Source organism: Staurois parvus, unplaced genomic scaffold, assembly GCF_062004578.1.
Source record: "Staurois parvus isolate SC_StPar_1 unplaced genomic scaffold, SC_StPar_1.0 ptg000291l, whole genome shotgun sequence".
NCBI classification, from domain to species: Eukaryota; Metazoa; Chordata; class Amphibia; order Anura; family Ranidae; genus Staurois; species Staurois parvus.
Window position 1 is genome coordinate 1 of NW_028318087.1, and position 144,179 is coordinate 144,179.

At 43.3% G+C, this 144,179-nt stretch overlaps 2 protein-coding genes across 3 annotated transcripts in view; both read right to left on the bottom strand.

Annotated features, from left to right (window-relative positions):
• Positions 1-77: 77 nt before the first annotated feature.
• On the bottom strand, positions 78-73,916 carry LOC149458191 (tetraspanin-14-like). The gene is made up of 6 exons (XM_089682471.1): positions 73,806-73,916; positions 26,230-26,331; positions 20,633-20,683; positions 9,825-9,971; positions 3,055-3,225; positions 78-2,539 (listed from the first exon to the last, which is right to left on the bottom strand). The coding sequence occupies exons 2-6, from the start codon at positions 26,308-26,310 to the stop codon at positions 2,396-2,398; spliced, it is 594 nt and encodes a 197-aa protein (XP_089538597.1). The 5' UTR covers positions 26,311-26,331; positions 73,806-73,916; the 3' UTR covers positions 78-2,395.
• Positions 73,917-121,765: 47,849 nt separating this feature from the next.
• The window catches only part of PRXL2A (peroxiredoxin like 2A), a 71,028-nt gene continuing 48,614 nt past the window's right edge, over positions 121,766-144,179 (bottom strand). For both annotated transcript variants that reach the window (XM_089682478.1, XM_089682479.1), the window contains 3 exons: positions 141,363-141,503; positions 129,304-129,468; positions 121,766-125,051 (listed from right to left, as the gene is read on the bottom strand). In XM_089682478.1, coding sequence (XP_089538604.1) covers positions 124,950-125,051; positions 129,304-129,468; positions 141,363-141,503 — 408 coding nt within the window. In that variant the 3' untranslated portion in view covers positions 121,766-124,949. The remainder of the gene's footprint in view (positions 125,052-129,303; positions 129,469-141,362; positions 141,504-144,179) is intronic.

Below are 144,179 nucleotides of genomic sequence, written 5' to 3' on the forward strand. Positions count from 1 at the left end.
GTTTAGTGAAGTTGCTCTTTAAACCGCACCCCCCCTCCTCCCCCTCAGCGGCAGCCATATATTGACTTTACTTCCAATCAGGGGCGGACTGACCATTTGGAAACTCGGGCACTGCCCGAGGGCCCGGGGTCAGTAGGGGGCCCCATGAGATGCCCCTGGTACCTTTTTCATAGGCTTTTTTGAGTTTGGGCAAGGACACAGGGGCCCCATGTGTTGTCAGTCCACCCCTGCTTCCGCTCCTAAGGTCCTCACTGTATGGCCCTGCCCAGCCTTCACATTAAAATGTTGGGGCTGTGTTTGAACCAACAAGGGCAGCTTGGTCCTTTCATCCTTAAAAGCTGAGTTAAAATTCATGGTGGCCCTAGCCATCTAGAGTAGTATGTAATCAGCAACAGGAATGGCCAGTGCATAAGCAAAGTAGAAGCTGAAAGAGTCTGGAACTGGGCGAGTGGAGACAAAGAGAAGGAAAAGTTATTAATCAATGGGAATCAATGGTGGAGAAGGATCTGGGGGTTCTGGTAGATCACAAGCTTAAGAATGGCATGCAATGCCAAGCTACGGTTTCTAAAGCGAGCAAATTCCCCTCTTGTATTAACCTCCCTGGCGGTATTTCCGAGTGTAGCTCGGGGTAAAGTTTCAGTACCACAAGTGGTAACCCCGAGCTACACTCGGGAATACCATGCGGCGCTGCTCCGGGATCCCTCTTGAACTTACCTTGTCCTGCGCTCCCGCGATGTCCCCCCTGCAGTGTCAGCGGCAATGTCCTCCGGCGGATGCCGGAATCTGTCATCTGGGTTCCGTCCCCTGCGAGCGTCGGGACGTACAGGGGACGGAACGGCGGGGAATTTGAAAATGACAAAAAGTGACATTCACTAAAATCACATAGTAAAACATTAATGTATCAAACCATTTCACATACATTTTGTCCCTAGTGCTTTGTCCTGTGCCCTGCCTGCATTTTGACTGTTCTTTCTGCCTAGAAACTGAGAAACGTCCATGGCGTCCCTTTAGGTCAAAAACTGGTTTTAAACCAGCTAGAGAACAGCGATAGAAAATCAGAACCACTTGCAGAATTGAGTGATGATTCGTGGGGAAATTCATCATCAGACACTGAAAACGATTTTGCGACTTTGCTCAGTGATGTGCGAACTTGCTGCTATATTTCAAATTACAGTGTTTTTGGTTTGATTATATTATTGAATTAAATTTATTATTATTTTTTATGATTATTTATTAAATTATAATTTCATGTTTTAAGTTTTATCCTACCTTTTATCCTATGTTTACTAGACTCTTGTTCGGACAGATTTCAGTGAGTTATTCCTAAAAAAAATTACAGGCCTACAATATAAAACACCAAATTTCCATGCAAAATAATGGTACCGCTTTCAGCACCAAAAATCTGAAATAATCATACCGCCAGGGAGGTTAAAAAAGGTATAGACTCCAGAGAGAGAGATCTCATATTACCCCGGTACAAATCATTAGTAACACCTCATCTGGAATATGCAGTTCAGTTTTGGGCACTAATTCACAAAAAGAACATTGGGGAAATGGAGAAAGTACACAGAAGGGCAACTAAACTGATAGGAGGCATGGAGGAGATCAACTATGAGGAACGGAATTTATTCTCTCTTGAGAAGAGGAGATTAAGGGGGGATATGATCAACATGTATAAATACATCAGTGGTTCGTATAGTGAACTCGGTGTAGAGTTATTCACCCTGAGGTCATCACAGAGAACAAGGGGGCACGCTTTACGTCTGGAGGAAAAGAAATGTAATCTCCAAACACGGAAAGGTTTCTTCACAGTGAGAGCTGTGAAAATGTGGAATAGACTCCCTCAAGAGTTGGTTCAGGACAGCTCAGTGGATTGCTTTAAAAAAAAGGCCTGGATTCTTTCTTAGATACACAGAATATAACTGGATACTAATATTTATAGATAAAGTTGATCCAGGGAATATCCGATTGCCTCTTGGGGAATCAGGAAGGAATTTTGTTCCCTGCACGAGCAAATTGGATCATGCTTTGCTGGGTTTTTTTTTTGCCTTCCTCTGGATAAACTGTGGGTATAGGATTATAACTTTTTTTTTATGGTTGAACTGGATGGACTTTTGTCTTTTTTCAGCCAGACTAACTATGTAACTATAAAGGCTGCGCAGTGCCAGGCAAGGCTGTGCAATGTTGATCTCCAGAGAGAGGCTGAAGGTATGTGCTTAACTATGTGACTTTCATTGAGGTGGGAGATTAAAAAAAGACAACAATGTCCTTAAACAAATATTCCATGTACTGAATGTATTATTTACCATTAAGCTGCACCGCCACATGATCCGGATATAGTGTGTTTTCTCAGCACAATATTGCAAACAGATCACATGGGTAAAAAGGGAAATGCTTAAAAAGCCATACTTACAGCAGGATCTGCAATACAGCATGAGAAGGGCACCCCACACTTCTCTCTGCTCTGATTTTCACGAGTGCAGTTAAAATATTCATTCAAATTCCAGTCGTCTGGGCCCTGCGCACCACAACAATGGTTCTGCAAAAATAAGACATATATTTTACAAAACACATAAGAGAGGCCCTACGGGTTCACATGACTAGAAGGCACCATTCTCACAAAACGTAGCCATGATACTGATTGATTGACTACATCACCCTAGAATGAGGAACTCCCATTCTGGCATATCAATGATTCAGAGAATGATTTGATGTAATTTACAGGCAGATCACAGTATGTTCTGCTGCTTTACCAGCAAACAAAGTCAAACAATGTTTGTTAAAGTAAAGTGCTTCATTGCCAAAGTGTTTCACTGGAAGAGTAGGTTGCAAACTTGATGACTAGTAACAAAAAAGCCCTTCGGCGATGCTTAATTTTTATACAGTAGACATCTAATACAGATGACTTCCTGTGGTGAACATACAGTATTTTTACATGCAAGCAGAAATCATGTTTAATGTATCGTAGCTTAAAAAGAAAAAAAAAAGAAAAAAAGAAAAAGAAAGAAAAAAAAAACCACAGGTACCATAAGGAAAGTAAGTCTTCTTCCTTACCGCTTTTTGCAGGGAGTCTATGAGGTTCTGTAGATCTATGTCATCACGATAAGCTTTGATATTGTTTTCAAAAAATTCTTTGGCTCGATCTCTCACCCAGTCTTGGAAAAGAAAAGCCAATACTGCTACAGCCAGCTCCATGAAAAAGATGAGGACAATGGCACCACAGAACTGGGAAAAAAAAAAAAAAGACACACAACAGAAGTAAAAAATATGCATTTTTACACAGTCACCAATTAAATAAAGGAAACATACAGTAAATACCCCTTATGCTTTTTTATTTCTCAGATATGTAAAAGTGATTGTCTCAGAGTAAATAATCTGAATAATGCGTGATGTTTTCCAATACCTATTCCATTCATAATTCGTAATTATATATATGTACATATTAGGTGTCATGTACTGTTCCTTTTGACAATGCAAGTCGGCTAACTCATTCCCAAACAATGCTCTCCAATATTATTATTATACAGGATTTATAAAGCGCCAACAGTTTGCTTATTTTGGCACATAGTCACATTTCATTGGACTTTTTATAAATTTTTCATCATATTTGGTGTGATTATATTATGAATTAGTGCTACATTTTTTGTTTTATATCTTGCCTGCATTTTGATGTCAGCAGCTTTTTCATCACATTGATTAGCATCTAGTGCAGGTTTTCTGCCATATTTTTTTGCATTGGTATCATTTTGTTAAGAAATTAAATTTGTCCATGTTAACAGGGGCAGAGAGCAAAAAAAAAAAAAAACTTGGCAGAATCTGCAATACAACATAAGGAGGGTGCTCCACACTTACCACTGATTATTGTAAACTTGGAACCCCAACAAATTCATAGAGAGTAAACAGACAACAGTTAGAACTTCAGTTTTTCATTGCCAGAAGTACCCCCATTGGGGAGGCTTCCCCTCACTTCCATCCACAGGAAGTTAAAAAATGGGCATCTCCCCCCCCACATACACAGATTGAAATTAAAGTATAAAAAAGGTCAAAGCCTTCCCCTACTTTACCCAAACTTATAAACCTCCCCCTTTTGATTCTATGGTGTACATTAATGTGTTAAGGTTCACTGCATATAGATTGCTTTGGGGAAAAATTAGAAGAAAAAAAACAAAAAAAAAAGAGAACAGTTATCTTGTTTGTTTGTTTTTTGCAAGAACATGTGTTACAGCACTTCTAGGCCTACTGCACACTGTCTAGGTGCAGGCACAGTGCTATACATAGTACCAGTGTTTGGGTCCCTGTGCACTGAAGAACTAATGCATGGAACGCAGATCTTCTATGCAATACAAGTAGGTATGCAGTTGTGCACAGCAAATCAGGTTTAGCATTCACTGGTTTAGAACCTTTAGTTGCAGAGCAATGCCATGAATTAGCACTCCTGGAATGAGTTGTGTTTGGCAGCAGTACTGCCCAATGAACACCGCATTAATAGGTTTTCTGCAACTGCAAAGCAAAACAACACAGCCATGGCATCTGTACATCCCTGTCCAGTGTTTTTTTTTTTTTTTTTTTCACACAGGCAAATAGGGGGCATTAAAAGCAGGCGGCTTACTGCCCCTCAGCTGCCCACCTAAAGAAGAGCATGCAGCCAATCAGGCCTGTACAAATGCAGCAGTCACAGTGCTGTGCTTCGCGGCTGTGGCAAAGTCAAATTGTATGTCATAACTGGCACGCAGTACCACCGCCAAACACTACCCAATCAAGTTTAAAGTAGCACCACAGTCACCATGCTACTGCGTGCAAATCAAGCAGTCAAGGCATGGTAGTTGCCCCATGTTTCCAAATGCTTTGTAATCCTGGCTATGAGGTCATTCCCCATCCCCTCCTGCTGTGGTCAATCCAACAACAGCTATGAATGAGATGGCGGATTTGTAGCTGCAGCTTGTGTCGACTGTGGGCATCATCCGGAGATAAGCAACCACAAGAGGAATGCAGAAGCAGACATGTCCCTCTTCTTTCTGCATTCCTCCTGCCGCTGCATGTCTCTGGAAAGCGCTGACAGCTGAGGAAAGCTGTAGGTATAAATCAGCCATCTCCTTTATAGTTGTTGTTGGAGGAGGGGGGCAGGTCAGAACTCAAACTAGGGTTAGGAAGGACTCTGGAACACAGGAAAAAAACACTACATGTACAATGTCACATAGTGGGAGAACTTATTACATTTTAATGATACATATTCTTTAAAACATGATACAGTGTATAGTACCTAAATACTGAAAGAGAAACAGCAATGGACAGATGTTATAATTTGAATCCCTACGCTCAAACTTTTATAACAGAGCAGCCTTGCCTCAGAGAGATCACTTTATTTTGTATTATTACTTGTATCTAATATGTCCCTTTAGAGTAGACAGTGCCAGGCTGAAATCCAGTGTAGAGCCACCCTACCTTTTGGCTCAATGCTGATAACAGACACATAGCAGATAACTGTCATACAACAAAGTTCCTGTCTGGATTATATGAAAGAAGACTTTGTTCATGGACAGTTTTACCCTCCTCCAGCAGCCCAAGCAGAGCATCAGTTATCAGCTATGAGATTAGGCAGGAAACAGATCAGATTTTATGGGGATCTCAAAGCCAGGCACAGATGACATTTTTGCTACTATTGTTGCAGTTAAATAACAGCACACACACATATTTTAGAGAGGCAAGTATGCACTGTTCTTAAAGCTCAAAATATTTCTGAAGCCAAAACTTTTATTTTCATTTCAGATAGTACAGAGAATGGTTAAAACATCTTTCAGGTATTTCACTGAGGAGATTTCCCTTCATTTCCTGAAAACACAATAAGTAGTTACATATAGTTACATAGTTAATCTGGCTGAAAAAAGACAAAAGTCCACCCAGTTCAACCATAGGAAAAAAAAAAAAAAAAAAGTTATAATCCTATACCCACAGTTGATCCAGAGTAAGGCAAAAAAACCCCAGCAAAGCATGATCCAATTAGTTAAAGAAACAAATTTGTCAAAATGATGGAAATCCCCCTCAAAGGGTCATTTCACAAGGGTGACAAAGGGACGGTATAAACAGGTGGTTGACCCGCGCTTTTACCACCACCTGATAACCCAGCAGCTGGACAGTGTAGTACACATGCCGAGGTTGCCATGCTTTACTTCGCGGCCATGACCAATTTAATTCAGCTTGGAGAGCTTCACAGGCAGCACCCCCTGTCAAACTTGCCCACTGATGTTAAAAGGGTGATATAGCAACCACTCACCAGCCACTTGGATTAAAAAATAAATAAATAATCATATCCCGAATGCCTGGAAGACACTGCTCTATTGTTCTCTGAAAAGAAATCCACCGCGGATCAATTTTCAGGGGGTGGTAGAGACTGCAGCCCATGTGAAATAGTACTTAGCAAGCTGTCATGGTAAAAAAGTGCCTACACAAGAAGATTTATCTTCTATTCCTATTCTGGTAACAAATCAACATTTTCAATGCTTCTTCCCTTTCAGTCTTGCTGACAATGTTGCAGAAGACAAATAGAGAAGGCGAATCTCCCTAGTAAAGACAGAGGAGAAAATAAAAACCTGTTAGGGGCTCTAACACCTGTTGGTAGTGCAACAACACTCAGGGCCAGTTCACACCATGGTCACAAAGGAACCCGCAGCACATTCCTGTTCAATTCACATGCGGTTCTGTGCAGTGTGATTTCAGTCTATTAATTGAAATCACAGTAGTGCATGCATCACTTTGAGAAATGCACTGCAACCGGATTGCATGGTACTTCTGTGCCATGTGATCGAGTGAGGTCGAACAAAGTGCGTTTGCGACCTGCGTTTGGGGTGTCTAACTTACTATTGACACCAGCTACAGATGTGAACTGGGCTGCATTTTGAAGGCGCTGTGAATTGCACAGGAATGCACAGTGTGTTCCTGTGCTTCTTCTTTGTGGGCACAGTGTAAAATGGCTGTACTATAGCTATGGCAAAGCAGCGTAGTCGCACTAGGACAGAAAGTATGTTAGGACTACAGAACCCAGCCCCCCAAAATGTCCATAATGTACAATTTGAAGAGAAGTAGGGTCCAGTGTTAATTGCATATAATGGTAATTATTGCATATCTTTAATATGACCTTCGCCTTTTACCAAGCTCGTTATCATAGTTTTTTTTCTCCTGTTATAGTAACGTTCACCTCCAAGAAGATATAAAAAGATACACTTATTTTTCTATGGTTGAACTGGATGGACTTTTGTCTTTTTTCAGCCAGGCTAACTATGTAACAAATTAAAGCAACAATATATTTATTTATTAATACACCATTAAAAGTATTATTTTAAATGAAAGCATAGGAAATACCTGAAGTGTACTTGGTATCAAACTTTTGCAGTACCTGCATGGCTCACGTGCCATCAGAAAGCCTACTGATTGGTGCATAAAGCAGGGACACAGGCTGTGGGACTAGTCAAGACCTGTAAGTGTTAGTTAACTGCTGCAGAGATCTGTAGCAGAGCAGTGTAAATCTCAAGAATGGAAAGAAGGTAAAACAGCTCCCAAATATGTATTACATACTCTATGCCTGTTTAGCGGTTTGCCTGCATATTTACGTCTATATACAGTCAGATCTATCATTGGCTAAGGATGAGCACAGAGTGCTCACATTTCAGCTATTCAGCCCACAAAAGACATAAAATCACTTAATTGCCCAACAACGCCAAAAGCATGACAGAGGTATTTGCCTTTCAGCAGCAGCAGCCTGAATACAATTGTGTGCCAATAAATTACACATTTGATAGGATGCAGTTGCTGTTCAGCCAATATTTTCACCCAGCTCAGCCAACTATTAAATCAACTTTTGTTGAGCCAGGTAGTGCTTGGCAGAGCCACCGTGGCTTTTATTTCAGCCAGTTCAACATTAAATCGATCAATATTTGAGACGTTTATTTCCAGCTTAAGTGCAATTACTTTGTCTATTTCTTACCACCTGTTGCACTACACAGGGAGTGCATTGTTTTTAATAAGGTGAAAAACTCAGACATGCCTTGTAAGAAATAGCAGTACAGAAGGACAATTGTGCAACATTAGAAAGCAGGAAGGAGAAGCTGGATAGCCATGTAATGAGCAAACATAACTGCTGTTCCGTTTTACATCTTTGCCTAAAACCACTGAAATAGTATGCAGTCCCTTTAATGTAATGTTTAGTTAAATTTATATTTCTTTCAGCAATAAATATGTAAATTTTTTTTCTCTTTAAGACATGCATCCATCCAACTTAAAAAGTTACACTAAAGCTTTGTTTTGTTTTTTTATTAACAAACATGTCTATACTTACCTGCTCTGTGCAGTGGTTTTGCACAGAGTAGCCCCGATCTACTTCTTTTTGGGTGTCCGCAGATGCTCCTAGCTCCTTCCCCTCGAGCAGTGCCCCCAAGGAAAGCCGCTCGCCCTGGGGGCACCGCTGCATGTTAGTCCTGGAGTCGCTGCTTTAAGCGTCCATAAGACACTGGCTGAGATTGACAGCAGTGGGAACCAATGAGCTCCTGCTGCTCTCTCAGCCATTGAGGAAAATGAGACTGTTGAAAATGTCGCTGTATCAAAGGGGGCTCAGGAGGACACTGCACACAGAAGGTTTTTTTACCTTCATGCACAGAATACAGTACACGAAGGTAAAAAGCCTTGAGCCTTTAGAATCACTTTAAGGGCAGGTTCACTTGTTTGGATGATTGCGTGCGCGGGAATCACACCTGTTCACGCACCTGCAACCAAGTGAAGCCAAAACATGTTGCTCTTTTACAGATATGCAGGGATAAATTATTATTATTATTATTATTATACAGTATTTATAAAGCGCCAATAGTTCGCTCAGCGCTGTACATTACAAAGGGGGACAGAACATGTGACAGAACAATACCAATACAATGCAAAACATGAGGGGATCGAGGGCCCTGCTCTTTCAAGCTTACAATCTAGGAGGGAGGGGATGGTGGCACAGGAGGAGATAGCTGTGGGGGATGGAGTGGTAGGAAGAGTGGAGGAGGTCGGCAAGTTAGCAGGGGGCGGGGTAGGCTTCCCTGAAGAGATGGGTTTTCAGGGTGCGCCTAAAGGAGAGGAGAGTAGGTGATAATCTGATGGGTTGGGGCAGGGAGTTCCAGAGGATGGGTGACACCCTGGAGAAGTCCTGGAGGCGGGCATGGGAGGAGGAGACCAGGGAACTAGAGAGAAGGAGGTCTTGTGAGGAGCGGAGTGTGCGTGCTGGGCGGTACTTGGATATTAGGTCAGTGATGTAGTTCGGGGCAGTATGGTGGACAGCTTTGTACGTCAGCGTTAGGATTTTGTGGGTGCCCCACACAACTAAATGCGCAGCGTGAAAGAGTACCTTGTGAATTCCCTGTGCTGAAGTTTTAAAATGGTGCAGGAACCTTCTTTCTGCATTTCCTGCTGGCTCAGCAGCCCATTCATTTGAATGTGCTGTTATGCCCACGCAAATGCGTCATTAAAATATTATTGCAGTTTTGGCGCAGAACAACAGAAATAAAAAGGTAGTGCCACTTCTTTGCTCTCATCTAAAAATTTCAACTTTCCAACTGAACTCTTTTAGAAAACTGTAAAACCATTTCAGGATATGCCAAAATGAGAGGTTTTCCAGTGTCCTAAAAGTGGTATCAGCTCCAAAATCAGATAAAAATAACATATATGTCTCACTTGACATGTTTGTTTGGTTTTTATTCATAACATAACATTAAAATTCCATGAAATCTTCTTGGGAGAATCTTAAATATGTAAGATGATGAAATAACTGCAGGTGTATGCAACAGAGGTGAACTTACAAATTTCAGGAGGCAAATGTTTTCCCGGAGAGCTCCTACACATCCAGCAAAGCCTAACGTAAACATAATGACCCCAACCACTAGGACCAGCCAGACTGGGTCGAATCCATGGAGTCGGGTCACCTTTGTTATGTCTGACAGTATCCCCTGCAAAGAAACAAAAAGGATAACCAAGTTACAGGGAGGAGTTCTTCATGTATATAGAGAAAAGGAATTCTGACACTATAGGTAGGCTCCAGGAATACTTCCACTGATGATTCTGTATCAGAATACATATAAGGAGCCAGAACACATTATGACAGGCTTCAGCATCAATTTCTATGGAGACCTGGAGCATTTAAAGGGTAAGGAAACTTTCATATAAAATGTCTGTATCCATTCACCTCCACCTCCCTGAGCAGAACAAGCCCACCCTTCACCCCCAAAGCTCAATACTAACGGAGATGGTGCTGCCGAAGATTGCTTCACAGATCACAGTGTCCCTGCCCCAAAGAGGTCTATGTGATTTCACTTGATGATCATATGAAGTAATCAGTGGAGGAATGTAATCAGCTTTGAGGAGGGAAAGTGGGCTAGTTCAAGGAGTGGTGGCAGAAGGGTAAGACATTTTGTTTGTAAGTTTCCTTACCTTATAACGGAATGTGATTAGCATAGTGAAAGAGCTGTAAAACCCCTGTGTGCTGCATCTGTGATATCTGTGAAATTCTAGACTGAGCTCATCTTTCCTTTTAAAAATGTTAAAATTCTTGGCCGTCCTGATGATCCAATGGCTCAGAACAAATTTGCATATCAGGAGTACAGACTTTCTTAGGGCTGATGTCAATGGGCAAAAACCAAGGTCAGCAAAATCTCACTAATTTTATTTGAGCTGTACACATGGCAGTTCAGGGGCAGCACTTGACCTGCTGTGTACTGTGTTTCTTGGAACTAAGAAAGTCATACTAAAGCGAGTTTGTACTGCAGGCAAAGCAAGTCAAACAGTCTTTTTTCTTGTCAAATGCTGTATTTTCCTTTCCCAACACAGCTGCATGCAGGTGAATGGAAAACACAGGTTAGAACACCTGTCAACATCAACCCTTAGGCCCCTTTTACACCTGCCTACCTCCGGGTCTGACCTGGTCCGCTCAAAAAAACACCGTAAGGAGATCCATACTCTAGGCAGATTACAGGGTAGTCAATGCAAAAAAACAACAAAGCCTGTGTCCACCTGGCCGCTCCTTAAAGAGACCTGCCATTCGCCCACTCTGCTCCGATTATTAGGGGATCTGTGAGCAGATCCCCTGTTAATCAGAACAGATTCCACTGTTTTGGACTCGGTCAGTTACAGACCATTTACCGTGATCTACCAGTGAGCCAAATTAATATAGAATTACGTGCACGTGGAAGAAAGACACTGTTGCAGTATGTCAACTTCCTAAAAATTCTGTTTTATTGAGGAACTAACAGTATCATTTACAGGGCTTATGATGCAGACAAAGCATATACATTGATTGGGTGAAAAGTCCACTGGGTTTCTGCGTGTTCTTCCATCCGTGTTGATATCTTCCAATCATTTTCCCCAAAAAGACTCATTCCCTTTTATGGGGGTTGTTTACATTAAAAGACACTTTTCTCCTAATGAGTCACCAAGGGTGAGACTCCGGATGAAGGCGCCATCTTAATTATCATCATTGTTCTGTCAACTTATATCTGATTGTTTACTTAAGAGAGTAAGGAATTTTAAAGAGCAAGAAGCAGAAAGTAGCAAGACTATAAAATTGTCATTTTACTGATCATCTAATAGAACGTGGACTGTCTATCACAATCCACTACACCACCTTATGTGAAAGGTAATCTGCAAGTTTAAGGTCAATTGTTTCAAATAAAAAACACCTAACGCTAGAGCTGGCCATAGATGGTTCAAATCTCAGCTGGTTCAACAGGAATGTATGGGAAGGCTGAATGTAGCCAAGTTGACTGACTGATTAACTTGGGTACAACCAGCCGATCTAATTATGGATGCAATTGTTGGCAGCTAACTAGCAGTAATCACTGTAGTTTCCCAGCGGGGACGGCTCCCCGGCTGGAAGAATACAATGGCTCTGCGGGAGGGAATCAAGCAATTTTCTTTCCTGCATTCTCATAGTTGCAGGAAAATAAATCGCTCCATCTATGGCAGGCTTAAATGTTTTTTTGTTTTTTTTTTGAGGTCAGAACCTCTCAAATTATTTATTGTCGTCTCACTAGCATTGTAATCAGGACCTAAAGCAAGTGGAAATCCAACAGTTAGAGTTGTCACTAGAAAAAGAATAGGCTGATAATAACCTTCCAATAGGGCCACATTTGTTCAGGTGACAACCAAGAGGGAATTCTGCTTGCTTTAGATAGATTAATTTTAGAAAAAAAATTTATTTATTTTTTAACAAATGCACATTTAAGTCAATATGAACATTTTTGCATTTATAAGTGGCATTGTCAATCTGGCATTGATTTCATGAAGCTGGGTGCCTAGCTAGCTAGATCTCTGTATACATTTACAGTTGCAAGAAAAAGTATGTGAACCCCTTGGGATTACGTGGAGTTTTGCATGAATCGGGCATAAAATGTGCTCTGAACGTCATCTAAGTCACAACAATAGAAGAACACAGTCTGCTGAACATAATACTACACAAACATTAGATGTTGCCATGGTTTAATTGCACATAACATGTAAACATTCAGTGCAGGGAGGAAAAAGTATGTGAGGCCCTAGCTTAATGACTTCTCCCAGAGCTAATTGGAGCCAGGAGTGAGCCAACTTTGACTCCAATCAGTGTGATGATATTGGATGTGTTGCTGACAGCTGTTCTGCCCTTAAAAAACACACACCTGTTTTGGGTTTACTGGTTTCAAGAAGCACTGTCTGATGTGAACCATGCCTCGCAGAAAAGAGCTCTCAGAAGACCTACGATCAAGAATTGATGACTTGCATGAAGCTGGAAAGGGTTACAAAAGTATCCCCAAAAGCCTTGATGTTCATGTGTCCACGGTAAGACAGACTGTCTACAAATGGAGAAAGTTTAGCACGGTTGCTACTCTCCCTAGGGGTGGTCGTCCTGTAAAAATGACTGCAAGAGCACAGCGCAGAATGCTGCATGAGGTAAAGAAGAATCCCAGAGTGTCACCTAAAGACCTACAAAAATCTCTGGCACATGCTAACATTTTTGTTGACACATCTACAATAAGGAAACCATTAAACAAGAATGGAGTACATGGGAGGACACCACCGAAGAAGCCATTGCTATCCAAAAAGAATATTGCAGCACGTTTGAAGTTTGCAAAAGAGCACCTGGATGTTCCACAGCACTACTGGCAAAATATACTGTGGACAGATGAAACCAAGATTGAGTTGTTTGGGAAGAACACACAACACTATGTGTGGAGAAAAAAAGGCACAGAACACCAACATCAAAACCTCATCCCCACTGTAAAACATGGCGGAGGGAGCATCATGGTTTGGGGCTGCTTTGCTGCCTCAGGGCCTGGATGGATTGTTGTCATTGATGGGAAAATGAATTCCAGAGTTTATCAAGACATTTTGCAGGAAAACATACGACCATCTGTCCACCAACTGAAGCTCCGCAGAGGATGGGTGATGCAACAGGACAATGACCCAAAGCATACAAGTAATTCAACAAAACAATGGCTGCAACAGCACAAAATACGCCTTATGGAGTGGCCCAGTCAGAGTCCTGACCTCAAACCGATTGAAATGTTGTGGCATGACCTTAAGAGAGCGATTCACACCAGACATCCCAAGAATATTGCTACACTGAAACAGTTTTGTGAAGAGGAGTGGTCCAAAATTACTCCAGATCGTTGTGCAGGTCTGATCTGCAACTACAGGAAACGTTTGGTTGAGGTTATTGCTCCCAAAGGAGGGTCAGCCAGTTATTAAGTCCAAAGGTTCACATACTTTTTCCTCTCTGCACTGTGAATGTTTACATGTTATGTGCAATTAAACCATGGCAACATCTAACGTTTGGTAGTATTATGTTCAGCAGACTGTGTTCTTCTATTGTTGTGACTTAGATGACGTTCAGAGCACATTTTATGCCCAATTCATGCTAAACTCCATGTAATCCCAAGGGGTTCACATACTTTTTCTTGCAACTGTATAACAGGTATTTACAGCTGTGCTCAAAAGTTTGCATATCCTGGCAGAAATCATGACATTTTGGCATTTATATTGAAAATATGACTAGTCATGCTAAAATACTGCCTTTTATTTAACTACCTGCCGACCGCAGATAGCCGAATGACGGCTTCACTGCGGCCGGCCAGTTCTGAGTGGACGTCATATGACGTCCTCCCAGAACGCGCTCTCCTGCGCGCCCCAGGGGGCGCGCACCCGGCGATCTCCGTGATCGCTGTGTCCTACGGACACAGCTGATCACGTGATGTGGTAAAAGGCCAATCACAGCGGCCTTTTACCACCTGATCAGCGGTGTCCAATGACACACTGATCAGAGGGAAATGCAAGTGCCGGTTCTCGGCTGCACTTTCCTCACGCTATCAGATCGTGAGGAAAGTACTGCCGAGAACCGGCAGTTGTCAGAGCGGGGATCGGCACCGATCATCAGGGCACTGATGATCAGTGCCCTGATGATTGGTGCCCAGCAGTGCCACCCGCAAGTTCCGCCCACCTGTGCCCAGCAGTGCGCCCACTAGCTCCACCCACCTGTGCCCAGCAGTGCACCCACCTGTGCCCAGCAGTGCACCCACCTGTGCCACTCTGCAGTGCCACCTACCTGTGCCCAGAAGTGCCACCTACATGTGCCCAGCAGTGCCACCCACCTGTGCCCACCCACCTGTGCCCACCAGTGCCACCCACCTGTGCCCACCCACCTGTGCTGCCCACCAGTGCCACCCACCAGTGCAGCCCAGCAGTGCCACCCACCAGTGCAGCCCAGCAGTGCCACCCACCAGTGCAGCCCAGCAGTGCCACCCACCAGTGCAGCCCAGCAGTGCTGCCAGTCAGTGCCACCAGTCAGTGCCCAGGGGTTGTGCCAGTCAGTGCCGCCAGTCAGTGCCCAGCAGTGATGCCAGTCAGTGCCGTCTATCAGTACCCATCATCAGTGTCACCTATCAGTGCCGCCTATCAGTGCTGCATATTAGTGCCGCCTATCCGTGACACCTCATTAGTACTGCCTATCAGTGCCCTTTAGTGCTGCCTATCAGTGCCCATCAGTGCCGCCTATCAGTGCCCATCAGTGCTGCCTCATCAACGCACATCAGTGAAGGAGAAAAAATGCCTGTTTGAAAAATTTTTATAATAGAAACAAAGAAACTTTTTTTTTTTCAAATTTTTTGCACTTTTTTATTTATAGCGCAAAATAGTAAAGCGCCCAGTGGCGATTAAATAACACCAAAAGAAAGCTCTATTTGTGAGAAAAAAATGATCAAAATTTCATATGGGTACAATGTTGCATGACCGCGCAATTGTCAAAGTGCAGCAGCGCTGAAAGCTGAAAATTGGCCTGGTAAATAAGGGGGTATAAGTGCCTGGTAGGCAAGTGGTTAAGAATGATGTTCATATGAAGCCATTTATTTAAAATAATTGTTTGGCTCCTTTTTAAACCATAACAACAACAGATATTACCAAAATGGCCCTAATGAAGAGTTTACATACCCTGGGATGTTTGGCCTTGGTATAGATGCACAAGGTGACCTCAAATCCTGGTTACAATATGCTTCATGCGTCTCACCGGCTCATTTTAGTTCAAGTATCACCGTACTGTGATCCTTAAAACAACCACACTGTCTTTTTCCAGAGCAGTCAGTATTTCTCCTGAGGTTACCTCTGGATTTTTCTTTGTATCCTGAACAATTCTTCTGACAGTTGTGACTGCAATCTTTCTTGGTCTACCTGACCTTTGCTTGGTATCAGGAGATCCCTGAACTTTCCACTTCTTAAGTGATTGAACCGTACTGACTGGCATAAGCTTTGGATACCTCTTTATATTCTTTTCCATCTTTATAAAGTTCCATTACCTGTTACACAGGTCTTTTGATGGTTCTTTTCTGCTCCCCATGGCTCAGTATCTAGCCTGCTCAGTGCATCCATGTGAGAGCTAACAAACTCATTGACTATTTATACACAGACACTAATTGCAGTTTAAAAGACCACAGATGTGGGAAATTAACCTTTAATCGCCATCTTAACCTGTGTATGTCTGTACCAAGGCCAAACATTCCAGGCAGGGTTGATAAAAATCGATGATTAAAAAAAAAAAAAAAATTGGATGTTTTTGATTTAAATTAGATTATTTTTTAATTTTAGCAAATTTGTTTTAATAAAATGCTTTTGGAGTAAAAAAAAAACAAAAAAAAAAAAACTCTATCTATAGTTTTCTATTTAAGATACATTAATTTAGTTTATTCAGCATGAAATGGAGCTTAATTAGGTAGCATGAGGCTGTATATTCTGCAATATTTATATTTTTGGCAAACTCATTCAATGAATACAAGCTCTGCAAGCTGTGATAACATGCACTGCATTGATGCATTCAAACAATTTCACAGAAACCGTGAGAAAAAACATTAAAGAATTTGAGTAGTTCAACTATGTGTGGTTAACCTATTAAACTAAAATTGGTTCTGATATCGCTGTTTTACTAACCTGACAGCTTATTATTCTAAAAAGGAAACTTTCATGTGGTTTGCAAATATTAAAGATTCTAACTACCAGCAAGAATGAGTTGGATTCCTTACAATTAAAGAGCACCTGTCATTTTAGATCCATCATGGCAGCGCCTGTCAGCGGGCATCCACTCACCTGCTCCCACCACTCACCTTGTTATGTCACTGCCGCATCACCAGCCATCCCATTAAAGTGAATAGGACTGTCAGTGAGTCAAAAGTGGGTCAGAGGAGTCGCCGCTGTGGGACAGAGATGACAGTTGCTCTTTAAAAATTATGATCGGATTTAAAATGGAGTCTTCTCACTAGTGATTTAAATCAAATCCACCCTGATTCCAGGTTATGTAAATTTTTGATCAGGGCCATTTGGGTGATTTCTATTATCATTAGGATTCAAAAAGTAGCAAAACAACTATGAAAATAAATGGTTTCATATGATCACTATCTTTAGATAAAAAGACTTTTTTTGGCATGCTCAATCATATTTACAATATAAATGCCAAAATGTCATCATTTTTGCCAGGGTATGCAAACCTTTGAGCACAACTGTATATAGCACTGACAGTTTACTCAGCATTTCAATACTGTATGTTCACATCATTCCCTGCCCTCAAAAAGAGCTTACAGTCTAAGATTCATATCTCAAATGCATACATATTGTATACTACGAGCCAATCAACCGACTAGCATATCTTTGGTGTGTGGGAGGAAACTGGACTACCCGAAAGAAACCCACGTATGCACAGGAAGAATATATTAAATCACATGCAGGCAGTGTTAGGATTGGAGTGCTGCATTGCATAAGTACCAAGCTAACCACTAACCTACCGTGCTATCTATTTGTAACTGGGTTATGCTCTTGATATGAATGACCCTATACCCAAGCCTGTTTCACTGGTTTTAAAGACTGTTGGGTCTCTGGGTCTATTACAGTTTTGTCCGCACACAATACAGAATGGAGAGGGAGCTTGCACAGCAGACAAACCTCTCAAACCTACCATTTAAAAGGCCAAATACAGCTGTCAATGACAAAGCTACTGTAATTCCTAGCATAAAGCAGGTCATTGACTGATATTCCTTGTTGCCTTGAACTGCTTTTAAACAAGAGTGGGACCTAACAGCATGCCTTGCAGATAAAGGAAGCAGAAACACTATCCCGAAAGTAGGATGGCAGACTGAGATTACATATACTGTCATTTATGTCCATTAATAGGTTTACTTGGTTTTTAGGGAGTTAGAAAAGACAAAATAGATATCGCCAAAACACCTTTGTGGCAGACTGTGCAAACAGCTTCCTGTCCTATATCCCCTGGGGACACAGAACAATAGGGATTATTACTATAAATAAATGCATATCCTCTGTAAAGGAAGGACGTGTCCATAATACATTTGTTTTGTATCTGTTAGGTCCCTGACAATGGAAATGATGTCTAGCCTTAGTTAACATCATACAGAAGGATAATAAAGCACAGAAATACACCAGGACACTGTAGATTGTGTAATCTTCCCACATTAACCTATATTTAGAAGGGTCCTGGAGATTTTTTTGGGACAAAATGTAGGAGAGCTAAATGTTTCAGTATTTATTGCTAAAAGCACCCCCATGGGAAATTGCTCTTGATAATTTGCTAGTCAGGTCTGAGGACAAGAGTAGGGGGCAATTCTTAACTTATTCCTGACTCCAGCAGGCTTCTTCCATTTATGAAACCAATTTCATGCTCACCTCCATTTACAATACAGGGTTAAAAGCCCGGCATTGTAAGAATGGGGGGGTCATCCACAGAGCAGAGACAGCTCTGAAGCACCGCTTCACTCTGCCATATCCACAGGGACACCTTTCAAGAGTCTCGAATTCTGTCGCTCTCTACAGCTATTGTTGGTACCTTCTGCTAACCTCCACGTCAGAAGGAGGTATAGAGGACACGGGAGATCGACACTCCTGGAAGTGTCAGCTTCACTGCAGATTTATCAAGATCGGAATGAGTTTAGGCAGCATGAAGGGCAAGTATTTTCAGAATTCTTTCATTACGTATGGCTTCATTTAGCCTCTGTGCTACTGCAGCAGGGTCACTATCCAGCAGGCAGTAAGCCTGTTTGTGAATACTTCTGATTCTGTATTTTATTGCAAGTAACTCATATGGCTTCTTCTTTTGTCTTGGTATATGCTTACAAGATCTTTTTTGTTTGCATTGCCTTACAGTTACACACCCCAGATGATACATTTTGAAACGCCATCTCTACGAGGAGGGAGGGGTGAGTATATGACATGACCACTCCTCCAGTCACAGAGAGCCTTGTATTCTGTGAAAAATTGTGAATTTTTTTTGTGAATGGGAGAGGAGAGAAGGGGCTGAGATTGGACTGGAGCTTTCAGTGCTGTAGCAACATCATTCATCCCCGCAGCACCCAGAAATACAGAGCTGTGTGTAGAAGCCAGCTTGCAGCAAAGAAAGATTTTTTAATACTATGTAACACCTGTTCATAAATAGCATAAATATTATTAGGACCATCTTACTCTGCTAATACAGTATCATTTTTCTTCCCCTTTAGTTTTTTTCAACTTTAGATTGATCTACACAGCTTGCCTTGCGATCAAAATATGTGTGGCCTATGCCTGGACCGGATTGGTGGAGCTGTCTGGAACTGAAAACTAAGGTACTCTTGTTGAGCTGGCAAACCAACTTTGTACAGTTAAATTAAATTCTATTTATATAGTTTTTAAGTCTACCTTCATGGGAAGAACTGTTCACTTAGTAGGAGTCTGGGTGTATATGGTTGTTTGTCTGTCCTTTGTAACTCCAACCCAGTTAGTTTGCAATTGTAATTATATATATTTTTAAAGATAAAAAAAAAAAAAAAAAAGGAGAAGGATAAACCAATGTAAAATATACTAATTTGCCTGATATGTCCCATTACAGGCATGTCACATTTTTCTGGTATGTGTTGCATGGCACGATCTGCCTTTGTGTACAGTGGGAATCTATCAGCACAAAAATGAAGCAAACAACAAAACTATTTTACATTTAAAGCATCAAATCTCGCACTGGTTGAATGTTCAAACAACTGTTGGATGGAGGTCTCATTAACCTTACTAAGTGCTACTTAGCAACCTCTGTAGCTGCAAGCACTATGAGTCAAATTATCCTTAAATTGTTGTAAAGGATGAAAGTTTTTCACCTTCATGCACTCTTTGCATGAAGGTAAAAAAAAAATCTTCTGAATGCTTCTGCCCCCATAGCCCACCCTAATATTCACCTGAGCCCCCTCTCAATCCAGCTATGTGCACAGGAGCATTGGCTGTCCCGGGACACTCTCTCCTCATTGGCTGAGACAGCAGCAGGAGCTACTGGCTCCCAATGCCATTATTCACACGCAGTGAGCCAATGAGGAAAGAGCGGGGCAGGGGCCGAGCTACAGCTCTAGGTGTCTTATGGATGCATAGAATAGGGTTCGGGAGCAAGCATGCCCCAGTGCCCCCATAGCAAGCGGTTCGCTATTGGGGATACTCGTCAAGGGGGAGGAGCCAGGAGCGCCGGTGGGGGACCCGAGAAGAAAAGGATAGGGGCTGCTCTGTGCAAAACCATTACACAGAGCAGGTAAGTATGATAGGGTAAGCTGAACAGACGGGAATAAGCTCGAAGGACTACAGGTTCATTTTTTTGTAAAATAACAACATGTCTATATAATAATTACCTGCTGTGTGCAGTGGCTTTGCACAGAGCAGCCTGGATCCTCCTCTTCTCGGGTCCCCCACAGACTCTCCTGGCTCCTCCTTTCATAGCAAGCAGCTTGCCATGGTGGCACACGCTGCTCCATGTGTCCATTTACATACAGAGCAGTGGCTTGGCCCTGCCCCCTCTCTCATCACTGGCTGACTGGCTGTGATTGACAACAGAGGGAGCCAATGGGATCCCACTTCTGTCTCAGCCAATCCGCAGACAGAGACCCGGGACAGCCGAAGTGATCATGCACATCACTGGATTGCGATGGGGCTCAGATAAGTATAATAATGCAAACATGGTAATGCATACACCCATTCAGGCTACACTGCAATGTCCTCCTGTGACACACTGGGACTATTATGCCACATCTGTTGTCCTTGGCCTTTTTATGCAGACAAATGAGCTGATCAGACAAAAAGTACTTACTTTCTCACTCCAAGCCCATAGGCCAATTCCCAGCAAGACCATACCGGATAACTAAGGAAAGAACAAAAGCAGAGCTTATATACAGCTGGAACCTTGGTTTTCTGTTTTATTACCAGCAATGCATATAAACACACAAATGACAAAACCACCATTTCACACTCCTTGCATTATATCAACCACTAACTAGTACTGTTTGCTGTTTGGCGCCAAAACAATTTTATATCCAACAGCTCTTTTCTGTATGGGATAGCTGGCTGAAATTAAAAATGATCTTGACAAGTAAGGTTTTTCAATAAGTAACAAAATGATGATCTAAAAAAAAAAAAAAAAAAAACATTTTTGCCATCAACAAAAAAGTTGCATTTAAAAAAAAAAAATTAGCATTTTACCTGCTATTCAATAATGAGGATACTAGTGAACCCAAAACAAAATGCCTCAATAGTCATTCACTAATGTAGATTAATAAGAGTCAGGGTGCCCAAGGACATAAGAGGGAATGTTAGGCTTTCAGGCCTGGTCAGAGAGTCCTCCAACACCTGCAAACATCAGAGCTTTCTATAAACAGGAACGTCATGCTTTCCCCCATGTCAATGCAGAGGGTAGTAGATGAGCAGTGAAGATAGACTTAGCCACGTCTGGTTATTTCAGGAAGGGATCAACAGCTATTTATAACCTGCCCAATCAACTGTTACCCCGGCCCAGACAGTGGGCAGTTGCTTTAGTCAAATGCATTCAAAATGACTGAATGACTTATCACATAGGCAACTTCAACATTACCTAAAATTCAAAATACATATCAACTCACATGCCTCTTTCTTTACCCCTTCTTTATACACAACATCAGAACTTAGATTGACATATCTTTTAAGGGTGCCTACTTATGGATCAACCTGTTAAATACAGCGAAACACTAGGAGTCACTTTGGGTGGGGGGCCCATGGAACCCAGCTCACTTTGGAGAGGTGGGGAGACCCCTCTCTCAGCTCCCCATATCCCTCTTATGTGTAAATCACCCTGTTCCTGTTAGGGGTACAGGGTGATCTGTCCTAATATTGTGGGGGCTTTGTCTCAGACTGTGTAGACATGTTTAGGAGATAGGCGGGGTGGAAGTTGTTGATTGTTTAATGTTATGTGGTTGCATCCCATTGTTCTATTGTCTGTCTGGTTTGGGAGCAAACTATTATGGGATGTATGTGTTTGTGTGTATTAGCTTAGTGGGGGGGGGGGGTGTTTTCAGCAGCCCTCCCTCCTGATGGGACTGATGGGGCTGGTGTGAAGTTTGAATACCTGTGTGTCTCTTGTTACTAAATGTAAAGGCCCTGTGTCATTATGCAGGGAGGGGGAATTGTCCCCTGAGTGTATATATCGTGTATCTGTGTTCAAATAAAGTAGTCTACCTCCTGGTTTACTTTAAGACTGGTGTCTTGTCTTGTATGGTCGGCTGTGGTGTCTGTTGTCGCTGTTCGGACGGGGAAGCGGTATTCTAACGCAAGTACTCAAGCGCAGTCTGGGTCACTTCCGTTACACACTGCGCATGTGCGGGCATGAAAAATTGAATTAAATGGATAGCCTATGTGGTTGGCAGAAAACAATGAACAGTCCACTTATCTACATGGCTTATGTCCAAGTAGGTGCTGTACCACCTGTGATGGCTTCATGGAAGCTCCCAAGAATTGCTGGATATTCTCAGCCACATTCTAAGCCTAACCTATCTAGCCCTGTAAAGAAAAATTCACTATACTTACCTGTTCCGCAGCTGCTTTGTTCCGGTCCCACACTGGGCTGTCAGCGGTGCTGGCTTCAGTGTGTAGAAGTGTGCAGGAGAGGCAGCTTATAACAGAGGCCTCATAGAAGGTCTATGGGTGATGTCAGTTCTCAGGCATTTTCCAGCCGTTGTCTACTGTCCCCTGCACACAGAGGGGGCCGCTGGAGACTGGATTAGAACAGGTAAGTACAGCAATTTTTTCTTCACAGGGCTAGATAGATTAGGCTTAGAATGTAGCTGAAAGTAGGTTTAGAGTTCGTTAGATTTTGCCTTTACTTCCACTTTAATACATCTACATGATTTTCAGCTTTTGATATACATTTTCTCTGCAGCTAGGAAAACACAGACATCTACTGATGTGGTCTCCCAACTACACAAGTTCACTGATCACCAATCTGCAGAGTGGGTCAGCATAATGTAATATTGCCCTTTATACTTCTGAAATATAATAGATATTTTAATGGGATACAGTGCCAAACACATTAGTTATGTGTAATGGTGTGTAACCCATTACCTGCAGGTGGCTGCTACTACTAAAAATCATCTCTACAGTATCTCCTTCACAGTTGCTGGATACTGCCCTAAGTAGCTGTGTTCTGGCACTGTAAAGGTTAATAGCAGCCCATGCTAATGAGAAAAGTTGCACTGCTTGCCCACCCAATTCTGATCTCGCCAACATTCACAAAACTCGCATCACCCTTATCAAACAATGCATATCAGTCTGTGAATGGCAGAGAAAGCAGAAGGGGCAGGTGAGCGGCACTAGTTTCCTCTGTATCAGCCGCTCTTGTTAACCTTGGATGTGAAGGAAACACTACAGGGGTGATTTATACCAAAAGCAGCAGCAAATATGATAGACATTATTACACATACCTAATGCATTTGCTGCTCTATTCCCCCCCCCCCTTTTGTAAGGAGTAGAACCCTACCTTCAACATTGAGAGTGAAAATTACAAAAATTACTCCATCAGTACACATTGGTCTGATAGGATGGACAGTTAGATTACATGCAGTAAAAATACACCTTTCCTGTCATGAGGTAACATAGGGGAAGTGGTAACAGTGCACAAAGTATGTGTATAGACACCGCACAAAGGAAGAGGCAGGCAAGAATTACTCAACAAGCCCCAGAGAAGGAAACCTTGCAAGTGACTGTACAAAAAATAAACATATGAAAATGCAATGTTACTGTAGCCTTAAAATGAATATAAAACAAACCATACCAGTCTGCAATATCTGTTAGTGCAAGCAGCAATTCACTGCCTATTTTCAACACTATAATACTACTCACATGTCTGCATGAGATTAATTTATTAGGCACTGCTTATAATTGTGTTACGAAATATATGTTTTGGATTAATTAGTAGTACTCAGTTTGTATTCCCCAATAAGTGTACTCTAAACTGTGCTTATCTGTTTTATAGTGTTTTGACTGGAGGCCACACATTCTTTTAGTGGCGAGCTGCTATACCATTATACACCCAACGTATGCACTCTTCGACCCCTTTCACACGGGTGTTCCATTTTTTTTTCTTGAAAAACGTGACTGAACTGATGAAAAAAATGGATCAGTTCACATTGGTTTTTCATCTCTTTACATCCGCTAGTCCATAGAAATACATGGGTGTCCGTTTTTAATCCGTAAACAGACAGATGAAAAAAAAAAAAAAAAAACACGGAACAGCCGCGTGAAAGGGGCCTCCTGTTTGCAGTTTTTCTTAGCTTTCTGCATCATGTCACAATGGGATTTATTTAAAACTGGTGCACTCAGAATCTGGTGCAGCTGTGTATGGTAACCAGTGAGCTTCTAGCTTCAGCTTGTTCAATTAAGCTTTGGCAATAAAACCTGGAAGCTGATTGGTTTCTATGCAGAACTGCACCAGATTTTGTACTCTCCAGTTTTAGTAACTAACCCCAATCTGTCCATCAGTGTAAAAAAGAAAAAAAAAATGGTGTTTGAGATTGACAGCCCTCAGCTTTCCTCCCTCTCAATTCTTTTGACAAAATAGAGAAACAGAAAAAAAAAGTGTATTTATTTTTGCATATGCTAAAAATGTGTAACATAGTTTTAAGAACGTATGAAGAATGTATGCAGGTTTTAAGGTGTACTGCCACATGCACAGGAGAATAGAGATGGAGTAGGTATAGTGAAAGAAGGCAGATGTAGAGCAAAGCGGGGAGTGTGAGCAGAAGGTCAACAGATAGCAAAGAGTAGGAGGGCAGAGGAGAAGAAGGACAGACTGAAAATGTTGAGGATAAGAAGGATGGATGATGCTGAGCGCAGGGAAGGGGATTTAGCATGGAAACTGAAGGGTGTTAGCAGAAAAGATGGAGATGGAGACTAAAGTGAAGTACAGTGGAGAAGGGCAATGGAAATAAAAAACAGCAAGCATTGGAGACAAGGGAGAAGGAAAGGTGGATGCCCAGAGAAGACATTGGGATGGATTTACTAAAACTGGAGAACTCAATCTGGTGCAGCTGTGCATGGTGGCCAATCAGCTTGTAACTTCAGCTTGTGCAGTTAGGCTTTGGCAATAAAACCAGGAAGCCGATTGGTTTCAATGCAGAGCATGTGTACACCCCCATCCAGCTGCCTTTGCAGCTTAAAGAGGGGCAGTCGGGGGGGGGGGGGGGGTTAGTGGTAAAAACACAACACCTAGTGAAAAATCACAATTGTAAAAAGCCCTAAAAAGGTGGAAAATCAGTACTGGAACTTCATCATAGTGTAGCCCCAGCTGGCTTATCGGCTTTCCACCAATGACCAATGTGCACCCCTTTGTTGATGCTGGTCATACAATGAGCACATTTTGATCAGTGGGTGGCCCTGTTTGCACTTCTCCTCCTGACATCCTTCTATTGAGAAATCGAAGCACCCGGGCAGAAACGGTCAGCCAAAGATTGCTTGCATCCAATCAGATGCAGATACTGTTTGGTATGCTGACAGCTGACAGCAATGGCTGTCAGAATGCAACAGGAGATTGGTCGATCAGAGCCTGCAGGCTGACTAAAGAATTCCATGGATGTATGGCCAGCTTTAGCTAGGTGGGTTGTACCTCTCACATTTACAACTGTTGTCAGCTGCTGATATGGAATAAATGGATATGGATAACATAGAAGTGAGTCATTTTCTGCAGAAGCAAAGCTCTGATTTTTATGTCAGGCTCTGACAAAGTTGCGGTCTTGAAACCTCTGACTATATAATTTTTCACTTGTGCTGTGCTACCCGCAACTGAATGAAAACGATCTGCTTTCAGCAACACATTTAAAGTGTTACTAGACCCACAACAGCAAAACAGGCTGTATATGCAGTAAAGCATGCTGGTTATACTCACTGTGGAAGGGGTTAATCCTCCACATTGTGTAAAAAGAATATTTGATCCTGTCGTCTTTGATCCTCCCCTTCTTCCAGCGTCTCATATATATCTCCTGACATAGGCTTGGGATCAAGATGCACATGCTCAGTTTGGAGTGTATTGCTAGAGAGTTTTATTATTCTCTTGGGAGAGTGCATGAGATCAACACAGGGCCAATCAGCGCTGTCCAGACAGAGGTCAGGGGTCCTGCATCCTCCTACAGCAGAATGAAAGCTTCTTCTACAAGCTGTAACCAGTGCTCTGCTGGACACTAAAAAAAAGTCACAAGACTGCTCTTACTGCTGATGCAGTTTATATATTTACTCAAATAATTGCATTTCCATTTTCTGTGTACTGTGGGCGACCAGATATAGTGAATGCAGGGTCCTGGGTTTAGTAACACTAATTCATAGGATGATAAACCTGAAGATCTAACACATAGTATAGGTTTACAATACACTTCCATATCATTATCTTACCCAAAATATGATGTTGTAGCTAAACAGCAGGTACTTGTAGCAGCAGCTAACCTCTGCGGTGCTATACCGGTAGTAATGCATCTTGCCAGCAGGGAAGATCTTCTGAGGATACAAACGAATACAAAGCAATAAGACTCATGTATGAAAAAGAGGCTTCACAAAGAGAAAAAGTATTTGTAAACCCAAAATCTATCTTTCAGCATTTTTCAGACCATGTCTCACTGTAAAAGGTTTGCTTGAGCAAACAATTTTTTAAAAAATCTGTTGCAGTTTCTTTCCTGAAGATACCTAATAATAGTCCAAACAGGTAGCTCAATGGCTACCTGAAGGAGCGCACTTGGCAGGCTGACAACACTTCTGCTAACTGTGGGGAGGTGGCTTAAAGTTGTCAGCCTACAACAAAAATTGCTGTAAGTGTTAGGATCTCCAGATAAGAAAAACTTTAATGCAATAAATTCATAAAAACCTTTTTTGCTGGAAGCAACTGTCAGAGGTGTTATCCAATCACATTCAGCGCAACCTTACTGTGACAAAAACCTAACATATGTGAATTATAACAAAAATAAGAACAAAAAGAAAAAAGAAGAGCATAGTGTATGTAAGCATTTTAGAGATGCCCATAATAGGGATCCTAAAGGTCTTACATTTTGGGAATGGAAAAAATTAACCACCATTGGAGAGGCGGTAACTACATTAGATAATGGAGTCAACGTAAATCATTTTGAATTTATTAAGACTAAAGTTTTGACCCCTAGAGGCTCAAATTTTGATTTAAATTATTCCATGAATAATAGTTATTTTTTTCTAGATTTATTCACGGTCTTTTTATATGGTTTTGTTGTATATTTTTAACCACCTCCCGTCCGGCCGTTGTATATAAATGACCAGACGGTGGCAGTGCAGGGGCGGGTGTTCGTTTATAAACGGCCTCCCTGCACCCTGCTTGCGTGCGCTCCCTGGGAGCGCACAGCACCGCGATCTGGTGCCGGCTGTGTCCTCTGGACACAGTGGAACACCGATCGTCGGACGGGATCTCTGTACGAGGTCCCGATCATGTGATCACCGATTGGCCAATCAGTGATCACATGCAGAGTAGTAAGCAAGAGGTCACTTGTGACATCATTGCTTACTACGTGTGAAATCTGTGAATGATCAAAGGTCACATGGTACAAGGCTATTCACAACAGTTTTGTACCATGTGACAAGCTGTGACCAATCATAGCTCACTCAGTAGTTCTCAATGGCTGCAAGAATGCAGCTAGAGAGGAGAAATGATTGCATTAACATCCTTTATGGGTGTAAAAGCAATCAGTGTAAAAAGAAAAAAAAAATCTTCATCACCCCCCACAAGTAGTACAGTATCACCATGGTGACACTGTACTGCTAGGGTGACAGTATGTAAAAAAAATAAACAAATATAAAAAAAAGTTTAAAAAAATGTTTAAAAATTATAAATTTTTGGTTAAACTAATTTGGGTTATTTTTTTTTCTTTACTAAAAATATAAAATGGAATATCGGCCAAGCTTTATGATGAAATATTTTTTATTTGCAAATTTTATAAGAAAAAACACTTTTCAAAAATTTTGGACTTTTAAATTTACATAGCAAAAAATAAAAATCCCAGTGGTGAATAAATACCACCAAAATAAAGCTTTATCTGTCTCACAAAAATGCTAAAAAATTCATATGGGTACAGTGTTGCATGACCGCGCAATTGTCAAAGTGTGATAGCAATGAAAGCTGATAATTGGCCTGGGCAGGTGAAAGTGTCCGGACTGGAAGTGGTTAATAAGTATGTTGCATTTATGGATTATTATTTTTTATTTATTTAATGGTAATACATTTTGCTTTGTAATTATGACAAAAATGTATTTAGTAAAGAACTATAGGCATATGCGGAATCTGCAAGTGTTTTAATATACGGTGTTTTATTATATGGTATGTAGTAGAGTTATAGTTGGTATTTCTTGCGCAACATTATGTAGGTGGGACGTCCCATATGCATGTCCCCTATTAGTATCTGAGGGACTTGTAGCGCTTTGGTCTAGAGCAGTGTTTCTCAACTCCAGTCCTCATGGACCCCCAACTGGTCATGTTTTCAGGATTTCCCTCAGATGAAACAGCTGTGGTAATTACTAAGGCAGTGAAACTGATCAAATCACCTGTGCAAAATAATGGAAATCCTGAAAACATGACCTGTTGGGGGTCCATGAGGACTGGAATAGAGAAACACTGGTCTAGAGGAAGTTAGCTGAATGCAAAAATACACATCTGGTTCTGAGAGAGATTGACTGAGAATGGGACTGATTGTCTACATCGTTGATATGGAGATGTGTTGATTAGCTATTTAAGAGCTCAGGCTGGTCGGCTCCCCGCCTACTGAGAAAGCCCAATTACAGTGCGCAACGTGTCTAGGAGAGAGGAGCCGAGCCTGTGACAACACACTGCCACCATTTCAGTGCATAGTGGTGAGCAGATTTTACAAAGCACATTATTACATTCTTGTGTATTTGAATAATTCTTATTAAAATAGACAGCCCTGTGTCTTCACCTTTCTGCTCCATGTGATCTATATTTGACATACAAGCAAATTTGGAATCGGAAGGTGTGATCACCCTGGATCTGAGGAGGATCGAGAAGGATTTGTGCGGCTTGGATGACACAGATGAGCATGTTTAAGTATATTTTAGGTGAGCAGGTTTTTCACCTTGCGTGTGGGAGGAAGGAGTGAACTTAGAAGATCACCGAATCCATTGGGGCGCACTGGACTTTATTTTACATCTTAAATTGGAACTGCACTGCATCTGAGCAGCACAAACCAAAAATGCTATTTAATTCCTTTTTAATATTCAAAGCAAACTCCCCCCATCCATCCATGTGTCCATGCTTTTTTTTTTTGCTGAGATATTTTGAAAAAGACCCCCCTGGCATTTCTGGCAGAGGCCATCTTGAGTACAGGCAGATAATCCATGTAGCATTTACTTCCTGGAATCCATCTGCCCTTAGCTCAGGTATAGGCTGAGCTGAGAACCCTCCCTCCTCTCCTGAAGACTGCTGGGATGTATGACATAATTTGCCTAGACATGGAAACTAGGAAGTAGCTGAAGAAATGTTTAAAAAAAAAAAAAAAAAAAAAGAAAACTTTTGTCTCTATTTAATAATGCTAGCAGCCCAAGTATTAAAAATAGTCATGTTGACTGAGAGAGTGAAGTTCCACTTTAATTTTGATTTCTAAATTTAATCTTTGATTTTGACGGTTTCATTTTCACATTTATGAATATATTGATTAATATTAAATTGTTGCACTACACTAATTTTGTTATAATTAACCCTGTCAGTGGGTCACAAAATTAAAAAAGAATTACCCTGTGAAAAAAGCCAGTTTATATACAAAACTGTCCAGCAATCAGTTTGCCAAAACATTCTATAGTAGAGCTCCTGACGCTGAATCTGATTGGACACCTTGTACTGGACAAACTAGATTTCCCACACGGTTTCTTCTACTAACCTCTAGTCATGGCATTCCACTGCAGTCGGCAGGAGGAACCACGGAGTCCAATTTAGGAAAGCCATTTCTCACAGCTGAATGTGTGGAATAGGATTGGTCCCAGGAACTCAGATTTTAGCCCACGGGCCGATAGGAAGGTATGCTGAAATTTGCCTTCTTCACTGGGTAATTCCTTTCTAATTTGGCTGACACCCCTGACATGGTCACATTAACAGTCAAGGTCTACAATAAAGGATGCAACATGCTAAAAGCAGATTTTGTGTTTAAAGTGGTTCTAAAAAAGGTAAAACATTTTTTACCTTAATGCATGCTGTGCACACTATCACTTTCTGTGCTTCCCCCCCCCCCCACCCCCCCAAATACTTGCCCAAGGGCTGTTTAAAATCAACACGGTGCGGAAAACCCATTCCATGTGCGTTTCCTGCACCACGTTGACAACTGCTGAAAATTGCACCTGCAGTACATTGTTAATATAAAGGTAATGACACCCAAGATGCAGGTCATTGTCCACACCCCGTACAGAAGTACCATGCTATGCAGTTACAGTGAGCTTCTAAGAGTAGTACATGCACGTTTGGAACTAGAACTGCATGTGAATCACTGTGCGATTCCTGGTGTGAACCAGCCCAGAGTCCTATATAGATCCAGAGCTGTGTCTGTTCCTTTCTCCCTTCTCCTTGGGAGAGATCAGCGGGAGCCACTGGCTCCTGCCAATCAAATCCTATGAAAAGGGAGCGGGGTGTGGAAAGCTTCACGGAATATGTGTGTCTGTAGATGCACACAGCCCAACTCGGGATTGAGCCTGCAGGTGCGCCACTATAGGAGACGGCTTCCAATGGTGGCGCACTTAGAAAAGGAAGAGACTACAGTGCCAGCACCTGGGAAGAGGAGGTTTGGAGCAACTCTGTGCAATACACCATTGTTTTAAGCAAGTATGTATAACAGGGTTGTTATTATACAAACAAAAAAAAATAATAATAAGCAGCTTTACAACTGCTTTAGATACACTTTACAATTAGTAAGCAATTTCATTAAAGGAACCCTTTACTAAAAAAATATTTAGACTGCCACTACTGACCTCTTCTACAAATATTAGTTGCCTGCCTGTTACTCTGATACGTTTACTCCAATTATACGGCTTATTACCCATTTCTCAGTAATAGACAAGTAATATGGGAACTAGTAAATAATGAAAACCTTGGTGCATGATAGAGGCTGCCTGCTAATTATACTGGTCTGCAATGTGAACTTGAAAGCTACTAGCGGATGCTGACCCTTCTCTGACATGACACCACCCTTCTGTTTGGCCCCATGCCCGCAGCTGTATAACAAAGAGGAAGTGTCTGTGGAATCATACTGGTTCCAGAATGAAGAGTTCTGTGACACTTCCAGTTTCATACTTCACACAGCAAAGAATTTCCAAGAGTATCTATGTTTATCTGTCAAGGAAAAAATGTGTCCTTCACATACAGTGGGGCAAAAAAGTATTTAGTCAGCCACCAATTGTACAAGTTCTCCCACTTAAAAAGATGAGAGAGGCCTGTAATTGGCATCATAGGTAGACCTCAACTATGAGAGACAAAATGAGAAAAAAAATCCAGACAATCACATTGGCTGATTTGGAAAACTTGGTGTGAACAAATCAACTGTGGGAGCAATAATTAGAAAATGGAAGACATACAAGACCACTGATAATCTCCCTCAATCTGGGGCTCCACGCAAGATCTCACCCCGTGGGGTCAAAATGATCACAAGAACGGTGAGCAAAAAGGGACCTAGTGGATGACCTGCAGAGAGCTGGGACCAACGTAACAAAGGCTACCATCAGTAACACACTACGCCGCCAGGGACTCAGATCCCGTAGTGCCAGACGTGTCCCCCTGCTTAAGCCAGTACATGTCTGGGCCCATCTGAAGTTTGCTAGAGAGCATTTGGATGATCCAGAGGAGGATTGGGAGAATGTCATATGGTCAGATGAAACCAAAATAGAACTGTTTGGTAGAAACACAACTCGTCGTGTTTGGAGGAGAGAGAATGCTGAGTTGCATCCAAAGAACACCATACCTACTGTGAAGCATGGGGGTGGCAAGATCATGCTTTGGGGCTGTTTCTCCGCAAAGGGACCATGATGACTGATCCATGTACAGGAAAGAATGAATGGGGCCATGAATCGTGAGATTTTGAGTGCAAACCTCCTTCCATCAGCAAGGGCATTGAAGATGAAACGTGGCTGGGTCTTCCAACATGACAATGATCCCAAACATACCTCCCGGGCAACGAAGGAGTGGCTTCGTAAGAAGCATTTCAAGGTCCTGGAGTGGCCTAGCCAGTCCCCAGATCTCAACCCCAAAGAAAACCTTTGGAGGGAGTTGAAAGTCCGTGTTGCCCAGCGACCGCCCCAAAACATCACTGCTCTAGAGGAGATCTACATGGAGGAATGGGCCAACATACCAGCAGCAGTGTGTGCCAACCTTGTGAAGACTTACAGGAAACGTTTGACCTCTGTCATTGCCAACAAAGGATATATAACAAAGTATTGAGATGAACTTTTGATATTGACCAAATACTTATTTTCCACCATAATTTGCAAATAAATTATTCCCAAATCAGCCAATGTGATTGTCTGGATTTGTTTTCTCATTTTGTCTCTCATAGTTGAGGTCTACCTATGATGCCAATATCGACCTCTCTCATCTTTTGAAAGTGGGAGAACTTGCACAATTGGTGGCTGACTAAATACTTTTTTGCCCCACTGTATACAGAAAAAATCTGGGCCTGAATCCATTTTCAGACTTTATGCCATACAGCACATTATAAAGTGTGCCGGTCTCTCATCCACTTCTACTTCCCAATCAGACTTCTTCTGGCAAAACCTAAAAATTTTGAAGGTACGGTCATGTCTGAAACTAGTCAGTGGTGACCTTAAAGCTGGCCATAGATGGGTCAAAATTCAGATGGTTCAGCAGAGACTGGCCGAATCTTGGTCTGTGCATGGCCGCCCCTGTTTGACAGAAGTCAATCATTCAATCAACTTCTGTTGAATGACCAAGTTAGAAAAATCTTTCAAACAGGTCTTGCTGTCAGAATACAATGTCTGTCACAGAAAATCCACCACACACCTAAGTTTGTTTCCATCTATGATCAACTTAACCACTTCAAGTCCGGACACTCTTACCCCCTTCCTGTCCAGGCCAATTTTCAGCTTTCAGTGCTATCACACTTTGAATGACAATTGTGCGGTCTTGCAACACCATACCCATATGAATTTTTTTTAGAGAGACAGATACCACTTTATTTTGGTGGTATTTATTCACCATTGGAATTTTAATTTTTTTTTGCAATATAAATGAAAAAGTCTATAATTTAAAAAAACAAAAAAAAACAAAAAACGTGTTTCTTATAAAATTTTGCAAATAAATAATCTTTCTTCATAAATCTTGACCAAAATATATTCAGCTATCTTTTTAGTAAAAAACAATAACCCAAATTAGTTTATAACCAAGAATCATAATTTTTCCAAAAAATTTTTACATTTTTTTTTATATTATTTGTTTTTTTTTTTGTTTTTTGTTTTTTTAAACATACGGTCACCCTAGCAGTACAATATCACCATATTTTTTTTTAATCACATAGGGGACAAAAAGTCCCCTATGTGATGATTTTTGTGACAGGTTCTCTTTTTGGAGACATCCATGGTCTAAAAGACCCTGCATGTCTCCCCTGAATATAATGCAGTGCACATGGCGCTGTGGGCTGTGTGGAAGCAAGCAGGCAGCAGCGCTTCCGCTCAAATGCTTCTACCTGACAGGTGCTTGCCTGCAGCAGGGCTAAACAAATAAAAACTACCTGCCCGGCGCCCGAACTACATGTCCCAGGCGCCGGGCGATATAAAATTATCATCCCTGGTATTAGACTGACCTAGTCACAGCCCCGATTTGAAGCCCATTGAAATTTTGTAGGGGGAATTGAAACTGGCAGCTCATGCAAAGAAACAAACATGGTGGTCAAAACACGAGTTGATGTCAGAAGATTTGCTTCTACTAAAGTGGGCAAAACTACAGTAGCTTCTGCGGTCAACGGTGTACTTTTTGTTTTCCATAGGTACCCAATTACAGTTATTAGTTTTGTTTAATAAATGATTGAAGGCAATGGAGTATTAAATGGTCTGAAGCAAGATGTCTTTGGCTTTTTATAATCTCCCCATTTATGTTGTACTGAGATTGAGTGGGGACCCATAAGCAGTATAGGAGTGCACCAGCAGAATTCTTTATAAAAAGGAGTTATTGCCTTTCTTGTACTCATCAACGAAGTTTAATATGATATACAAAAATGATTTGCTGAACACCTTAGGTTTTGGACCTTTCTAGTAACTAATCTGTCTTTTAATATTATTAAAGCTTCTCCAGAACTTGTGCATCCTTCCATTATAGCAGGGGTCTCCAAACTTTACAAACAAAGGGCCAGTTAACTGTCCTTCAGACTTTAGGGGGTGCCGGACTGTGGCCAGTGGGAGAAGAAAATGTCCTGGCCTCAGTGGGAGTAAACAATGCTTCATCATTGGTATTAACAGGAGATAGTGCCCCAACACTGGTATTAGTGGGAGAAATAGTTTCCCATTGTTGGTGTCAGTGGGAAGAATAGTGCCCCATCATTGGTGTCAGTAGGAGGAATAGTGCCCCATCATTGGTGTCAGTAGGAGGAATAGTGCCCTTTCATTGGTTTCAGTGGGAGGAATAATGCTTCAGTATTGGTGTCAGTGGAAGGAATAATGTCCTATTATTGGTGTTAGTGGAAGGAATAGTACCCATTGTTGGTGTCAGAGGTGGGAACTATGCCCCACTGTTGCTGATAGGGGGGGGGGGATAATGCCCCAAGGGCCAGATAAAAGCAAGCAAAGGGCCGCATCGGGCCCCTGGACCACAGTTTGGAGACCACTGCATTATAGGCTCGGTTCACACTGCTGCAACCCGAAAGTCCTTAGACTTGCCTGCAATTTCCTTGTGACTTTTGTGATTTACCATTGCAGTCTAGGGCACTCAAGTCACACCAGAAAGTCACAGAAAAATAGTGTAGAAACCTTTTTTTCTTTTGTCACTGCGACTTGCGTTGCATTGATTCAGATGGCACCTATTGAAATGAATGTGTTTTGACTTGTCATGCATGCAACTGTCACAAGAGGCACGATAAGTCTTAGCAGTGTGAACCGGGGCTTAGGACAAGCATTTGTTTTAAGTGTATGTAAACTCAAGAACACAAATGAATTGTGTTGTAGCTTACATGTCCTTAGATGGGGTGGCTACAATAGTGTTTTTCACTCCCCCCCCCCCCCCCCCCCATTTACTGTATGTTCACCCAATGACATGATGCCTGCCCTATGGTGACAATACTCGCTTTACTATACCTATGGAGGAGCAGTATTGTCACCCTAGAACAGGAAGTGTGTCAGGATTACAGAATACCTTCCCCTGCTCTCTTCTACTTAACAGGGGAGGGCAAGGGCGGAGGGTATTCTGTAGTTCACAAGCTGAACCAGCAGGGCTGAGTAAACAGGAAGTGTTGGAAGACAAATAAGAATGCATTGCTAAGGTTTACAAATATTTAAATCAACAGGAATCCCATTATTAGCATGTGAGCTGTTGACTCCTATGCCTCAGTGCAAGAGAAGCGTTAAAAGGAGAAGTTCACCTTCGGGAACATGTTCAACCCATTTTTAGGCTGGAACATGTAACATGTTCCTGCGCCTACAGCGGCTCAGTGATCCAATTCCTCTGTGTGACAGCAGTGCAGGGAGAAGTTCCTCGGGCCAGCAGTCACTTTTTGGAAAGAGTGCAGCCATGCGGGGCACCGCCCACACAGCCACAACATTCACTCACAGCATTCTGTGAATTAATCAACTACAAGTACCGACATCCTTTGCGACTGTCAGCTTGATGTTCTCAATGAACTACTAGGGCACTGCTGAGCACCATGGGAGTTCATTTATTCTTCCTCTCCATGTGAAAGTGCCAGCCCAAATGATGTCACTGACAGTCTGCAGGAGTCCTAAATGGCACCAGCGATCTGCTGATTGTTAGTGCAATGCTTTATAGGCTCCTTAAAAGAAAAAAGGAAAAAAAAAAAAATAGCAAATGCACACATTTACCTGCAAAAAAAAAAAAAAAGGTGCATTTAGTTTTATTTAAAAAGGTGAACTTATCCTTTAAATAACTGCTATATAATATCAGATGACTACTGCACAAAACACAAATATGCTTTTTCAAAGCCCTTTTTAGATAAAAAAAACATTAAAATGACAATGACTACTACAGATTTCACGGTTACCTGGCTAATATATGTTAAAAAAGCCAATTAAGAATGAAAAGGAGTGAATAAATATCCAAAGCCTCAGAGTTCCTGAACAAAACCTTGCTACAAAGCAAGCTTTCTCAGATTCCTGCAGGGGAACAAGAGAATATAATACAAGCTCTGCACTGTGCTTCTTCTATTGAAGGTAGAGCAGAGAATTCCCAAAAGGTTTACATTCTCTACCTCCACTTCATCCCCAGCATGGGAGCTGCTCCGTAGTACTGAACATAAGCACAGTGGTAGGCATTCTGAAATGGTATACCCGAGGATATTCTGAGAAATAAACCCCTATTGTTTTGAACAGCAATCAATATTCGCTTGAATCCAAGTTCTAAAATTACATTCTACAAAGCCAGCCATATAATTAGTGCATGTATTTTCCTTTCAAAAAAGTAAACACTATAGAATGTCTAACAGCTTCCAGCAATAGCATAACAGAAAAAGTAAATCAATGATGGCAGTCAATGGTGGAATTTTTACAACAAACGGCGAAGAAACATCCTTGGCAAAGTACGGTGCAGAAACTTGCAGCACATTACATCAATGATGCTGTGATTTACAAATAATGCAAGCAAAAAGAAAAAAAAAAAGAAAAGGGGGGGGGGGGGGATTGCAGTGGGCTTAATGACAATCAATTTAATAATTTGAGATTATTTCTTTTATATAAAAGGAAACAAATTTAAGGTGACACTAAACCTACATTTTATAATAACAATTGTTCTAAAATATAAAAGTATCCCATGGCGGTTTTTTTTTTGTTTTGTTCTGAGCTTTTTTTCCTGTTAGGTCTCTTACTGTTTCAAGGCTTCAGTTTTGTCTAGTTCAGGGGTGGGCAAACTTTTTGACTTGAAGGCTGCAATGGGTTCATATATTGGACCCGGGGGCCAGACCAAGAGTAGATGAATGATGTGTATGTGTCATCCATAGTAAGTATAGTAATATTCCCCCATAGTAAGCATAGTAATTAATCCCCCATATAGTAATTCATCCCCCATATAGTAATTCATCCCCCCATATAGTAATTCATCCCCCCTATAGTAATTCATCCCCCCTATAGTAATTCATCCCCCCTATAGTAATTCATCCCCCCTATAGTAATTCATCCCCCCTATAGTAATTCATCCCCCCTATAGTAATTCATCCCCCATGTAGTAATTCATCCCCCATGTAGTAATTCATCCCCCATGTAGTAATTCATCCCCCATGTAGTAATTCATCCCCCATATAGTAATTCATCCCCCATATAGTAATTCATCCCCCATATAGTAATTCATCCCCCATATAGTAATTCATCCCCCATAGTAATTCATCCCCCATATAGTAATTCATCCACCCTATAGTAATTCATTCCCCATATTAAGTCCCCAAGTCCCCCCTGTGTCAATTCACTTACCTTTGCTCCGCTCGTTCCTCTCGCCGTGTCCCGCGCCGTTCCGGTGTAGCATGAAAATCTGTCTCCTATGAGGATCTGTCCCCCTCGACGTATCTGCGCATGTGCCAGTTTCAGGCATTAGCAGCCGATCGGCGATCTCCGGCACATGCGCAGATACGTCGAGGGGGACAGATCCTCACAGGAGACAGATTTTCATGCTACACCGGTCTTCAGGGTGGACTGTGAGAGGAGCCTAGCTCCGCGGGCCGGATTAAAAGGTCCGCCGGGCCGTATACGGCCCGCGGGCCGTAGTTTGCCCATTGCTGGTCTAGTTCATGCTCCCTATTCTCCATTGATGAACTTCACCGCTACTAGTGTAGAGCGAGAAAAAAAAGCTTGCATCCGAAAGATGACACAGAAGGAGAGAGATAGACGGTACGTTCTACTTGTATTTAACACATTGCATGTATTTTATGTAAAAAAAAAAAATGTGCGTTTAGTGTCACTTTAACATCCCATAAATAATCACACGTCTATTATTCATTTTACTTATTAACAGAGTAACAGTTCGGCAAGTACTAGCATGTTGCATACTGCATGCATATTTGCCCATTAATGGAAAATCCTGGGTACGGTCAGCACTTTAAATATGTTCCTTGAGCCCTGGTTCACATCGAATACAATTTCAAAGTGGTGCAATTTAGTCCCATTTAAAGCACAACTACAAAGTAGAGCTGATATAGACACAGGTGTGATTTCAGTGCCATTTACCCTGAAGTGGTGAGAAAAGTAATGCAGAACTATTTTTCAAATTGCACTACTTGAAATAGCAGCTATTAAGACAGTGTCATAGAAATACATTACACGTAACTTCGGGTGCGATTTGTAAATCGCATGTCCCTTCTGAAGTCACACTGCAGTGTGAACCAGGGCTAAAGGTAAACGTCAAACACAAATGTACAGCAGAGCTCCACCAAAAGGGTAAATTCTGCTTTAAAAACTTATCCCCCGCTCCCCATTAAGGCTTGACACCTTTGGAAAGGGGGTGGACCTCCACTTTAAAGTGCTGATTCACATATGTGCGGTGCAGTTTGACAGCTCTGGTTTAAGCGCGAATAGAAAAGCAGTCGTTCAGCCACCGGAGCAGAAGGCTTGTACTGCAAGGGTACTGGTAAGCACTCTCGTAGTTCATTGATCTTCCTGGTCTTCAGTAACTGTCTTCAGGTATGGGAGGTACAGGCAAACAGCTATACTGAATGTCTGGAGTTACCCGACATTGCACCTACGATCTGCATGTCGTGAATGCAATGCTTTGTAGGCTCCTAGGGGAAAAAGATAAATAATCAATGCACTTTTTTATGCTTTGAAGCTGGCCATACAGGATAAGTGTTTACGTTCAGCCAGTGAGTTAAAAAAAAAAAAAAGGAAGAACAGATTCCTCCATCAGCTGCTGCTGTTTGAGAAAATATTTCCAACATGTCTGTTCAGCAGAAGTCAATTCAGTTTCTGCTGAGCAAGGGAACCCACAATATTTGTCTGGTCCCTGCAGAGCTGGTGAAATTTTGATCAGTGTATGGGCAGCTTACCTTCTTTAGATAAAAGTCATGTCTCCAGGAGGGCTGTATAACCCTCTAGACTGGCAGAAGATATATAAATCCTTTGGCAGGTAAGACAGCACACATACATGTAATTCAACTCTATTCAGTTGTCTGCAGTTCCAAACAAAACCCAATTGCATCACTGTCAGGCTTAAAGCATGAACCATCACCTGACCAAACCAGCAGTCTCCACCTGCTTCCATAGAAGTATCCAACTTATGAAACGTCAGCAACTAGGTGAAAGGAAAACATGTCTTTATTATGACAAACAGTAAAAATGTTCCATAGTACAATTATAGCTAACGCATTTCAGTCCAGTAAAAAGACCTTACTCAGCTGTCTCTTTAGTTTAGCTTTAATAGCACATAGATACAGAAGTTGTAAACAGAAAATTACAATGTAAATTTCCCACAATCCATAGGGAAGGACAGTGAGAAAAAAAGCACACTGGAAATTTGTACCCTTTCCAAATGTGGCAATATAATCTCATGGTGATAGATATTAAACAAAAAAAAAAAAAGAAGAAGGAACAACTGCAGGCTAACTGAAGAGAAGGACAAATGTTTTGCAATCATGTTGAAACCACCCAAATACAGCGAATTATTGCTGTGCTCATTAATCCCATTACACTCCTTGGCCATAGGTCCATTACGAGAACTACTCCCAAGAGATGGCTTCCCCATACCAATAGAGAACCAAAGCATTTTTTAAATGACTTGCAATGAACCACTGGTTAAAAAGGTAGTGCTGGGAAAACCAAGGACGATAGTATGACTCATCACAACATATTGTTTTCACTGTTTGGGTGTCACATCTTTGTGCATTGTCCTTGGAAAAAAGCATTCTTCTTTGGCATGAACTACCCCATAGTTACCATTCTTTATATTATTGTGGAGACTAGGTCACAAGAATCATGACTCAGTTCTATGGCACTCAACCTAAAAGAGACTCAGCAGACTACCTGTCTTTTCAAGATGGATTTAAAGTACACGTAAACCCTACCCTTGAAAACAACCCATTCAGTTTACAAAAGAAACGAAAGGCAAAACGTGTATGTACATTTAAAAAAAAAAAAACAACATTATAAATATGTGTGTGTGTTATGTTATACTATTTCTATGTATTGAATATATGTATGTAGATGTAAACGTAAAACTTTTTCACAAAAAATTATTTGAGATAAATACCTTCAATGAGCAGAAGTCTGATCATTGGAGGAGACCACACTGAGCTCCCAGCACTTCTAGAGAACTGACCGCTGTGCTCTTGAGCCTAGTGTAAGCATTTTTATTAGGAAAGCATGGGTGACAGGAACACCAGGGATGTCACATAGGAAGTAATACAGAGAGAACAGGATACTTTTTCATACAAATACATGGTACAGCAAGCACATACCAGGATTATGAAATGTTGGGTTTACATACTAAAGGAGGTCCACACATGCATATTATATTTAGTCCTCTTCATCAAAAATATCCCAGCCATCCCCAGATTCCCATGACCTCTGTCCCCACCTACCCATTATTATTATTATTATTATACAGTATTTATAAAGCGCCAATAGTTCGCTCAGCGCTGTACATTACAAAGGGGGACAGAACATGTGACAGAACAATACCAATACAATGCAAAACATGAGGGGATTGAGGGCCCTGCTCTTTCAAGCTTACAATCTAGGAGGGAGGGGATGGTGGCACAGGAGGAGATAGCTGTGGGGGATGGAGTGGTGGGAAGAGTGGAGGAGGTCGGTCAAGTTAGCAGGGGGTGGGGTAGGCTTCCCTGAAGAGGTGGGTTTTCAGGGTGCACCTAAAGGAGAGGAGAGTAGGTGATAATCTGATGGGTTGGGGCAGGGAGTTCCAGAGGATGGGTGACACCCTGGAGAAGTCCTGGAGGCGGGCATGGGAGGAGGAGACCAGGGAACTAGAGAGAAGGAGGTCTTGTGAGGAGCGGAGTGTGCGTGCTGGGCGGTACTTTGATATTAGGTCAGTGATGTAGTTCGGGCCAGTGTGGTGGACGGCTTTATACGTCAGTGTTAGGATTTTGAATTTGATCCATTGCGCAATCGGAAGCCAGTGGAGGGATTGGCAGAGGGGGGTGGCGGAAACGGAGCGGTTGGAAAGATGAATGAGTCTGGCAGCCGTATTCAGGATCGACTGAAGCAGGGATAGCCAGCGGCGAGGCAGGCCAGTGAGGAGGGAGTTGCAGTAGTCGAGTCGTGATATGATGAGGGAGTGGATGAGCTGTTTAGTGGTTCTGGGGTTAGGAACGCGCGTATTTTGGCGATGTTGCGGAGGTGGATTCTGCACGAGTTTGTTAAAGATTGGACTTGGGGCTGGAAGGATAGGTTGAAGTCCAGAATGACACCAAGTACTCTGGCCTGCAGGGCGGGTTTGATATTGGCGTTGTGTTCTGAATGTTCTGGATGTGTTCTGGATGTTGCCTTAGCTAGCTACGTGCTAAGGAAACGCCTGGCGTGCACACTTGATTCTAGCTGTGTGTTGTGATTGTAACACGTGCTAAGCCCCTCAAAAAGCTGTGTGAAAGGGCAAGAACGCCATGTTGTTCAGAATTCAGCCATGACAGTTTGTAACACAAGGAGACCTAATGCAGCAGTGCTCCCCATTTACATCCCCCAGGAAGGCATAAGGTACAGTACACAAACTGTTAATGGATGCCAGGACCTTCTTATCAGTCCACTGATGGACACCTGCAGACCCTTTCCATTAACCAATACACAATTCAGTCTAGGTAACCTAAAAAAAAAACTGTCCCAATTGCAAACCTGAAAACCTGAGTAACTGGAGCTTTAACAGATAACTGGCCTGATCCAAGTCGTAAATAGTTCAGCTGGTAGAATGTCCAATACACATTCCTGACTTACTGGCTACCAGCAAAGACTCACAAACTTTAGTGTATTTTATTACTCATGAAATAATAACAGCACCACCAGAATAAAGGATATATTTACCTCCCTCAGTTCATTTTTAACTTTTTGAGCTCAAACAGTTACCCTAGGAGTACTGGCCCAATTCCTCTCATAGGCAAACTGGGTATCCGATACTTGTCATATCTATATTCATTCCGAATGTAGTTCAATGCTGGACAATAATATGCAAATTAGCAGACTGTAATCTGTAGGCATTGAAAGATATGAATACTTACAGAAAACAGTAGTTGGGATACAGTCATAAACACAGTGACATCCGATGGCCACTCCGCAGCCGCTTAATTGGTCACATGGTCTCTGTCAACACCCCCTTGATATCAAAGAAAAAAAGGGGACTGCAACCACATTTGACAGCTCTTGATTAACATCAAACCAAGGAACACCTGTCAAGTTGTAGGAGAGTCAATGTACCATCCTTCTGAATTGATTGGACTCTGCTAAACCAGGAATTTTTTACCCCTTCTGTCTTGCTGTTGCACTGTTTCTTTGTAATACCTTTTCTGTATTTTATTTGTACCATTTTTACCTGTTCATGATTACAAACGTTTATTCTAAAATCGTAGTTGCTATTGTCAACATTGGGAACGTTTCCTATTTCCCGGTCATAAAGTAGTTGGTGGCAGTTTAAAGGTTTAATTGCTTAGTTAACTAAACCCAGCGACAATGTCTCTCAGCCTATTGGCACTTAGATTGAGGTCCCACAAGCTGGAAAATCTATGTGTAGAGCGAGGCTGGGAGTTGTTGCGAATCAGTGACAGCGCACTGTGAGGACCAGCCAATGGTCACAAGTTGGTGAAAAAGGCAATATGTCACATGTGTGTCCATAGTCACGCACCTGCTCCCTCCCAGTAATTTCACCTACCGCTCCACTGTCTGCTGAGGATCCAGGAAGTTTAGGGAGTGGCATTGATTGATCCTGTGCACAGCAGCAGTGTCAAGGACAGCAGCTTAAATGTTTGGGGACAGAGAAGGTAGTAAAAGTACTGAGGAATCTTTTTACCTTAATGCTGTAAGGTGCAGCCTTTAGTACTACATTAAACCACTTCAAAATGTAAGCCTCCTAAATCTCGGTTATTTGTACCCCTCCTCCCCAGAGCCAACACCTTGCTGAAGTTGATCACAAGAAAAGAAGCTGGCATGTGCCACAGTACACACCACACCAGGCTCTATGTAATCTACTGACTAGGTTCTCTCTAGTAGATGTGCCCTCCTCTTCTAGAAATGCACGCCTAAATGTTCCCCTAACTTCAGGATATACAGAAGGATCAGGGTCTGGGAACCAAACCATACACTAATCAACTTTAAAAACAAACCTGGGTGGTGTTCTTATTAGTGCTTTACAAAATTGTATATTTCTCCTCTGCAGAAGTTGTTTGCAAGCGTAACCAGACCACTAAAACTGAAAAGTGATGAAAGTCAAGGCCTTCCGAAGAAACAGGGCATCATATCAGCATGGAAGAAATGAATCACTGCAGTGAACAAGAACCTCCATGAACATCTATGGGAGAATAACAAAATCTGGCAGGCAGAAAGGAAACCTGCCATGAGAATAGAAGGTCAACCACTGCTGACTACCTTCTCAAAATGCTGATTGTCTATCATGCTGATCCAGTGGCTTCAATACTTGCTGAGCTTCATACATTTCATCTGAAGTATATGCTTTTCTGCTGTGTTCATATACCACAGCTGCATTCTGTTTACCAGTATGAATTAGACATGCACATTTGCCCCTCCCACTAAATACAATAAATTCAGAAAGATTAAGGCTGCATTCACACTTGTGCGGAAAAAGCTCAAACTTAAAAAATCAACTGTTCTCTATGGTGCATGTTTACATCTGACCACACGAACAGGCACCATAGAGAACAATTGATTTTTTAAGTTTGAGCATTTTTGCAGCTTCAAGCTACAAAATACTCGTGAATGCAGCCTTAAAGCTGATCTCAGTGACAACTAAAAGTGCTTCCTTGCAGTGGGGCGGAGCCCACACAGCAAGGGTTAACTGCTAGTTTAGTCTTGGGGATCTGTAAAAGGACTTTTATTTACCAAATCTCCTCCACTACCCCCCCCCCCCCCAAACAGGGCTCCCTTCTACTCAAACAATAGACTGTCCCTTGGTGTCCCCATGCTCAATGCAGGGCTTTGGTCCCTGCATTGGTAGCCTGCAGAAGTACAGGGGAGAAGCGGTTGCAGGTAAAAATCTAGCAGCGCAGAGAATCTCAAAATAAACCTGATTTACCTGGTCCCCCTGGACTGAAAAGAGCAGCTAACCCCTGCAGAGTGGGTTTATGGGTTTATCCCCACTGAATAGGAAGGGCTTTTAGTTTTCCCAGATTTCAGGTTTATTACATGATTAAGAATGTTTATTTTAGCCATATGAATAATTTTACAATCTTATTGAAGTCAGATTTAAACAATTGTCACTTTTTTTTAATAAAAATCCTTATTTTTCTGTTTTAGGCTCAGATATTGCAATGTTGGCATAAGGGGGTCTGACCCTGAATAGATTGTATGAGTTCAGACTTCACTGGTGTAATACTTATTCTGCGTCAGTGACTTGCTACTTGAGAGATCTCCACTTACTTCCAAGTCCTGTGCTCAGTGGCTGTCCTGATGCATTCCTAAAAGGTTACTAAATCCAGGACCAGGGGCGGACTGACAACTCATGGGGCCCCTGGGCAATAGGAAATCATGGGGCCCATGTGTCCTCGCCTACACTCAAACCACACCCAAAAAAGTCTATGAAAGGTACCAGGGGTATCTCATGGGGCCCCCTACTGACCCTGGGCCCTCAGGCAGTGCCCAAGTTCCTAAATGGTCAATCCGCCCCTGTCCGGGACCCTGCATTCTCTATGTAAGGTCTCCCACAGTATACAGAACATGGAAATGCAATTGTTTTAGTAAATATAAACTGCTAAATACCTTTTCTCATCAGCAGTATATAGCAGTCTTGTGACTTCTATCAGTGTCCAGCTTAGCACTGGTTACAACTTTTAGAAGGAGTTTTCATTCTCCCCCGATTGCCCTAAGAGGCTGCAGGACCCCTGACCCTCTGTCTAGACCAGGGGTGGGTAAACTTTTTGACTTGAGGGTCGCAATGGGTTCATATATTGGACCCGGGGGCCGGACCAAGAGTAGATGAATTTACCATCCCCCATAGTAATTCATCCCCCCTATAGTAATTCATCCCCCCTATAGTAATTCATCCCCCCTATAGTAATTCATCCCCCCTATAGTAATTCATCCCCCATATAGTAATTCATCCCCCCTATTGTAATTCATCCCCCCTATTGTAATTCATCCCCCCTATTAATTTATCCCCCACAGTACTATTCCCCCCCAAGTAGTAAGCCAAGTCCCCCCTGTGTCAATTCACTTACCTTTACTCCGCGCGTTCCTCTCGCCGTGTTCCCGCGCCATTCCGGTCTTCAGGGCGGACTGTGAGAGGAGCCTAGCTCCCCTCACGTTCGTCACACTGCCCCGCCTACACACATCCTGACAGCCAATGTTTGCCTGCCCTGGCTGTGTTTTTTTTTATCACGCTCCACGGGTCGGATTAAAAGGTCCGCCGGGCCGTAGTTTGCCGATTGCTGGTCTAGACAGTGCTGATTTGCCCTGTGCTAATCACATGCAACCCCCCCCCCCAAAAAAAAAAGCATATATCCGAGGTATATTCTAAGAATTATCTTATGCTTACCTTCGCCCCACACCTACAGGAGAAAACAGAAGAGCCCTGTAAGCTCCAGGCTGCTCAGGACAGGGATCACACAGAGTGCCAGAGGGTTTCTTCTTAACCCCATTGACTTGAGACTCTGCAACCATCATCTCATCTGGGGGAGCTTTTAGTTACTAAATACTGGGATAAATAGTAGGTGATAAGGATTTGGAGCGGTTATGAATGTACCTGAAGCCAGCAGTATGGAAATTGCTCTCTACAATAAATAGGCACAACAGCAGGTGCTACTCTCTTCACAAACTTACATTTCTAATAAAAAACTCACAGCGATGTAAACATTTTCATTTCCTTTTCAGCTTTTTTAGGCAGGAAACATGTGGACCATGTCTGCTTTGCTGTGGTGATAATATAAAAAGGAAGCAGGTTTTTTCTTAAGGTGCAATTGCCTAAAGCTTAAGTTGGTGTATATATTTTTCTTTTTAAATCAGCACTAGGAAGGATACTTGAATGAAGATCACAGCTATGGGAGTTATTGGGGGGGACTGGGGGGTAAGTTTGCTGCCCTTTTTGCCCCTCCTTTGTATGATGTGCTATACAGTGATTGAAAAAAGTACCCCTTGAAGTTTTCCACATGCTACAACCAAAAACGTAATATGTATTTTATTGGGAGTTTGTGATAGACCAACACAAAGTGACACATAATTGTAAAATGCAAGGAAAATTATAAATGGTTTTCAAATTGTTTTTACAAATAAAAGGTCTGAAAAGTGTGGCGTGCATTTGTATTCAGCCGCCCCCCCCTCCCCCCCCCCCCCCCCCCGAGTCAATACTTTGTAGAACCACCTTTCACTGCAATTACAGCTGCAAGTCTTTTTGAGGATGTCTCTAGCAGATTTGCACATCTAAAGAGTGAAATTTTTGCCCATTCTTTGCTAAATAGTTCAAGCTCTATCAGATTGGATGGAGAGCATCTATGAACAGCAATTTTCAAGTCTTGCCACAGACTATCAATTGGATTTAGGTCTGGACTTTAACTGGGCCATTCTAACACATGAATATGCTTTGATCTAAACCATTCTATTGTAGCTCTGGCTGTATGTTTAGGGTCGTTGTCCTGCTGGAAGGTGAACCTCCTCCAGTCTCAAGTCTTTTGCAGACTAACAGGTTTTCTTCTAAGATTGCCCAGTATTTGGCTCCATCCATCTTCCCATCAACTCTGATCAGCTTCCCTGTCCCTGCTGAAGAAATTCATTCCTACAACATGATGCTGCCACCACCATGTTTTACAGTGGGTATGGTGTGTTTAGGGTGATGTGCAGTGTTAGTTTTCTGCCACACATAGAGTTTTGCTTTTAGGCCAAAAAGTTTAATTTTGGTCTCATCTGACCAGAGCACCTTCTTCCATATATTTGCTGTGTCCCCCACATGGCTTCTCATAAACTGCAGATGGGACTTCTTATGGCTCTCTTTCAACAATGCCTTTCTTCTTGCCACTCTTCCATAAAAGCCAGATTTGTGGAGTGCATGACTAATCGTTGTCCTGTGGACAGATTCTCCCACCTGAGCTGTGGATCTCTGCAGCTCCTCCAGAGTTCCCATGGGCCTCTTGGCTGCTTCTCTGTTTAATGTTCTCCTTGTCTGGCCTGTCAGATTAGGTGGACGGCTATGTCTTGGCAGGATTGCAGTTGTGCCATACTCTTTCCCATTTTGAGATGATGGATTGAACAGTGCTCTTTGAGATGTTCAAAGCTTGGGATATTTTTTTTTTTTTTTATAACCTAACCCTGCTTTAAACTTCTCCACAACCTTATCCCTGATCTGTCTGGTGTGTTACTTGGCCTGCATGATGCTGTTTCTAATGTTCTCTAACAAAGGGCTTCACAGAACAGCTGTATTTATACGGAGATTAAATTACAAAAATTACTCTATTTACTAATTAGGGGACGTCTAAAGGCAATGGGTTCCACTAGATTTTAGTTAGGGGTATCAAAGTAAAGGGGGCTGAATACAAATGCACGCCACACTTTTCAGATATTTGTAAAAAAAAATGTTGAAAACCATTCAATAATTTTCCTTCAACTTCACAATTATGTGCCACTTTGTGTTGGACTATCACATAAAATCCCAATAAAATACATTTACGTTTTTGGTTGTAGCATAAAATGTGGAAAATTTCAAGGAGTGTGAATACTTTTTCAAGGCATTGTAGATTCCTCCAATGAAAATGCTATGAGCAGACCTCTCATTCATCCACCCATTCTCCATTGATAGTGCTTTTTATTGCAGGAAGCTATAGTATAGCTTTTATGAATAGAGGAGGGTGGGTGGAAAAGCTGGACATAGTGCGCACTTTTTAGGAATGTCGGTTACAGGTCGTGGGTCGTAATAACCCCTGCAGCACCAAAAGTTAAAAGTGATTCATAAAAAGAAAACAAAAAAAGGATTTTTTTTTGTTTAAATAATAAACATGTTTTACATACCTGCTTTGTGCAATGGCTTTGCACACAGCAGCCTTGAGACTCTTCTTTTTGGTTTCCTTGCTGGTGGTCCCCCCCCTGCCAAGTGTTTTAGGGGCACTCAGGCAGACTCACTCTCGAGCCGCGTTGTGTGTCCATTCACACACAAGAGCAGCTCAGGCCCACCCTGCTCTCTTCTTATTGGCTCACTGGCTGTGAATGACAGAAGCAGGAGCTAATGGCTGTATGAGCCAGTGAAGAGACCGAGACCCTGGAGAGCCTCTGCCCTCATGCACATTGCTGGATGGAGATCAGGCTCAGGTAAGAAGGAGGGCTAGATGGGGGAAGCTGCACCCCAAAAGTTTTTTGCATAATAAAAAAAGGTAAAAAAAAAAAAAAAAGTCTTCCCTTTGAACCACTTTAATTGTTGCAGGAGTTTCGGAAGGAAAGGGGGGGGGCTTTAGAATAATGAAGATTTCATTAAAAGATAGCAGCCACCAGCACAAGTGTGCATCAAAATCAGACTAAACTCATACTGCCCTAGCTTGTCTGTAGATTTCCTTTGTAACTATTCATACTTCCTGCACCCATGTGATAGATCTGAGGCCTGGTCATAAGAAGCTCAGAAGCAGAACACTGCACTGTGGGAATGTTTTCAGGAACCTGTAGTGGCAATTTGGGGGGGGGGGTCCTGGCTTTAAGATCCAGCATTTATATGAGTATTTCTTTACACTCATAACAAAACCATTTGCATGAGCCCTAAGGACCAAAGACTGCTATAGGGGCAGGTTTATGGGTCTAAGGATTGACTTCATCTGTAATTTCATGTGCTTACTGCAAGCCAAGGCCCCGTGCTGACAAGGACCAATAACCTCTAAGCAGTACTGTCTAAGGACCAGGAGGAGTTCCAGTTCAGCTAAGTCTATGGAATGCTGTTACCCTTTTGCTACATTTGGCTGCCCTCCATTTTGCACTTCAGATAGTGGAACAAAAGTTTCCCATTTCTTACATGCAGATTGTGTATTTCGTAGCTTGAAAAGCCCCATTCCCAATATGCATAGTCTAAAAAACCAAAACCCATAGAATCAAAGAGAACCTGTCACCAGCTTAAAAAATATGCAAAGGCTTTTTAAAATGTGAACTTAACCACTTGAGCCCCCCTTAATGACCAGGCCTTTTTTTGCTGTTTGGCGCTGCACTAATTCAAATGATAATTGCGCGGTCATGCAATGCTGTACCCAAACAAAATTTACGTCCTTTTTTTCACACAAATAGAGCTTTCTTTTGGTGGTATTTGATCACCTGTGCGCTTTTTATTTTTTGCGCTGTAAACAAAAAAAACCACGAAAATTTTGAAAAAAAAAACAATATTTTCTACTTTCAGCTATAAAAAATATATCGTAAACTCAAAGCTAGTCATAAATTTAAGCCAAAATGTATTCTGCTACATGTTTTTGGTAAAAAAAATCCCAATAAGTGTATATTGATTGCTTTGTGTGAAAGTTATAGCATCTACAAACTATGGTATAGATACTGTAATTTATGCCATTTTTTGCTATACAGCGCTGCACTAAATTCAAATGATAATTGCGTGGTCATGCAATGCTGTACCCAACTAAATTTACGTCCTTTTTTTCACTCAAATAGAGCTTTCTTTTGGTGGTATTTGATCACCTGTGCGGTTTTTTTTTTTTTGCGCTATAAACAAAAAAAAACACAAAAATTTTGAAAAAAAAACAATATTTTCTACTTTCAGCTATAAAAAATATATCGTAAACTCGAAGTTAGTCATAAATTTAAGCCAAAATGTATTCTGCTACATGTTTTTGGTAAAAAAAAATCCCATGCATTAGCGGGCAAACTGGCGCTATCTAGGAGGGGCGCTAACACTATCGGAAGTCACCAGTGACACTAATACAGTGATCAGTAAAAATCTGTTCACTGATCAATGACACTGGTGACAGGGCAGTGAAGGGGTCAACTCGGGGGGGGGGGGGGGCGATCAAGGGGTTAGACGGGATTATTGGTGTATTAGCGGGCAATCTGGCGCTATCTGGGAGGGGTGCTAACACTATCGGAAGTCGCCAGCGTCACTGATACAGTGATCAGTAAAAAATGCTTCACTGATCAGTGACACTGGTGACAGGGCAGTGAAGGGGTTAACTGGGGGGGGGCCATCAAGGGGTTAAACGGGATTACTGGTGTACTGGCGGGCAAACTGGCGCTATCTGGGAGGGGCGCTAACACTATCGGAAGTCGCCAGCAACATTGATACAGTGATCAGTAAAAATTGGTTCACTGATCAGTGACACTGGTGACAGGGCAGTGAAGGGGTTAACTGGGGGGGGGGGGGCGATCAAGGGGTTAGACGGGACTACTGGTGTATTAGCAGGCAAACTGGCGCTATCTGGTAGGGGCGCTAACTCTATCGGAAGTCGCCAGCGACACTGATCAGTAAAAATCGCTTCACTGATCAGTGACACTGGTGACAGGGCAGTGAAGGGGTTAACTGGGGGGGGGGGGCGATCAGGGGGTTAAATGTGTCCTAGAGTGTTCTAACTGTAGTGTAGTGCTTGTGTACTCACTTTTTGGATGTCTTCTTCTCTGTCTGGAACGGAATGTGTCCAGGCAGAGAAGAATGACATCATATCCTGCCCTGTGTAAATATCAACACAGGACAGGATAGGACAGGGACCGATCATGTGATTTCAGCCAGAAATCACTGGCTGAAATCTAATGATTGATCCCTCCTGGATCGAATCGTATCACCCGCAGGTCGGCGGGAGCGCGCGCGCCCCCTACCCGCAAATGTGTCGGGAGCGCGGAGCACGTTTTAAAACGTGCTTTTGCGCTCCACTGCCGCCCTGCACACGTATATACACAGTGGCAGGGTGGCAAGCGGTTAAAGGTTTTTTCCTCTGTATACATTTTTTTAAGTCTACTGCAATATATTATTTTTCCCCAAGGGACCACATGAGAGACAGGAAAACGTTGTGGAGGGCTGGACCGAATTCTACTCAATATAAATTTTGGACCTGGGAAAGTCCGTAAGGCTACGTTCACATATGTGCGGGTGGTGCGGCTGTGGATCCGCACAAAAATCTGTGCAGCCGCACCACCCACAGAGGAATGTGGACCCGCAGGCGAGTGCCATTAGTTCTAATGGCACGCCGCCTGCACTGGAAAACGCAACCGTACTGGGAACTGAGGTTCCGGTGTGGGCTGCGTTTTCAGAAGAAGTGCAGGGACTTCTTCCGTGCATGTCACGGGGCATGGGAGTTCATTCAAATGAATGGGCTCTCGTGCCCACGCAAAACTCGGCCAGCACGGCCGCATATATGTGAACAAGGGGTAAGTGCATAGCAGGGTGGATAAAAATCAATGATTTTTTTTTTAAAATCGGATTTTTTTTTATTTAAATCTGATTTTTTTAAAATAAAATGCTTTTTGAGGAAAATTTATTACCATCCAAAAGGTTATTCTATCATGAAATAAAGATTAGTTTTTTAATTATGTAGAATAAGGCTGTATATGTTTAATTTTTTTGGTAAATTCCATGAATCCATTCACAATGTCATGCTCTTCCAGATGTTTTTGTAAGATTATTGGGCAGTTTCTCTGCCTACAAGATATTATCACAGATGCTTGGTTTACTTTTGCAGTTCTCAAAACTGAATTTGACTCAGCGGAGATCACATGCCTCTTCTTCACAGCAAAAATGTTAGAACATGAACAGAGTTAAGAAAAAGACCTTAATCCTAACTTCTACAAACCTATGAATACAGAATCAACCCCTTCAGTGCTAAGTTTCAAGAAGTTCAGTGAATAGAATAGAAACAATATTTTTCTGATTGTTTGGAGTGGAATAGATCTGCACAAGAAGAAAGTGAAACTAAGTGTGAGGAGGAAGGGGCTGACAGTCAGTTTCTTAATATATATATATTTTGTTTAGCCAAATTAGTTAACAAACATGGATGTTTGTTTAAGCAAATAACATATGCTGTAATGTTATTGTTTCAGATGAATAAATCTATTTAAATTGTTATTATTAAGGTAATGATTATTTTTCTCCTTCCTACGTACAACAGAAAAGTTGTCCAAATATGAATGATTAACCTATTAAACTGGGAATAAAAAAACTAATATGAAAAGTTGTTATTCTAAAAATCTTCATCTACTTGCATATTAAAGTTATACCAGCAAGAATTAGTCTTTATGTAGAAAACTAGGATTTAAATCAAGCCTTACTGACTAGTGATTTAAATCAGTTTGATTTAAATCAAACCCACCCTGGTGCATAGCATATAGAAAACAAACACCTGGCACTAGGAATAATAGGTACAAAAGAGGTCATAAAATAGGTCTCTTTCAGTCAGGCAGTCGGGGCGGGTAACAGATGGCTGAGCCACACAGTTTTAGGCACCCCCCTGAGCCGCTCACCCGAACTTTAAAATAACAGCCGGATGTAGCTCTTCACATGTCATTTGCATTTTTAACTCAGGGTGCAGGGTTTGACAAGTGGTCCTGCTTGCCAAGTTTGCCCACTGAGGTCAATGGGGCTGTGCCACAACCACTAGCAAAGCACACAATTGCAGTGTGGTAGTGCAGCATTATAGGGTTAAATCCGGTGGTGAGTGGGCAATATAACACCTTCTCGCTGCCTGTTAAATGCCCTCTGAAAAGCTGGAAGGAGAGAGCCTGTGGCTAGAAGGAGAGAGCCTGTGGCTAGAAGGAGAGAGCCTGTGGCTAGAAGGAGAGAGCCTGTGGCTAGAAGGAGAGAGCCTGTGGCTAGAAGGAGAGAGCCTGTGGCTAGAAGGAGAGAGCCTGATATGAGTACAATGGGGATTTATGCAGATCCTGACCTGGAGTGAAGAACAGGTGCACATCGGGACATCTCCTAGGCATTGGTCTCCCAGCAGAACCAAGCATCCTTGCTATACCGATCAGCTCTCCAGCTCTCTCCTTTCAGTTCTTGCAGCTCTCCCCATGGACATTTGTCAGTGTGCCTCTCTGAGCCTTTCAGCTTCTTCAGCTCAGGAAGCAGACAGGCTTGCTGACAGTGGAGGCATCGAGAGCCGAATGGGGACAGCCAAAGGACCAAATGTGACCCTGGGGCCGCAATTTGCCCTGGTTGGAACGACAGTCAATTACCTACCACAATGCACACCATAGTCCGGTCCTCTTCTGGGGGTGCCTTATTACAGTTTATGCTAGCCCAGCTCTTCTGCCCCTCCTTTCCCTATAAAACCTTTTTTGTAGCTGCTGGGGTGGAAGCAAAAATAATTTCATTGCATTCAGCAGCAGTCTCAGGACTTTTGTATGCCTATACAAGGGAGGCTTTTAGATGCAAATAAGATGCACAAAATATGTTAAATGCCCATATAATCTTAAGGGAAGATTTTTGTTGAAATATCTGGTCTGGCAGGGTCTCTTTAAAGTGGAAGTAAACTCCTTTTGCAAATTTTACTTACAGATAAGCCTTTAATAAGGCTTACCTGTAGGTACTGTAAATGTCTCCTAAACATGCACCATTTGGGAGAGATTTACTCTAGAAAAGCCTGTGATGTCACCAGCGCATGTGCACTGCTGTGCCGTGGCTGAAACTCCCTCTGCGCATGCATGGGAGTGAGGACATTGTGGCTCGGCCAATCAGATGGCCACAGCTCACAAACCCGGAAGGAAGACTGGGTGAAGATGGAAGCCTCAGGGAGCTGTGACAGCACTTTGCTGGAGGGCTTCATTTTCAGGTAAGTCATTCATGTGCTAGTATGCGTTGCATACTTGCACATTATGCTGTTGCAAACAAACTAAAAAATCCCAGCGCCAATCAAAGAAAGTATACAATTATGCAGCTGTGCACCAGTGAAAACCACCAATAATGAATAACACAAAAAACAGCACAAAAATTAAATAAATAAAATTATCACAAATAAATAAATGTCTGTGCAAAAAAAAAAAAAAATAATAATAATAATAATAATAATAATAATAATAATATATATATTTATTTTTTTTTTATTTTTTTTTCACGGACATTTAATTTATTTGTGATAACATTATGTGGTTATGTGAGCTTGCAGGGAGAAGATTTTTTTTTTTGCGCTTTACTACCGCTTTAAAAAGATGGCATTGTAGATTTTGTACTTCCCAAACATGTTAGTTAGAAATACATAAAAATAGTTATTAGAGCAACAGTAAAATAAAAAAAATTACACTGCTTTTTGTTAGTACTATTTGCTCTATGTTAGGACTTTTGTGGAATTTGCTCACTCAGACTTAGACGATTACGGATAGCTCTGTTTTTAATAGGAAACTATTTATTCCGATAGAAAAAAGGTCACAGCCTTGATAAAAAAAATATAGTGGGTGTTCTTATCACAAGTGCACAGGCTGATGGTTAACTTAACCACAAGATAGAACAGTAACCACATAAGCCAGCACTCCTCCTCCTATGCGCAATATTATCTCAGGGGCCTGATCGAGAAAATACTGGTTTGTAGCAAGTGCTAAGGATGGCCATACACAGAGTGAATATGAGCTAGTTCCTGATGAACCTTATGAAATTTGTCATTTGGTTGCCCTGTCATCTCACTCCTGCCTGACATTCCTCAAACGAAAAAGCAAAGGAGTTAGGTGAAACATTGTTGGTCAGTCTCAATTACATCCAATCTGATGCAGCTGAGTTCAGGTATTCAGTTACAAAGGCCACAGTGGGATATTCGTACTTCCACAATGTTTTGAGTGCTTGGAAGCAGCCATTTTAATTTTTTCCTGCCTGCAGGCTGAACTGAAAAAAAAAAAAAAATCTGTGTCTGTGTGGCCAGCTTAAGGGTACAGCTGGCTATAGATGGATTCTGCTGAACCAGCCAAGATCTGATCCATGTATGTGCAGGCTGGTTGTACTGAAGTCGATCCATCAATCGATATCAGTACAACCAACCTGTTGGATTATTTGCATGCAACGAATACTGGCGGCTATAGCCACTAGCAGTGATCCTTGTGTTCTGCCAGCAGGGAAGGCTCCCCTCTGGCAGAACACAATAGCTCTGTAGGAGGGATTCCCCCATCAACATTGACTGTGTTGATTGGGGAATTAAGCAACGGGTGAAAGGAAAAAAAATTTGTATAATCTATGGCTTGCCTAACTTTACATAATTCAGTTAGAGTTTATGCAGGAAATGGCAGTTACATCATTTTTAACCTTTTACAGTTAGCAAATACTGTATATACTAATAAAACATTTAAATACAATGTTGTAGAGAAAACTCCGTTATTTTACAAGCAGGCATCTGCTTAAATTACCTACAGCCTATTCACACCAGATATAATGGGCTATGCTCGAGCAGCCTTGCCCAATGCAGTCCCACCACAGACATTGCAAAAAGATTTGTTCCCTATCATGTTGCACTGCTGTCAATAAAACATAAATTATGGCTAAAGACAATTTTTTTTTTTTTTGCTTTGAATATAGAGTACAAAGGGATAGGAACCCCTTTCAGGTGTTATTACTGTCTGTGCCAGTTAGGGAGATTCACCCTCTCTATTTGTCCTGGTTAGACACCTTTCACCGATCATCGGACCATCCATTGTTCTCTATGGGGTCCATTTACACCTACCTGCATTCGATCCACTAAAAACAGACGAATTGGGATTTGTTCCCCCTCAGACTAGCGGATCCAATGACAGTCAGATGTAAAACGGACAGGTGGTCAGTTTACAACCGACCGCCTGATAGAGAACAGCAGGCTTTGTCTGTGTCTGCACAGCACAAGTGGAGCGGACATGGACCTGTAATCCACTCAGTGGGGGATCAGTGGATAGATCCCTCGCTGAGCAGGTGGAGTCTATTGTGAAAGGGGCCTTACTGTTCTCATTGAAAGTGAAAATAAAAGAAAATCCCAAATTTTGGGTTCAGAACACTAATAGAAGGGAAATCATTAGCTCTGGTGACTCTAGTGTCACCCCAAGATTCTCTAATTCTAGAGGGGTTTCCTCTTACTTTCCATTTTGGCTATGAGACAGGAAGTGAAGCAAAATCTCTCCAATGGGACACAGGTGGGGGGAAAAAAAAAATTAAACCAAAACACAGGTTAGAGCCCTCCCTTTCTGTTTCCAAAATGAAAAAAAAAAAGTTTTACCTTTATTTATGCCATTAAATGTCAAATGACATTTCCTTAAAAGGCTCCAAAGACAAAAAATAAACAGTGCGATGTGCGGTTTTCAATGCATTGGCACCACTGGCTTCCAACATACACCAGCGGCCATGAGATCTATTCCCTATGTCCTGCTGATAGGCATTGCTGTGTCACATCTCACAGAGACTGCCTTCTGAACTACAGTGGAGCTGAGGAGGAGGAGTCAGTGTAGGAATCACTGCTTGCAGGCAGCAAGGTATCATGGGATATGTAGTCCTTAGAAATTGCATAAATAGCAGAGGAGCTGCAAAGCACCCAGGGAATGCAGGAAGTTGTGGAAAGAGATTACCAGTAGACAGGTAGAAGAGATTTGGGATGTAAAATATAACTGTTGTAGCAGGAAGTTTAGAGGTTTTTTTTTGTTAACTCCTTCCCACACAGCCTATTGTACAAAGAGTGCTGAGCGGGATCTCTATCCCTATTATCCTGGGAGGACGTCATATGACATCCTCCCAGGATCGTGCCACGGACCACGCTCCAGCGTGATCTGTCGCCAGCTGATTCCACCAGACATGGCCGATGACAGATCACACCAGCCCACTGTCAGGGTCATGTGATTGCTGTGACCAGTCACAGCAGATCACATGACAGGTGTAAACAATGAATGGCTTCATCTCATGCCATTCATTGCTTACAACTGTGCTGCTAGCTGATTGGTCACATGTACAGATTAGGCCAATCACAGCCAATCTGTAGCATGTGATCAGCTGATCATAACAAAAACTACTGAATGACTAATACCAATGAATCCTGATCACTTGCCCAGAGTAGTAGAATGTTACCATCACAGGTGCAGGAAAAAAAAAATAAAAAAAATACTTCACGTTTCCTTTTTTTTTTTTACATACCATCACCAGTCAGTGTCCCTGATCACAGCCGCACCAGTTATATGATGCTGTACTGTATTGGTGACAGTATGTAAAAAAAAAAAAAAATTGTGAAACTTTTTTGTATTTCTTCATTTTCCACAAAATTATGACAAAACAATGACTAAAAACTCACCATGCCTCTTACTAAATACCTCAGACTGTCTACTTTCTGAAAAGCGGTCATTTGGTGGGGTATTTGTACTGTTCTGGCATTTTGGGGTGTCAAGAAAAGAGGCCGTCAGTACATCAGGATTTATCAATTTTTAGATACATTACATAGTTTGTGGACTCGATTATTTAATTGGTAGGAAAGTTAAAAAACACCGATTTGGGTAATTTTTACCAAAGAAATATTGCAGAATACATTTTGGTCTAAATTTGTGTAGAAAAAGTATTTGCAAAATTTTATAACAATAGAAAAAAAAAAGCATTTTCTTTCATAATTTTCTGTCTTTTTTCATTTATAGCGGAAAAAAGAAAAAAAAATCCAGTGGTAATTAAATACCAACAAAATTTGTGTGAGAAAAAAAAATTCATAGGAGTCCAGTGTTGCATGACCGCACAAAAGTCAAAGTGCAACAGCACTGAAAGGTGAAAATTGGGCTGGGCAGGAAGGGGGTAAAAGTGCCCAGTAGACAAGTGGTTATCGGCAAATACAGCTCAGCTTATCTGTACTTCAGGGAGGAACAATCCACATGCGATTTGGAGATCACAGCCTTTTTAGTTGCATAAAGCACTGAGCTAAAAAAGAAAGCTGTGCCCTTTGAAACATTATCTTTTGTACCTGTGCTCTCAAAAAAAAAAAAAAAAAACTGGAGTGACCCCCTCCTTCCCAAATATCTCGAGCTGCTGCTGTGTTTAGTTATAATGGTCTATACCAGTGGTTCTTAACCTTGTTGGAGGTACTGAACCCCACCAGTTTCATATGCGCATTCACCGAACCCTTCTTAATTGGAAAAATAAAATATGATTTTTAAAATTCAAAACATAGGTATATATTTATACATAGGTGCACAAAATGAACAAAACCGTTAAGAACAAAATCATTAAAACATGATTTTCACACAAAAACAAAAACATAATAATGAATATTTACTGCACGAATCATTTGAGTCGGGTGTGGGTCTTCACCTCTGCCGAACCCGCGAGACTGACTCACTGAACCCCTGGGGTTCGATCGAACCCAGGTTAAGAACCACTGGTCTATACCCTGGTTTCCACAACAGGTCTATACTCCTTGCTCCCCTTTTTACCATCACAAATGTATGACGCAAGGCTGTGGCTCTTGCACTCGCAATACTGGAAAGTTGCAGTCCTTATTGCTCCAGTAGTTGCAACAGACAGGAAAAGCAGCAAAAAGGTCAAAAGATGTAAATCAGACATATCAGGAACAGAGGAGTAGCTGTAGTCATTATAAAGATAGCAAGTGTTGTACAGGATTGTCAGGTAGACTAGGTAAGGTCAGCACAGACAGCAATCTGGAAAGGCAGGGTTGGAGGTCAGGGCTGGCTGCAGACAGAGCTGCCTAGCCACCTTGTTACCAACAACAGAGCAGGATACCAGGAACGAAGCTGAAGGCAACTAGGACAAGGTTCTACAGATCAGGAGGATAGCCAAATACAGGAAAGGGAAGGCTACAAAGTGCTCAGAAATGCAGGAAACAGCCATGGGGGGGGGGGGGGGGGGCAATGGCTAGCAAACGTGTTTGTCATAACGTGTCAGCAGCCATGAGACTGAAAGTAGTTCCCGACCTCAGTCCTCAAGTACCCCCAACAGATCATGTTTGCAGGATTTCCGTCAGCTTATAGATGCACCTATTGTATAGGTATATTAAATCAATGGCTTGGTATTGATGACAGCTATTTTATCTAAGGGAAATTCTCAAAACATTAACTTAGAAAAATGCTCAGGACTTGGGGAACTTTAAGTCTAGAGTCCATAGAAAGCCATTTGCTATGGAGGCACACAATGTCTGTGCACTCCTCAGCCGTGTGGCTATGTGGCCGTACACAACAGGACCATGCATAGCATTTGCGTATAGTGCTTTTTGCAGTGCGTTTTGCGTTCTCACACACGTTTATGACGTGTTTAAAGCAGAGTTCCAGCTGAATAAAAAATAAATACAAGTCAGCAGCTACAAAAACTGTGGAGGGAGGACAACTTCCACTTCCAACCACCTAGGCCAGTGATGGCGAACCTATGGCACGCGTGCCAGAGCTGGCACGCAGAGCCATCTCAGTGGGCACGCCAGGAAGAAGAGGATGATGAGTACACACGGACCGGCCATCCAGATCTCGTCCACACTGGACCCCCATCAAACTACATTTCCCACATGTCTCTAGGGCCAGGGTGGGCGTGGACGAGAGGAAACGGCTCCAATGCGGCTCTGGCACCAGGGGTGATGTACCCGGGGATGGGCGCGGAAGAGAGGAAGAGGCTCCCACACTGCTCCCACACTGCTCCGGGGCCAGGGGCAACGTGTTCAGCATGAATGGGAATGAGCTGCTGGGTTGGAAGCCACACCGACGCTGCCAGAGGTGAGATTAACTGCTTGCAGTGTCGCCTGTCAGTGCCCAGCAGTGTCGCCCATCAGTGCTGCCCATCAGTGCCGCCCATCAATGATGCCCAGCAGTGCCGCCCAGCAGTGCCGCCCAGCAGTGCCACCCAGCAGTGCCACCCAGCAGTGTCATCCATCGCTGCCCAGCAGTGCCACCTGTCAGCGCTGCCCAGCAGTGCCACCTGTCAGCGCTGCCCAGCAGTGCCACCTGTCAGCGCTGCCCAGCAGTGCCACCTGTCAGCGCTGCCCAGCAGTGCCACCTGTCAGCGCTGCCCAGCAGTGCCACCTGTCAGCGCCGTCTGTCAGTGCGTCCAGGTAGGCAAGTGGTTAATTGCAGTGTTGGCACTTTGAAATAAAAAAGTTGGTTTGTGTTGCAGTTTTGGGCACTCGGGCTCAAAAAGGTTCGCCATCACTGACCTAGGCGATCACAGCGGAAGTGGGAGCGGGTACCTGTCAAATTCGGGTACCCGCTCCCCCAAGGTGCCAATCCTTAATGGGGAGCAGAGGACAAAGACTTAAAATGGAAATCCCCCTTCTGGGTTGAGCTCCACTTTAAGTGTCAACTTGTTTCTGGGCAGTTTAAAAATGCATCAAAACATGTGAAAAAGGAAAAAAAACGCACTACATTAGTTTTCTGCAGCATCTCCATTGATGTCTATTGTACTAAAAATGCAACATTTTGCATTTAAAAAAGTCTCTGACCCTTTCTAGAGGTGAACGAGTTCCATAGGAAACCATGTTAAATGGACTGTAGTGCGTTTCTGCAAACAGCACTAAAAAACAAATTGGTGTGAACCAGGCCTCAATGGAGAGGTGTATTTTTTAACACCACAAAGGAAGCGCAACGACCAGTGAAGACATACATTGAATTTAACCACTTGCCAACCGCGCTATAGCCAAGTGACAGCGACAGCACGGTTGTCCAGTTCTGGGAGGGCATCATAGAACGTCCTCCCAGAACGCACCCTCCCGTGCACCCCCGGCAATCTCCATGATCGATGTGTCCTACGGACACAGCTGATCACGTGATGTGGTAAAAGGCCAATCACAGCGGCCTTTTACCACGTGATCAGCTCTGTCCAATGACACAGCAGATCACTGGGTAAATGCAGTCGCCGGTTATCGGCTGCACTTTCCTGGGGTTTAAAACTGCTGGTCAACCACCTGTGTTTATGGGCCGTGACCACCATAGAGATACAGAGGAATGAGGCAGCAGACAGAAAAGACACTTAGTGCTCTGGATAGAGATAAGTACACACTATATAGGAGTATGCTTGTTCATATTTCATGTCTGAGTCTTGGTTCACGCCGATATGGTGTGGGGAACCGCATGTGATCGTACAGGAATTGCACCGCATTCCTGTTCAAATCACATACAAATCTGTGTGGTGCAATTTGAGTCCATTTCTTTTGTATGGCTCAAATCGCATCCAGGCACCTTTAGGATGTTGGGATCCCCTTTAAGGAGTTGTTAACACTGACACCCGCAGCATATCACACTAACACAGAGCGATTATGATGTGCTGTGGGAAACTATCAGGAATCGCTGTGAGTCCACATTTGTGTGAACTGAGACTGAAGTTTAAAACCACATTAAATTAAAACTAATTTAACACACCTGTGCGTTCAAACTTTTAATTCCATCACACAGCTTCCAGCATTCTGTAGCAGCATGTAATGCGGTTTGTGGAAACTGTCAGAAAGGCAGATTGTCAGTGTAACTGAGGGGATTCACCAGAAGACAAAGTGCAGCTTCCTTCCTGCAACACCCTTAATAGCCTAGAAGGCCTAAAAACGCTGACATTCAGGAGGCAATAAAAAGAATCCCATTGTCCTGGTTTAGTTACAATCATTTAAAAGGAGCCCAGTGAATATAAAAAGGTTTATATTATATATAGATTTATTTATTTTTTACTTAGAAGGAGAAAAAAAAAAAAAAAAACCACAGGCAAAATTAAAGGGCAAAAAAGAAAAAAAATGCAAGCATCTGTCATCTTTGTAGACATGCAAGCTAGTGAGGAGTTATGACAGTATACAGGTACTGACTGTACAGCTGTGGACTACCGGATTGGTCACCTGTAAGTATCTGTCATCTCTGCATGCATGCATACCATTGTGGGTAATATATGGACTGGACAGCATCCCTTGGGTAGCACCTATATGTGAGATAAACCTGGTTTTTACTGCTATGTTTATATATTTCAGCTGACTTTTGGCTACACGAACCTGCAGATGGTCAGTCATTACCTGGAGGACCAATTGTGATGTTTCACATTTGTACTCTTGGCCTGTACTAGTAGAATTCCTTGCTTTTGGGACATTAGTAAGGCTGTTCCTCAGCAGCTACATAGCCATCTGCAGTTACAGGTTTGTGGCCATCTTCGAGTGTGGGGTATTCGGATTAGTGATTAATTCCGGTGTTTTCTGCTTTGACTAGTGGCTGCTTCGAATAGAGTTCTCCAGTGAATTCACTCTACCCATTGTGGTATCATTGGCCATTTGGCCTCTTCTCAACTTGGAACAGCCACTGTCATTGTGCATCCATTATATCTGGTTGTGGTGGGGTCATTCTGGGGGTATCTTGGCTCTGAGGGAGGTTTAAGGGAGTGGTTGCTGGTGGGTGTTTGGGGACTGGTCGGATTGGGTCAAGTAGGCACTGATCCATATTTTCTTTTTACCATTTATACTTCTTGCTATGACATTTTAATAAACCAATTTTTTGGACAGTAGTTGCAGTGTCCATGCCTTTTTCTATTTTCTCCGTTTGGCACATTAAAGTGCAAAACTGAAAATCCTTAGGAGCCAATGCACTTTGATGCCTTGTTAACAATGGTGGTCAGGGCCCATAAACACAGGTGGTTGAGCAGTAGTTTTAATCCCCCCCCCCCCCCGCGTCCATGTTAGTACATATAGCTGCAGTTACTGTGCAGCAAACATTGTAGAACCTGTCATATTTGACCGATGGAAGCACAGAAAAACATGACCCATTCAAATGCATGTGACTGTGCTGTAACAACAGTTATGGTGTGGGGCTACAGGCTTTCAACAAATAAAACGTACATTTAGGAGGTCACATATCACCTCCAAGATGCTTGTGAAATGCCTCTGAAAAGCGAGCCTCTACAATTCAATTTTCAAAAGGGGGGGGCAGCAAATGAGACCCTAGGGCCTGTTCACACCATCTGTGTAGAGCTGAGTCAGTCTTTCAATTGTTATCAATGGGAATCCATGTTTGTTGGTTCCATAAACTGCTTGCTAGTTTCAAGATAAAAATATATATTCAATATTACAGAAATACAGAGCTGCCATTGCTGAGCTCTCAAGTAAAAAGGATTTTCCATCCTCTAGATCAGGGGTGTGAAACTGCCGACCCTCCATCTGTTGCAAAACTACAAGTCCCATCATGTCTCTACCTTTGGGAGTCATGCTTGTAACGGGCAATCTTGCAATGCCTTGTGGGACTTGTAGTTTGGCAACAGCTGGAGGGCTTTCAGTTTGATACCTGTGCTCTAGACTAAATAAGCAAGAGGAATTTTAGTTTTCCCATAGTTAAACTTTAATTCAGAGAGATTTCCTCATATCTGTGAGACAGGAAGTGAAGTCAATTCTCTAAAGGACACAGATGAAATCACAAACTTGGAAGAATCATGTGTTGCATACTTGTTGCAGCTCAGAGACTTGAAGTATTGAAGCAAATATGTCAGGATGATAACTAGGCAACTAGTAATTTGAGATATCAGAAATGGCTTCCTTAACATGTTTTCTTTAATAACCTGATGGAACATGGATTCCTCTTCCTGTACACTAAAAACAAGCATTGATACTGGAAAGAAGCCCAATCATAAGAGTCAATCAATAATCTGCTTCTCCTTTATTTCTGCTGTAAAGCTTTTCTAACAGTATGTGTGCCCCTAAGGGGACTTCAAACATGTATGGACTGAACGCTTGACTGTTAAAAGTATAAAATATAAAAACATATATATATATATAATACATCATATAGAAAAGTATTTTAAGTATGCAATTAAGTGACTTAAATATAAGGATTGTGTAGAACATATTTCAGGAGTACTGGTACAGAAGTACACATTAGGAGGTTCCTGGTATACAGAGTTCACTACAAAGTGAAGCAAAACTGAATAAAGTAAAGAAATAAACACAAACCAGTCCGCTAACCAACACCACAGCTGTCTCAGTCCTGATAAGATTCACCGACTCACTCAACTAACATCTTAGAGCTGTACAGCACAGTATGTGAATGCAGAAGAAGCTACAATGTTGTAAGGAGGTCATGCTGGCTCTGCTCCAGCCTATGAAGGGTGCGGCCCCGATATCTCAATCCTTTCCCCTCCACTGCAACACTCCTTTTTATTCAGCTTCCCTTAGGTCTCGGTTGAAGTATACTAAGAATCCAGATAAAACGTCTGCTTCGTGTGGACTCGAGACCGTGGTCTTAAAGCTGAGCTCCAGCCTTACCTTTTTTCCTTCACTTTATTATACAGGATTTATATAGTGCCAATAGTTGGCAAAGCGCTTTACAATATAACGGACACAGTACAAATTACAATACAGTCCAGTACAGAAGGAATAGGAGGGCCCTGCTCATGGAGCTTACAATCTAAAAGAAGGGGGAGGTGGTACAAAAGGCGATAGCTGCAGGGGATGATCTGGTGGAGGTGATTCAAGTACAGTTCTTAGGTGGAGGTGGGGTAGGCTTCCCTGAATAAGTGAATTTTCAAAGATTGCCTAAAGGCAAACCGGGTGGGGCCTGACCTGGCATACTGGGTTAGGGAGTTCCAAGGGATGGGAGAGGCTCTGGAGGCAAGTGTGGGAGGAGGTGACGAGGCAGCTAGAGAGCAAGATGTCTTGGGAGGAGCAGAGTAGACAATATCTATGGATGAGGTTAGCTGTGTAGCTAGGGGCAGTGTTGTGGATGACTTTGTATGTTGTGGTTAGTATTTTGAATTTTATACATTGGGTTAGTGGAAGCCAGTGAAGGGATTGGCAGAGAGGGGCAGAAGTCCCTGATCAGATGGCAAGGTGTACAAGTCTAGTAGCAGCATTCATAATAGACTGAAGAGGGGATAGCCTGTGTAATGGTAGGCCATTGAGGAGGGAGTTGCAGTAATTGGGGGGATATAACCAAGGCATGGATACGTTGTTTTGTGGTATCCTTAGTCAGAAAGGGGCGGATTTTGTAAATGTTGCGGAAGTTGAGGCGGAAAGATTTAGCCAGTGATTGGATGTGGGGCCCAAAGGAGAGGTCAGAGTCTAGGATTGCACCTAGCACCCTGGAATGAGGGGAAGAACCAATGGTTGTGCTGTCGATCTTAATGGTAAAGTCATGAGGGGGGATCAGGGGAGGAAGAAATATTACAAGCTGGGTTTAAGAAAGATTGGGTTTGAGGGGAGTGGTGTGATATCCTAGTGTGTGTGTATGTATGAATGTAAGTTAGGGACCTTAGATTGTACACCCCTTGAGGGTTAGGGACTGATGTGAATGTACAATATATATATATAAAAGTGCTGCGTACATTGACGGCACTATACAAGTACCTGAAATAAATAAATATCCATTGAATTTGAGAGAGTGATGTGGCATCACTTACAGCAGGTCCTCTCCTGTGCTGAAACTAATAAGGCCCCTTTTCAGAAGGGCATTCCAATCAGGTTCGCATATTGCTTTTGCAGGCTGACCTGATTGGAAGGTCCATTCATCTGTATGGACAGGTGGGTGTAAATTAACTTGTGTCCATTTACACCCACCTACCTCCAGGTTCCGAAAAAAAAGAAAAGGGGGGGGGGGGGACTTTATCCTCTTCCATTTAGGCGGGGAAGGAATCAAGAGGCAGTCAGGTGTAAACAGACAGCGGAGTCCGCTTATTGCTGGGGACCCATAGAGCACAGCACGCTCTGTTCATGTCCGCTCAGTTGCTGCATGTGTGTCATGCTTACCCCGAACGCAGGTGGTCAGCCACTATAGCTGGCTTCTATGTTCTTCACTTTTCTCATAAGGCAAGCAAGCCTGTCGATACTCAATTGCCCCCAGGACTAATACACAATACTATAGTGCCTGGCTGCCACACCAGGGCAGGCGCAAACTGAGCACAGCAAACAGATACTTGCAGTGTGCAGACAGGCAGAGTGGTTCACTGACAGTCCAGGTACAAGACAGGCAAGGTTCAGAATAGTCAGGGACAGATCCATAGATAAAGGCAGGCAGAGTTCAGAGAGTAGTCAATATCAGATCAGAGGTTGCCAACGAGGGAATCCAAACTAGCAGACAGAGAGCTTGCAGCACATGTCACAAACACAATATCACAAGCATGAGACTGCAGGCTTGGTTGGCTTAAATCAGGTTTGGTCTCCACCCAGAGACTGGCTACATCAATTACCTTGCAGGTGGACAGACAGAATTTATTACAGACAAAACCAGGATGCTGGTGTGACGAATGCAAGGGTCAGACCACCGCCCTCCTCACCAACTTCTGACAAAAGACTGGTCAACCTCACACTGTGCTGTCACTTACGCAACAATGGCACTTTCAGCCCCACACTGAAGAAAGATTTTCCAGCTTCCGGGACCACAATCTAGATGCCAACAGACAGAGCGATTGTTACTGGGTTTAGTTAACTAAGCAATTAACTCTTTAAAAACTGCCACCACCAACTTTCACTGAAGAGTCGGACACTTTCACAAGATCAGCAATACAATTATGGTTAAGAAGAAAAAAAAAACACAAGTCTGGACACAGGCTGTCACCAGACAAGCATATTCAGAGACTTCTCATATACAATAGAGCTCTTCAAGAGACAGGGATAGATATGACAGGTCTCGGATAACAATTTCTCATAGGTGAGGTATGGAGGCCTAATCCACTCTGGTACCTCCCAACATTGGGGTGTTTGAGTTCAAAATGCTACCTAATAACTGATGAAGGTGAATACGACTTTATTCGTGCTATATAGTGGGATGATAATGGCTTCTACTGAGAGACAGATGTGTATTCTACACACTTCCCACTAAAGTATTTATGACCCAATGTCTTTTAACTCTCTAGTCACTGAAGCAGCTATGTCAGACACTTTTATGAGCCCTGAGATGTTTATTAGAGGTTAGATTCTGCTAGTCCTAGCAACAGACAGATAAGAGGTGTCTGGCACCAGTTAACAGTTGTATATTGTATAAACTGAAGGAAGGAGATGAGAAAGGTCACTGTGGGTATGCCTTCTTATGACAAAATGGCATGGGAGGCTTGTGATGGGAACAAAATGGCTGCTACACACAGCTATTCGGGTGCCAGGTACACCCAACCAATACAGCTGGAATGAGTCCAGCAGCTGTAATAGAGCAGGAGCGCTCCGGTCAACAGGAGATCTGGGAGCTGATCCCATTGCTGATCAGATCGGAATACCCCCTGTGGAAATGTGGCCTTACTTTCAATTCTCTACCAACCTGCATTTCCACAACAAAATACTTTGAACCTGAAGTAGCGATCGTGAGTTTACCTATCTGAACAACTTCAATCATCAATCACCTCTCTACCTAAACCAGGGCTTGAAATTTCCACTCACCTGCTCGCCAATGGTGAGTGGAAATTATGGTGGGGGCGAGTGTGTCCCCCAGGGCCGTCTTGCTGAGCAGGCTCGGAGCTCAGGCCGGATCTGTCATTGGCACTGGGAGCCGTCAGACTGCTCAATAGCTGAGTGCAGTGAAAGCAAAGGAAAGAGTGTGTGCTGTGCTCTCTGCCTCCCCCTAGAGTGCAATACCCGGCTCTGTGAGTGAACAACGAAGTACTGCAACTTTTTATGGGGGGGGGGGTGTACGTGTGTGTATGCATGTACGTATGTATACATGTGTCTGTGCATGTACATGTATCCGTGTGTATGCGTGTCTGTACGTGCCTGTGTGTGTATACATGTGTCTGTATGTGTGTATGTATATGCCTGTGTGTGTGTACAGGTGTCTAGGTTTGTGTGTGTTTGTTGGTGACAGGTAAGTCTTAAGGCCTGGCTAGTAGCTCAGGACTTAAAATTTTAAGCCCTGACCTAAACTATACTGTTTATCGCCACCCCCCACCCCATTCACAGCTATTAGCTTTCCTTGCCATCATTTTGTTCCCAAGAATTATATGAAAGAGCAGATTTCCAACATCCGTTTAGCCATGCATGCTAAAGCAACCAATCAAAAGATTGCACAGCCTAAAGCAGAACTTCAGCCACAAGGGGAAGCTCTGCTTTTTCGTCTCCTCCTCCCACCTTTGGACAGGATTTTTTTTGAGGAGGAGAGCGATTACCTGGTTTTGTCATCAACGTGGATCCACCAGAAGCTCTATTTCCCGCCCGCATCCTTCTGGGACACATCACAGGTCCCAGAAGGCTGAGAGACCATTCACTAAGCCCAGCGCGGCTCACAAACGCGCAGTGGCTGGCTGGCTGTGAAGCTGCAAGGAGTCACAGCAGGCTGCCCACAGTTAATATACTGGCACCAGGGACCCAAAGATTGTCAAAAAATCGGCTCAGTTGAGGACTGCGTTTGATTCTTGGACAGGTAAGTGTCCGATTATTAAAAGTTAGCAGTTACAGTATTTGTAGCAGGTGACTTATAATTTTTTGTTTCTATGGTGAAGAACCGCTTTAAATCTGCAGCAGCCAGTTGCAACCAGGGAGGAACATGTCTAAGATGGATGCCAGGGATGTGTTAACACCTTGGTGCCGGGGCCCTTTAAGGGGTTTGTGATGCCAGGAGGCAGGCCAGGGTTTAGAGACATGTGATTGCCGTGATTGGCTGTCACAGCAGGTCATATAACTGGAAAGGTCTTGATCACTACTTGTGTGAGGAGCCGGTAAATGGACCAGGAGCGCACAGGACATGCACTCTGGGCACATTTGCATTCGTTTACTTTTGGTAAGCAAATATGTGGCCGCTCGGTGTCAAGGCCCAACTGCCGAGATGCACATAATTGCGTACTGTCGGCGTGAACAGGTTAATACACTCCGGGGATCTGAGGCAGAATGTTGTGACGTTTACAGTAGCCTGGTTTATCCTCCGCCCAAACTTGAAGCAAGGAACAGGAGACAGACCCAGTGATGACATCATTGGGTCTCAAAAAATATATTATTTGAAAATATTTAATTGCATGGATTTGCCTGATCAACCTATTGCAGTCATTGTACATCACAGCTGGAGTGTGAGAGGAAGAAAAGGGAACCAATTAGTTTATGTGCTGACAGGAGTAGAGAGCAGAGTGACAGAGAGATGAGCTCATCACTGTACTGATTTTCCTTTCACTGTGCAGTCACAGTCTGGGGCAGGTCCAGAATGACCTAGGCTCAGAGGAAGTAGATTGAATGATGCTGAGCAGTAGACTGAAAGCATTTAGTAACAGAAATAAAGGATTGAGGGGGGAATCCCTAGATTAGCTTTTAATGAGCAATTCATTTTATTTTTGTTATTTCTGGCTGGAGATCTACCTCAGGCAGCTCTAATGCCTCTCTCTTCCTGGTAGCCAGTAAAAACAGGCAGCTGAGACATGTTTTTCCCGCCTCCCACAGAGACTGTTAACAGTGCAGACTCTGCATCACTAAGCGCAGTGCTGCCAGCCACTACACCCACCTGTGCGACAAGTGCAGGGATCAGTGATACGGAGACTGCACTTTCAACTAAGGCTGAACAGTTTTTTTTTTACCTTCATGCATCCTATGCATGAACATAAAAAAAAAACCTTTTGTGTGCTGCTCCCCCCCCCCCCCCAATATTGACCTGAGCCCCATCTTTATTCAATATTGTGCACGGGAGCCTCGGCTGTCCTGGGCCTCTCTCCTCATTGGCTGAGACACAGCAGCCAGTGAGCCAATAAAGAGAGCAGGGGGCGGGGCTGAGCAGCTGCTCTATGCGTCTTATGGACGGAAGTGAGCACGCACCAGTGCCCCCATAGCAAGTGGCTTGCTATTGGGGGCACTGGTCAATGGGGAGGAGCACCGGCGGGGGACACGAAGAGGATTGGGGATTCTCTGTGCAAAACCATTACACAGAGCATGTAAGTGTGACATGTTTGTTGTGTTTTGTTTGTTCTTTTTGTTTTTTGTTTTTTAAACAATCCTTTAATATCACTTTAATGCCTGACAAACACAGAAGCAGGACTACCGCCACCCACTGTACAGCCCTGGCTGTCATTTGCCAAAATATCAGTAAGTTAGACCTTTCAAAATCAGTGCACTGGATATGTACGTTCTGCCAAAAAAGTTTCCAGCGCTAAGAAAATCACGTCTAAGCTAAGTAGAAGAACCAAGAGACACGGCTTTAGACCTCTTTCACACAGGCATACTTTTACATACACCCCTGCAAAAGGGCTGTCTTTGTCTTCATGGGATGCACAGGTGTCCCAGACAATCGCTAAATGTCATTGTCGGTTTTTAAATGCAATGGACAGCTTTTTTTATTCTTCACTTTATAGCTCCGAGAAGGAGCTGTCATTCGTCCCGCTGCTAAAGTAAACAAGGGGGTGGGGCCATCCATTGACATTACCCAGTGACCCCACCCCTTTGTTTACTTTAGCAGCGGGGCGAATGACAGCTCCTTCTCAAAGCTACACAGTGAAGAAAAAAAAAAGCCGAAAATTGCATTTAAAAACCGGCAATGACATTTAGCAGTGGCAAATGAGGGAGCCAGTCTGTACACACTGCTCCTCTCCTGCCCCCTCCTTGCACACACTGCACCCACCCCCCACAAAGAGGACCTGTAACTTTTATGCTATCACATAGGAGACTATTGGTCCCTTATGTGACAGCAATAAAATCACAAGTTAAAAAATAAATAAAAAACACATTAAAAGTTAAAAAAAAAAAAAAATTGAGCCTCCCCACCCCCACATACGCAGACATTTTGGTTTTCGGTGAGCGCATCCTGAATTTTCTGTTTCAACACCAGAATTTTCATTACGGTGCACCACTAATAAACACAGATTATTTTTGCTCAGCATGTCGACACTATACAGCGCAGATGAATGAATCTCTTGCGTTTTTTCAGCAGGCCCCACTGGTTGTCAAAATGCCCCAAACAATGGCTGCTCCTGATTAGATGCAGCCGCTGTTCAGCTGACACTATACTGTCTGGCGCCTTCATCGGATCATGTCAGGCTGGAGGGCAGTGACAAAGCCACTCACTAATCAAATTGTGACCAGCTCATCAGGAGCTGGCTGAAGATTGCACAGTGTATAACCAGGTTTAGGCGTGGTACAATATGATCCCTATGACCACAAGCTACACAGACGTGTCCCCAACATTAAAGTGTATCTAGTCAAGCACAAGAACAAAACATTACATCTTACCAGTCATTAGATGTGAAAGCTGCATTTTTTAGTTATGCTTTTCAGGCTTTCGTTTCCTCCTTTATTTTCACCTAGCTATCATGGCAGTAACACACTTCCTGTCCTATGGTGACAACACTCAATCACCCTATTTTGAGGAGCAGTGTTGTCACCATAGCACAAGACTACAGAGAGCTGGGAACTAATAAACCCTGTCACAGAAAAGAAGAAGTTATCAGCACATAAGACTTCTGGCAGGATGTTTTTGTACTTTTGCAGATATAACCAAATGTTTTCAATAGTATCTTTAAAGCCCAACTTCAGGAAATGTGAAATCTCTCACTTGCAGTGGGGTTGTGCTGACACTGCTCCTTTATTTAAAAAGGAGAATAAAGCAGGCCATAGATGTGGGGACAATCGGCCGTTTTGTTAAAGTCGTAAATCGGTCGTTCAGACGGCCGACGTTGCCACTAACGGGTTTTAGTCCCGTCTACAGCCATCAATTAATATAATAGCGGTGTCCCTGCATAGAGACCCGCTATTATACTTGACAGAAGAAATAGATTATGCAGAAGAAGAAGAGAAACAACATTGTATCTATTTGTACTTGGATAGAAACATCTGTATCCGAAATGCATACAGATAGATACAATGTTGCAACTTATTTCTTCTCCATCTTCTTTGCAAAATCTATTTCATCTTCTCCTCTTTTCTTCTATTCTTCTTGATATTCTATTTCTTCTTCTGCTGTAAAATCTATTTCTTCTTTTTCTTTATAGTCAATTTATTGTCAAATCGGCCAGAAGAACAGCTGATTTGACCATAAATTACCGTGAAAGTCGGCCGATCTAACAAATCGTCCCAGGATTTTCCAGCTTGGACAATTTTCAAAATATCTTAAAATTAAGAAAAACGGCCAACATTTTTCCCCACTAACGGTACGAATATCGGCCAATTTTTTTATCGGCCGATAATTCGGCAAGAAAATCGGAAATCTATGGCCGCCTTAAGGCTCCATTCACACCTGAGCGTATTGGCATCGCAGGCAGGACTGCAGCAAAACACCCAAAGCATTTGTAATGCCATTTTTTAATGGCACCACAAACAAAGTGCGATTTTGCTGAGATTGCTGTAGACAAAACACATGAAAATTGGGGCAAATCACGCAATGCCAAATGCGGCTGGCTCAGTGCCAACATTCGGAACATGAGCTTCTTTGGAGCGGAGGGAGGCCCATTCAAAATGAATGGTGCCGCTTCACAAATATGCCACAAAAACATGCGAAAAAAAGAAAACACAACGCTGCAGCGTCCCTCAGTTGTGGACAAGGCCTCAAAGCACTTTTACTTACCTGATCCTCTGCTCCCTCAAGCACCAATGGTAACCTGTCCCTCAGGTCCTTGTGTCCAATGCAGGGCTATGTATCTTTCATCTGTCTTGATGACATCAGGATCCTGGGCCCCTTGGCTTGAAAGATGCTGTGGGGATGGTCGAGCAGCACAGAGGAGTGAAGGATCAGGTAAGTAAATTGGCTTTTCTATGCCCCCTAGACATAAATGAGGACTTAACCCTTGCAGTGTGGGTGCAGCCCCACACAACGGGAGAACTTGCAAGTTTCCTGGAGTTTGGCTTTAAAGAGGAACTTTACTCCAGCGTGTGGAAATTAAATTTCAACAGCTATAAACATTGTAGCTGCCGACTTTTACGAAACAGATACTTACCAGCTCATGAGGTCAAATGCTGTCCTCCCCTCGGGGGATTCTTCTCGGGGCTTCGGAAGTCAACTGTCACTTCCCGATGACTCGCAGCTGACTGCACCCTGCGCGTGTGCCAGATCTAGGTGTTCGCCACTCGGCAGGGTCCGAAGCGCAGGGCACTGGACGCCGGGCCCACTCGGCAGGGTCCGAAGGGCAGGGCGCTGGACGCCGGGCCCACTCGGCAGGGTCCGAAGGGCAGGGCGCTGGACGCCGGGCCCACTCGGCAGGGTCCGAACCGCGGGGCACTGGACGCCGGGCCCACTCGGCAGGGTCCGAACCGCAGGGCACTGGACGCCGGGCCCACTCGGCAGGGTCCGAACCGCGGGGCACTGGACGCCGGGCCCACTCGGCAGGGTCCGAACCGCAGGGCACTGGACGCCGGGCCCACTCGGCAGGGTCCGAACCGCAGGGCACTGGACGCCGGGCCCACTCGGCAGGGTCCGAAGGACAGGGCACTGGATGCCGGGCCCACTCGGCAGGGTCCGAAGGACAGGGCACTGGATGCCGGGCCCACTCATTATAGCACTCAGCCCCATAGACTTTACCAGGGTGCCTGCAGAGGGGATGGACGCTGCACCAGGTTGGGGGGGGGGGGGGGCACACCACACAAGGGCTGGGAGCGAGGAAGAGAAGCTCAGAGTTAGGGGTCACGCATTATTATACATATAGAAGACATGGTGTATTATAGGATATTATATATCACATACAGATTACTCAGGATCCCTGCTATTCATCTCCACATTCTACTACAGTACTAGGATGCCACTGACTGCTAGTCTACATACACCAACCCTCCATACATGTCAATGAGCCCCACACATGTACACACACCACTCCTCAGGAGGAGGAGCTCCACCCTGTACGGGAGGGGCTCGGGGTGTACTAACCTGTTCATATGTACACTGAGCCCTCACCGCAGAGAAACCTGCCACTGCCTGAGCTCTGTGACATCATACTCCCCCTCCCCCGGACACGCAACACTCACCGGACACACAACACGGAGGGAACTTTCCCGGCTCCGCCGTCCGTCCGTACAAAGTTGTGATGAAGATATGAGAGTACAGGAGACCCTCCTACACACCACACAGGAAGTACAACATCGCTCCGCCCCTCCCCATGTCAGGGGGCGGGGAGACACAGGAGGCGTCCTGTTATAGGGCGACACTGCCCCGCTCTGTGTACATAGGAAGGGATGGGATGTGCCGGGAAGGCAGGAAGATAATCTCACAGCATGGGGAAGGCAGGGACCTGGACCGGGACACATAGATGAGGATACACAGTAAAGAGGAACACAGGAGATGTACAGCCAGCACTAGTGGATGTACGGGGATGTATAGCCGGTAAAGGGCGCCTTCCATGTACCGCATGTTCCTCTCCATTTCTTCCACGTACCGCCTGTACTGCTCCGCGTCTTCCAGGTACCGCCTGTTCCTCTCTCCGCGTCTTCCAGGTACCGCCTGCACCTCTCCGCGTCTTCCAGGTACCGCCTGCTCCTCTCTCCGCGTCTTCCAGGTACCGCCTGCTCCTCTCTCCGCGTCTTCCAGGTACCGCCTGCTCCTCTCTCCGCGTCTTCCAGGTACCGCCTGCGCCTCTCCCGTGTCTTCCAGGTACCGCCTGTGCCTCTCCCGTGTCTTCCTGATGCTCTGTGTACATTTCCCTGCCTTGAGTAATGTACAGGGAAGGCACAGAGGTGTACAGATAGCATTGAGGTGGTAGGAAGATCAGGCAGTACATGGGAGACATGGAGATATACAGGCAATAGTTGATGACATGGAGATATACAGGCAGGACGTGGATGACATGGAGATATACAGGCAGGACGTGGATGACATGGAGATATACAGGCAGGACGTGGATGACATGGAGATATACAGGCAGGACGTGGATGACATGGAGATATACAGGCAGGACGTGGATGACATGGAGATATACAGGCAGGACGTGGATGACATGGAGATATACAGGCAGGACGTGGATGACATGGAGATATACAGGCAGGACGTGGATGACATGGAGATATACAGGCAGGACGTGGATGACATGGAGATATACAGGCAGGACGTGGATGACATGGAGATATACAGGCAGGGCGTGGAAGACATGGAGATATACAGGCAGGACGTGGATGACATGGAGATATACAGGCAGGGCGTGGAAGACCTGGAGATACAGTATCTCACAGAAGTGAGTACACCCCTCAAATGTTTGTAAATATTTTATTATGTCTTTTCATGTGACAACACTGAAGAAATGACACTTTGTTACAATGTAAAGTAGTGAGTGTGCAGCTTGTATAACATGTAAATTTGCTGTCCCCTCAAAATAACACACAGCCATTAATGTCTAAACCGCTGGCAACAAAAGTGAGTATACCCCTAAATGAAAATGTCCAAATTGGGCCCAAAGTGTCAATATTTTGTGTGGCGACCATTATTTTCCAGCACTGCCTTAACCCTCTTGGGCATGGAGTTCACCAGAGCTTCACAGGTTCCCACTGGAGTCCTCTTCCACTCCTCCATGACGACATCAAGGAGCTGGTGAATGTTAGAGATCTTACGCTCTTCTACTTTCTGTTTGAGGATGCCCCACATGGAGACATGCTTGGCCAGTCCATCACCTTTACCCTCAGCTTCTTTAGCAAAGCAGTGGTCATCTTGGAGGTGTGTTTTGGGTCGTTATGTTGGAATACTGCCCTGCGGCCCAGTCTCTGAAGGGAGGGGGTCATGCTCTGCTTCAGTATGTCACAGTACATGTTGACATTCATGGGTTCCCTCAATGAACTGTAGCTCCCCAGTGCCGGCAGCACTCGTGCAGCCCCAGACCATGATACTCCCACCACCATGCTTGACTGTAGGCAAGACACACTTGTCTTTTTTTTTTTATTATTATTATTATACAGGATTTATATAGCGCCAACAGTTTGCTCAGCGCTTTACAATAGAACAGGACACAATACAGCAATAATACAGTTCAATACACGAGGGTTAGGAGAGCCCTGCTCCTTGGAGCTTACAATCTAAGAATTTGTACTCCTCACCTGGTTGCCGCTACACACGCTTGACACCATCTGAACCAATTACGTTTATCTTGGTGTCATCAGACCACATGACATGGTTCCAGTAATCCATGTCCTTAGTCTGCCTGTCTTCAGCAAACTACGGCACTTCTTGTGCATCATCTTTAGAAGAGGCCTCCTTCTGGGACGACAGCCATGCAGACCAATTTGATGCCGTGTGTGGCGTATTGTCTGAGCACTGACAGGCTGACCCCCCACCCCTTCAACATCTGCAGCAATGCTGGCAGCACTCATATGTCTATTTCCCAAAGACAACCTCTGGATATGACACTGAGCACGTGCACTCAACTTCTTTGGTTGACCATGGCGAGGCCTGTTCTGAGTGGAACCTGTCCTGTTAAACCGCTGTATGGTCTAGGCCAGGGGTGGGCAAACTTTTTGACTTGAGGGCCGCAATGGGTTCATATATTGGACCCGGGGGCCAGACCAAGAGTAGATGAATGATGTGTATGTGTCATCCATAGTAAGCATAGTAATATTCCCCCATAGTAAGCATAGTAATATTCCCCCATAGTAAGCATAGTAATATTCCCCCATAGTAAGCATAGTAATTAATCCCCCATATAGTAATTCATCCCCCATATTAATTCATCCCTCATATAGTATTTCATCCCCCATGGTACTATTCCCCCCCAAGTAGTAAGCCAAGTCCCCCCTGTGTCAATTCACTTACCTTTGCTCCGCACGTTCCTCTCGCCGTGTTGCCGCGCCGTTCCGGTCTTCAGGGCGGACTGTGAGAGGAGCCTAGCTCCCCTCACGTTCGTCACGCTGCCCCGCCTACACACATCCTGACAGCCATCCTGACAGTATCACGCTCCACGGGCCGGATTAAAAGGTACGCCGGGCCGTAGTTTGCCCATTGCTGGTCTAGGCCATCGTACTGCAGCTCAGTTTCAGGGTCTTGGCAATCTCATAGCCTAGGCCATCTTTATGTAGAGCAACAATTATTTTTTCAGATCCTCAGAGAGTTCTTTGCCATGAGGTGCCATGTTGAACTTCCAGTGACCAGTGTGAGAGCGATAACACCAAGTTTAACACACCTGCTCACCATTTAAACCTGAAACCTTGTAACACTAACGTGTCACATGACAACAGGGAGGGAAAATGGCTAATTGGGCCCAATTTGGACATTTTCACTTAGGGGTGTACTCACTTTTGTTGCCAACGGTTTAGACATTAATGGCAGTGTGTTGAGTTATTTTGAGGGGACAGAAAATGTACACTGTTATGCAAGCTGTACACTCACTACTGTACATTGTAGCAAAGTTTCATTTTTTTCAGTGTTGTCACTTGAAAAGATAGAATAAAATATTTACAAAAATGTGTGGGGTGTACTCACTTCTGTGAGATACTGTATACAGGCAGGACATGATGACATGGAGATATACAGGCAAGACATGGAGATGTACAGGTAGTACGTGGAAGACATGGAGATGTACAGGCAGGACATGGAGATGTACAGGCAGGACATGGAGATGTACAGGCAGGACGTGGAAGACATGGAGATATGCAGGCAGTAGTACAGACGGCACAGTAAAGGCAGGAAGTTTACATAAAGATGTACAGACAGCACAGGGATGGCATAGGAAGATGTACAACATAAAAAATGCAGAGAGCTGTATAGACAACACAGGGAAGGTAGGACTGTGGGTTTCTTGCACCAACTACAAAAACAAGGTACACTGACCAAGTGCATTAATATAACTCAATTTTTACTACAGAACTAAAAAACAAGTGGGTACTCACAAGCCCATCCAGAGATACAGATGAGACCACCTCCAAATCCACCATACTCAGCTGAATGCAAGGGAAGACCTCTAAACATTCTTAAATACCTAACGCGTTTCGAGGGTCAGGCACTTTTATTCAGAGCCAAACTCAACCACCTACTTACACACTAGCCTTTTTCAACCAGGGTGCCTTCAAGTTTTTTTAGGTGTGCCTTTTCAAAATGCCTAAAAATTGTATACAAGCCAGTGGGTGGATCAAGCCTGCATATTAGTTACACAAAGCCACAGTTATTCATGTGCACTACTACAACCTTCTAGTCAGGTTTTTTCTTTCTAAAAAATGACAAGCCCCTAAGTGAACAAAAAAAGTGCAAATGCAAATTAACACAAAAAAATTTACTTAGGCGTGTGCTTTTGTCCACTTCGCAAAGGGGTAGGACCTCTACCCTGATACCCTAGGGCACAAGGCTCCTGGCAGGGACTAAGGGTTACCAACATGGTCCACCTAGCCAAAAGTCCTGGCGGACCCCTTTCCTTGTGGCTAGCCAAAGCCGACCACCAAGTACTAGGTCAGGGAGCTCTCCCGAAGAGAGAATGACCCCCCCCCCCCTCCAGTATCCACACATCCTCCCACTAGATTTCAGGGTAGGCCTGAGGACCCACACCCTCCATCCAAGTGACAAAAAAAAACACAAGTGACAAAACAGTGGAGGAAAAATAAATAAGTGGTTGTGCAATAGTGCACTGGCTAAGCCCTGAGGGCTGTAGCAAGAAAAATTGCCTTGGACTTAGCCCAAAAAGGAGCAGTGCAGATAAAGTGGAACAGTGACCATGTGCATTTTTCACATGAGGGATCCTACCCCCATGTGTTACTAAGAACATCCCTGGGGCAAACATTCCCAGGAGGCACTGCTCCGTAGACTCTGTGGCCCCGCTGGCCATACAAGGTAGATCCATTCAAATCAGGAGGAACTGGGCCCATCTGATTTTCCCAGGAGAATTACTTCCATGCCTCAACTGTCTGTGAGCACCCTGGTCATACCAGCAGGGGTACTATACAGCCAGCCATCATCACCAAAATGCAAGAATGGTGGTGGAGCATCCCTACTGGACACTGATAAGAATAGATACTACACTTGATCTTAGCCAAAAGGCTAGTCACAGGTGTCCTAACAATCAATGATGTGATTGGTTGATAAGGAGGATGTCAGGCGCCTGCACAGCATCCTTGTTTGCCTCTTCCCTGCCCCTCTTCGCCGAGCACTGGGGTGACATTGGGAGTGAGTGAGGGAGAGAAACATTGGAATACTAGTACCATTCTGCAAAGGTATGCTGTGGAAGAATCAGTCACCCATAAATTTTGGGTGTCCTACATGTGCAGAAGGGGAATAGATTAACAAATCACATGATCACCATAGCAATATAAATGATCCAAGGCTAAAGAATTTTATGCTTTAAACTGCACCAGCATAAAATCAAAAGTATGATAATATATAGTCAGGGCCAAAAATATTGGCACCCCTGCATTGCTGTCAGATAATGGACCACTTTGCTCAGAACGTTGTAATTACAAATGTTTAGGCATTCTCATGTTTACTCCCTTTGTTTGTATTGGTATGACACAAAAAAGTGGAGAAACAAAAAACAAATCTGACACATTCCATGCAAAACCCCAAAAATGGACTGGACAAAACTATTGCCACCTTCTCAAAATTGTAATCAATTCTATCAATTAACAGGTGCTGACAATATAGAAATCACATCAGCAACCAGTTAAAATGGTGAAAACTTGACTCAACCTTTCTCTTGTGTGTCTCTGTGTGCCACATGGAGCATGAAGAAGAGAAAGAGCAGCAAAGAATTGTCTGAGGATTTGAGAACAAAAATTGTGGAAAAGCATGGACAATCTCAAGGTTACAAGTCCGTCTCCAGAGACCTTAATGTTCCTGTGTCCACTGTGCACAATATTGTAAAGAGGTTTACAGCCCATGGCACTTCAGCTAATCTCCCTGGATGCGGATGAAAGAGAAAAATTGATCAAATATTGCAATGAAGGATTGTTCGAATGGCGGCTAAAAACCTTGATCAATTTTCAGACAATTTCAAGCTGACCTTCAGGCACAGGGTACAACTGTGTCAGCTTGCACTTTACGTTGTCATCTGAATGAAAAGGGATGATATGGTAGGAGACCCAGGAGGACCCCACTGCTGACAGAGAAACATAAAAAAGTCAGATTGGAGTTTCTCAAAACTTACCTGAAAAAGCCAAAATCTTTTTGGGAGAATGTGCTGTGTACAGACAAAACAAACCATAAATAATTTCTGCGCTGCCTCTAATGAGTGAATATCCCCTCCTATATATGTGTTAGTGACCCACAAAACATACAGTGGGGCAAAAAAGTATTTAGTCAGCCACCAATTGTGCAAGTTTTCCCACTTAAAAAGATGAGAGAGGCCTGTAATTGGCATCATAGGTAGACCTCAACTATGAGAGACAAAATGAGAAAAAAAATCCAGACAATCACATTGGCTGACTTGGAAAGAATTTATTTGCAAATTATGGTGGAAAATAAGTATTTGGTCAATATAAAAAGTTCATATCAATACGTTGTTATATATCCTTCGTTGGCAATGACAGAGGTCAAACGTTTCCTGTAAGTCTTCACAAGGTTGGCACACACTGTTGCTGGTATGTTGGCCCATTCCTCCATGCAGATCTCCTCTAGAGCAGTGATGTTTTGGGGCTGTCGCTGGGCAACACGGACTTTCAACTCTCTCCAAAGGTTTTCTATGGGGTTGAGATCTGGAGACTGGCTAGGCCACTCCAGGACCTTGAAATGCTTCTTACGAAGACACTCCTTCGTTGCCCGGGCGGTATGTTTGGGATCATTGTCATGTTGGAAGACCCAGCCATGTTTCATCTTTAATGCCCTTGCTGATGGAAGGAGGTTTGCACTCAAAATCTCACGATACATGGCCCTATTCATTCTGTCCTGTACATGGATCAGTCATCCTGGTCCCTTTGCAGAGAAACAGCCCCAAAGCATGATGTTGTCACCCCCATGCCTCACAGTGGGTATGGTGTTCTTTGGATGCAACTCAGCATTCTCTCTCTTCCAAACACGACGAGTTGTGTTTCTACCAAACAGTTCTATATTGGTTTCATCTGTCCATATGACATTCTCCCAGTCCTCTTCTGGATCATCCAAATGCTCTCTAGCAAACTTCAAAAGGGCCCGGACATGTACTGGCTTAAGCAGGGGGACACGTCTGGTACTGCAGGATTTGATGGTAATCTTTGTTACGTTGGTCCCAGCTCTCTGCAGGTCATTCACTAGGTCCCCCCGGGTGGTCCTGGGATTTTTGCTCACCGTTCTTGTGATCATTTTGACCCCACAGGGTGAGATCTTGTGTGGAGCCCCAGATCGAGGGAGATTATCAGTGGTCTTGTATGTCTTCCATTTTCTAATTATTTCTCCCACAGTTGATTTGTTCACACCAAGCTGCTTGCCTATTGCAGATTCAGTCTTCCCAGCGTAGTGCAGGTCTACAATTTTGTTTCTGGTGTCCGACAGCTCTTTGGTCTTCACCATAGTGGAGTTTGGAGTGTGACTGTTTGAGGTTGTGGACCGGTGTCTTTTATACTAACAAGTTCAAACAGGTGCCATTGATACAGGTAATGAGTGCAGGACAGAGGAGCCTCTTAAAGAAGAAGGTACAGGTCTGTGAGAGCCAGAAATCTTGCTTGCTTGTAGATGACCAAATACTTATTTTCCACCATAATTTGCAAATAAATTCTTTCCAAATCAGCCAATGTGATTGTCTGGATTTGTTTTCTCATTTTGTCTCTCATAGTTGAGGTCTACCTATGATGCCAATTTCAGGCCTCTCTCATCTTTTTAACTGGGAGAATTTGCACAATTGGTGGCTGACTAAATACTTTTTTGCCCCACTGTACATGTTCCTCTATTCCATAGGTCTAAACAAGATGTGTCCCTCCTTCCCAGTGACTTAATGCATACCTATGTTGGGGAAAAAATCATTATATGTAAATACCCTGCATGCTTCAACCACAAAGTGTACCAAATGAGTGAAATAAATAAACAATGAAACCATCAAACTATAAATATAGTGCACTTATATACAAAATATTGCACTTGTATACAAATAATAGTAAGTCCCAATCAGCATTCAACCATTTAAAGTTCCAAATGAATAATATCCCCATCCAGTGTAAAACTAGGTGATACAGTTATTAATCTTCTTATCCATAAAATTCTTAGTGTTGAGTGCTCCACTTAGTGCTCTCCCTCCAGGGCCCCACTCACCACAGATTGTTGACCACCTGCAATGGTAGGTCAAATGGTGCTTCTAGGTGTAGCAGCATTCTCCTACAGCGAGTTCACTGTCTGTATGGTCTTGATGCCTCTATCTGCTGATTGCAGGTTCCATAAGTGAAAACACTTCCAGACCATCCACAATAGTCCTCCACCACCATGAAAACATCAAAGGGAAACTTCAAAACCATAACATCATTTTTAAGTAAAAACACTTAAAAATGCACTTACATAAAAAGCATGTACAGGATATGGCACTTTAAATCCTGGGACACAGCAATCCCTTCTCAAACGACAAGTGCAGCACTGTCAAGCCCCGCCCTATGCATTTCGTCGTATGAAGTCATCAGGAGCGTGGCTGAAGCGCCCCACTTGATGTCCATATATACCCCCCAAAAGGTCTGTAAACAATCAATGTTAATTCTTAATATGATACTGGGTTCCTGGCACTAACTGCTGCCATTTTGTTGTAGCTCAGGCAGGAGTGAGAATCAAAATACAGAGGAATTAGGAACTACTAGCTAACTCAGGATACTACAAACCTTTATTCACAAGCCTATCCACCCGTTGCTGACATAGTATATAGACAGCGTTCACATATACCTGCGGTCGTTATGGCAACCGGGTGGCCACAATGATACAATAATTTGCAATACTCGCCACTATCCTGTATGAAACAAAATTACAGCTTTTTGGTAAAGCCCATCATTCTACTGTTTTCAGAAAAAAATATGAGGCCTTTAACCACTTCCTGACCGGCCGTTGTATATAAACGGCCGGACGGTGGCACTGCAGGGTCGGGTGGCCGTCTATAAACGGCCTCCCCGCACCCTGCTTGTGCGCGCTCCCTGGGAGCGCGCAGCACTGCAATCCGGTGCCCGCTGTGTCCTCCGGACACAGTGAAACACCGATTGTCGGACGGGACCTCTGTACGAGGTCCCGATCATGTGATCACTGATTGGCCAATCAGTGATCACATGCAAAGTAGTAAGCAAGATGTCACTTGTGACATCATTACTTACTATGTGTGAAATCTGTGAATGATCACAGAGGTCACATGGTACAAGGCTATTCACAAAAGCCTTGTACCATGTGACAAGTTGTGACCAATCACAGCTCACTCTGTATTTCTCAATGAGTGCAGGAATGCACACAGAGAGAAAGAGAAATGATTGCTTTTACATCCTATATGGGTGTAAAAGCAATCAGTGTAAAAAAAAAAAAAAAAATCTTTATCACCCCTCACAAGTAGTACAGTGTCACCATGGTGACACTGTACTGCTAGGGTGACAGTATGTAAAAAATAAAAATAAAAAATAATAATATAAAAAAATAAAATAAAAATGTAAAAAAAAATGTTAAAAATTATAATTTTTGCTTATAAACTAATTTGGATTTTTTTTTTTTTTTTTTACTAAAAAGATAACGGAATAAATTTTGGCTAAGATTTATGATGAAATATTATTTATTTGCAAAATTTTATAAAAAAAACACTTTTTTAAAAAATTTTTGGACATTTCATTTACATAGCAAAAAAAATACAAATCCCAGTGGTGAATAAATACCACCAAAATAAAGCTTTATCTATCTAAAAAAAATGGTAAAAAATTCATTTGGGTACAGTGTTGCATGACCGCGCAATTGTCATTCAAAGTGTGATAGCGCTAAAAGCTGAAAATTGCCCTGGTCAGTAAGGGGGTAAAAGTGTCCGGTCTGGAAGTGGTTAAAGAAAAGAATACAGTCCCTACAGTCAAACCTGGTGGAGGTTAACTGATGTTTTGGGGTTGCTTTGCTGCTTCAGGCACTGGATGGCATTATGAAATCTGAAGACCACCAAAGAATTCTGGGGAGCAATGTAGAACCCAGTGTCAGAAAGTTGGGTTTTCATCAGAGGTCATGGGTCTTACAGCAGGACAATGACCCAAAGCACACATCAAAAAGCACCCAGAAATGGTTTCAGACAAAGTGCTGGAGAGTACTGTACTGGCCAGCATTGAGTCCAGATCTCAATCTCACAGAGCACCTGAGGAGAGATTTTAAAACAGCAATTGGAAAAAGGAACCCTTCCAATCTGAGAGACCTGGAACAGTTGGTGAACGAAGAGCGCTCCACAATTCCATTAGAGAGGTGTGGGAAACCCATTGATGGTTACAGGGAGTGATTGATTTCAGTTATGTGCTACCAAATATTACATTGAGGGATATTAATTTTGTCCAGTCCATTTTTGTAGTTTTGTGTGGAATGTGCCAGATTTGGCTTTTTGTTTCTCCACTTTTTTGTGTCATACCAATACAAACAAAAGAAACATGAAATTGCCTAAACATTTGTAATTGAAACAGTGTTCTGAGTGAAGTGGTGCATTATCTGACAGAAACGCAGGGGTGCCAATATTTTTGGCCGTGACTGTATAATGTATGTCATACCTTTATATATGTTATATAAATATACTCCAAATTCTGGTCACGCTTTGTAGCCTCTGGTGGTCACTCCACATGGCAGTAGGCTTCCACTGACACAGGCTCTTACTGGAATTCCTCAGTACGGTACTCTCACACCACTGGTCCTGTTGCACATTGAGGAGAATCAACTTTGCCTGGGCAGAATATCCAGTTCAATATGGTTCTCCTACCAAAGCTAGCTGGGGGCTGTAGTCCGAGCCACATTGTTTTTAATGGGCTGCTTGCCTGTTAGGGCTACATATCCCATAATGCACCTCCCTTGGTTGCTGATTAGTCCCTCGCTCTTGCTAGGAGGAAAAGGGGAGGGACAGAGTGGGCGGCAGGAGTTTATACAGATCCCGCAGCGGCTCCTCTACCTGTCAGAGCAACTTGTATTAACATGGCTAGGAGAGTGAGCGGGGGCCATGCAGAGAACAAAGCTGTCCTCCTACTTTTCTCTTTTGCCACTACACTTGAAAATGTTGGAACTGCAACAGCATGTACTATGCACTCCGAACTGTAAATGACACCGTAGTGATATACTAGCTTCTGTGTATTTATGTATGCGGTAGATTCTGTACAGGAAGGACGTTTTATTTTCTGTTCCCTTCTGTACTGCTGTTCTCACACACGTATTGCTGTTCTCCTATGCAAGTAAAGCTGAATTCTAGTTTCCTCAAGATCTCAGTGCCTCATGTTAATGCATAACATAGAGGTTATGGGCCCAAATACTAACTAGATTACTACAAGCAAAGGAAGGTAAGCATGTTTTCACTGTAAAAAGACTGGTCACCTGAAAAAACACCGTTTTTTTTGGAAAGATGAGCAGCGAAGGTGAAAGTCATCCACAAGAGAAAGAGTTAAAATGGGCACATCATGGAGTGACACCTTTAAAGTGACTCAGAATAGTGTACCACACAGTTTGTGTGTAGCACCCTCTAATGTGCTACTAGAAAAGTGTAGTGAACTGTAGGTAAAATCATTGTGTATGACTCATGGTAATTTTGTGAGTCTTTGTTTCAGATCAGATTATTGCAGGTCAGCTGGATGACTCAACAGGTTGTGGCTCTATCACCTATTCCTGACTCTGGAGGACTATAGAATCTTCCAGAAGTTGGTAAGCAGGAAGGGGTGGAGACCTAATCTGCAATTTCTTGGGAGTCCCTTGTAGAGTGGTAGACTGGCTCATAAATATGGGAGAGTCAGGCTGACAGAGGAGTCTGGTGGAAGATGGAGTTCTGAGAAGCCTGTCTGTGCCTGAGAGGGGTCCCCTAGGTTTGGGGGGGGGGGGGTGGCCTCCAGGCTGGGCTCGGGCTGGCTCAGGAGGATATATTCAGCAGTGAGGTGTGAATAGGATTGAGGCCTGGAGCAGCAGGGAACAAAGAGGACAATGTGAGTACAGCAGCACTCTTTGGGATCTACATGGAGAAAGACTGCCACACATAGCAAAATTTCTAAGGACAGCGCTGGGCTCAGTCCTTTATCCTTATCCCAGGAGATCTTCCAAGAAGCCAGGAGGGCTGGTAGTGCTTGCAGGCTTTGGAGCTGGGAGCAGCTCTAAAGGGGGAGAGAGAGAAGCCGTCTCTACATGTAGCTATGAGAAGTTAAGTTGATTTTTGAGGAGCTACTAGTTCCTTGCCCATAAAGGGCAGCTGCTACTGATCCATAAAGACTGGCAGCTTTCAGGAAAAGAACAGTCCAGGATCTGCCTTTGTACATAGGAAGGAAGTGTCCCCCTTTCATTAATTGGGCACCCCATAATCCCTATTTCCCTATCCAAGTTGATTTCCCCCAATAAAACAACAAAACCAAGCATACGGACTGGTCATTGCCTTTGGATGTAAGTCTGTGTGAGAAATACCTGTTGCCTGGCTGTGCTTAGAGAGGCTTAGTGATACCCACTACACAGCGACTCTCACGAGAGTAGTGCTACATGCGTATCAACTCCAGGTAACAAGGTGCGACAAGCCACATGACCAGCAATGAGACCTTTACAGAAATTGATTTCAATACAAAAAACAAAGTTCCCCTAGCAAATGGGATAAGTACTATTACTGCAGAAGGTAATGGTTAAGGATTCTTGAACTGCATCACACCACATCAGGGACAAGCAAAGTATCCTAGTAAAAAATGTACTGTATGTCCCAGATCTAGAAGGAAGCCTCCTATCAGTGAAAATCCTTTGCTAACAATGGTCTCACACAGTGGCGGAAATACCAGTCGCAAAGTTCGCACTTACAACCGGCCCCTGGTGTTTCGCCACTGTGGGGAGGGGCCCTGCCTGAGATTCTTACTTTCTAGTTTCACTCATGTACACTGTGCACTCAAGTCACTGGCATAGTAATCACACAGCACCGCTTACCCAGCCTCTCTATGGCTTCCCATTGACTTCACAGCTGCAGGCAGAGTGCGCACGGCCATCAGGCAAAAACTGGAAGAGAGTCTGCTGACTCATGAAAGGGGAGGAGCTTTCCACTGTTTGAGGAGACCCCATCTCCTGATATGGGGATAGGTGCCACAGGAGTCAAGTGCAGGGAGCCGGAGAGACAAGGAGAGGGAACCAAGTGAAAGAGCGAGTGTCACTGATGACTGATCTCATCTCCACCCAGCACTGCCATTGAACCCAATTCCTCTTGCTACTGCTACAGCTGATCACATCCCCCGCCTCAAGGACTGCCACTCATCCTATCCTCCCCCAGCACTGCCACTCATCCTATCCTACCCAGCACTGCTACTGATCCGATCCCCCCCCAGCACTGCCACTGATCCTATCCCCCCCAGCACTACCACTGATGCAATCCTCCCCAGCAATGCCACTGATCCCACCCCCCCCCAGCACTGCCACTGATTCTCCCCCCCCCCCCCCAGCACTACCACTGATTCGATCCTCACCAGTAATGCCACTGATCCCATCCCCCCCCAGCAATGCCACTGTTCCCACCCCCCCAGCACTGCCACTGATCCCATACCCCCAGCACTGCCACTAATCCCTCTCCCCCACCACCACTAAAGAGAGGGAGAGAGAGAGAGACAAGGGGTTATAGAAACACCAGGTAAAATAATGAAATTGTTACCTGATATGATGTTGGAACCCCTTTGGCATCCAGGATGGCCTAAATTCTCCTGGTAATTTATTTATTATTTATTATTTATTTATCGAGTTTATATAGCGCTAAAGGGTTTGCTCAGCGCTGTACAATAGAGGGGGGACAATACATGAAACAGTACAGTAACATCAAACAGCACACAAGGGGTAAGAGGGCCCTACTCTTTCGAGCTTACAATCTAGGAGGGACGGGGTAGAGGTACAGGAGGAAACGGCTGTGGGGGATGGAGTGGTAGGAGGAGGGAAGGGCAGCGGCTGTTAGGTGAGGGTGGGGTAGGCTTCCCTGAAGAGGTGGGTTTTCAGGGAGCGCCTGAAGGTGAGGAGGGAAGGTGACAGTCTGATGGATTGGGGTAGTGAGTTGCAGAGGATGGGGGAGGACCTGGAGAAGTCTTGCAGTCGTGCGTGGGAGGAGGAGACCAGGGAGCAAGATAGAAGGAGGTCCTGTGAAGAGCGAAGGGTACGGGTAGGGTGGTACTTGGGAATCAGGTCGGTGAGGTAGTTAGGGGCAGCGTTGTGAATGGCTTTATAGGTCAGAGTGAGCAGTTTGAATTTAATGCGTTGGGCAATGGGGAGCCAGTGGAGGGAGAGGCAGAGGGGGGTGGCAGAGGTGGAGCGGCTGGTGAGGTGGATGAGTCTGGCAGCTGAGTTCAGGATGGTCTGAAGCGGGGAGAGTTTGCACTGGGGTAGGCCGATGAGGAGGGAGTTGCAGTAGTCAAGGCGTGAGATAATCAGGGAGTGAACGAGTAGTTTAGTGGTGTCTGGGGTAAGGAAGGAGCGTATTTTGGCGATGTTGCGAAGGTGGAGCCTGCATGTATTTGTGAGTGATTTGACATGAGGTTGGAAGGAAAGGTTTGAGTCCAGAATGACGCCAAGGACCTTGGCTTGCTGGGCGGGATTGATGGTGGTGTTGTTGGTAGTGATGGAAAGGATGGGGGGGGGCACGGGAAGGGGGAAAGACGAGAAGCTCGGTTTTGGAGAGGTTGAGTTTGAGGAAATGGAGCGACATCCAGTCAGAGATGTCGTTTAGGAGGTGAGTGATGCGGGCGGAGAATGTGGGGGTGAGGTGAGGGGTGGATAGGTAGATTTGAGTATCATCAGCATAGAGGTGGTAGTTGAAGCCGTGGGAGTGTATGAGTTTGCCAAGGGAGGAGGTGTAGATGGAGAAGAGAAGGGGTCCAAGGACAGAGCCCTGGGGGACCCCAACAGAGAGGGGGAGGGAAGAGGAGGTGGCGCCGTTGTAGGAAACGCTGAAGGAGCGTTGGGATAGATAGGACGAGAACCAAGAGAGAGCGGTGTCTCTGATGCCAAGGCAGAGTAGTTTATTAAGGAGGAGGGGGTGGTCGACTGTGTCAAAAGCCGCAGAGAGGTCTAGGAGGAGGAGGACAGAGTAGTCGCCTTTGGCTTTGGCGGTTAGTAGATCGTTGGTGATTTTGAGGAGGGCAGTTTCGGTGGAGTGTAGGGGACGGAAGCCGGACTGTAGTGGGTCAAGGAGGTTGTTGTCAGTTAGGTGGGCGCTTAGGCGATCGTAGACCAAGCGCTCAAGGAGCTTGGACATGAGTGGCAGCAGGGAAATTGGTCTGAGGTTGTTGAGGTCAGTGGGGTCCAGGGAGGGCTTTTTGAGTATGGGGGTGATGTGCGCATGTTTTAGGGGGGAGTGGAAGACGCCAGTAGCGAGGGAGAGATTGAAGATGTGGGTAAGGGAGCAGAGGAGGGAAGAGGGGGGTGACCGGAGGAGTTGAGAGGGGATAGGGTCCAGGGGGCAGGTAGTAAGGCGGGCTTCTGAGAAGACTCTGGTGACTTCCTCAGTGGTAGTAGGGCTGAAGGAGTGCAGTGATGGGGGGGTTACGGTAGGCAGGGCCTTGGGTGTGGTGGGGGGCAGTGCCGTTGCAAGGTCAGAGGAGGGGAGAGATGAGAGGGTGATGGAAGGGGAGAGGCTAGATGGGGAGGTAGACTGCAAGTTGACTATGTCCTTGCGGATTGCGTCAATCTTGCTATGGAGATGAGTGGCAATCTCGTGGGCGGTAAGTGAGGTACTGAGTGGAGGAGGGGGGGGAGAGAGCAGGGAGTTGAAGGTGGAGAAGAGTCGGCGAGGGCAGTTTGAGAGGGTGTTGATCAGGTCAACGAAGTAGGCCTGCTTGGCGGCGTGGAGGGAGGAGGTGTAGGTGAGGAAGGCAGATTTGTAGAGGGAGAATGCATGAGGGGACCTGGTTTTGCGCCATAGTCTCTCCAGCGCACGACTGCGACGTTTGAGGCATTTAGTGTGGTCGTTCTGCCATGGTTGGAGCGGTCTGGGTTTGATGTTGCGTGTGGTTAGGGGTGCCAGAGAGTCTAGGGTGGCTGATAGTGAGTCGTTGTACGCGGTGGTGGCTAGGTCAGGACATGACAGTGGAAGGATGCTGTCGTACAAGCGGTCGGCAGCCGAGTGGAGGGGGGCCGGGTGCAGGTTGCGGAGGTTGCGGCTGGTGATGGTTTGGCGCACTGGGGGGGGGGAGTTAGGGGAAGGGGAGATGGAGAACGTGAGGAGGTGGTGGTCGGAGAGAGGGAAGGGGGTGTTAGTGAAGTGGTTAAGGGTACAGAGGTGGGAGAAGACGAGGTCCAGGGTGTTCCCATTGATGTGGGTGGAGGATTGAGTGTGTTGTGTGAGCGCGAAGGAGGTGGTTAGGTGGAGGAGTTGAGAGGTAGCTGGGGTGTGGTCGTTGATGGGGATGTTGAAGTCCCCGAGGATGATGGTCGGTAGCTCAGAGGAGAGGAAGAAGGGAAGCCAGGCGGCGAAGTCATCCAGGAAGCGGGCTATGGATCCGGGGGGCCTGTAGATCACTGCGATCCTTAAGGGGGTGGGTGAGAAGAGCCGGATGCAGTGAGCCTCGAAGGAGGAGAAGGTTAGGGAGGGGGGGTTAGGGAGGACCTGGAAGGTGCTCAGCGGTGATAGGAGCAGGCCGACACCACCACCTTTGTGACCGCCCAGTCTTGGTGAATGGGACCAGATGAGACCTCCATGAGAGAGTGCCGCAGGGGAGGTAGAGTCGGTGGCCTGTACCCAGGTTTCGGTGATGGCTAGGAGGTTGAGGGAGCGGGAGATAAAGAGGTCATGGATGGCAGTTAGTTTGTTGCAAACCGAGCGGGCGTTCAGGAGTGCAACCGAGAGAGGGGGGATGGATGTGGGGAGGAGGTGCACAGGTATGAGGTTGAGGGGGTTGCGGCGGCTGGCGGGAGCAGGGGGGTCCCTGGAGGGGGGGAGAGGTGGTGAGGGGCCAGGGTTCGGGGAGATGTCCCCAGCGGATAGAAGAAGGAGAAGGGTGAGGAGGGTGGCATGGGAATGGGAGGTGCAGGAGCGTGTGGGTCTGGTAGTGGTGGCACGTGGGTCGACCGGGGAGTGGAGTACCAGGAGGAGGTGGTGAGTGCCGTAGTGGGGAGAGGGCAGAAGTGAAGGGGCAATGTAGAGCTGTATTGGGGGGGTGGGCGGGTAGAGGGAGGCGATTTTTGGGATGGAGGAGAGGAAAACGAGGAGGAGAAGTGCAGGTGGCATGCTGGGGTGAGTGCAGTGCTGTTCGGGACAGGGGAGGTGAAGGGATACGGGTCAGGGCGAGGTGATGTGGAGAGTCTATATCACCGTGGAGGAGTCCACTAGAGTCCTTCTGTAGGGGGAGAGTGGGAGTAGAGTCCAGCAGCTGGCTGGTTGCAATCTGTGGGTGCAGTATGCTGGTGTCCGAGGGGGCATCAGTGGGTCTGGTGGATCGGCGAGTGGAGGGGACGTAGGGTGCGATGTTGGGGGGCGTTGGCAGGCAAGGTGTCTGGTGATGCTGGCGGCTCGGTGACTGGAGATTCGCTGGGTGGTCCGGGTCTGGGAGATTCGCTGGGCGACGTCTCGATTCGCTGGGCGACGTCTCGATTCGCTGGGCGACGTCTCGATTCGCTGGGTGACCAGAGGTGGTAGCTGGGTGCCCGGTAGCTGGGTGTCCAGGGGTGGTAGCTGGGTACCCGGTAGCTGGGTGCTGGGTGTCCAGGGGTGTTAGCTGGGAGCTTAGACTTCGAGTTGCCAAGCAAAGGCCAAGAGATGGGAAGGACGGGAGAATCCTCATCAACAATGCATTGCAATATCTGGAACGGCATTAAAGACCCATGGTTTTACGGAATCCCCTCGATGCAGGTAGCGGAGGTGCGGCATTGTCCTGGAAAGGTTCCTGGTCTGGGGCTGGCTGGTGCAGGGTGGCCCTGACAAACATAAGTCTTGGATGGTGGATAATGGAATCTGATACCACTCTTTATGCAAAAATTGTTTTAGTTCTCGCAAATATACTGAAGGCGATAAACAAGCCAAACCTTGTACTCCAAAATTGACCATCATGGCTCAATGATATTGAGGTCCGGCAACTGCAGTGCCCAGGGAAGATGCGAGTCTTCATCTGCATGCTCGTCAATCCCCGTTTTGACAACACCAGTTATGTGTATCAGAGCATTATAATCTTGGTAAATGGGGCTGTCTTTACTGTTGGCACAAGACAGTCTTGGTTGTAAGCTTGGGACGGTACTCACTTCACAAAAACATGTTCCGTGGTTGGGAAAAGTGTGAAGTTCAATTTTTTGTGCCATATTACAGTCTTCCATTGATCGATAGTGGCCAATTTATGGGTGTTGCACTACTCTCTCCTCTTCTGAGCATTAATATCAGTTACTCCTGGTTTGACAATTGCAGCTCGCCCTTGAATGTTTTGCTAATGGAGTTCCCTCCACACAGTTTTTGTGGACACGGGTTTGGAACACTGAGATTGAGCTCTGCAGTCACTTTTTCAGTAGTTGTTTTCTTATTCCAGGTCACAATCCTGCGCAATGTCCTTTTGTCTCTTTTGGTCAGTTGACCATGTCAACCGCATTTATGCTTATCAGATTACGTTTTCCCAGAAACTGTATATGCCGCCATAACCTTTGGTACTATACCTCATGACACCGCAAATAAATTGGCAACTTCAGTGAGAGAGGCACCAGCTAAGTGAGCACCCACAATTTGCACTCTTTGATTCTCGGTAACCTCTGACATGACTCTACTATCAGCACACACAGTCAATGACAAAAGTGAGTTACCTAGGTGTCTCATCACACAGCAGAAGCAAAAGAATATTACATCACTTCCACTTTCAACATGAAACATGTTGTCACTGTTACACCAGCAAATCATGTAGTGTTTCCACATTTTTGTCCAACCCGTATGTGTATATATATATATTTATATATATATATGCAGTGATAAGTCTGTATAGATATTCATCCAATCTTCCTTTTTCAAGGATTTGTTTGTTATTTCAAATTGTGCATTCATCACCTTGGAATTAAACAGTGAGACCAGAGGTGTAACTAGAACCTTCAGGGCCCTGGTGCAAGAAACCATCATGAAAGCCCCGCAAGTGCGACCTTGGTAGTTCTGCCACTGGCATCAATAGTTTTTTTTCAACCATTTTAATTAATTATGATGGGGGGATAGGATCAGTGGGGGGGGGGGGGGGGTAGAATGAGTTATTGGAACTATTGCCAAAAGTATTGGGACACCCCTCCAAATCATTGGATTCAGGTGTTCAGGTTCTAATCACCTCCATGGCCACAGGTGTATAAAATCAAGCACCTAGGCATGCGGACTGCTTCTACAAACATTTGTGAAAGAATGGGTTGCTCTCAGGAGCTCAGTGAATTCAAGCATGGTACCGTGATAGGTTGCCACAATCCGTGAAATTTCCATGCTACTAAATATTCCACGGTCAGTTGTTAGTGGTATTATAGCAAAGTGGAAGTAACTGGGAACAACAGCAACTCAGCCACAAAGTGGTAGGCCACGTAAAATGACAGAGCGGGGTCAGCTCATGCTGAAGCACACAGTGCGCAGAAGTAGCCAACTGTCTGCAGAGTCTATAGCTAAATACCTCAAAACTTGACTGGCCTGCACAGAGTCCTGACGTAAACAAGATAAAACACCCTTGGGATGAATTAGAGTGGAGACTGTGAGCCAGGCCTTCTCGTCTGACATCAATGCCTGACCTCACAAATACGCTTCTAGAAGAATGGTCAAACATTCCTATAGACACACTCCCAAACCTTGTGGACAGCCTTCCCAGAAGAGTTGAACCTGGTATAGCTGCAAAGGGTGGGCCATCTCAATATTGAACCCTGTGGACTAAGACGGGGAAGCCTTTAAAGTCCGTGTGTGTAATGCCAGGCATCCCAATACTTTTGGCAATATTGTGCATATACAGTTGTGTTCAAAATAATAGCAGTCAGACATCACTAACCTGATCACTCACTGTTTTTGGTAGAAATGATATTTCTACATGGCAAATAATTTACTAGCAGGTGTAGTAGAGTAATAGAAATCCAACAGACCCAACAGTCATGACATGCATGCTGCTAATTCTGTGTAATTGAATCACTAATTGAAAGGGGCATGTTCAAAATAATAGCAGTGTGGAATTCTTTTAGTGAGGTCATTCATTCTTTGAAAAACAGGTGCCAATTATTGGCCTTATTTAAGGAAGGAAGCCAGCAAATGTTGTACATGCTGGTTACAGTGCATTTCTCTCTGAAATTCTGAGGAAAATGGGTCATTCCAGACATTGTTCAGAACAGCATACATTGATTAAAAAGTTGATTGGAGAGGAGAAAACATACAGTGGGGATCGAAAGTTTGGGCACCCCAGCTAAAAATTTGTATTAATGTGCATAAAAAAGCCAAGGAAAGATGGAAAAATCTCCAAAAGGCATCAAATTACAGATTAGACATTCTTATAATATGTCAACAAAAGTTAGATTTTATTTCCATTATTTACACTTTCAAAATAACAGAAAACAAAAAATGGCGTCTGCAAAAGTTTGGGCACCCTGCAGAATTTATAGCATGCACTGCCCCCTTTGCAAAGCTGAGACCTGCCAGTGTCATGGATTGTTCTCAATCATCGTCTGGGAAGACCAGGTTATGTCAATCTCAAAGATTTTAAATGCCCAGACTCATCTGACCTTGCCCCAACAATCAGCACCATGGGTTCTTCTAAGCAGTTGTCTAGAAAACTGAAAATAGTTGACGCTCACAAAGCTGGAGAAGGCTATAAGAAGGTAGCAAAGCGTTTTCAGATGTCAATATCCTCTGTTCGGAATGTAATTAAGAAATGGCAGTCATCAGGAACAGTGGAAGTTAAAGCAAGATCTGGAAGACCAAGAAAAATATCAGACAGAACAGCTCGCAGGATTGTGAGAAAAACAATTCAAAACCCATGTTTGACTGCGCGATCCCTCCAGAAAGATCTGGCAAACACTGGAGTTGTGGTACACTATTCCACTATAAAGAGATACTTGTACAAATATGGTCTTCATTGAAGAGTCATCAGAAGAAAACCTCTTCTACGTCCTCACCACAAAAATCATCGTTTGAACTTTGCAAATGAACATATAGACAAGCCTGATGCATTTTGGAAACAAGTTCTGTGGACCGATGAGGTTAAAATTGAACTTTTTGGCTGGAATGAGCAAAGGTACGTTTGGAGAAGAAGGGGCACAGAATTTAATGAAAAGAACCTCTGTCCAACTGTTAAGCATGGGGTTGGATCAATTATGCTTTGGGGTTGTGTTGCAGCCAGTGGCACAGGGAACATCTCACGAGTAGAAGGAAAAATGGATTCAATAAAATTTCAGCAAATTTTGGATGGTAACTTGATGCCATCTGTGAAAAAGCTGAAGTTAAAGAGAGGATGGCTTCTACAAATGGATAATGATCCTAAACACACCTCGAAATCCACGGGGGATTACATCAAGAGGCGTAAACTGAAGGTTTTGCCATGGCCTTCACAATCTCCTGACCTCAACATAATTGAAAATCTATGGATAGACCTTAAAAGAGCAGTGCGTGACAGACAGCCCAGAAATCTCAAAGAACTGGAAGACTTTTGTAAGGAAGAATGGGCAAAGATACCTCAAACAAGAATTGAAAGACTCTTGGCTGGCTACAAAAAGCGTTTACAAGCTCTGATACTTGCCAAAGGGGGCAGTACAAGATATTAACTCTGCAGGGTGCCCAAACTTTTGCAGACGCCATTTTTTTGTTTTCTGTTATTTTGAAAGTGTAAATGATGGAAATAAAATCTAACTTTTGTTGACATATTATAAGAATGTCTAATCTGTAATTTGATGCCTTTTGGAGATTTTTCCATCTTTCCTTGGCTTCTTTATGCACATTAATACAAATTTTAGCTGGGGTGCCCAAACTTTCGATCCCCACTGTATAAAGAAGTGCAGAAAATGATAGGTTGCTAAGCTAAAATGATCGCAAATGCAACCAAAACCTGAAAGACGTGGAAGAAAGCGAAAAACTACCATTCGAATGGATAGAAGAATAGCCAAAATGGCAAGGACTTAGCCAACAATCAGCTCCAGGACGATCAAAGAAGGTCTAAAGTTACCTATGAGTACTGTTACAATTAAAAGATGCCTATGTGAAGCCAAGCTATCTGCAAGAAGCCCCCGCAAAGTCCCACTGTTGAAAAAAAGACATGTGCTGAAGAGGTTACAATTTGCCAAAGAGCACATTGATTGGCCTAAGGAGAAATGGCGCAACATTTTGTGGACTGATGAAAGTAAGATTGTTCTTTTTGGGTCTAGTGGCCAGAGACAGTTTGTCAGACGACCCCCAAACACTGAATTCAATCCACAGTAAACTGTGAAGACAGTGAAGCATGGTTGCGCAAGCATCATGATATGGGGATGTTTCTCATACTACGGTGTTGGGCCTATTTATCGCATACCAGGGATCATGGATCAGTTTGAATACATCAGAATACTTGAAGAGGTCATGCTGCCTTATGCTGAAGAGGAAATGCCCTTGAAATGGGTGTTCCAACAAGACAACGACCCCAAACACACCAGTAAACGTGCAACATCTTGGTTCCAGACCAACAAGATTGACGTTATGGAGTGGCCAGTCCAATCCCCGGATCTTAAACCAATAGAAAACTTGTGGGGTGACATCAAAAATGCAGTTTCTGAGACAAAACCAAGAAATAGAGAAGAACTGTGGAATGTAGTCCAATTATCCTGGGCTGGAATACCTGTTCACAGGTGCCAGAAGTTAGTTGACTCCATGCAACACAGATGTACAGCAGTTTTTAGAAACAGTGCTTATGCAACAAAATATTCATTAAGTGATTCAAAGGAAAGCAAAATCTTCAAACATTTTTCAGTTTATATAGTGAATGTTTGAGTTTGTAAAGAAGAATACAAACACTGCTATTTTTTTGAACAGTCTAATATTCACTTTTCTTCAATTTTTTTAGAGGAACAACACAAATTTGATATATTTTTCTTCATGTTTTGATTTGGAATAGAATGCATTTGTGTGTATGGAAATAAAAGCTTTTAGAAGGATTTTCAGCTTTATTCACTTTTTTCAACACACTGCTATTATTTTGAACACAACTGTATATAAAAAAATTTATTATTTTTTTTAGAAAGGTGAACTTAGCTTTCGAGTTCCCCACTAGATTCTGTAACAGCCTGAAATTAGAAGATCCACTCATACGATAAAGGGGATACCAACCCACAAGCTGTCACATGCTGTTAAGACACATACCATGCATGAACCAACATCCTGGCAAGACCTCGAAGAATTACCAAAAAGCAAAGTTAATAAATGGAGAAGGGCGGGAAGGAAAACAAAACCTGGACATTCATGGAGCTCCCTCCTAACCGCAAAACTATAGGAAGCGATATGGATTTGCCAATTTTTAATGGACATGGGCGTAGACATGTTAAGCCCCATTCCTGTTTTTGAAAACAACCAGGAATTTATAAAGCTGACAAAATCAGAAAGGGCCAATCCTAGGAGCAAGCACAGCGCTGTGAAGTATCATCTGCTTACGGATACCCAAGAGCAAGGTGTTATCAGCATTCAGTATTGCCCATCAGAAGAGATGACTGTGGATGCACTCACCAAGCCATTGTTAAAGAAACGTCATAGTTTTCAACCAGGGTGCCCAGGGTCCTGGGGTGTCTTCAGGTTTCTTCAGGGGTGCCTTGGCAAAATGCCTAAAAATTGCCCAAACTTTGTATACAAGCCAGCAGGTGGATCAACCCTGCCTTTATTTACTCAAAGCCACAGGCTTTCATTGTGCACCATTACAACCTTCTAGCCACTGGTGTCCTAACAACCAGTTACAGTATGTCATCAATTGATAAGGAGGATGTCAGAAGCCTGCACTGCATCTTTGTTTGCCCTACCCTGCCCATCCCCATCAGCATTGGGGTCACATTAGCTGAGTGAGGGAGAGAAACTGGGGGACAAGAGAAATGCTAGAAATGCTAGTCAGTACCAGTGTGCAAAGATGTATTTATTTTGGAAGAATAAATCACCTCTAACTGTGTGGATGTTGCTACAATACGGAAAACTATTAGTTTTGTTTCTTACTTTTTAGGACAAGGTGCCCAGAGATTGTGCATAGTTTTAAAGGGTGCCTTTTCTGACAAAAGGTTGAGAAACACTGGCCTTCAGAAGAATCTGAACATCATATAGCAAATGCTGTTGAGAAGTGGTGTTGGAAGGGCAACAGCATGTTCTATGCACATGTACTATGGATGATGCTGTAGTGATGTATTAGACCCTCGCAGAAGAGGCGAGGGCTATGACATGCAAGGATTGGGGGGCTTTGCAGGGATTTGATGGCGCTGTAGTGATGTATTAGACCCTCACAGAAGAGGGGAGGGCTATGACATGCAAGGAGTGGGGGGGCTTTGCAGGGATTTGATGGTGATGTAGTGATGTATTAGACTCTCACAGATGAGGCGAGGGCTATGACATGCAAGGATTGGGGGGCTTTGCAGAGATTTGATGGCGCTGTAGTGATGTATTAGACCCTCACAGAAGAGGGGAGGGCTATGACATGCAAGGAGTGGGGGGGCTTTGCAGGGATTTGATGGCGCTGTAGTGATGTATTAGACCTTCACAGAAGAGGCGAGGGCTATGACATGCAAGGATTGGGGTGGCTTTGCAGGGATTTGATGGCGCTGTAGTGATGTATTAGACCCTCGCAGAAGAGGCGATGGCTATGACACGCAAGCAGTGGGGGGGCTTTCCAGGAATTTGATGGCACTGTAGTGATGTATTAGACCCTCGCAGAAGAGGCGAGGGCTATGACATGCAAGGAGTGGAGGGGCTTTGCGGGGATTTGATGGCGATATAGTGATGTATTAGACCCTCACAGAAGAGGCGAGGGCTATGACATGAAAGGAGTGGAGGGGCTTTGCGGGGATTTGATGGTGATGTAGTGATGTATTAGACCCTCGCAGAAGAGGCAAGGGCTATGACATGAAAGGAGTGGGGGGCTTTGCAGGGATTTGATGGTGATGTAGTGATGTATTAGACCCTCACAGAAGAGGCGAGGGCTATGACATGAAAGGAGTGGAGGGGCTTTGCGGGGATTTGATGGCGCTGTAGTGATGTATTAGACCCTCGCAGAAGAGGCGAGGGCTATGACATGCAAGGAGTGGGGGGCTTTGCAGGGATTTGATGGCGCTGTAGTGATGTATTAGACCCTCGCAGAAGAGGCGAGGGCTATGACATGCAAGGAGTGGGGGGCTTTGCAGGGATTTGATGGCGCTGTAGTGATGTATTAGACCCTCGCAGAAGAGGCGAGGGCTATGACATGCAAGGAGTGGGGGGCTTTGCAGGGATTTGATGGCGCTGTAGTGATGTATTAGACCCTCGCAGAAGAGGCGAGGGCTATGACATGCAAGGAGTGGGGGGGCTATGCAGGGATTTGACTCCTTCGGGCAAGTACAAAGGCAAATTACAAGTGAATAAAAAAAGATTTGTGGAAAGGAAAAAAACAGCACATGCAAGTACTTTAAACACTTGATTTATCTATTATTTTAAATTGAGGTTTTGAAGTTCATGGGTTCTCTTTGGCCTACTGCGCCACACCCATCTTGTGTCAAAGTGCATTTCATCAATCATCATCCCTCCTCCCCCCAATTCATTTTTCTGTAAATCAAAAGATGGCAGCCCTAAAGGCAGTCCACAAGCATCTAGCCATGTCACATCTGCTGTTCACATCCTCCTCCTGGATTGGTCAGACTATCTGTGCGCATGCACCATTTGCTGGCTGGTACCTAGTACAAGTCAAACTGCTTTGCCTCAATGTCAGCAGTCAGGCAGGTCAGATGTACACTCTAGGATTTGTTGCCCAGCCAGGTTTCCAATTAAACATCAAAGGCCGTAGTGAAGACTGAACTCTTCTAGAGCCTATGCATTAGTGAATGCTATGTGCTGGTGACACCTTAATCGGTGACACAAGTAAAAAGCAGTACTATGAAACACATGCATTGAAGAGCGTATGCTTGTTTAGGCTAGAATTTAGAAGGTCTTACCATGCAGTAAAGCTAGATACAGTATATTCAGTATGCTTTTTTTTTTCCAGATAGCAAACTTGTATTCTGACAGCGGGACTCCTCCACTGTCAGAATTCACTGATCAGTGCTACAGCCGTCCTGCTGAACCAGCCAAATTTCAATCCATGTGTGCCAACCTTAAGACTTTCTGTTGGGCCTCCAAAACACAATTGTCAGAGCTTGTGACAGATTCATGTGTCTGCCATCAGGCCTGATCTGAGACAATAATTAGGCCCGGGCATTTTATACTGAGCAGTCAATTTTTCAGGGGGGCCGGGGTCTGGGTAGCGGGCATTCACTGGTCAGGTTCGTAATGGGACATTCATGCAGTAGGTCCTTAGGTTCTCCTCACTGTAATGTAAAGTGGCACTGAAATGATTGCAGGTCAGTCCCCTTTATATCATGGTGCCCCATCACAGTGCCCCTTGCAGTCATGTCCCTGCCTCTTTTCTTTGTAATCACAGTGCCCCCCTTTACACTCTGCCTCCCCCATACAGTCCTACTTCGGCAGGGCAGAGGCAGGGTTCAGCCTGTGTGTCCTCTTCAGGGTCCCCTACCCCTACAACAATGTCATCCTATCAGCAGAGGGGTGGGTTTGGGTTAGCCATGTCCAGACTGTGGTCGCCACTTACCTCCCGCTATGCGGCCCAGTCATCAACAGGCCAAGGACTGGTACCGGCCCCAGGGTTGGGCATGGTGGTCCTGGGCCACCGGGCAAATGCCCAGTGTGCCCTATGGCCAGTGTGGGCCTGTCTGCCATATAGAGGTACACGATCTGTCACATGGAGGCTGACACTGAGGTCAGAATATCAGCCCTGGACACTCCTTGCTTAGTGCAGCTCAGTACCGCTGAGTCTCCTACCTGGCCACTGTGCGAGAGACTAGTTCCTCCTTAGGTCTGCTTTGCTTGTGGTTGGCAGTGGACAGCAGTGGGTAGATTCCATGTCTGCCATTCGTACTAGTAGCTGCTATGAAATCTGCCCAATGCTGCCTATGTGAAATAGAGATGATGGAGAACAAGTGTCTCAGCATTCCCCATTGAGCTCTGCCCAGCCAACAGAAAATGCAACCATGGAAATGAGTTGTTGGGATGGCAGAACTTTGAGATTTGGTCCCCATTCAGTTTGCTTCTTGTGTGATTCAGCCCAATAGCGTCTATGGAATACACCCACTGCCTTCCACTGTCAAATCACAAGGAAGGCAGAGGGGATGGGGGACTAGTCTTCCAGAATCCCTAGCAGACTCCACCCACTGTCAGTGTTCAGCCTGTGTCTTTGGTTGCTAGGGTGCTGGCAGTCTGAATCCTAGTAACAAATACAAAATAAATTAATAAATATACAAACAACCCCCCCCCCATAAATTTGCAGCCATTAGCGTGTTTAAATTAGTTCAGGAGGCAATGGGATTTCAGTTGGAAGTGATTCAGCCATCCAACCACTTCCATAGCCTACCAAATATAAAGCCCTGCAGCCCAACTGCTCCCGCCGCGTATCCCAGACTCTGCTGAACCACTTGTGGACCCGGGACCGGTGTGGCTGGAACAGAAGGAGACCACCAATTTGGATATGGTCAATTCTGGGTTGGGAGGTCTTTTCCCCCCAACCACTGTGGCTGGGGAAGAAGCCAATAGAACACGGCCTGTCTCTCTCAGTGCTGCTTCCCTGAACTTCCAGTCTAAAGAGGAAAGCAGTGGGAAGTACAGGCTCCAGTCAATCTGTTAGCCTGGAAAAGAGAAGAACAGGGGAGTGCTTTCCATCCTAGGCTATGAGTTTCTATTGATGCACACAGTATCCAGTGGCTTTACTGCATGCAAGAATGGCTCCATAGCAGGGCGGACTGACAACTCATGGGGCCCCCAGGCAATAGGGGATCATGGGGCCCCTGTGTCCTTGCCCAAACTCAAAAAAGCCTATGAAAAAGGTACCAGGGGCATCTCATGGGGCCCCCTACTGACCCCGGGCCCTCAGGCAGTGCCCAAGTTTCCAAATGGTCAGTCCGCCCCTGCTCCATAGGATGGTCCAGGAGAAAGGAGCCACCCTGATACAGGAAACCTGAGGCAGTGGTCATGGCACCAGCTTTAACAGGAACAATAGCAAGGATTAAAAGATGAAGAAGCTGTATACTTGTAAGTAAAAAAAACGCTGTTAAAAGTGCTCTAAAAAGGGTATAGTGTCACTTTATGCATTCACATTAATATTATAAGCTGCCATGATATACCCAATATATATGAACTATTAGTCTGAACAGAAATTAAAAATAGCCAAACATTTGTATGTATAAATGCAACATGCAAGCCTGAGTGTACATATTACCCTCTTTATGACTACTAGACTGTATATTTGTTTTTGACTACTAGACTGTATATTTGTTTTTATTGAAGGTCATTTTTTAGCCACTTCCTTTATGGTTTCATGGAAAATGACTTACTCCCTTGTTATTGCTTAATCATTGTACTTATTAGCAACTTCTACTTTTGTGCTGGGTGTATGCCCTCGATGAGTCAGAGTATTGCAATACAAGAAAGAATTATTATATTACTATGACATAACGTATATTCCCAGCTGAAATATCCTGCATTTCCTGATTCTACCAGCAGAGGGCGATAATTGCACGTTAATTCCTTGATTTTCCATTAAAGAGGATCTTTCTCCCTGAGCCTAATGCCTCGTACACACTATAAGAAAATCGTACGAAGACCAATTGTCCGATAATCGGATCGTCAGTACACAGCTTTTGAGAGCCAATCACGACAATTCGTACGACAATATCCGAAGGGACAAGCGCAAAAGGTTTTCTCGTACGACACCAGATTGCATGATTTTCGTTTAATCAGTACAGTAGTCATCTGAAAATACTATACAAATACAACGCAATACATGACATCACTTTCGAATTTCTTTTCTTTCAAAGGAGAATTTTCATATCTTTAGTAACCTTTTCCCTTTTGATGTGAGACTAGCAGGCGAAAAAAAAACGGCCGATCGTTCGTCCAATATTCTCATCTTGTGAATAAAAACCACAGGTGTATGCAGCTCTGCATGCTGATTTGAGTGCGTGTTCAACATGTCGGGTGTGTGCAGCTCTGCACGCTGATCTGTGTGCGTGTTCAACATGTCGGGTGTGTGCAGCTCTGCACGCTGATCTGTGTGCGTGTTCAACATGTCGGGTGTGTGCAGCTCTGCAGGCTGATCTGTGTGCGTGTTCAACATGTCGGGTGTGTGCAGCTCTGCACGCAGATCTGTGTGCGTGTTCAACTTGTCGGGTGTGTGCAGCTCTGCAGGCTGATCTGTGTGCGTGTTCAACATGTCGGGTGTGTGCAGCTCTGCACGCAGATCTGTGTGCGTGTTCAACTTGTCGGGTGTGTGCAGCTCTGCACGCTGATCTGTGTACGTGTTCAACATGTCGGGTGTGTGCAGCTCTGCACGCTGATCTATGTGCGTGTTCAACATGTCAGGTGTGTGCAGCTCTGCACACTCTATTCCTACCATGGGCATCAATGATGAAACACTATTCATCCCACTGACATCAATGATGGGGCACTATTCCTCCCACTGACACCATAAATGGGGCATTATTCCTCCCACTGACACCATAGATGGGGTACTATTCCCCCGCCATGGACACCAATGATGGGAATCTATTCCTCCCATAGCCATCAATGATGAAACACTATTCCTCCCACTGACACCATAGATGGGGCACTATTCCTCCCACTGACACCAATGATGGGGCACTATTCCTCCCATGGACATCAATGATGAAACACTATTCCTCCCACTGACACCAGTGATGGGGTACTATTCATCCCACTGACACCATAGATGGGGCACTATTCCTCCCACTGACACCAATGATGGGGCACTATTCCTTCCATGGACACCAATGATGGGGCACTATTCCTCCTCCTGTTAATACCAATGATGGGGCACTACTCTTCCTACTGACATAAAAAACGGAGATTATCCTTCCCCCTAATACCAATGAGAAGACACTATTCTTCCTCCTGTTGCCCACAGGCATTATGTAATTTTTTTATTTACCCCTGCTTACCACCAAGCCTGATGCATGTTCTAATCCCACTGGCCACAATCTGGACCTCCTATAGTTTGAAGGACAGTAATCTGGCCCCCTTTGGTAAGAAAGTTTGTCGACCTCTACCCTACATGAAACACAATTCAGCAGGTTAAAATGCCCCTTCCACCCCCTCATACCATAGTTTGTGGGTCTTACTATCCAGCACTACACTAAAACGTTTGTTGTTTTTTCTTGTACTGGTGGTTAGATGTGTAGAGGTTAATTCTGCAGGTGGTGGAGCCACATGGGCATCAGGAAGCCTTGTATAATATTCCTATTGCACGTGTTTTTAAAAGGCAAGAAATAAGATGCTGCTGTAGCAGCTGCCAGATGGAGACTGACACCATAAGACAAAGTGTATGGGGAAGCACACCAAGGATCCATGAAATAAAGTCCTAATGGTATTCAGTGATCACATTTGTTTTCTCAGGATCTGTGCCATGCTTACGGGCCTATTCACACTATAGCAGAGAGCTGATTTTTTCAGCATATGAAAAACACATCTCAGTGCAAGGGCACACAGGAAGCAATACTTTTCTAAGTGCCCTATATACACTTTCCCTCAGCTGTCACCTGCGGTGCAGAGCAGTGGGGGAATCTGCAACACTGCCAAAATGTACAGAAAACACCCACAATAGGGGGACTCTGCAACTGGGGGGGGGGGTTTGGTGTGACGGGGTGCAAATAGAAAAAACGCTCTCCCTGTTTGGCTTTCTGTGCAGCAGCTGAAAGCCCCTTCTCCTCCTCCAGCTTCTGTAGCTTTTAGCTGCTTCATGGAGAGCAGTACAAGGGGATGGGGTCTTATAAATGTTCCCCCCACCACCACCACTACACGATAACCCCCTGACTGTCAGATTCCCCCTGCTCTTCATTCCACCCCACGTGCTCCCCTTGCCCTCCCTCATCCCCCCGCAGCACTGCTGACTTCCCTCCTCTCCTGCCAGCTGCTGCGAAGGATGTGTCAGGATGGAGAGCAGGGGACGGGGCCAGTAAATATGTCATTTACTGGCCCCTTCCTTGTCTGAATGAACAGAGTGAGTGATTGCTATTATCACTCACTCTATTCATTCATACCTGAAGTGTAGTAAACATAGTTTACTACGCTTAAGTTTGTGAATGAACAGAAGCCTCTGTCTCATTCACAGGGCGAATGAGCGGTTTGTGCATCTGGAGCCACCTGTTACTCCATGGGGACACAGCAGCTGTACGAACACAGCCGCATGTCTTAATTTGACAGATGTGCAGGTGCAAGTGATTGGTCTAAACTTGATGAAGCCCTAGCTCAATTCTCAAAAATTCTGATTTATCCTTTGCGGATGCAGGGGTCATCAAAGACCAGATGGACCGGAAGGTAAAAACCCTACTTGGTAGGACATGGGATGCAACAGCCTCCTCTTTGACTCTAGCCTTAGCTGTATCTTGTGTAACCTAAGGTAGTTTTTACTACTACTGAAGTCATGATACCATTTTACTGTCGTGTTTTGAGAATCCCATAAATGGCAAGGATGTCTTATATAATATCTGGAATCCACTAAAAGTTTCAGAAGATTCTGTCACCTTCTGATTCTCTTAAGTAGATCAAGAAAGAAGCTCTAGGCAACTTAATGTTCAGTGGCTAGATGGGTTGGAAACTCCTATCTATAGAGCAGATGACTGTCTGTTCCCATCCTCAGTTACGGAACATTCTATATGTTCCCAGGCCACATTGTGGTGCAGAGAACAGGAGCATTGGGGGATCTACTTATGGCCTAAGCATGACACCCTTCATCAAGCATTACAACGTGGAGGACCTTTTGTAACAAGACTTAGCCTTTTGGCAGGAAGAGTGACCTCCTGGCCTAAGGTATGAGTTTGTCTACTTGCTTATTCACTCATGTGGCTGACCTGGAAGATTGCGGAAATTCCATGTTAGTATTATTGGTAATGGCATTCCTAGGAATGTTCCATTACAGCATTCCTAGTTCTCACCCTTTTGTGGGCTTGAATGGAATTGTTCAAGTTTTTCCTCATGCACTAGTGGCAGTATTTTACTTTTAAAGTCAATTGAGGAAAAAGGGGGGAGAACCTTTTTAATCTGTTGGCTTGTGTTTCCTATAGAGGGAAGGACTAATGATGTTTCACGTGGCTGACCTGGAAAATGATTGGGGAAACAGGAAGTACAATCAGATTAAAATTTAAGTTCACAAAACAATCTTTTAATTTATATGTGTATTGAACAGGTACTATATGGATCAGCATGTAGAGCAGCCATACCTGTGGCCTTTAGGCTTGGGGAGAAAGATCCGCTTTAATGGAAAATCTTTTTTTTCCCAGAGGTAACATTGTTATTAACCCAAAGAAATTGTGCAACCACATTATCAAAAAACTTCTGTGTGGATGAGCAGCCAGCATTTAATAATATTTCATACCCTTAACCTTATAAACATGTCACTTTTTTATTATATTCAGGACACATTTAAATTGCCATTAATTGCTCTAAATGATACTGTTTTTATTCTTATATAAATGTATGTGAGACTGGTTGATAAATATTTATTTGGTTCCTGTTTGTTTATGAAGTATATAGATGCACATTTTGCTTTTGACATTGTAGCACACCCCCTAAAGAGCCGCTGGTGAACTTGTTTCCTTTTCCCCCAGTCAAAGCACACACACTTCACTCTTCTATTGGCTTGAAGGAACAGTCTGGGGGTGTCTTTTTAGAGTTTTATTGGAATGATGAAATGAGGTGAAGGGAGTATGGGATACCCCAAAACTAATGAATTGCACACTTTGACGACTCCTCTGTCTTGCTGAACTGTACAAAAATGTCCCACAGAATCTCTAATGCTGATGGTAACTATGACTTCTCCCAGAGACCGAAAGCTACACACAGTCACTATCTTTCCAGCACTTGGGTCATCTATTCACACAGCCACAGGATCATCAGTTGCCCCCTTCTGATGTCCGCCAGGCTCTTCTCAGTAAGGGAGATGCAGACTCACACCACCATAGGACAGCTAGACACTTTCCCCCCAATTTCCTCCTGGCACTCTCCAGTGAGCTTCTCCAGATCCAAACCGAATCCGAGACTAGGCTTGTGAATAAGTCCCCAGCTAAGGCTTAGATGGGACCTTCGAAGTCTTCTTAGTCTAGGCACCTCCAGCAATCCTGCCCCGACCACCTTCTGGGCACACCTCCCCAGGGATTGGCTGCAGTTGCATAAATATTCAGGCTGATTCTGTTCTTCCCCCCACTATAATTCTAGAATCCTCTAGAATTCAGGGGGAAGCGATCAAAGCAGCAGCCCTTGAGACACTGAGCAGGCCTGAACAATCAACCCCTGCTCCATTGATTACAGAGGAGCTAATAAATTTGCCTAACAAACTACATTACACTAGGAGGGTGCCACAACATTTTGTGTTGCACAATCATACATTTTGTGACATTGCTATTGATTATATATTGAGATGGCTTCAGCAACATCAATGTTAGGCAGCATTGCTAAAGCCTTGGCAATGTACAAACCATAACAAACCACACCAAATCTCATACAGTACATGTGCAAAATCAGACCTTGGCATCATTGGTGGGCCGGCACAAAAAGCACAGAAACCGACAGCCACCTATGACATCAACTTTTAAAATGGCAATGTGGGTAACCATGAGGTGGAAAATAGGAGCATTACCATAAGATTGAAATAAATCAAACAAGCAATAATAATTGTATATAGGGATTTTACAATACTAATTTCTTTAATAGTTAGTAGTTTCATATAAAGCAAGAGGGGGAAGGTCTGCTTTAAGGCCAGATTCACTATATTCCCTATGTGGAAGTGCTCATGGTAATGCCCAAGTATGATCAGGCCCATTTAGTTTCCTTTTCCATTTTAGCCTACACTCCAACGCATAGATACAGACTAGACAAAAGAATGGAACTTCTACTTGCAATCCATTTTTTCATGCAGCACAATACACAAGTTTTGATGAATGAAAATTGTGAATAGCCTTGGCTGTTATGCTGCCCATTGGCTTTCATGATTTTTGAGTTAATGAGATGGAACATGTATGCATATCAAAAAAAGAGACTAAAGTCGGAAGTGATTATACAGTTTCTGGGTCACTCTGTGTAAGAGAAAAAATAAAGTTGCTCTAACAATAAAACACCTTAGCATTCTCTGACTCTAGCCCGCCCCAACAGATTTTGAGAGGATAGCAGCTAAAGGTCCCTCCCAACAACATCTTATCACCTCTTTATATAAACTACTCCTCAATAGCGGTCCTCCTATTGACAACCCCCACCATTATATGAGGAGATGGGAAGACGAACTTCAATGACCAATCTCTCTGAAATGTTTGCAGATGATTTGGGACTCTGTTACTAAAACCTCTAGTTGTGTTGTGTATAAAGAACATTTAAATAAAATATTGATGCATTTGTACAAGACCCCTGTAGTGCTTCATGCAATAAACCCAAATCTGTCTGACAGGTGCTGGAGGTGCATGGGAGGAGTAGGCACCTTGGCTCACATCTTTTGGTTCTGTCCACAGATTGCGGGTTATTGGGCTACGGTTAAAATGGGCTTGGAGCAAGTACTCAATGTTACCCTTCCCCTAGATCCATTACACTATCTTTTGGGGCTACCCTTTAGGGGTATCTCTAAGCAATCTAAGAGATTGGGAATACATATTCTGATGGCTGCTAAACAGGTGATACCACGATTCTGGAAATCAATCAATGTCCCCACACTAAATCATCTTTTAAAAGCGATCTCTGAAATCAGAGAAATGGAATATCTTACAGCTTTAGTGGGTGACTACTCAGGCCATTTTCGATCTATTTAGGAACCGTGGGATCACTCTCCCTTTGGTAGTTTCTTCCTCACACCCTTTTCCCGCACCCCCCCCCCCCCCCGTATATAAGCTCAGATACCTCTTTACTTACCAAGCCTCTGACAATTACTGTAACCCAACAATGTGCAGGTTTATGTTCTCTTGTGTTTTTGTAATGTACAGTTTACCATGCTGTCTAATTATGTTCATATTTCTTTTGTTTCTGTTCTCTTTTATATTGACTGTGGATTTTATTTTTTTCACTGCAACGTTCACACTTAAAGTGTTGTTGTAACCTTGTTCTGAAAAATGGGCTTTGGCCTTCAATAAATAATAAAAACCTTAGCATTTAGGTATGACATGAAAGACAAAAAGTCCCATTTGTATTGAATTAAGCAATTGGCATTTGCGAAAGCATAAACATGGCCGTTTACAGAGATCTAAGTTTCCAAAATAGTCTTTGGGGTAATCCTTCTATACTCAACCCAAACATGGCTGGATAAACCTAAACCTATCATGAGAGACATATAGGAGATGGCATTCCCGGTCTCCTGATGACAGATCCTTGGCTGTTGTGCCAATGCACTGGCCTGAATACGGAGTTATTAGCCCAGAAGTGGTATGCAGATAGGAAAATTAGAGTAAAGTCTTTGGTTCATATCTCCATATGTGTTCTATTTAGTCAATCACAAAGACATGATACTATTACATCCACATGACAGCCAGGTAACTAGCCTCTGTAGAAGTCAGCAGTGGCCACCCCTATGTTCCCTCAGGAAAAGTTTCTATTAAAGCTGCAAAAAAATACCCTTGCAGTTGGGCTGCCTTCACTACAAGAGTTAAATGCTTGTTAAGTCTGGGGGGGTACACGAATAAGGAGAGATACTTACCTTTTTCCTGGCTGCAACAGGATTTCTTCATCACTGAGACCTGTCCAGTGCTGCTGCCTCTCTTAGACACTCTCAACTTTTATCACATGCTTGCATCCTTCACAAACGATGCAGGTTTTATAGCCCCTGCATTATACTTGATGGTGATAAGGGACTGTCCGCTCCCAGAGCACCAGGGAGAAGAGGACAGTGCTGAAGCTGGCCAGAGCACGGAGAATGGTAAGTGATACAGGGCTCCATTCACAGAGCGGTATCTACTGCTTTAGGAAATGTAGAACATTTTAAAAAAATATTTTGCCAGTCACTAAAAATATGCTTCTAAAATACCGCATGTTGTATTTTTTTTAAATCTGCCATATTTATCTCAAACCATGGGGTATTGTATCCAGTGGGATGGATACAGTGGAGAAGGATTAGAACCCCTGACAGTTTTTATTGCTAATAAAGAAGTAAAATGGTTTCAACTATATAAATATGCCATTGAACTAAGTCAATGTGGGAAAAAAGGTTACTGGAATACTAATCAAAAGAAAGCTGCTTTCACAGGATACACGTGGTGTATCAAAAACAACTAAGTAAATTAGGTAAATACAGAGGTGTAACTAGGACCTTCGGGGCCCCGGTAAAAAAAACCATGAAGGGGTTCCTTGAACCCCCACTTCTCTCTGAGCCCAGGGCAATTTACTCCAATCACGGTGTCTTTATTACAGTCCACAGCAGGACCGATTCACATGTTCTGCAGCAAGCTCCCTTCCAGCCATCTTGGGTAGGGTTTTTTCAAGCCAATTCTGAACACTTTAATGGTGCATGGCAAATTTTTTTGTAGCATACACTATACATATATTTTGTTACATCGTTACATAGTTAGTCTGGCTGTAAAAAGACAAATATCCATCTAGTTCAACCAAAAAAAAAAAAAAAAAAGTTATAATCCTATACCCACAGTTGATCCAGAGAAAGACAAAAAAAAACCCAGCAAAGCATGATCCAGTTTGCTCCTGCAAAGATAGTAGAGACATCCCCAAGAAGACTTGCAGCTGTAATTGCAGTGAAAAGTATTGACTCAGGAGGGCTGAATACAAATGCACGCCACACTTTTCAGATCTTAATTTGTAAAAAAATGTTGAAAACCATTTATCATTTTCCTTCCACTTCACAATTATGTGCCACTTTGTGTTAGTCTATCACATAAAATGCCAATAAAACACATTTACGTTTTTGGTTGTAACGTGACAAAATGTGGAAAATTTCATGGCATATGAATACTTTTTCAAGGCACTGTAGATTCCTCCAATGAAAAGCATGCTATGAGCAGGCCACTCATTCATCCACCCATTCTCCATTGATAGTGCTTTTTATTGCAGGAAGCTATAGTATAGCTTTTATGAATAGAGGAGAGTGGTTGGAAAAGCTGGACGTTTTACGAATGTCTGTGACAGGTCCAGTGGGTCATAATAACTCCTGCAGCACCAAAAGTTAAAGTGATTCTAAAGGAAAGATTTATTTATTTATTTATTTTTAATATTAAAAATGTTTTACATACCTGCTTTGTGCAATGGTTTTGCACAGAGCAGCATTGAGACTCTTCTTTTTGGGTTTCAAGACACTGTATTTATAGTTTTTTTACCTGGCTGTAAGCCACATAGGTTTTATTTTTAGCCTTTTAAACATTTCTGTGTTGTCTTCATTGATGCCAATATTCCCTCCCAGTCTAAGTCTTGAAGAGTAGCTCTCAGCCTTAGAAAATGATCTCTCTTAAAGTTGAGTGTTTTTTTTATTTTTCCCATATGTGCTTGTTGTTTACAGCTTACAGCATTTGTGAATAAATAACATTTCTAATCATATGGATTTAATCACAAGAGTCCCCCTTACATCAGAGTCCAGAATTTCCCTTTACATCTGAGTCCACAAAGTTCCCCTTTACATCTGAATCCGCAGGTTTCTCCTTTACATCTGAATCTGCAGAGTTTCCCCTTCACAAATGAATCTACAGCGTCCCCCTTTACATCTGAATATGCAGAGTTTTCTCTTTACATCTAAATCTGCATGCAGAGTTCTCCCTTTACATTTGATTCTGCAGCGTTTCCCTTTACATCTGAATCTGCAGAGTACCCCTTTACGTCTTAATCCTCAGATTTCCCCTTGCATCTGAACTCACAGAGTTCCCTTACACTGTAAGGGGTGACTGCAGACTCTGATGTGAAGGTAGAATTCTGGGGACTCTAATTTAAGGGGGGAAACTGAAAACTCTGATGTAAGGAGGGAACTCTAATGTAAGAAGGAATTCTGCACACTCTGGTGTAAGGGGAACTCTGGTAACCATAGCCCCCCCACGTACAAAGTTTTCAGCATTCCCCTTTAATCAGGGTTCCTATAGCACCCCTTACATCAGAGTCCGCAGACCCCCCACCATCAAAGTCTGCAGAGTCTCCTTATGTCAGAGTAAGCAGAGTCCTCCACTATCAAAGTGCACAGAGCCCCCTATATCAGAGTCCGCAGAGTCCCCCACCTATTATATTTTTACATTCCTTAAATACCATATGCCTGGACCACTACTTATTTAACATATGCATTTAATTATTTTTTTTACTTTTGTGAACTAACTTAAACACCTTTTCTTGCTCGAGTATTTTACTAAATACAGAATTCAACATTCAGAGGTAATTGTGAGACAATAAGGTTTAAATATGGCATCATATATATATATTCCTGGTTCAGCTGGATCAATATATTGAAAATGGATGTTGCACCCTGCTTTTTTTTATTTGTTCCAGACTCTGCTTATTGCCATCCCTCGGCCCTTTTTCAGAAGGTTGCCAACTGCTTTTACGAAGTTCATTTGGGGTCCTCGGAAGAAACCCCCGGTTTCATCTGGCTCAATCTCGCTGCTATTTCTTTTGTTGGAGCAAGGCCACTCATAGGCGTTTGGTACAAATACTTCATTGAGGGCTTCTTCTGTCCTTCCAACATTCCTGCACCCTGGGTCAGGCCTCCTTTGCCCAATGGATGGAGTATAGGCAACTCTGCTCCTTTATGCGCACCATTTGTCTCTGACCAGCAAAGCACAGGAAACCAATTTCAAGTTGCTCCCTTGGTGGTATAGATGTCTTACCTTACTCCACAGGATTTTCCCTCGCCATTTGAGAACTAGCTGTGTCCCGACCCTTCTGGAGTGGGTTGAGGAGATGGATCATATTGAACGTATGGAGTCACTCTTGGCTCAGGAATTGGACACCTCCGAATGATGTTGTCAGACCTGGCTCTCCTGGAATATGTATAGGGAGTCCTCTGCACTCCAGGCTCTCTTGGCTGCTTGAATGGGAGTTATCTTTTTCCTCCCCTTCCAGCCCATACTGGTTTGTTGTCCCACTGAGCGCCTTTCCTCAGGCGGGTCTATTCTTCTCTTTCTTTTACCTCCTCTTCCCTCCCCCCTTTTTTTCACCTTTCCTGGGTGCTGGTTTGCTGGAGGGAGAGGGGTTCCATCTCTCTTTCCCCTGGGCTGACATCTATTTCACTTTATGGTGCCTTCTCTCGCAGGATTTGGTTTTTTATTGCTCATTGTGTCTTTATTGTTTGTACTCTTTGGGGGCCTGACCCTATTGTATAACCAGGCTACCTGCAATGTGCCTTAGATTTTGTCATTGCTGATACTTAGTTCCAGCATATTTCAGTTTTTGATTGCTTTTTGCCCCACTTGCCCGTCCTATTTTCTTCCCCTTCCCCTACCCTTATTCTGTATTTTTTTTTTGTGTGTGTGTTTCTGTTTGTTTAGTTTTATATCCCTTCAATGTTATTGTTTGTGTGAATAGTTCCTTTTTTTCTTTAATAAACTCAGATTGATCATAAATATTGTATCATATATCACAAGTATCTCTAGTATTAGAGTGCTAGAATAATATTCCAATGAGGAAATATCAATAAATGATGCAGCAGTAACTTATACTCCGAGAATCACAGGGTTTCACTAGAAGGCATGTTATAATAAGTGAACATTAGTTATAGAAACTAAAGAGGCAAAAGGGGCCCATGAGAAAAGAGATAATGATCTCTGTAGGTTGACTTAAACGCCTTTTCATGAGGTATTTACAGTGTGTTTTGCAGAAAATACCACATACAGCATAGTGAATTGACAAATTCAGGATTGTGTGCAATATTTAGAGAAAAATGTGTCCGAACACCTAAATACTGCATGCAATCTGCTTTAATGAATGGAGCCAACAGCCTCTTTCAATACCCTTGCAGTATGGTAAGTTGTACAGCAGAATATGGTAAGTGGTAGAGCCTTGTTTAACCCTTGCAGTGTGGAGGACCCTTTTGTACGGGTATTTAATTTTTTACAATCACAGAATTCTGATTTAAATGTCAGGTGAATGTAATCAAAAAAGAAAGATGGCCAGGAACAAAATCTTAGGTACCTACTTGAGTAACGTAACATTTGAGTATAGGTCTACTTTATCTGCAGTCAAAGAATAACTATACTATTGAACAGCTGTCTTTTAAGTTACCCCCCCCCCCCCATTCCGCCCCTCCAGCTCAACTCATAGTCCTATACTCACTCCATGCTCCTGCCAGATCCACGCTGTGCAGCCCCCCAGGGAACCACACAGTTTCCACCTCTGCTGTAATGTCTCCAGCCTGGTCTCATACTTGTTGTACAATTGCATGGAAAAATCCTATTAATTTCCATGGAGATGACGCTTATCGTGCATCCTAATAATAGGTGGTCTTTCCATATAAATAATTGGGATTTTTTTCATACATGAAGAACTCCAGACAGGTATTAAATACACAAATGAATGCAGTTTTTAATCAATACATTGTATCATTTATTTTCTAATTTGAAAGCAGTGTAAATAATAAAAGTCAGCAGCTATAAAAACTGTAGCTGCTGACTTTTAAAAAAAATCCACTCACCTGTCCCACAATCCTGTAATGTCCTCTCCGCAGCCCGTTTCACCGGCTGTCCTGTGTTCCAGGTGCCGGCATCTTCAGTGTGGGCACCTGGCTGTAACAGCTTGCAGCTTCACAGCCAGGTGCCCACTGCGCATGCGTGAGTAGTGCTGCGCTTCCTGAATGGCCCCGTAGTCTTCTGGGTCCTGTTACGTGTCTCAGAAGACTATGGGGAGGGAGGGTAGGAGGACACCTTCCGCTTCCGATCGCCTAGGTGATTGCAGCGGGAGTGGGTACCTGTCAATTTCGGGTACCCGCTCCCCAAAGGTGCCAATCCTTAATGGGGAGCAGGGGACCAGAATTTAAAGCGGAACTTCACCTTTTTGAATTTGACTTGGGTTCTGCCTCCTTCAATTCACTGTACAGCAGAGCTCAGACTAAGTGAAGAAAGGGCAGCACAAGTCAGTTCTGCTGCAGTGGTCATGCTCCGAACATGCTGATAGAAGGAGATAGCAAGGTAACAGAGAGATGAGGTGATTACTTTTCTACACGCTGCTCTCTAACACCAAGACGTGTACCTGTTCCCAGGATATGTGATTACTCTGTACACGGCGCTGTTTTGCCCACCTGAATGTGAGTGCAATACTTTATATTTTTCTTCCATATGGGAAGGCTGTGTTTGTAGTCCATATCAGAGGAGCAGCCTAAGGTGACAACCATGGCTCCCTCCAAATATACAGTGGAGGGGTGACAGTCACCCCGGGACAGGAGGTGCATTGTTCACAGGATTATTAGGGGAAAATAAAGCTACAGAAGCTTGGAAAAAGAAAGAAGACTAATGCAGCCAACACGCAAAGAACTGGTAAGCTGAAATATACTGCATTTTTGGATTTGGGTTTAGACAGTCTCGAATATTAGCTGTGCTTAAATAGGAAAAAAATGATGATTGTACAAAGAATTTATTGTTTAGCACAAGCTGTAACCATTCTCAGGTCATGCCGCCCTGTCAGCTACTATGTGTTCCTTTCCACTGCTGTGTTTTACAGGGAACATTCAGCTCCAGAAACCTTCACACTGTCAATTTATCAGCTTACCTTGGTAAAGGGATGTTTTCTGATCTGGTCCAGGAAGTCTTACTTGCGTATCAGCATTAGAAGGCAAGAGTTGAGATAGAAAATGTTGAAGTGTTACAAGATGTGAAGTATATTATAATAACAAGGTAGATGAGAAACATGGAGCCCGGGTTCACACTGATGAGGTGCAGAATTTGCAGCATTTTCTGTGCGAAATCCGCACCGCATCAGAATCACACATGTGAACCGATGCAGGTGTGTATGTTAACAACACCCCGAAATCGGTACACAAAACACGGTGCGATGTGCAGAATCGTATCGCATAGGTGTGAATAGCCATGCTATCCGATTCTAGTGCGGACCAAAAAAAGGGTCCTGTACCTTTTTGGTGCGAGTGCGGTGTGATTTGAGCCATACAAAATGTATGGCTCTGATCGTACCGCACACAAATCGCATGTGATTTGCACAGGAATGCGGTGCAGTTCTTGTGCGAATCACATGCAATGTACCGCACCGCATTTGTGTGAACCTAGTCTTAAAGTGGCTGTCAGTAATTTGGGTCTTCTTAAAGGGGATCTTTTATCCTCAGATACAAAATGGTACATTTTCATAGAGCTCTATACACCTATTCATGAACATGGTCCTTTATTATCAGAAGTACTCCTAAAACAACACATTAGATATTTCCTCTTCCACATATCTTCAGACACTGGTGATGAAGGCCAGTGCCTCTCATTTGCCTCCTGGGAAGACTACATCAGCAGTGCCTTCCAAGGAACTCGCGTAGCTAAATGACAAGCAGTTAAGCAACATTTATGTGATTAGTCCACTAAAACATATTGTTTTTAAGAACAGATCATGTACTAGACAAACAGAGGTGTGATGCTTCAGCCATTGTACAGGTCTGGAGCTTTCTCCTGCAGTTCTACTTCACCATAAGCTGTCCTCAGTCTTCCGAGTTAAATGATGCCCGATGTCACTCAACTAGGAAGACTGAGGAAAGATTGTGAGTGCAAAGGCATCATGTCCCCACCCTCTAACCGAGGCTCCCTGCACTCACTGTGTATTGATGTAGAGAGTGGTAACACTCTGCATCATCCACATTCACCTTCCACTGATAGGAGACTGAAGCAAAAGAAGAACAAGAGCGTCATGCTAGCCAAAAAACATCAGAAAAATCTAAAGAAAAAAAAAATCTGCTCAGGAAGTGGGATCAGTGGGAGGGGGAGCCTGGAGTGGAGCTTTAAGGTCTTGCTGCCAATGTAATGTAAATGTGCATAGGAAAAGGGGGTGAACTTTAACATCCACACACTGTACATATGCATCCATGGGTGGCAATGGTTTCTGTGCTGAAAGCATGCAGCCTGAACAAATATGGAGCTGTCAAGGACAGCTCCTAGTCTCTATTAATGATCAGATGCTTGTGAGACCAGCTGCTCAGCATGCAACCACTGTGACCGCCAATCACAGGGGTCATGCGATCAGACAGACCTTCCCACCTCCTGAGCATATTACCCAAGTTAAAGTGACTGGGGCTAGATAGGAAGGGGCTAATTATGTTGTGTATATTGCATTTTAAAAATCCTAATTAAATCCATTTTAATTCATTGTTGTAACACTGAAATATCCACAAAAGTCCAAGGGGGTCAATAATAAGAAGAGATCTGTGAACCAGGCAAAAACATTGGTAGGCACAGCAATACAAGATAATTGGTGGTTAGTTGGCCAAGATATAAAAGACCTTTTTTGTATTTGAAGGGAAGTATTTTAGGCAAAAGTAGGGAATGGCCATCTGGGCAGCTTGTGCACCGGCCAATGAGTGTTTGCATCTGGTTTGGTGGGAGGAGTTGGTGGTGTACCAATCCAGGGGTTTTGGAGAGCATGTTACCCGATGGCTACGCTTTGTGAATGATGCGTTTGTGGTGTGGAGGTGGGAGTGAGGCCCAGTTGAGGGAATTAATTCAGAAACTCAATGAGAATGGTTTGAACATATTGGCAAGTATGCAAACAGAATCCAGTTTTTGAATTTAAAGATTTACAAGGAAGATGGGAGATTTGGTACAGTTATGTATAGGAAGCCCACTGTGGACAAAGCCCTCCTCCACCTCACAAGCCACCATCTACCAACAAAAATATAATTATTTCCAGTGGGTCAATTCTTACAGATTAGAAGGACTTGCTTTCAAGTGTATTTGAAGGGGTTTTAGACAAACATTACGTGCAAACTGAGCTGACCTACTAGGATGTTGGAACTGGAAATGAGGAACAACCACCACCAAGATTTATTATGAAATATGGTACACATTTGGTAAATGTGTAAAGGAGATTCTCAAAAGACATTGAGGGATTCTAAAGATGAACCTCAAGAGAGCTAAAATACTCAGCCCCCACCCTTGCATTACAGCAAAAAGAACTAGGAATCAGAGAGATATTGTAGTTAGAAGTGAGTTTCAAGGCTCTAATTATGTGAAAATGAATAGAAAGGGCTTGCAAGGAATGTACAGATGTGTTGGTTGTGCCATCTGGTAGCACATGGGACAAAGTGATAGATTGGAGTCAACAGAAGGTATCAATTGGTTTTATATTAATGTTTGTACTCCTACTGTACATTTCTAAATGATTACTGAGAAATTTTACATCATGTTGTCAGAAATTTTCCATCAATGTAGATCTTTATATCTTTGTCTGACTTCTGTTTTTTTTTTTTTTTTAACTCTTACAATACTCCGTTATTGTTAATGCCCATTTTTTCTTATAAAAATTTCAGTAAATAGCTGGCTTTAGCTAATGTGTTTGTATTTGCACTCTAGAAAGCAACGCAGAATAAGCTGATGCTATAAACAAATACATCGAAAAATTAAGTAAAAATTCAATAATGTTTACGATTCATCTTTTATTATATTACCTGGAAACATAACACAGACAAATATTACATCTGATCTGAAAAACCGTTCTCAATGCCAGCAGAGTGACCCATCTGTCTCCAGTAGAACGTTAATCACTTCATGCTAGATTTTGGACTAGATAATAACCGGTTTAGGTTACTATGTTCGTTTCCAAGAGCGAAATCAATACTGGAGGTCTACAATTCAAAAGGGAAAAGGTGAACTATTTGTTTAATCTTAGGCTAACTATTCATGTACAGGATTGGAGAAAATTGTTTTGCCTAGGCATGTCAGGTACACTCAGCAATGGTAAACAGCCCAGAGCAAAAAGTAATTGAAGATGAATTCTCAAGTGTCTCACCAGTATCAGTGAAGTTTTCTCTTTGTTATATAACCTACCTGGATGTCAACCTTTCAACAGGATTAATTCGGCAATCCTTTCAGTGTGTCATTTAAAATAAATGAGGATTGGCTATTTTTAAATCCCATGCATGCTAATAGTTATTTAGGATAAAAATAAGCTTTGCTTTCATGAAAACAAATATGCACAAATTTTCCTAACAAAACCTCATGAACTCACATGATAATCCCTTTCTGGCAGCTATTTATTCGAAACAAGCATATTGTGGCAGCTGCTATTACTAATGTGGTGCTCAAGGCCAATAACGGTGTTAAAGTGTTACTTTTAAAAACCTGGGCAATAAAAATTTGCTCAGTTTGAATTTCTCAGATTTATCGGTACTTTAAAGGTTTATCAAAATCCAAAAACAAAGTATAGTATAATGTAGCTTACCAGTCCTTAGATGTGGTGGCTGTATTTGTTTTATTTTTCCGACCATTTCCACTTTCTTTTCATCTAGTAATCCTGCAAGTACCACACTTCCTTTATGTTGGTGGTTACACTCACTCCTAGGCTGCATCTTTGGAGGAAGCCTTGGTTGCCCTCCATACTGGACTTTAACATGTCTGCCTTTGTTCATCTCCATTGTTTGGTGACTGATGGGGTTAGACATACAGATAAGATGGTTTTGCTATCTCTTTAGCTCACAGGAATAAATAAATACACTGCATTTCTGGCACAATCAGTTAATAATCTTCTGTACTTGCTAAACATGTACTAAATTAAATGAAAAGTAATGCAGCCATCTATTTTAATGACTGGTAAGCTGCAATAAATTAAATTTTTTTAGTTAGGTTATCTTTTAAAGACAAATTTGTATAGTGGTACCACCAAATACTGTACATTTACAAAAAAAAAAAAAAAAAAAAAAAAAAAAAAAAAAAGGAGAAGAGCAAACCTTCACCTTCATGAGTTTTCATCAGGGCCATTGTCCCCAATATTAATCACTGATTTTATGCTTAAGAACTCCATAGGAATAATACATTTTTTTTGTAGGGCCCGTGAAGAGGTTACATAGTTACACACAGTAACACACTGTGTTCTGAAGAAACATATCTAAGTGTGTTTTTTTTAAAATTTCTCTACACTCCCTGCTGACACCACCAGCTGTGAATGGGAGTTCCACATCCTTACCACTCTAACAATAAAGAACCCCTTACGCAGTTTAAGATTGAACCGCTCCTTGCCCAACTTCATTGTGTGGTTGTGTGCAGGGGCGGACTGACAACTCATGGGGCCCCCGGGCAATAGGGGATCATGGGGCCCCTGTGTCCTTGCCCAAACTGAAAAAAGCCTATGAAAAAAGTACCAGGGGCATCTCATGGGGCCCCCTACTGAGCCTGGGCCCTCGGACAGTACCCGAGTTTGCAAATGGTCAGTCCGCCCCTGGCTGTGTGTATTCTTTAGAGACCTTAGGTTAAATATCTTTGTTTCAAGGCTAGTGTCACCATTCAAAGATTAGTGTACTTTGATCATATCAACACTTAAGTATCTCTTTTCCAGAGAGAATAAGCTTAAGTGTTTGTAGTAGTTCCTCATAATTGAGGTCCCTTATTAGCATTGTGCCCTTCTCTGTTTTGTAGCAAATATGGAGATTAAGCTATTTATTTCAGCCTCTATATAATTTATGAACAAATTACACAGAATTTAGTCCCATGACCAAGCCCTGGGATACTCTGCTTACACCTCTAAACCATTCAGAAAATATGCAATGAGTTACTACCCTCTGGATGCACTCTTGTATACGGTTTCCTATCCAGGTACATACCATATCAATAGGTAGTGTGACAGTGCTAGGCCCTGCTACCATGATTATAGGGAAAAGATGCAGAGGTTTCTTATTAGGGCAGTGTGTGAAGCTTCAGAGCATTGTTTTTTTCAATGGAGAAAACGGGATTGTCAATGTTCTCCAGGTTTTGTAATCCCAGATTGTGGCCTGGAGCTTGAAGGCTTCAGAGTGTCTTGGGTGGGATTGGAGCCTTCAATCCTGTGTCAGAGTCTTGCTGGAGACTTGGAGACCATGTGAGTGCAGAGATGTGCAGACTGGCCAGCCAGGCTTGATCATAGCCCAAGGCTCTTATTTGGAGGCAGTGCCCTTGTTTGAAGATAGAGATGTGCTCCAGCCATGAGAGGTGAATCACTCAGGAGACAAAACCCCATGTGGGAGAGGTTCCCTACACGCGGGACAGGGAGAGTTGGGACAACTGAGTCTCCAGGACTGAGAGAGCTGAGGCAACTACCAAGTCCAGGGGACTGCAGGGAGTCTGTAAGTATGGCAAGAGAGCCCAGGGTGCCAGGAGATCCCCTATCTAGAAGCAAGGAGTGGGCCCGTGCAGTGAGGTGCTGTAACGAAGGTTGAATGAGCCAGGGAGGTTAGAGAGCTGGGTCTAAGGGAAGAGTGCCAAGAGCAGCAGTGTTGATGAGCCAGGGAGCCAGGGAGGTTAGAGAGCTGGGTCTAAGGGAAGAGTGCCAAGAGCAGCAGTGTTGATGACAGGAGCCAGGTGGCTTAGCATTTTCGGTTGACTGTGCATGGGCAACCATTGTGTTGGACCTTTCTTTTTGTTTGATTAATAAAGTGGGCCAGAAAGCCTGTAACCACAGTTCAGATTGGTGCGACTCATTAAAATGCTTACCACCACGGTGTTAGCTGTTTCCCATATCACAGCAGTCGTAATACTACATGAAATGGCTCGAACATTGGGCCAACTCAACAGTAAACAAGCTTCAAAACAAGCCCTCACTGATCCCTGTATATGTAGACACTGTGGGTGCTCAATTATACATCATACCACACATATGTTTTAACTCACAGATTACATTAAAAAGTGTCAAAATTTCTCTTTATTGTAATGTCATTGGCATTGTTTACAGGAAAACTGTTAGTTCAAACATCGTTCTAACATATACAACTGCTACACAAGCCACATTGTAATTAAATTTTATTACAAATTTCCAAATGTAACATTTTTTCAGCCTGTATTAACTATATTTCTGCAATACTGCAATTAGTCTACTCATATGATTGGTTAACTGCTTTTCCTTGCAGTTTGAAGTCAAAATTACAGGCATCCCCTGCAATACAAATTACATTTTGGGTGGCGTGCCCTCAAAGGTTTTTAATATATGGAGCTGTTGCCATGTTTATTACAACAGACCCTCCCACTTGGCAGTTAGCTGGAGAAAGGACTTAAAAGTCTAGAATAATATCTTCAGAAGAGGAGCCAGTAAGAATCTGCAAAGCAGTTTGCTAAAGTTCTTGAAATGTATGTGCACAGTTCACCTGAAAGTAATTGTTTATCGATCAATAAAAATTTCACTTCAAGCTTAAGAATAATGTTACCAATAATAAAATGCATACAGTTCTCCCATCAAAAAAAAGTTTCTAGAATTAAAAAAAAAAATTACATAAAAGGAAGACTATTTTGGTTGGGGTAAGGTAACAAAGTCAGGTTGGTATAATCACATACCACTGGCTGTGCAGGTTCTCTTTTATCCAGGTTATTGTATAGCTAGTAGTAGTTAGGCAGGCCATACATTACGCAATTTTCATTCCTTCAACCACAGGTTGACATTAATCAGTCCATAAAAATGCTGTGTGTTGTCAAGCCCCCCAAAAAATACATGTCTGGTAGTTTAACAGGCATTTTCTGTACGAGCAGTCTATAAAATATAAGAAAATGTGCATGTCTTGCTGAGATGTACTGCATATGTTTTTATATATTGCCCTGACATACGAGGTGTGACAACTAAATTCCTGGAATGGACAGTTAAAAAAAAGTTTGCTTACCTATACACTACCGACTGTTGTCACGTTCAAAGTAGTCACCTGGTGAAACGACAAGCTTTTCTAGATGACTGTGCCACTGCTGGAAACATTCCTGGAATTCGTTTTCTGGAACGTTGCGCAGTATCTTTGTCACGCTTTGCGCTGGATGTTTGGAATGTGATCGAATTGGTGTCCTTTTAAGGCATTTTTGAATTTTGGAAACAGCCATGATTCACAGGGTGCTAAGTAAGGGCAATAAGGTGGTTGGTCAAGTATCAGAAGGGATTTCTGGTCTGTGAACTTGTAAACACTTAATGCATCATGTGCAGGAGCATTGTCATCAGGGTTGTGGATGAGGGGGTACTAGCGGTCCTCCTGTAAGGGGCCCAGGCCAGCAGGGGAGCCCAGGCAGCTGAGTGAATTGGATGTGGGCAAGGGTGATCAGCACAGCCGGGGAGGGGGGGCAATTACTAGAACCAATCCCCTGTATGGCTCTCTCTGCAGCAGCTGAAAGCTGGCTTCTTCTCCTCTCCCTCCTGTCGGATTAGCTGCTGCAGAGAGAGCCAAACAGGGGATCTGTTCCAGTAATTGCCCCCTCATCACACTGATCACCCTTCCCCATGCGACATACATTTCCCCTGCCGCCCAGGCCCCCCTGTGTGGCCCACTTACCCCTGCAGTGCTGCCGGCTTCCTTCCTCTCCTTCCCAGCGGCAGCTGCAAGCACACAATAGGATCCTTCAGGATGGAGAGTGAGGGAAGCATCTGATAAATAGATCGCATTTACCACTCCTTCCTTTCCTTAATGAACACAATGAGTGATCGGTGCCGATCACTCACTGCGTTCATTCATAACTGAAGCATAGTAGACTGTGTTTATTTGGGGGGGGGGGGGGGGGGCTTTCAAGTTGAGGCCCTGTGGTTTCTAACAGCAGCCCCGGTTGTCGTGGCGGAGAATCTACCTGTCAGGCCAGTTTTGGTCTTTCCCCCCCCAAACAGATTCCCACAAACGTTTCAGAATTTCCAAGTAACGATGTTGGTTGACCGATCTTGTGTCATCATGGACATCTTAAATTGCCTATGCCATTCAAAAACACTTGATTTCTTCAGAGAACGCTCACCATAAGCCTGTTGTAACAAAGCTAAAGTTTCACTTGCACTTTTGCCAATTTTCACATATAAAATTTGATGTTAATCCGTTTCTCCAGATTTCTGTCACTCATTTTCCACCAACAGTGCAACACACACAAACACATGTTATTTCTTCTACAACTCTGTAAACTGGTCTGTGACCCACATCAGTGCAAGTTGGAACATGTCAGAACACACTCGGGTGCGAATGGCTGTGTGATTCACCACAATAGTGCTACACCACAGGCATTCCAGGAATTAAATTGTCACACCTTATACATGTTAATCAAATGCCCACAATAACAATTATATGCTAACTCATGAAAATATCTAGGCTCTGTAACCTGATTTTAATGCGACGCTTTGCCATGTTATGATTTTTCTATGAAGAAGCCCGGTTTAGACTCCAGGGCTGCTAATACAGCACTGCATCTATACCTTTGCATAGGGGCTGAAGTGGCATTTCTTTTTCTACTATATATTAAAAATACCCAGCGCTTCCATCATGCAGCTTGCCTGGTAGTATGGCATTTAAAAATATTTGGAAGTTTGCACTGCTGTGAATCTCAGCAGTAGTAAATAAAAATAGGTAGCGTTTGCACATGCCCTCCAAACCCATCTCCCCCATCAGTTAAAAAAAAACATATTTTACCCCAAGTTATAAATCTTTGTTTTCTTGTAATATAGAGAATGGAAAAATCACAGCTGGAAACAAATGAGATGCAATGGACAAAAGCCTCTTGTGCAGCTTCCATAAATTAACCTCATTCCAAGTATAGCATGCATTCCACATACAGGACTATTCAGTAAGCAAATACAAAGAAATGCAATAATGCAAAAAAGAGTATTTTCCATCAGCAGCCAATCAGAAATCATTTAACTGGACTATAGCAAACAGAAATCTGATTAATATGGTTAATATGGGTTATTGCATTTTTCACATCATTGTTCTCTGCACTGCTTAATGAATTAGCCCATAAAACAAAAAATGAATGCCATCAGAAAAATAAATAACATCTGTAAATTCTTGTTCCACACAGAACGTCATGTAAAGACAGGCCAGGGGGCCAGAGCGTAAAGACTGCTACTCGCTACGGCAGCTTCCACACGTTTAATGGGATCCAGACTGCTTGATCTTCTTAGCAGCTTCAAGTACAGCTGTCAAGTTTGCCTTATCTCCAAATTCCTTCTCACGATGCTCCAGAAGGATTCCCTGGAAATGGAGAAACAAAATGTTATAAGAAACACAATCATGTTATTTCAAGTATTTCTCCTTGGAGCCCTACACTCCTTCAGTTCCATTCAAATAATAATAATAAGCTCAGTTCTCAAATGTGAAGAAAAAATTAGTCACCGAAGATCCTTTTGTTATAGCAGTTTTTAATGCTTTTGGTAAACAAGATGTGCCTTGAGGACAGGGAAAGCAAGGGGTGTTTGTGGGTGATCTTCCTCAAAATAGTCTGAACCCAACCTAAATAGAATTGTTGTAGCAACAGTATCTAATGTATCTCATTTATTTTTGTTGCTACCAATGTTGATGCGCAATTGTTGAGTAGGTAAGGTTTTGATGAGCACAACTTTCCAAAAGGAAAAAAGAAAGACTAAACTATTACACATTTTTTTGTGTAAGCTTAAAAAATAAATAGCAATTCCCAAATGGTAACTTTGTAACCTCTACCCACTCCCACTGCATCTGGTGACTTTAGTCAGCCTACAGCTTCACATGAACTCTTGAGAACTTATAGCTGACAACTCCCGCTACTATATTTATTATTTTATTAATTGTCAGTCGTGGCTTGACAGTAGCCAAACCTATACCGTAAAAGGTTAACATTTTTCTGCCCTTACTGTACACTAACAAGAGACCCCCCCATTGATAATAGCCTATTATGCAGCACTTTACATATATATTGTACATTCACATCAGTCCCTAACCCTCAAGGGGTGTACAATCTAAGGTCCCTAACTCGCATTCATACATACACATACTACGACCAATTTAGACAAGATCCAATTAACCTACCAGCATGTATGTGGAATGTGGGAAGAAACCAGAGTACCCAGAGGACACCCACGCAGGCACAGGGAGAACATGCAAACTCCAGGCAGGTGGTGTCGTGGTTGGGATTCAAACCAACGACCCTAGTACTGCCAGGCGGAAGTGCTAACCATTAAGCCACTGTGCTGCGCATATGTTTTTTTGTCCAGACTCCACAAAACACAAGGCTAATCACAACACCACACAGGAATGTAAACTGTTTTCACCGAGTGCTCACCGCAAGTTGTTTTTTTTTAAAGAACAAAGTCATTTTAAGTTGATTTTCACATTTTTCGCTTGATTTGACATAGTGTTGTAATTAGTGTTGAGCTGAATGTTCAACTTGAACATTGACCATTCATGTGTTTGCTGAACACACGAATGATACGGGCGTTCAGCAGGCTTTTCGCCAGCCGCGCCCCACAATGCACGGCGCCCTGACAGTGCATTGTGATTGGTCAAAGCAATGCACTTGACCATAGGTCAGGTGCAATGCTTTGAGAAATCACAGCACAGGATGACGTTACAAGGAGGTGGGGTATTTAAGAACTGTAGTCGCAGTACAGCTGTCAGACAGCCGGAGCCAGTGTCGGGAGCGGAGCAGGGTTTTTTTTTTTGGGTAGCAGCGGGAATCGTGATTGACGTTAAATCTACTTCGAGAGACATTTATTTTTATTTTTAACTTTTAATAAAGGACTTGTCAAAGACTGTCTTTTTTACACTACACTTTTTTTTTTTCTTTTCCGTGAATGGGTAGCGTTACTGCATACTCATTCACATGGGAGGGGAGTTCAGGATATGGGGGGCTGTTAAAGGGGGCTTCCAGGTTCCAATAAGACCCCCCCCGCCCGCAGACCCCATAACCGCAGCCCACAGTTGTGGGGAAGAGGCCCTTGTCCCTATCAACATGGAGACACTGTGCTTTGGGGGGGGTGGTCCCCCCGCCCCAAACCACCCCTCCATGTTCAGGGCATGTGGCCTGGTATGGTTCAGGAGGGGGGGGGTGCTCGCTCATCCCCCCCCTTTCCTGACCTTCCGGGCTGCATGCTCGGATGAGGGTCTGGTATAGATTTTGGGGGGACCCCCATGCCATTTTCTTTTACATTTTGGCATGAGGGTTCCCCTCAAAATCCATACCAGACCCGAAGGGCTTGGTATGGATAGAGGGGGGGAACCCCACGCGGTTTTCAATTTTTTTTTTAATTGTCAGGCAATGCCGACAATGCTTTTTATATTCAGCTGTCAGTGGGGAACCCCACTGACAGCTGAAACAATAATGAATTTTTTACTACTAAAATACCACATGAATTAATAATATAACTCATGCGGTATTTTAGTAACGGAGTGGTGTCTCACCGCATACTGAGATGCAGTAAGATACCGCTCAGTAAATTGTGATTGAAGTTCGCGGTTGAACATTCTGTAGGTATGAATGTTCGACCGCGAACCGAACAGGGGGGTGTTCAGCCCATCATTAGTTGTAATTAGACTTCATAATTTTTTTTGGTTCTTGCTGGATTTTTTACCTCTAGATAAAACATTACAATCAGTATTCATCTAAAGCAGGGGTCTCCAAACTCCCTCCAAGTGTTGAGGAACTGCAAGTCCCATGAGGCCTTGCAAGACTCTGACAGCCACAGGCAAGACTCCCAGAGGCAGAAGCATGATGGGACTTGTAGTACTTCAAAAGCTGGAGGGCCATACGTTTGGAGACCCCTGATCTATATCCACAATGAGAAAAATCGGATGGAAAATACCGCTTTCGAAACAATCGCCTGATAATCTGATCATTCATACACAGCTTTCGGGAGCCAATCACGACAGTTCATGCAAACTTATCAGAAGGGACAAGCATCAAAATTTTAAACAAACATACAATGCCATAACAAACTATTTTCATTTAATCAGTACAGTATTCGTCTGTAAAAATCAGGCAACCAAGTCCACACATGCCCAGAAACAAAGGAATACATTACAATACAATAAAATAAATCACTTCCGAAGTTGTATTCTGTGTTACAAGAAACTTTTCGTAACTTTAGTAACTTCTTCACTTTAGAGATTAGCATGCAAAAATAAATGGACAATCATTCGTCCGATATTCTCCGTGTTTGTATGAGGCCTAAGACAGTGGTCTGCAAGCTTTCTAAACAACGGTCCAGTTTTCTGTCCTTCAGACTTTATATGGGCTGGACTTTGGTCACAGAGAGTAGAAAATGTTCTGGCGTCAAAGGGAGTAAACAATGCCCCAGCATTGGTATTAGTGCGAGAAATATTGCCCTATCATTGATATTAGTGGCAAGAATAGTGCCTCATCATTGGTATTAGTGGGAAGAATAGTGCCTCATCATTGGTATTAGTGAGAGAAATATTGCCCTATCATTGGTATTAGTGGGAAGAATAGTGCCACATCATTGGTATTAGTTGGAAGAATAGTGCCTCATCATTGGTATTAGTGGGAGGAATAGTGCCTCATCATTGGTATTAGTTGGAAGAATAGTGCCTCATGATTGGTATTAGTAGGAGGAATAGTGTCTCATCATTGGTATAAGGGGGAGGAATGGTGCCTCATCATTGGTATTAGTTGGAAGAATAGTGCCTCATCATTGGTATTAGGAGGAGGAATAGTGCCTCATCATTGGTATTAGTGGGAGGAATAGTGTCTCATCATTGGTATTAGTGGGAAGAATAGTGTCTCATCATTGGTATTAGTGGGAAGAATAGTGCCTCATCATTGGTATTAGTGGGAAGAATAGTGTCTCATCATTGGTATTAGTGGGAAGAATAGTGCCTCATCATTGGTATTAGTGGGAGCAATAGTGCTTCATCATTGGTATTAGTGGGAGCAATATTACCCCATTGTTGGTATCAGGGAAAGGAATAGTGCCCCATCATTGATGTCAGTGAGAAGAACAGTGCTCTGCCATTGGTGTCAGTGGGAGAAAGAGTGCCCTGTTATTGGGGTTCAGTGGTATGAATTATGACCCATTGTTGGTGTCAATGGGAGGAATAGTGCCTTGTATCAGTTGGAAGAATAGTGCCCCAAGGCTGGATAAAGCAAAGCATAGGGCCACATCCAGCTTCCGAGCCACAGTTTGGAGACCACTGGTCTAAGACACTTTAAAATTCCACTATGTCTCCACATGACAAATGTTGGTGTAGGTGGCAAATTCATGCATCTGTTGTAAACAGGTATATGAATCTAGAGCATGTACAATGTACCAAGGCGCACTGAGGCCACAGTGTCTATATGGACACTTCATCCTCAGTACAGCTGTGCTCCTTTTCTCGGCTAGTACTGTCCAGGGAGTGCTTACATGTTGTGACTATTGCACAGCAAAACATGAGAATAACCTATTCTGCTAATTGTACTATAATTAAATAAGCAACAGTTCATCAGTATGATTTATTTACACTAGTTAGTCACCTGATTTCCAGAGCCAATCACAAACACACCCCCAAGGATTAGACCTTCCCCTTCAAGGTTCCCTTCAAATCCAGCTTTCCAGGCTCTGCGGAAATTCTGCCAAACTCCCAATCGGATCAGTCCTAGGAACATCATCTTCCTCTTCTGAGGTCCATAGAATCGCTTCTGCATGACAACAGAAAAAATATATAAAGTTATCAATTAGAAAAAAATGCAGAACACAAAATCAAATTAGGTATTTAGTAACCATCTGGTGGGGTCAGTCTTGCCAACAAATTTGAGAACCTTCAAAAACATACCAACATACAACAGTTAATGTCTTCCAATAAATACAGACACTGATCAGCAACCTGTCTCTGGATAAAGCCAACTTTTCACCCAGATGGTTACAAAGAGGATGTTTTCCCATTGGGAAGAATAGGCATGGTCGTGAAGCAAAATTAAACTGTATTTGACCGCCACAAACTGAAAACAGTGTTAAAAGCATTTTTAATATTCAAAACAAACTCACTCATCCATCCATGTCTCCATGCTGTATTTTGTTGAGAAATCACTTTGAAAAACACCCCCTAGCATTTCTAGCTGCAGCCATCTTGACTAAGGGCAAATGATTCATGTGGCAATTAATTCAGGAGGGTGTGCTTAGCTGAGAAGGCCCCTCCTCCAGATAAAAGAAAAAAAACAAAAAAAACAGGAAGACTATTGGAATGTATGACATCATTATGGCCTAGGCCAAAAGCCAGGAAGCAACTGAAGAAATGAAGAAAAAAAAAAAACAGGAAGGTATATTAAATTTACTTGTTTTAAACTATCTATTTTATCTAATGCTAGTGGCATAAGGATTAAAAATAGTTAAATGCTGATTGAGAGTTTAGTTCCGCTTTAGAAGGCAAATTCTGTTGTGGCCTATTAATTATTATCTACCCATCTGGGCCAACGATCTAATATTTGCAGTTCCCTTTTCAATAGAAAAAAGGAAACATTCTCTTAACAACTACAAAGATTTTCCAAGGTTGGAAAATTTGTCCAGGTGATAATGAGCACAATGGCTATTCACAAAGGGTAACTGTGGCTTGGCCTAATTGTCAAAAATGATACTTGAAAAGGTCAAAATATATGCAAAAAAAGCGTAAGGCTGATTTTAGGTTTACCAAGGTTATCTATGATCATTTTTGTTTTGGTACACAATAGATTGCCTGTTTATTGTGTGAATGTCATCAAAATGTTCAGATATGAATTTCATCTTTTAGGTATTGTAACTTATTACAAACCAGCCACACAAGACATATTTTACAAAGCAAAGTTTGTTACAATGTACTTAACACCAGGAAGAACTTTTTTGCCACAACTTTCATTAACATTCTAATCACTCCATTCTCTGGCTACAATTTCCTAGAAACAAATCTTGTTATTGTGAGGAAAATATCGTGCATGATGATTCCAACCACCAACTGTTTCCATTTTTAAGGTTTCTTGCTCAGCTGTGACAGCGGTTTACATTACGGACATACAGAATCACTCATATGTCATTTATCATATACAATATAAGCCAGTGCTTCTCAACCTTTTATCAGTCAAGGCACCTTTTAAAATTATGAACAGCCTCAAGGCACCCCTTAAAATGGACAGTCTTGAGACACTCTTTAAAATTATAGACAGTCTCGAGGCACCCCATTCTAAAATATAAAAAACTTTTCTAATAACGCAGCAACAGCGACACATGTAGGACACTAAATGTTAGAGGTGGTTTTATTCTTCTAAAGCAAAAACACTTTTGCACACTGGTACTGAGTAGTAGTCCAGTGTTTCTCTTCTCAGTTTTTCTCCATCACTCAACTAATGTGACCCCAGCACTGATGTAGATGGGCAGGGGAGGCTCAAACAAGGATGATGTGCAGGCAACCAACATGCTCCTTATCAACTGATGATGTCATTGGTTGTTCGGATGCCAGAGGCTAGGTTGTAATGGTGCACAATGAAAACCTCTGGCTTTGTGTAACTAAAAGGTAGGCTTGTTCCACCCACTGTCTTGTATATAAATTTCGGGCAATTTATAGACATTTTTCCAAGGCACCCATAAAGAAACTTCAAGGCACCCTGGTTGAAAAAGGCTGATATAATCAACTAGAGAAGCTGTTAGGAAGGGCATGCCAGCAAGCAAGATGGCTCCTCTGGGTTGATTTCTGTGCGCAGTCGCAAGTCAGCATACAGTCTTACACATCCACTTAAAAAAGGCGAACATGCTCATGCACGTACGCATGCTCATCTGTTTCCACAATCGCTTGCTTATACATGCACGTTTGTCACTAATGTTGGCACCAGGTGGGCTATTTAATCTGAGCCAGTGCTCGGGTTCAGTGCTGTCCTGTCTACAGCATTTCCCTGTGACCCATTACCTGCATCTGATATAGGGTACCTATCTGGACTGTCCTGACCATCCCTTGAATTTTTCCTGCAATAACTTTGGCTTGCTTGACTTCTGCTTCTGCCTGCTCCTGTGGCAACTTTACTGCTGATCCAATATGGAGTCTGGCCTGCATCCTGATCACGCTCTTGTTTATGTACTTGTACCTGATCTGATTACCAGTCTCTGACCTGGCATGTCTGACTCCACTCTTCTACCTGCTGCCTAGCAATCCATTCCAAGCACTTACCTGCTACCAGCCAGTATCTGCTCATCACCTGCCTACTATCCACCAGTACCTGCTCATCACCTGCCTACTATCCATTAGTACCTGCTCATCACCTGCCTACTATCCACCAGTGCCTGCTCACCACCTGAATGCTACCAGTCAGTGCCTGTTCTTCACCTGTCTGTTGCCAGCCAGTACCTGTTGGTTCCAGCCTGCAACGTACCTCTGCAACGTACCTGCCATCACCCAGCCAGTCCATACTGTTGTGGTCCACTGCTGGCCTAATTCTGCTCCAGCTTGAACACCCTGCTCAGCTCTGCTGCTAGCAAGATCAACAGGCACTTGTGCCACTCTACGCTCTTGTGTCACCTGTCTATTCTATCAAAGGCCCTGAGCCAAAAGGTGTAAGAGAGGCCTTCCTTATCACGTCTGGCTCCTCCACCAGGTACCTGATATGGGCACTGGAATTCAGAACACAGGGACTTTGACACATGAATTTTAATTCAGAAAGTGGTGATTGTGGACAACTTATTAGTCCTCTGTACAGTATATTTTCAGATTTGAAAACATTTTCATTATAGCACAGACATGAGAAAAGTCACAGAGATGATGGAATATGCTCCAAAAATTAAACAAAGGGGCCCTATGAATGCAGTTGGGACATTAATGAACCATCAATGTTAGAAGGGTTATCGTAGATGTGGTTCATGCATGGCCTGCAGGAAGACATCTAAAACAAAGAAAGTGAAGCAATCCACCTACCCAAATGTGCAACAATCATATCAGATCAAATAATGTATTACCTGTGCTATAAAAGTGGTTATACATGAGAATAAGTGCCCAAGTCAGAAATTATACGTAGGTAGAACTAAACGTGAATAAAAGTCCCATTTGAGGGAACACGTCTGTAAAATTTTAGAGCAATATACACCCTCTCCCAGACATTATAATGAATTTCATCCTAAAAGCCTAAAGTGTACTTCCTTTTGGTGGATTGAAATTAGTTAAATTGGACTGGCGAAGAGGAAGTTTTATTTTTTAAAAATGTCTAGGTGTGAATCAAAGTGAATTTTTTAAATGAACACAATTGTTCCAGCTGGACTGAATTTGGACAATAAAACTATTTGTATTTGATTGATTTTACAGTAGTATTTAATTTTTTTTATATATGAATATCATTATTTTAAAATGTTGTATTTATTTGTGTAAATGAATAAAGTAAAATTGTTTCTCCAACAGTTTATTGGGAGACAGTCAAACTTTTACTGATGAGCATAGCTCCCATCCCTAGGTTCAATGGCTATATCCTTGCATGTAAAAGCATAAGCCTAGTCAAGATTAGTATCCTGAGATAGGACATATCTCCCCAGATCTACTAGTTTAAGACTTTCAAGCTTTCATAGCACATACCCATACCTTACATCATTCCACCTCTCAGTGCTTCAAGCGCTTCCTTTGAACTGCTACAGCAGGTCCTTCTTATGACTATGGCTCAGAAGGTGGACTTTCTTATTTTCAGTCAGGCGAACCTCAGAGATAGCAGCCTTATAATTCCAGTTTATATTAATCACCTTTTGTCTTTCATAAAGGCAAGGTTAAAACCTAGTGTCCAACCTCCTAGAAGCAGCAGCTATACCTATCAGCAAAAGACTGACTGACTGTCTCCCAATGAATATCTGGATTTTTTTTTTTTTTTCTTGCATGGAATAGTAAAGGATAAGAACTTCTTCCACCTCTCAGTGCTTCAAGGGCTTTTCTTTGTATTGCTACAGTAGGTCCTTCCTATGACTATGGATCAGAAGGTGGACATCCTTAATTTTTGAATTTTTTTTTTTTTTAAAAGACAGTAGGACCTGGAATTGGCAGCCTTACGTTTCAAGTTGCCCTTCATCACCTTTTTTGTCCTTCATAAAGACAAGGTTAAAACCTAATGTCCAACCTCTTAGAGGCAACAGAAGCCTTCTCCCTATGCATATCTGGATGTTTTTTTTTTTTTTTTTTTGCATAGAATGGGAAAGGATAAGAACTTCTTTCAGACTTTTATTGCATCCTGGGTCCTGTTTCCCATTCAGTTTCTGTCCTAAAGCCAGGGTGTGTTTTAGAGGTAGGAAATAAAGTCTAGTACACGCGATCAGAAAATCGTATGAAAAATACCACTTTTGAATTAATCGTACGATATTCTGATTGTTAGTACACAGCTTTCGTCCAAAATTATTTGAAGGAACAAGCATGAAAATGTTTCTTGTATGATACCAGATCATACGATTTTCATTTAATCAGTACAGTTTTTCATCCAAAAATACAATACAAATACATCACTTTCAATTTTTATTCTGTTGTACAAGAATTTTTGTAACTTTAGTAACCTCTTCACTTTTGATAGGAGACTAGCATGCAAAAAGACAAAATAAAAAACCAGACGATCATTTGACCAATATTCTAATCGTGTGTACGGGGCCTAAGAGAGAGGCAGAAAGTCCTGATAAGTCAGCATTTAGTGCACATTTGGCTTCTTTGCTTTATCACTGCTTTTATTATTAGAGCTGTGTCAGCTTTCCTCTCTGCCAAGCAAGCAAGAAGGAAGCCAAAATACAGTGTAAAAGCCATGGAGTGCCCCAAAGATTTTATCATCACCGTTCAGCATTGCTGCATCAAAATGCTGAACAATGAATTATACTATTTCAGTCTACTGGGCCTCATCAGAGTATGGTTTGTAGATTAGAAGCCAAATGCAATAGTCAAATTCTCCTGCGCACGAGTGAGAAGGACTAAAAGGCCACTCTGATTGTGTTACATGGAACGTATAGATGACCAAAATAGACCAACAGATATGATAGGTGTTGCTGCTCTCACAGACAACTAGTTCCAAAAGGAAACTGCAAACAAATAGAGAGCAGACCAGCCTAGTGCATTAGCCAAACATCAATTTATTAAAAACTTTATAAAATTATACTCACAAACATTTCAGTAAATGGTCACAGAACAAATGTCACCACATGATGGACCCAATGGACCCTGTACCGCCTGAAAGGAGCTGTATAGGACCAGGGCAAGGCTAACACGTTTCGAGGGAATCCCTGGGCTTGACTCGGTTTGTTGGAGATTAAAAGCTACAGGACTGATTTAACATGCATCTAAACCCAAGAAAAAGTATTCAAAACATTTCAGCTTACTGGTCTTCAGATGTGGTGACTGCAATTGTTTTATTCTAATTTTTTTCCTCTTTATTTTCACCTGGTGATCCTGACAGTAACAGATTTCTTGTCTTTGGGTGACAAAGCTCACTCACTATACTGCATCTATACAAAAGCAGCATTGTCACCCTAGAACAAGGCCACAAAACATTGCCTCCTCTTCTCCATAACAGAGGGCAGTGGGATCTGTAATCCTCTGAGATAGCTAAGGACAATATAACTGATAAGAATGCAGCAAAAGCATAGAGCACAGTAAACAGCTGACATGATCATGTCATGACCTCCGGCGTTGTGACGTTACCAATCGGATGCAAGGATGCTGGACATTGCAGTCTACAGCTGCGTTCCAGCGGGAGCCACAGAGTAGAAGAGGTAACGGATGGCTTCCTCCATCTATACACTGACTTCTGCAGTGTCCTACCCTTGTGGAATGGCAGTTTGGTCACCTACCTTTACTGATAAGTCCATTTATTTCATATGCACGTGAGTTGCCTAACCATTTTGTTATTAATGTTTTCAAAAGTCTACACTTAGAAGCGCTGTTTTCTGTCCTTGTTTTTTGCCTAAAAAGAGTTGGCTTCTGCTCTCTACCACAGCCTGCCCACAGTGTTTGGACTTGTTACATTTACCCCATACTGGACATTCCTCTTATTGTATGGACTTCAAAACTTAATGACTTACACCTATGTTCCATGCACCTTTATCTACCATGCATTGCAATATATTAAATGTTTGTTTTTGGGTGTAATACCACTTTAATAAAAGCAGGTTGGCAAACCCTAAAACCACAGTTTGGCCTGGTTGTGGTCTTACTAAAAATGCTCAACATCACTGAGATAATAAATATAGTATATATATATATATATATATATATATATATATATATATATATATATATATATTTTTTTTTTTTTTTTTTTTATTGTGACAGGAGGTCAGGAAGAACTAGAGGATGTGTTCAGGATGGGAGATATATTTGTCCCAGGTTCCTGCTCTACACAGACTGTTCCTCCTGTTGTGCTGTGTAATGAGCCTGTGTGGCTCACTGATGTTGTAATCAGCTCAGGTGTAGTGAGTTAAGGGCTCTGGGCTCTATAAAACTCCCAGGCTGCATAGGGAGGATGCTCCAACCTGGAACCAGTTGGCTGTGCAGGGCAGACTGGGGAGCAACCAAACCATCCTGTGGTGAGAGATAATCTGTGTGATCTTGGACTGTGTGAACACCCTGTGTCTGTGCAGTAGTAGGCTGTATCAGACAGCTAGATAGGAGCCCTGTGTTTGTAGTTAGTAGCCCAGTGTGGCAAGGCTTTATTTTCTGTTTTGCTGTTTTTGGATTTATGCACCGTGTGTTCACCAGACTTTGTAAATAAAGCACAACCTTATTCACCAAGAACCTGCTGAGCCTCTTTCACTGTGTTCTGACACATCCAGGGGGTCAAGCACAAACACACACAAAATTAAAGGAACACTTTGAAAACACATCAGATCTCAACGGGGAAAAAAATATAATGCTGGATATCTATACTGATTTGCACTGGGTAATGTGTTAGGAACGTAAGGATGCCCCATTGTTTGATTTTTGGGTTGTCTTTGAATTCAGTCCTCTGTAGGTTGATACTTTTCCATCAAAGTGAAAAAATGACGCAGAGGGCTAGTCCATTTTGCTGAAATTTCATTGCAGCAACTCGGAATGGTACCCAGTAGTTTATTTGGCCCCCATGTGCTTGTATGCATGCGCCTAATGAGATGGATGGTGTCCTGGGGTATTTCCTCCCAGATCTGGACCAGGGCAACACTGAGCTCCTGGATAGTCGGAGGTGCAACCTTGCCTCGTTGGATGGACCAGAGGTGTTCTATTGGTTTTAGGTCAGGCGAGCATAGGGGCCATTCAATGATATCAATTCCTTCATCCTCAAGGAACTGCCTGCATACTCTAGCCACATAAGGCCAGGCTTTGTCGTGCACCAGGAGGAACCCAGGACCCACTGCACCAGCGTAGCCGCCTAATGACAGTCAGGGTGCCATTGACTAGCCTGTAGAAGTCTGTGCATCCCTCCATGGATATGCCTTCCCAGACCCACCACCAAAAAAGTCATGCTGAATGATGTTACAGACAGCTTCACATTCTCCAGACCCTTTCATGTCTGTCACATGTGCTCAGGGTGAACCTGCTCTTCTCTGTGAAAAGCACAGGGCTCCTGTGGCAGACCTGCCAATTCTGGTGTTCAATGGCAAATGCCAATCGAGTTCTATTGTGCCGGGCAGTAAGCACAGGGCCCACTAGAAGACGTCGGGCCCTCAGGCCACCCTCATGAAGTCTGTTTCTGATTGTTTGGTCAGACATTCACACAAGTGGCCTGCTGGAGGTCATTTTGTAGGGCTCTGGCAGTGCTCATCCTGTTCCCCTTACACAAAGGAGCAGATACCAGTACTGTCCAGCTCTCCTAGAGTAACTGCCTGTCTCCTGGAATCTCCTCCATGCTCTTAAGATTGTGCTGGGAGATACAGCAAACCTGGCAATGGCACGTATTGATGTGCCATTCTGGAGGAGTTGGACTACCTGTGTAACCTCTGTAGGATTCACGTATCGCCTCATGCTACCAGTAGTAACACTGACCCTAGCTAAATGCAGAACTAGTGAAAAACAGTCAAAAAAGATGAGTAGGGAAAAAAAAGTCAGTGGCCTCAAACTGTAAAACCATTCCTGTTTTGGTGGTTGTCTCATTGTTGCCCATCTAGTGTACCTGTTAATTTCATTAACACCAAAGCAGCTGAAACTGATTAACAACCCCCTATGCTAACTAACCAGATTAATGTCCCAGGAGTTTAGGTGACCTAATCCTTTCATTTTTTTTAGCAATATATTATATACACACACTCTACAACTTATTAGTGGGAACACAGCCCCACAATGTAAAAGTGTTGTTTGGAAATTAAGAGAAAAAAAAATATTAAAAGCAGTCAGTCTCAGAGCTTTTTTGGCTTCATTTGTAATCAGGTCTGTCAGATAGGAACAGTATCTGTAGCTTTCCATTTGACTTGAACTGCCTAATTGTAAAAATGTGGTTTAGTGTGGTCAGCCTGGAACAGGAAGTGCTGTTATTGTCAAGATCTCCAGGTACAAAAAAAACAAAAAACTTTACAACAGATTCACAAAAATCAACTTGCCTAGGAAAACTGACGCATACTGCCACACATACGGAAAACACTTTGGTGTACAAACATTTCCATCTCACATGATTGATGTTATCAGTGTTATATCTGCATAGCTGTTTTCTTATTGATTGTGAAACCTTTTGAGGTTAGCCAAGTAACATTTCGATCTTAAACCCTCATTTGTTAGCACTTTCACCAGCTGATTTAATCATTTACTGGGTATGCAGCTTCTTTATCTTTTAATCCCTGCTTGCATTCCTGTTTAGGTTGCTGCTGTACCACTGCCCCAGGTTTGCTGTTTTTGTGTGGCTCCTTTTCCTTGCAGCAAACTATGGAGCCACACTTCCAAGCAGGGACTAGAGTTGTGTCTCCCTACACCATGTGCAACAGGGATATGTATAAACTAGCCTTCAGAGTAAGGGCTATGTTTTAGGGGTTATGCTAAGGTTGTGTTTAGAAGTATGGTAACCAATATTTATCAAGTTTTAGAACTTTTTTTCCGGTTGGTTTTTTCAGCCTTGTTCCTAATTGGCTGCATCCACAATTACAAACAATACTGCACCAATGGTAACTCGAGAGCTCCGGGAGGTTTTACCCCCTTCATGCAGGAAGAAGAAACAAAGATTGCTCCCTCAGTACAGAGCAGTGTGTTGACTGCCAACACAGGGCTCTTGACAGTTATTGGACACAGCCGATCAGTAGGTCTCGGCCATGAATAATTGGCCAGGACCTGCTTACAAAACAGGGGGCGCGAATGCTCTGTACCCAGAAAAGGCCAGTGATGTACAGGTAAGTCGCTTTGCCGGTTTGGGCCGCTCATCCACAGTACATTGTGGGTGGGCAGTCCTCAAGGGGTTAAAAGGCTAGGCCACAAAGCAATACCATTTTTACACCTCTAAAGAAACATGACAATAAAAGTAAAAGGATTGTTATATATGTACATACTTATTGAAAAGTATTACCAGCTTAACAGTTCTTTATATTGCTGTAATGTGTGGAGTGAGCAGGTACTAAACTCCCCATAATTCAAGGCTGCTGCATCTGTCATTGATCCACATGACAACCATGAATTAAAGTGATATATGTACATTATGTAATATAGAAACTATTTGGCTGGCAGGGAATAGTTTTTTTTTTGTCGTTGCAGCATATTTGGGCTGCAAGGCTAGACAACCTCCAAACAGGCTGTGTGAGTATTGATTTAGATGGCTGTCACCACTAGAATGGTCAGTCAGATGTTGTCCAACAACTACATGAGAGAGCCTCAGTAAACTTCTTCAATGGAGGACCAGTTGAGATAGATTTTACTTGAGTACAGATCAGTACTATGAGTCACAGGACATGCAAGGTCATATTATATGATGCATGGGCATTCAAGTGGGTGCCTTTTTTGTGAACATACATTGGCCAGTGACACGAGGGAGGGTACACATATGAGTGCGAAACAAATCTTTTTGTTATAGACAGGTATACGGATATAAACACTTACAGTACATAGCTGGCATATCTATGCACCACCCTATGTAACACTCTTATTTTACAGGAGTCTATAGGCATCTGGCACATGGATCTGGTCGGATGGTGATTCTAAGTATAGAGAGTAGTAAGTTACCTGCAGTGGGACAAGTGCTACGTATACAAGAATTTTCAGGCTCTGAAAGACTCCTCGGGACAATCATACTTTGGGAAAAGGATTCCTTAAAGCGGTTGTAAAGGCTCAAGGTTTACCTTCATGCATTCTATGCATGAAGGTAAATACAAATTCTGTGTGCAGCAGAACCCCCCATACTTACCTGAGCCCCAAGCTGCTTGCTGTGGGGGCATTTGGCAGGAGGGAGGGGCCAGGAGCACTGGTGGTGGACCCAAGAAGAGGAGGATCTCGGCTGCTCTGCGCAAAACCATTGCACAGAGCAGGTAAGTAGGACAATTTTTTTTGTATAACAAAACCATCATTTGAATGGGCTGCCATGTCTCCTGAAACACAGGGAAAAGTTCCCTGCACCAGTTTTGGAATTGCAGCCCACACAGAAACTACAAGTACAGTGCGGTTCCCAGTGCGAGCTGTGTAGCACTAGCATTACTGGCAACCGCCCGCATCTTCCACGTGTGTGGGTGGTTGCGGCTGCGGGAACAGGTGTGGGTCCCACAGTGGCAATCACCCACACAGGTGTGAACCTAGCCTAAAGAATGATCAGTTGGTGTGTCTGTACAATTTAAACATGGCCATAAACACAGAGGTTACCCTTACTGCCCAATGTGAATAAAATCATCCATATGGGGCAATGGCAGTTTACTAACTGTGAATACCTTTAACCCCTTGGCGCCGGCGCCTCCCTGCCATTTAAGAGGTATGTGACGGCAGGAGGGGGAGTGGGGTTAGGGTCATCTTACACCATGGTTGGCTGTCACATGATCAGAAAGCCCCTTTCTGTGAGGCGCCAGTAAATGTGCCTGGAGTGTGCACTCTCGCCACGTTTTGTTTACATTGGGTATACAGCCCCTTGGCACCAAGTCCCAGCCGCCAAGAGGCTGCTTTTTTGCAGATGCTTGGCGCCAAGGAGTTAAACTAGGCATACACGTTTAGATTTCTCGTCAGCTCAACAAGCTGGATGAAAAGAAATTGAGAGATTCCCCCATCAGGGCTAGACAGCACAGATGGAGGAATCCCCAGTGCTAGCAATTATATTCAAGCAGCAACAGAAACTGTAGTTACATGAATGCCTAAACAGTGGCTGCATCAGATTCAGTCACTGTTCAAGTATTTAAGCATCTGTGCCAACAATTTTCCAGCTGGCTCCTTTGATTTTTCAATCAAGCTTTGCTCGTGCCAACAAGACCACCCACAGCTCATATTGCCTGAATCGTCAGAAATTCAGTGTGTGGCCAGCTTTAGGTTCTGAGCCCTCATCATCACTATCAGAAAAGGCTACGTCACAGGTTAACGGATATATTTTACTGATTAGTACAAGGTAAAGTGAAGATATGAGCAAGCATGACTATTATAAATGTCACTGGTTCCCAGCCTAGATCCAGCCCAGTAATCTAGGATGTTGAACAAACTATACCATACACATACCTTGTCATCAAGGAAAATCTCCCCTTTAAAGTAAGGCTGAAAATCTTCTACTTCATTTCCAATCTTTTCTTTCACCACAGCATATAGCGGGATTTCAAGCTGGTCAAGCTCTGACTTAAGTGATGACAACCCTGCAGCTTCCTGAAATACCACAAAATTTATTTTTTTATAAAGGTACATGAACAAAACATAATAAAAGTATTATGAAAGTATAACTGCTTACTACATGACAAATACATATTCCTTGAAAAAACTAATCACATATTTTTTTTACATGTTCAATCTATCACAAAAGAGACTTCTCAAGTGCACCAAATCACCATTGTGTTTTATGTTTTACTGACTTACAATTTTGTACCACTTACTGTATGTAAATGGCATTCAACATTTTTTGTTATATATAATATATATGTTAAATACATATAGTAAAAAAACAAGAATTCTTGGTTTCTGTTCAGCTTCCTTCACAGAACTATATGTGAGAAGTTCACCCCAGGTTACTAAGTTAAGAATTTGTTGCCAATTGTTTACTCAGTTCCCTCTGAATGGGAAGATTTCTGACATGCTTTTTACTGACGTGCCTCTTTGTTGTCATAATCTCAGGTCTTTAGAGTAATAATAGCAAAACACCGGTAATACTTTGCACAGTTCTTAAAATAAATCTGTTGCAGAATAATGGAATTTGTTTGGTATGTAAGCTATAAAAGGAACTCATAGTACCTGTCATTGATGTCACTCAAGGAAATCAACTGCTAGTGGCATAACCCAAACACATTTCCATTGTATGAATTGTTCGGTTCAGTAGAATCTGAACCAATTTGTATGCACATTTTTTTGAAGCTGCATGGAAAATATTTTCCATCTTATGATTCATTTCAGGCTTCATTCAATACCTTTTGGATACAAATGACAACAGCAAATTCTTGTTCAATAAGTGCAAGAGAAGGCCCGTTCATACCAGCAGCTGCGTTAGAACGCAGTCAATGATGTGCGGGCAGTGGTACTGCATCACACTGTTTGCTTTTTTTTTGGGGGGGGGGGGTGGTTAGGCAAACACTACTGAAATGTCACAAAGTTATAGTTAATTAATGTGGTTGTAAAGCTACAAGGTTTTTCAACTTACAGTGTTACTAAACCCACAACAGTAAAATCAGTCTGTATATGCAGTAAAGCATGCTTGTTATACTCATAGTGGAACCTAAGGGGTTAATCCTCTGCATTACGTAAAAAAGGGGTTTAATCCTTTCTTCTCTGATCCTCCTCCTTTCCTGCTGTCCCCAGTCCATCTGCCAATAGTACAGAGCCTTGAGGGCAAGCTGCACATGCTCAGTTTGTTGTGTATTGCTAAAGATTTTTTTGTTCTTGGGACAGTGCATGTGATCAGCCCAGGGCCAATCAGCACTGTTCAGACAGAGGATCAGGGTTATGCAGTCTCATAGGACAATCAGGGGAGAATGAAAACTCCCCCTACAAGCTTTAACCAGTGCTCTGCTGGACAGATAGAAGTCACAAGACTGCTCTAACTGCTGATGGGAAAAGGCATTTAGCAGTTTATATTTGCTAAAATAATTGCATTTCCATGTTCTGTGTACTGTGGAGACCAGATTTAATTAATGCAGGGTCCCTGGTTTAGTAACACTTTAATGCATTCTATGCATTAAGGTAAAAGCCTTCTGTGGTCTGCTCTCTCCCCAGCCCATGGCCGGATCTAGGGTCCGGTGTCATGTGCTATATGGAGGGGCGCTGCTATGACAAGAGGGAGAGAATACCCCCCGATCTGCAGTGATTTTCTATTTGTGCTGGGAAGGGTAATGGGGGGGGGGGGGGCGGTGATCTTTGCTAGGAGGAAAGTTGAGTGGGGATTGATCCCCTGTACCCTACCCTACTGACCCCCCCGTCCTCTGTTCTGCTGACCCCTGTACCCTGCCCTACTGACCCTCTGTCCTCCCCCCTGTACATTGCCCTTCTAACCCCCTGTCCTTGTCCTCCTCCCTGCTGACCCCTGTACACTGCCCTTCTGACCCCCTGTCCTCTGTACACTGCCCTCCTGACCTTGCATCCTCTTCACCCCTGACATTTTTTGCTGCACCCCTACATCTGACAGGCTAGATTCGATACAGCAATGTGCACAAGAGCAGCGACTCTTTCAGCTCTCTCTCCTGGCTGAGGGACAGCAGAAGGAGCCAATGGACAGCAGAAGGAGCCAATGGACAGCAGAAGGAGTCAGTCACAGCCAGTAAGGAGAGGCGGGGGTTGGAGCTGAGCTCTGTGTGTCTCTGAACACACAGAGCATGGCTCAGGAGCGAGCACGCGTTTGCTATGGGGGGCACTGAGCAGGGGGGAGGAAACAGGAGCATCGGTGGGGGACCCCAGAAGATAAGGATCAGGGCTGCTTTGTGAAAACCATTACACAAAGCAGGTAAGTCTAACATGTTTATCATTTAAAAAAATAAAAATCATAGGCTAACAAATCACTTTAAACTCTACTGGCCTCAATGCGGTTCAGTGCATTGCATCGCACCACACTGCGCTAAGAAAAGTTCTGCATATAGTTTTCCTACAGCTGCACCAGTGTGAACTGGCATGATGGGAAAAAGGGAGTTTTGCCTTGTCGTGAATTAGAAATGCACTGGGAAACAAACCAGGTGTCAACAGACCCTTATAATTACAACTGAGGTTTAGTACAGGGCAGTTAAAGTGTTACCAAGGGCAAAATTAAAAAGGACATATATGATGAAGTTAATCAATAGTATTAACACATCCGTTTTTTTTATTAGTTTCTCCATAACATTGTTTTATTCCCTGCTGATTTGGCCA

Excerpts from the sequence above, each read along its gene's own strand:
- LOC149458191 (XM_089682471.1), bottom strand. The coding sequence starts at position 26,310 with ATGCATTACTACCGGTATAGCACCGCAGAGGTTAGCTGCTGCTACAAG. Across the intron at positions 3,226-9,824 it reads ACATTTGCCTCCTGAAATTT|TTCTGTGGTGCCATTGTCCT; the intron begins GTAAGTTCACCT and ends TTTTTTTCCCAG. Across the intron at positions 2,540-3,054 it reads TAGACTCCCTGCAAAAAGCG|AACCATTGTTGTGGTGCGCA; the intron begins GTAAGGAAGAAG and ends TTATTTTTGCAG.